This window comes from Mytilus galloprovincialis, chromosome 3, assembly GCF_965363235.1.
Source record: "Mytilus galloprovincialis chromosome 3, xbMytGall1.hap1.1, whole genome shotgun sequence".
In the NCBI taxonomy this organism is placed as follows: Eukaryota; Metazoa; Mollusca; class Bivalvia; order Mytilida; family Mytilidae; genus Mytilus; species Mytilus galloprovincialis.
The window spans coordinates 101,871,252-102,015,430 of NC_134840.1; the positions used below are offsets into that span (position 1 = coordinate 101,871,252).

The 144,179-nt window shown below is 32.5% G+C and overlaps 1 protein-coding gene and 1 long non-coding RNA gene across 2 annotated transcripts; both read right to left on the minus strand.

Annotated features, from left to right (window-relative positions):
- Positions 1–380: 380 nt before the first annotated feature.
- On the minus strand, positions 381–7,922 carry LOC143066672 (uncharacterized). Its single transcript, XR_012975732.1, has 3 exons — positions 7,826–7,922; positions 1,875–2,047; positions 381–813 (listed from the first exon to the last, which is right to left on the minus strand). It is a non-coding gene; the product is annotated as an uncharacterized LOC143066672 (long non-coding RNA).
- A 19,675-nt stretch (positions 7,923–27,597) lies between these two features.
- LOC143066861 (uncharacterized) lies at positions 27,598–105,173 on the minus strand. The gene is made up of 6 exons (XM_076239673.1): positions 105,053–105,173; positions 98,539–99,199; positions 95,480–95,709; positions 92,117–92,432; positions 28,485–30,974; positions 27,598–27,908 (listed from the first exon to the last, which is right to left on the minus strand). Exons 2-6 carry the CDS (start codon positions 98,747–98,749, stop codon positions 27,598–27,600), a joined length of 3,558 nt encoding a protein of 1,185 aa, XP_076095788.1. The 5' UTR covers positions 98,750–99,199; positions 105,053–105,173.
- Positions 105,174–144,179: the final 39,006 nt, after the last annotated feature.

Here is a 144,179-nt window from a genome sequence, read left to right on the forward strand (position 1 = left end):
TTGTCTTTCAAACCCTAGGTCTACTACACGACAATGTTTAAATGCTGAAAACTTATAAAATATTGTATTTAGAATAGAATATTGCAAAGAAAAATAACACAACGATTGAATTCTAAGGGAAGGTTCATTACAAAGTGATTTATTTGCTGGTGGTTTTTTTTTTATCATAAAAAACCTGATACATAAAATGAACCCCTCATATTTTCTCTGAACACTTGAACTATACAGTATAGCATTATGATTGCTAAAATGTATATAGTGCTGTTTTCATTTCTGAATTTCATATGAACCGAATTGGAGTTTTAGACAGGGCTACCATATGTCAAGAGAAACTGACTTCCATAAACCATTGACAGAAAATAAATATTTCGTTTAACGAGTTACTTTATGTTATTTTATTATATGTATTATAATGAATACCAAAAATATTTATCTGCAATTCCCTTATTTCTGTACTTATAATCAAATTGCTTCATTTATATTATTTTATAGGTAGTTTTTAATGGTTGCGTTGTTGCAGAGCCTCTCGTAGCGTTTCTGCATATCGTCTTACAGCATTTGGGTGTGGTATATTAGGCAGAGGACCACCGGCAATGTCAGTTGCACCTCCAGCATTTAAAGCATCATACACAGCATTACAGCAATTATTAGTCAATAGATGGTATGTTCGATTACTTTTGAAGTCGTCCCACCATTCTTTAATGGCGTCTTCGTCCAAATCATCTTTTTTGATTCTTAAATATGATCTGCATCCCTGTTTTGCCAAATCTTATCGACCTCATAATTGAAAACTGTTTCTGCACTAACGTTTTCCTGAAAAAAAAAAAGAGAAATAGTCTAATCAATAAACAAGTACCTTGCTGCGTGTCTTGGTTAGTTAGACACCAATATTTCATATAACTAAATAAACATTATGTGAGTACTTTGACTGTCCAACACTAATAAAATAGGTTCATTTTTTAACCACAGCTAATAGAATTGGACAGATATCAAGTAATGTCAGCGGTATTCTTGCATTTTAAACTTCACTTAATTTAGAAAAGTTGACAACTCTTATGGACATAGAACCGCAGGACATCAGACCAAGGCCGAATAAATGACAAAGAAGTTGACCACAAAGACAAATGGCGGCCGGCTTTGCATTCGGAATGGAGCCATTTTCGAGAGGATTATTATTCATGCGTTATTTGTTTTTTTTTTCAAATGAATATGTATGAAATTCTTTGCTGTCCAAATATGTTGTCAATAAAAATATCCAAACGTTTTGATAATTTGCGTTTTAGCAAATATTATGCTTGGACCAGGGTGCTTTTAACAACGTATGATTTTTACCTTAGTAAACAAAAATGAGTGCATCTGTGTTTCTATTTTTGACGCCCGTCTGGCTTACACAATATCAATATCTTATTCACACAACTACAAAATATATGTCTTTTTACAATAACGGTGGAGATCTGCTTGATAAGATAAATGTTGCTAATTTAGATTTTTTTTGTCGCATTTGACGTTCCCAGTAATAAAACTCATTAAAGATGCCAGACTGGTAATATTGTTTGCCAGACGTGCGTTTTGTCTACAAAAGTTTTATCAGTAACGATCAAATAAAAAGCTTCGCCCCCTCTCTAAAATAAAGGTCTTTCTTCATTTAACAATACTATAAAAATAGTGAATATATAATGATATAGCAATGTATATTTCAGAATCTTGATTACTTACGAGTAATAATTGTAAGTCTACTTAAATGCTTAACGAGGCCGGGTTAAAGTTTCGGTATTCTCTGTAATCAGCAACATTGTTTTTTGTGTGTGGATAAAATATGAATTGGATGCAATTAAAAAAAACCAACAATAATCAAACTGAAAAAAAAAGCCAACCCTAAAGTCTTTTATTTCATCTTCATCCTTATTATTAGGCCACCAACTGATATGGGTATCATCACTTAGAGTCATAGACGCGTGACCAATAATATTTCCATCTCGTGGTACCCATACATAAATCACAGTTTCCGGGATACTTCCAGAATTTCCCATGTTAGGCGAAATAAATCCTAAAACGAAACATAATCAGAGTATAATTAAATACTAGTAGACAAATACAAATGATAAAAATTTAACCTTATTCCTGAAAGTGTTTATGTAACTTGATTTACAAATATGTTAAAGATAATATAACTATTGAGAACGTCAACGTTGTATTGTGTAATTTGAGAGAGATGCGGTAATGAACAGGTGCGTGCATAATTAAATTTAATATGTACGTATGTGCCTCACTGGCACCGCCGGTGTTGACATATGCGTCTCTGAGGCAATACGGGGGTTAAGAAAAGTTACAAAATACATCTTTGAAATTATTTTGTTGTTTGTTGGCTGTGCACGATATTTCCCCAAAGGAGTAAGGAATGGACAATTGCATAATTTTAGCAGTTTTCCTAGTTCACTGAAAAAGGAAAATATAATTATGTATATATGACATTATTACATAAAAAACTTTTGATATTCGTCTATACTCCTTGACCGTAAAGATTTCTTAACATTCAGATCAACTTTTAAATACCTCTTATCGCACCTTACCCTTTGTTTTCAATTTTCACGTTCAAAGTAAAAGCTGCACTGGTGATTTTTGTTAGTATTTTGCAACTATAATTGCTCATAATTTATTAAAGGAACCACACACGATATATATACATTTTTACTTTGAAAGCTATTTATCCTCAACAGTTGAGTATATTTTTTAAAGAATATGTAGTGCATAGACAACTAACGTTGGATTCGTTGAAATACAAGCGTTTTTCTACTCTTAGGAAAAAGGGTCCAAAACACATTGGATATCGATTCTGGTTAATTTGTTTGAGTTTTGGCCTTTCAACTGTTTTGACTCGGGCCTAATTGGTGAGTAGTATGTAACAAGGGTATCGGGCGTACTACGTGATAACCCTAGTTTCATGGATGGTGTTTAATAAATATTCCGTATCAACTTCACAAATATAACATGATGGTCTTGGTGTAAATATTCCGTATCAACTTCATCCATAAAACATCATGTGTATACATTATGCGTACTGACGTTGTTTATAATCTTAATAACGTGTTATATTATTCTTTAATTTGTCTTTATTGATAATTAATAATACGTATACTGTTTGGTCTGTTATAGGTGATATCATTTGACGTGGCTTGGTAATTATCAATTTCCAATTTCCCAGCAGTAACATACCCTCTGCCCTTTCGTATGGTGTTTACATATCTCAATTGATACGTTATTCTCGTGCTTGTTCATACTATACGGACTTCATATACAGGAGTGTGCTCCTTTCGCAGAAACTGCTCCAACAAAGTTATGAGGAGGACATTACACTCTGTAAATTTTACGGACACCATCAGGAATTGGTTGATTCATACGATGTGTCTTTGTCTAAACTAACTAAGGACATTTTTACCACGTGTTAGATTGTGGTGTGTCATTACGTCGTCTGATCTTTTAATTACCGAACGTGACTTATTCCCGATTGGGACTGTTTTTCTGAGTGTGAATTCGCATTGCTATAAGACGTGTCACGGTACTTTTCCATCCCAAATTCATGTATTTAGTTTTGATGTTATATTTGTTATTCTCATCGGATTTTGTCAATTGTCTCAAGGTTTGTAGTAACTGTTGTAAATCTTAGTTTTATTCTGTTGTATTCGTGTGTTATGGTAAAGATAATTTATCATCCAGTTCATTTATTAGATTTTAGTTTGGATCAACAAAGTTTATATGATATATTTGGTTTTCAGTTTAATTCATTAGAAACACCAACATAGCTAGATAATACAAATAAATTATCTAATTACTACCACAATTTGATATCAATTAGTATTGTAATTTTCATTGTTTTTAATAAATGACATATCAGTCTTACAAATCTAATCTTGAATTATATCCTTATTCTATCTTATTTTGGGAAATCATTTTAGAAATTAAAATGTGACGTCACTTTGTGCGTTAATGGCCTTTGCTTACTCAGCTGTGTATAATTATGTACTGGTTTAGGTTGTTTTATGTAATGTATCCGTTTTTATTCTGTAGTTAGTCAGCACTTCGGTTTTATCATGTATATTTATCATATAGTCATTTTATAAAATTTACTGTTTACAAAAGTATGAATTATTCTTAATAATAAGGATGTTCTTATCCATTGCAGAAAACCCTAGCCGTTTTGGTCACAACTTTTTGGAACTTTTGGTACTCAGTGCTCTTCAACTTTGTACTTGTTTTGGCTTTCGAACTTTTTTCATCTGAGCGTCACTGGTTGGTCTTGTGTGGACGAGGCGCGCGTCTGGCGTATTAAATTTCAAACCTGGTACCTTTTGTTAGCTATTATTCATGTGTATCTCTGTCCTAAATTTTTTCCCATTTATTTGTATTGAAGTCCTGGCATGTAATGTTGTCATTTTAATGCTATATTTAACATTGCCATTTAAGCGGGAGGTTTGGCATGATGCCACAAAAGCAGTTCAACCCACCATTTTTTTTTTCTTAAAATGTCCTGAACCAAGTCAGGAAAATGGCCATTGTTATATTAGAGTTCGTTTCTGTGTGTGTGCAGCACCTGCATATGGGATATATATCTCCCAATTGATACGATATTCCCGTGCTTGCATTTCCTATCATGATTTTCATGATAGAGGGTTGTTGCTCGCAGGAAGCTATTAAACCAAGAGTTCCAAATGATGAAGTTGAAATCATCCCTTCGTAAATTTCACGGACGCCATCACGAGTTGGTTGACCGTTACGGAATAACCGTTTCACAAATGATATCGGATATGTTCCTTACGTCGTAACTACAATTATCCCTTTCATGAATATGACGTACCGAAATAGACTATTTACCGGATTTGTTATAACATAAGCAACACGACGGGTGACACATGTGAGGCAGGATCTGCCTACCCTTTCGGAGCACCTGAGACCACCTCTAGTTTTTGGTGGGTTTCGTGTTGCTTATTCTTTAGTTTTCAATGTTGTGTCATGTGTTCTATTGTGTGTCTGTTTGTCTTTTTTTATTTTTAGCCAGGCGTTGTCAGTTTATTTTCGATTTATGAGTTTGACTGTATCTCTGGTATCTTTCGTTCCTCTTTTTACATTTTAATGTTGTGTTTCTGTTGTGCCGTAGTATTCTTCTTATCTTTGACGCGTTTCCCTCCGTTTTGGTTTGTGACCCGAATTTGTTTCTTTCTCAACCGATTTATGAATTTCGAGCAGCTGTATACTATTGTTGCCTTTATTCAGGATTTTCATTTTCAAAATATTTTCAACAAATGACAGGTTATTGAACTAAATCGTATTTTTGTTATGTTTGAATGTAGGAGTGTAGGGTCTTTGTAATGTTAAAATGATTGCCAATGCTCTAATGCATGTATTGTCAAATTAAATAACACATAGTGGTGATTTAAATCTGTGTACAAAGACAACACAATTCATGTTCTATTTATAGAAAATGGTATAATAAAATTCTTCTAATAGGTGGGATAACATTTGTCGTGGAATTGAACAATTCATGTTCTATTTAAAAAACAAATATGGTATTTTACTATTCGTGGAAACAATGTGGGGTGATTTATGTTAAGAGTATTCGCGGAACTAAATGTATATGTTTAAAATGCATATAATATATTCGTACTTTATCTTGTTCTTTTGATTCTAGTGTCACTAATGAGTTTTTGCTATGGCGTTAAACAATATTTCAAAGCTGGTATATCTGATAAGTGTTTTACAGCCACTAATAACATACACATCTATTTGAGTGTGGATTGATCAGTACACACAATAATACAAACAGAATCATCTTCTACTTGACAATTTAAATTATGCAATATATTTAGGTTATAACATGTATAAAGACTTTAAAAAATGTTATAAAAAAAACGTACTATTTGGTTAGACTAGCTTCATTGGACCTTGGTTTATTCAGTTTAAATCAAATGCAGCTTTGTTTAAAGTTGATAGCATGAGACGAAATTATGTTTATTAAACATTGATATAAATATATAAGTTTTTAAAACAAAAAGTAACAAAAACATTGAACTCCAAAGTGAAATCCAAAATATATAAAAAAAAAATTAAAAAAAATAGCAGAATCAAAAGCTTAAACACATCCAACAAATGGGAAACAACCGCCGTACCCCTAACCTAGCGCAGGTACCTCCAATAAAAGAGCCGAAACTGTTTTATAGAGATTGACTAATTTAGCTATAACAACTCAGTGGACTCGAAATGTTTATAAAAAGACCATATACATTTGTCAAAGCACTATTCAAAAACGAAATAATAAAATGCAACTATGAAACAGGTGAAAAGTGATATAAAACCTTTGTATATCAGAATTTTTTCTTATAAGGAAATGCCTGTACCAAGTCAGGAGTATGTTTCCATTATAGTTTGATGTGTTTGAGCTTTTGGTTTTGTTAATGGACACATAACTTTCTGTTTCGATGTTCCTTGGATTACGATAGTGTTGCTACTTTAATTTATACTAGTATTAAGTCATTTTTAAACTTATCCCATACGGTGAAAATCAGAATTGTTCAGACAAATCGCTTGTGGTCAATATTTGTTCAGTTTAATGCTCATATCATATATATATATGACAGTTGTTGTCCATTCGTTTGATGTGAAATGTGTTATCCTTTTATTTTGCCGTTTGATTAGAGACTTTCCGTTTTGAAGTTTCCTCGGAGTTTAGTATTTTTTTTATATTACTTTTTTTCAGACTATTTAGTAGTTGTTATTAAACTGTACACATTGTAATCGAACTGAATTATCTCAAAAAATTTCTCAACAGTACTGAATTAACTTTGAGCTAATTGTTTGAATAGTACTGAATTTACTTCATATGATAAATATGTGAAATGTTTTGCATGAAAGATAGAACATGACTTTGTAACTTAATGTTCAGACTTTTTAGATGATGTTAAGCTCAAACTGAAGGTTATAGACTAAAATTCGTTTACTAGTGAAGGTAAAGTTGAATATATTTTTGGTCATTCTAGCAAAGCTTTTTATTCCAGGAAAAGAATTTATACTAGTATTAAGTCATTTTTAAACTTATCCCATACGGTGAAAATCAGAATTGTTCAGACAAATCGCTTGTGGTCAATATCTGTTCAGTTTAATGCTCATATCATATATATATATGACAGTTGTTGTCCATTCGTTTGATGTGATATGTGTTATCCTTTTATTTTGCCGTTTGATTAGAGACTTTCCGTTTTGAAGTTTCCTCGGAGTTTAGTATTTTTTTTATATTACTTTTTTTCAGACTATTTAGTAGTTGTTATTAAACTGTACACATTATAATCGAACTGAATTATCTCAAAAGGTTCTCAACAGTACTGAATTAACTTTGAGCTAATTGTTTGAATAGTACTGAATTTACTTCATATGATAAATATGTGAAATGTTTTGCATGAAAGATAGAACATGACTTTGTAACTTAATGTTCAGACTTTTTAGTTGATGTTAAGCTCAAACTGAAGGTTATAGACTAAAATTCGTTTACTAGTGAAGGTAAAGTTGAATATATTTTTGGTCATTCTAGCAAAGCTTTTTATTCCAGGAAAAGAAATACAGTGTTTCATATCATGACATGGAATTTTAAATCCTTACCAAAAGCAAAGAATGAGCGTCTAAATTGATGTTCTTCTTTTAAAAGCGATCTCTCAATTTGATGATTATACCTGTTTATACCACTAATAAGTTATCCGAGAAAAAAATATATGCTGTCCATAAATGAAATTTATCACAAGGTAATTTTATTATTCAAGTCTAATATTAGCTTTTAACTTACCTCAAGGCGTTTAGATGTTTGTCTTCCTGGTGTATTTGTAAAAATTATGTGATATGATTTTTTTTTTCAGTTATTATTCTCAAATTGCCACGGTTGCATGCTTTCTTAAATTAAACACTATTATATTTAGATTGTATTTCGAATCATGTGATTAGCTTATCGAACAGTATATTTTTAAACTGGTGATTTGACATAAATTCTTTTTAAAGGACAAACAATTTTGCCGCGAAATTTTATTTCAATTGTAACTAGATTCCTGGAAAAAAAGATTACTTATACTCATTAGAATAAATAAGCTACACATTAAGAAAAAAATCGACATTCACAATTTCTATTCCATTAAAACTTTACTGAGATGAAAGTATCTTCTGACGCTCTGCCATGATTCGTAAAAAAATAGCTTAAATCTAACGAACGGAAAGTATAATGCCATGAAGAGAATATAGTTCGTTAACACACACCCCTGTATCCACTCATTCTCTAAAACAAAGTAAAGCAAAGGCATTGAATATTTTCAACGTGCTTCTTAGTTGATCACCCTTTTTAACACCAAGTCTTGCTGCAAAACAAGATATTATAGGCCCAACCTAGCCATTTACAATTGCGATTGGTAAAATTTATCAAATCATGTTTTTATCATTCTATACTATACTCCGTAAATTTGATCATGTTATATCCTGATAACACAATGTAAATTAATTAATGTGTTCACATAACTAAATAATATTATTTTCTTTAAAACCCCATTGTTAAACTATCAAAAAACATCATAGTAGTCGGACTTTGTTTTGAAACGATGATTTATATTTACTCTTTGATACTTCCAAAGATTTAAATGCTACCTGTAATCCTAATAGACCTTTTCAACATCTCTCGACACCGACTAATGACACCTACAGTTTACAGGTAAAATTGATGGGTCGTCTCAAAGACAAAAACCATCATGATTATCATTGCGTAACATATTGAATTGGCGGTAATATACTGTCTTGACTATATAGCTTCAGAATATATATCAACCAAATGAAACAATAAATATATGTTTCTTCTTATTATTATTATCACACTTGTGAACACGACCAACTTGGTGTTTTTTAAGCGATCTTCACCTTAGTTAATGTACATATTCAATTTCATATTCAAGATTGAAGGAAAATATCACATCTATTTTTTTAAACGACGGACTTCTCCGCTTCAAGATATCTAGTTAGAGTTGATGTTTTCCTTGGTGAATTTTGAAAAAAAAAATATTTGACCGCTCGTTTCAATGTTACAACATTTAAGCAGAGAATTTATTTTTAACATACCTGTGTATGGCATTAAATTTATATTTCAAGTTGTCAGTTTATACTATATAGCTTGTTGACATTGCAAAATCTTTTTGGACCAGACAAACAAAATACCTTGTCCCTTCGTCGTCCCCCGTTCCTGAAAATGACCTTTGGGTTTCGTATAAGAAGTTGATCAAATTTCGTTGATTTTATTTATACACTGTCCTTGCTAATGTATATTTTGTTTTGTTTTCACCGGGTCACAGTTTTTCTCTATATCCAATTTCCAGTACATAGTTTTGGTTTTGAAACTTTTTCAATTTTTTTCGTACTTAAGATTTTTTTTCTTCATCTATGACCATACATACGGGAGGTTTTGGATCAAATTAGACTAGGAAAACCCCGTCGCATGTTATGTGTGCCTGAACTAAGTCCTGAATATGTTGGTAATTTGTACGTTTTTGATACGATAGAATTTATAGTTAATGATATGATAATTTACAGTATGCTTCGCCTTCATATTCGATTCCATTTTAGTCGATCAAAGATCACTGTTTTTTTATTTTCTTCATATTTTGTTTCATCCTTATTTGTTTGTAAAAGGGGGATCATACCATAATGAAAAACATGCATTAAATCTAAATGTGTGTTTGATGGGGTTCAAATAACTTTTTTATGATTTTAATCGGAATCCGAACCGGAAGATACACCGAGGGCCTTTAACAGTTAGGTTTTTTTTTGTTATAATGTTTTAAATGACTGCTGTTTTTCACGAAAAAGATCCATTATTGGCCGCTTTTTCCTTTTCATTATTTTTTTGGCCGAACAACATGCTTTGTTCCTTTCATTTTCCGAATTCCACCAGGACAGATAGAAGCTCAACGTTTAAATAGATGAAATTTGACTTAAAGTACATCATTTTCTTTATAATAAATTATAAATCCACGTCATTTGGACTCTGTAGGAAAGTTGTACCATTATAAATGAAAGCAATAAAATCAATAATGATCTCACTTTTTTTTTAAAGTTTTTGATACGTACCCTCACATTTTACCTGTCGTAGTCGTTCTCAACAGTAGGTATCGAGAGTTATTGAAAAGGTCTAATTGTAGGTGCATGACAGTTACCGCCAATGTCTTATAGTCGCACAGACTAAAATTGACATCGGTTACTAGAAACTGTAGACTGTTTAAGAAATAGTTGGGATGGATACACTCTTCAGTGTGTATGTCTTCATGTCATTTGGCTACACACGAGTAAGGACCAACCCGCGAAGACAGATATACAGATTTCTCTCTTAGCCTATCGTTATACTAAACAATTGAAGATATACTTTATTTCGAACAGGATCTTTTTTGTTTAAAATCCTTAGGTATCCTTTGCCTCTCTTTTACCTCTTATAACAAATTCAACATAGATTATGTCAAACAAAATTTAAACGTTGATGGCTTCAGATGGTGTTTCGTACGGCTTATAAATGTGTAAGGTGAATTTTTTCTACAAAGACGACCACAACATATATAACAAAATTGATGTGATACAATACTATATAGAGTGGACAAATTATAACTTTATACTTACATAAAAGATCCGCAACTAAGCGTAGCTTATAAAAACACGAGTGCACACGCTGAAATGTCTCGCCTTCTATACTAATCATTGATATAATGTTGATATAAAGTATAAAGCTTTATTACAACTGTCACATAAATTTAACATTAACCAAGATAACTAAACAAGGACCAATGAACCTTGAAAATGAGGTCAAGGTCAGATGAACTATGTCAGACAGACATGTACAGCTAACAATGCTTCTTTACAACATATATAGTTGATCTATTACTTATAGTTTAAGAAAATAGACCAAAACACAAAAACTTAACACTGTGCAATGAATCGTGAAAATAAGGTCAAGGTCAAATAAAACCTGCGAGACTGACATAAAGATCATAAAATATTTCCATACACCAAATAAAGTTGACCTATGGCATATAGTATTAGATAAAAAGACCAAAACTCAAAAAATTAACTTTGACCACTGAACCTAAAAATGAGGTCAAGGTCACATGACACCTGCCCGCTAGACATGTACACCTTACAATCATTCCATACAACAAATATAGTAGACCTATTGCATATAGTATGAGAAAAACAGAACAGAAAACAAAAATTTAACTATAACCAATGAACCATGAAAATGAGGTCAAGGTCAGATGACACCTGCCAGTTGGACATGTACACCTTACAGTCCTTCCATACACCGAATATACTAGCCCATTGCTTATAGTATCTGAGATATGGACTTGACCACCAAAACTTAACCTTGTTCACTGATCCATGAAATGAGGTTGAGGTCAAGTGAAAACTGTCTGACAGACATGAGGACCTTGCAAGGTACGCACATATCAAATATAGTTATCCTATTACTTATAATAAGAAAGAATTCAACATCACAAAAAATCTGAACTTTTTTTTCAAGTGGTCACTGAACCATGAAAATGAGGTCAACGACATTGGACATGTGACTGACGGAAACTTCGTAACATGAGGCATATATATATACAAAGTATGAAGCATCCAGGTCTTTCACCTTCTAAAATATTAAGATTTTAAGAAGTTAGCTAACACCGCCGCCGCCGGATCACTATCCCTATGTCGAGCTTTCTGCAACAAAAGTTGCAGGCTCGACAAAAACTAATAAAAAGTTTTAACACAGAACTAAAAGTTTATACAATTATATAATAATAATTATCACAGTATATTTAAATAAGCAATAGTATTGAAAGATTGAAAGAGCTCTAGTCAGTAGAACCGAATTTTGATTTAGTTAAACTTTCACTGAATACAACAGACAAAAAGTTTCAATTAAATAAACTGAGAACTCTGTAGTATAAAGTAGCAGCTTTCCATTGAGTCTTTGTCGGAACGTGTTCCTCGGTAGATACATACTCAAAGTCTTATTTTTAGTTCAGTCATTGTCGGATCGAATTCTTATGTAAGACATTATAAATATTCAGTTCAGTCATTATTGGAACGTGTTCCTCGGTAGGAACATACTATATAGTACTAAAAAGTTTTATTGTCAGTTCATGTCAACGTCGGCACATGTTCCTGGAATGTATCAGAAGTATTACTTACAGTTCATGTCATTATCGGATCTTGTTTCTCGGTAAGAACGTAATAGAGGATTTTCTTACAATTCAGCTTTTGTTGGAACGTGTTTCTCGATAGGAGCGTTAAGTTTTACCTTCAATTCAGTAATTGGCGGAACGTGATCCCCGCTTGGACCATATTATTAGTTTTACTTTCCGTTCAGTCATTGTCGGATCGTGTTCCTCTGTAGTAACTTACTTTAAGATTTACTTTTAATTCATTGTTGGTACGTTTATCTACGATCTTAAATTTTTCTTTGTTAGAAATAGAAGGTAAAACGTAGAATGATTTTTGATTTCAGTTTTGAAAAAATTGGAAAATGGATGATACCCTCTGCAACACTCAATGACGACTTCTTCATACACTGAATACAAAATGGAAGATAGCATCGGAAACGGAAAATCTAATACAGCATCACCGACCCATAGCCAGTGATACACTGACTCCAGGTCGGAAGATACCTTCGTGTACACACGATCTGACAACGTGATAAATTGACTCCAAGAAAAACAAACTCCTTCGATTACACACGGTCCACCCAAGTGATACACTGACTCCATGACAGACACATATTCGTGTACACACGGCCAGATCCAGTGAAACGCTGGCTCTATGACAGTCAAAACCTTCGTGTTATCATAGACCGATCGATTGATTGATACACTGACTACTCAACAGATGGTCCAAGACCACATCCTTTGATTTATCCTTTGAGTTTCGTTGCAAATATAGCCCCTAGTGTAAAACAGTGTGTACATTTTTTTATATACTTTCCAAATTTACTTTTGATATTTTATGCTTGAAATATAACGTAAGGTGATAAAATCATATGTTAAAAAGATTTGGGTGCTGAATCTTTTTGTTAAGTAGTGATTGGTAAAAAAGTAAAAAATAGAATGTTTGAAGCTGTCAAACTGAATGTTAGACCCCCTCAACATAAATGTGTCTATATTTTGATTTAGAGCGGGTAGACTTTTCTATAATTTTGATATTATTTGTCCCAATAGTAGTACACTGCACTGTGAAAATCTTTTTGAGATAGAGGTGGTGGAAATTTTTTTTTTTTTAAATTTATTGTCTAAAAGAAATGCACTACGAAATAACTGTGTTCTCGGACCAGATGGTGCCTTCTATAACTGACAATCTTTACAGTCACTAACTATAAGACGGTTGAATACTCTTTTATTGGCGCTATACTACATAAAGAACGTCTAAATTGTACACTGACTATACTGCAGAACTTCTACTAATAAGAAATCTACTGCAGCTGTTCCAACCAAGAAGCACACTCACAACTGGACGGATAGCATAATCGGCAATCTATTGCAGGTGTTCATGCCAAGAAGTACACTGACAACAAGACGGTTTGTATACTCGGCAAATTAAAAACTATTAGCAGCAATATGGTAAAATGACAACAAGACGAATGACGGTGTCTTAATTGATTAGCAATATACAACAGCGCTTATGACCCATTGGTTCACTGACTTCAAGACAAGATACAAAATGAAATTACCTCAGAAAATTTCTATCATTTAGAGCTCCCAATGGTACACATGGACACATAATTTCTTATGAAATTGTATTACAGAGTGGTACGGACTGAATTGTACAACGATAACGTATACAAGACAGATGGTATTATTGTTGATAACTGACAATTTACAAGGTACGTTTTACACGTAATAAAATACAGACAATAGCGGTATCGAACACATGGCACACTATGCATAAACTAATCTGACAATACGAAACTGGCAATTTACTAATTACGAGGTAAATTGATTTCAAGTCGGTTGGAATCCACAAAAAGCAAGAAACCACTGCAGCTTTGCCTATCCATTTGTACGCTCATTTGATTTGGTGTCATAGGGTTGTCGTAACCTTAACATATACCTCACATCTTTTTCCTCCGTATAATGATCTCTAGTTCTCATTCGTGTTTGTGTGACGGGTGGCTGTAAATTACCTGTAAACGTGTAAGATGATAAGTTAATGTCATTGGTTTTTGTGTTCCTTTCACATTACAAAATTCTTTACATCTCCTTTTTGTTGATGTGTGATGATCTCTCTATGTCATTTTTGTCGAGCCTTCGACTTAGGTCGAAAAAGCGAGACATAGCGATCCTACATTCCGTCGGCGTCAGCGTCCACAAATATTCACTTTGTGGTTTAATTTTTTGAAATTTTTATAACTTTCTTGAACTATCCTGGATTTCTACCAAACTTGGACAGAAGCTGTTAATGTTCATAAAATAGTATTAAAGAGTAAATTTTGTAAAAATAAAATTCCATTTTTTTTTCTGTATTTTACTTATAAATAGACTTAATTTTTCTGCCAGGAACCATTACATTCACACTGTGGTAAATTTTTTTAAAAATTAATAACTTTCTTAAACTTTCTTGGATTTGTACCAAACCTGGAGAGAAGCTTGTTTATTATCATAAGATAGTATCGAGAAGTAAATTTTGTACAAATACAATTTCCAATTTTTCTGTATCTCATAAATGGACTTAAGTTATTCTGCCAGAAAACATAACATTCACTTTTTAAATTTTGATAACACTCTTTTAAAAACTATCCTGGATTTCTACCAAACTTAGACAGAAGCATGTTTGTAATCATAAGATGGTATCCAGAAGTAAATTTTGTATTTTTTTTTCTCAATTTTTCCCGTTTTTTACTTTTAAATGGACTTAGTTTTTCTTCCAGTTAACATTACATACAGTCTGCCGTTAAAGTTTTTAAAACAATTTTAAAGATTCTTAAACCAGCCTGGATTTTTACCATACTTGGACATAAGCTTTTGACAATCAATAGACAGTATTGAGAGGAATTTTTTTTATTGATTTTTAATTTTGACCAGCGGTATACTACGGTTGCCTTTATTTATTGATAATTTTTTTTCATCGTTTATGTTGAGTGTGTGATTAACAGCAAAAGCAGGCGAGACACTGGGTTCCGCGGAACCCTAACAAATGTTTTGTTTGTTTCACCTGGTTACTGCCACATTATAGGCTACCCCATTTCCATTCTCAATTTTACCTAACATCTCATTGTTTATAAGTGTATATTCATATATGTTTGTGTAGATATCATTTGCATTTGTATCGTCATGTTACTGTTTAAATCACGTCTCCTTGTTATGTATGAAGGATGACCACTAGATGTCATTTGTTTTTGTTTCGCTTGGTTTTTTTTGTCATGTTTACAGATACTTCAGAACCCTTTGCGTCATGTATGATATCATGATGTAATTTGTTTTGGTATCGTCAGGTTGCTTTCACTTTAACAGATACTTGAAATTTTGCATGTAAATAAACTCATCATCGATACCAGGATACGGATAGATCAAGATTTCTTTTATATGTATGTAGATCTATAGCTGTATTTTGGTTTTGTTTTGTCGGGTTTATTTCACATTAACATATTCTTAGCATCTACTTTTTATTCATGTATGAAGATCATTAAATGTCATTAGTTTTTTTTTTTTTTTGGTCGGATTGCTATCAAAGTAAACAATCAACCTTCATGTATGAAGATCTCTAGAAATCGTTTTTGGTCACTGGGTTAATTTGACCTTTAAAGATTATCAAATCTACCTTTATTCATGTATGATTATCTGTAGATGGTGTTTTATATCGTCAGATTGCTGGCACATTAACAGATTCGTCACATTTCCTTTCATCTCATCTATAATTATATACTCCACGTGTTGGATATGCTGTCACAATAATTTTTACCACGATGATTATATATTTATATTTATAGACTTACTTATAAATATAAATATTTCTGTGACTGTATCTTGCACGAATTTGTAGGATCGTTTACAATAGAGAGTTCGGCTGATCTGTAACAATTCCATCTTCATGCCTTAGGAATTTTGGTCCTCAATGATCTTCAACTTCTTACTTTATTTGGCCTTTTTAACTTTTTGGATTCGAGCGTCACTGATGAGTCTTTTGTAGACGAAACGCGCGTCTGGCGAATATACAAAATTTTGTCCAGGTATCTATGATGAGTTTATTAATATATCATATACTGTATTACGACGCTAGATTAAAACGGACGCTGAAAGGTAACTTCCGTCCACCTAAAACTTTATTAGAATTATGAGGCCTAGGTGACCGAGCGTGTCGAATACAGTGCAAGGCGAGTTGGTGTCACGATATTTCAGTAGCATGAAGGAAGAACAGAAATTTACAGATGTAACATTGTTGGGCTGATGTTGAGACGAAAGCCGCGGAAAAATAAAAATGAGTAGTAACAGATGAAAAAATCCGGGAAATGTTTCCTGCTGCCAGCTTGGCACATATAGGTCATGGTCTTCGGTGATTTGCTCGAACAAACCTAACGCCAATTCAGGTTTGAATTATTGCAGTTGTTTCTGCTGTGTATAATTTACAGTTGGAACGGTGATACATTTTGTTGTATTTCACATCAAGTGTTGTTTAGATCCAAAACATCATGCAAGATCCTAACATAGACATGATGTGCTATATATATATATTCCAGATGTGTTACGAAACAGATCGATATGATTTTTATACTACAATTATAACAAAAATATCTTTTCAGTAAAAAGTTGAAAGTATCAAAAAACAGACAAAACATATTCCTTCGAAGAAAACAATTATTTACAGAGTTTTCAGATATATTGATGATGTTCTTTCCATTAACAATCCAAACTTTTCTGGTTCGATTTTATTGATATATCCAAAAGGTCTAAAAAATAATGAAACAACAGACACTACTTCATCCGCCTCATTTTTAGACCTGTGTCATACACGGTCTTCCCAATATCAGAATACACCACTGGGTTGATGCCACTGCTGATGGACGTTTCGTCCCTGAGGGTATCACCAGCCCAGTAGTAAGCACTTCGGTGTTGACATGAATATCAATTACTAGTATATTGTCGTTTTTATAAATTTCTTGTTAGAAAATTTGATTTTTTTTGAAAAACTAAGGATTTTCTTGTCCCCGGAATAGATTACCTTAGCCGTATTTGGCACAACTTTTTTGAATTTTGGGTCCTTAATGCTCTTCAACTTTGTACTTTATTGGCTTTATAACTATTTTGATCTGAGCGTCACTGATGAGTCTCATGTAGACGAAATGCGCGTCTGGCGTACTAAATTATAATCCTGGTACATTTGAAAACTATAACAAACGAGTCGATTTTAATTTTGAACTTAAACAATTTCCCCCAACTTAGTAGCAATATACCAACTTCACCTGCATAAATGATATACATTTCCCAACTTATTCGGTATTCAAGAAATTGCAGCTACTACTCAGGACTTTTAAAAACGTCACCAGTGTCGGAACAGGAAGTTCATGAACCAGTGGTATGTCAAAGAACTTCTAATCATTTTTCTTAACAAAAGTTCATCAGAAGACCTTGTTGATAAATATTCCGTATCAACTTCAAATATAATACACGAGAGTCTTGAAGTAAATATTATAGGTACTAACGTTGTTGATAATCTTAAAGGGGCACTAGCTGCCAAATTCATGTTCACCGATTCTAATCAAATTCTCATATTTGATTTATAACAATGTTAAACATTGAACCGAACTATTAGTTAATTAGACCTTACAAGATTATCAAATCTACCTTTATTCATGTATGATTATCTCTAGATGGTGTTTTATATCGTCAGGTTACTGGCACATTAACAGATTCGTCACATTTCCTTTCATCTGTGCATAAGGGATATACATTTCCCAACTTATTCGGTATTTAAGAAATTGCAGCTACTTTTATCCAAACTATTAAAGACTGTCGGCATCCCAATGGGAACAAACTGTGCCCCTCTACTTGCCGACTTGTTTCTTTATAATTATTATGCGGCTGACTTCTTGAAGGAACTTCTTAGGAAGAAAGATAAGAAGTTAGCAATATCCTTTAACTCTACTTTCCGCTATATAGATGACGTTCTTTCACTAAACAATTCAAAATTTGGTAACTATGTGGAACATGTGGAACGCAGATACAGTTAAGTCGGCTTCATATCTTGACTTACATCTAGAAATTGACAATGAGGGTCGGTTGAAAACAAAACTTTACGACAAAAGAGATGATTTCAGCTTTCCAATTGTGAACTTTCCATTTCTAAGTAGCAACATTCCGGCAAAACCTGCATACGGGGTATATATCTCCCATTTGATACGATATTCCCATGCTTGCATTTCCTATCATGATTTTCTTGATAGAGGGTTACTGCTCACAAGGAAGCTATTAAACCAAGAGTTCCAAATGGTGAAGTTCAAATCATCCCTTCGTAAATTTTACGAACGCCATCACGAGTTGGTTGACCGTTATGGAATAACCGTTTCACAAATGATATCGGATATGGTCCTTACGTCGTAACTACAACCCCCTTCCCTTTCATGAATGTGACCTACCGAATTAGACTATTTACCGGATTTGTAATCACATAAGCAACACGACGGGTGCCACATGTGGAGCAGGATCTGCTTACCCTTCCGGAGCACCTGAGATCACCCCTAGTTTTTGGTGGGGTTCGTGTTGTTTATTCTTTAGTTTTCTATGTTGTGTCATGTGTACTATTGTTTTTCTGTTTGTCTTTTTCATTTGTAGCCATGGCGTTGTCAGTTTATTTTAGATTTATGAGTTTGACTGTCCCTTTGGTATCTTTCGTCCCTCTTTTAAAAGTCTAAATAAAACAATTAACAAAACACAGGCATGAAAATAAGTAGCTTCGTTTCGTGTGTATTTGAGTCTAGACGCCATCTAATTATTTATCGAGTTGACCTCTATAGTCATCCGATGACCATATAAGCAATGTAATCATAACTATAGATATAAATAGATTAAGCAAACACGTGCTGTTGAATTATTCTAGGTCTATTTAATTTTAAATTGCAGATAGAAAATAAATGTTTATCATCGTTTTACCTGTATTAGAATGTATATTTGTGGATCAAATCAGTCAATCAAATGATTTAACTTTGTTTCACTTTCCATGTTGACATTCTCTTCCTTTAAATAACTTTACACATACAATTCACGTGTTATCCATCTCAAGCTAAGGGGTTAAATTAAAGTTCACATGAATACGGATTAAATGAGGTCGAATTATTCACTTGCAAGTGAATAAGTCATTATCAATGTTTGTCGCTTATTTTGACAAATTGAACCTAATGGGCTACTAAAAAGAAATTATTATTTCACTATTTGTATTTCATTACTGATTGAGCCAAAAAAAATAATATATTAGGTTTTTCATATATCTCGTAGCTAGTGCCCCTTTAAAAACGTGTTATACTATTCTTTTATATGTCTTTATGAATACTACTTCTGCTTTTTAGTCTGTTTTTAATGGTATCCTTTTGAAGTGACTCGGTACTTGTATATTCCGTCATTGTGTTATTGTTCTATGCTTATTCTCGTAATCTTAAGCTTGTCTTTCATTTTTGAAAATTTGCCTTGTCTATATGCTTTTTTGATATTTCTTTGATACACATGAGGTGGATCTTTACTTATATGGTCCCGTTATTGTGCTTTTTGTTTATTTGCTTTGTCTATATGTCTTTTTATATTTATTTGATACATATATGCCAAGCCTTTTTAGGTATACATAACGTCATTGTACTATTGTAAATTTGTGTTTTTTTTCCCTTTAATTTTTGTTACATATTTGTTTGTTTTATATTGATGAAGTTTATGACACAATATTGACTGATGTACCCTTATTTTTGACATGTTTACCTATGATGTCTGTTTGTTTTGTTCACACATCGTGTCAATATAATATAACTTCATGCGACTGTCATACAAGTGAGATCTTTAGCTACCTTTAAAACCAGGTTTAATCACCCATTTGCGACATAAATAAATGTATGTACCAAGTCTGTAATATGACAGTTATTATCCATTCGTTTAATGTGTTTGAGCTTTTGATTTTGCCATTTGACTTTGACCTGGTGGGGTCTACGAAGTTCGTTTTTTACGGCCAGTCCATCTATAGACAGAAATTTGGGGATAAACTCATCAATAAAAAAGGGACGAAAGATACCAGAGGGACAGTCAAACTCATAAATCGAAAATAAACTGACAACGTCATGGCTATAAGGTGTCCGGTTATTCGTACCATATCATACACTTAGTTCTTTTGTATATGCGTTTGGTTACACTGATAGGTTAAAATTATTAAATAAATAATTTTAACGGCAATGATCCTTATCACAAACATCTTCAAATAGACTGTCCTCATGCAAATTAAAACATAAGTTTCGCCCGATCAGTTGAAATAACATTCAAAACAGGAGTGACTAACTGTGGCGAACTGCATCGAAGTGGTGATTAACTCTATTCTTGAGTAGGATGAATTTCACCCAGGCGAGACTCAAGTGGAATGATACATTCCAGAGAGTATTTGGAGGCCTGTGCAAGGCCGACTCAATATCAAATGGAATCGTAATCTTGTCATAAAGCAGGCTAATTTTAAACGAAAAGGCACGAAAGAAAAGTTAAATAATTTAAAAAATTATAAACACATCAAAAGTTAAAAAATAATAAGAATTAAAAACCAATAGTTCAGAGAACCATTGGTGGTCTTTCCACCAGTAAAGATATTTTTTTATATGAAAATATTCAAATTTGGTTTTAAATGTCAATTTTAGCGTCAAATGACAGCTTATTGAACGCTGATTCCAAAAATATATGGTTTCTATACAAAAAGATATAAATAAGGGAGATCATTCTTTACATCCGGTTTAAAAGATGTTACTTCCGGTATTTTTTTATAGTTTACTTGACACTAATTCCAAAAATATGTGGTTCTATATACTTTTACATTAATTTAGTACAAAATATAGCTACTTCCGGTTTACAAATTGGCACTTCCGGTTGGCTTTTTCTAGATCACATTGCTTGCAACTTAATGTAAAAAGCACCATTGCTTTATCATGAATACATATGAGGTAAAAGCAAAGGTCAAAATCTAGAACATTAAATTTACCTATGACCTTGAGCCCAATTCCAAGATCATCAGCCAAGGACCTCAAATCAAAAGACTGTAGGCCTCTGCCTTATACTGTTAATGAGTTACATTTCCATACAACTCATATTAGATATAAAAGGGGGGAAACTCACCTCAAATGTCTACATACTCTTTCAACTAATATTTACGTGTTACGACATGTCGCAACTAACAATTGTGTGAAAATATTTTGTCGATATCTTATAAGATTTCTGAAAATAAGAGATCACAAGCCAAAATCAGAATTTTGAAAATGACCTTGACCCTTCACCTTGATCTCATTTTCATTTTTTTGGACCAAGGACCTCAAATCAAAAGGCCCTCGACCTTTTTCACTTATGGTTTTCCAGTTAAAAGTACATTTCACTTATATCAAATAAAAAAGGAGAAATAACTCTCATATGGAGTCTCCGGATAGCTTCGGTCAAAATGAATCAAATCATTCTGAGGATATAACGAGCAATTTGATAAAATAAATTTGTCGGTTTCTTATACGGTTGCGATTATTAAGCTATCACAAGAAAAACAGTGTTCGGGGAGATAACTCTTACATTGAAAAGATTTTGGTTACGCGGTGTCAGTTACAAAAGCGTAATAACTGTTCGATATCATATACCATATGTCTAAGCGACATCTTGCGAAACAAAAAAACTGCGAAGGAAAAAAAAGTTGGCGGAAGAAAAAAAAAATAATAATAATAATAATCAGAAGAAATTCAATAGGTCTTTCCACGGAAAGGTGGAAAGACCTAATAAGAATAAGAATACTTTATTAATCCAATTATGGACCATTGCGGGTTTTAAATTTCATACAATGATTACAATGATTTGTGTAATATCAATGAAATAATAAAATAAAATATATCACAATGGAATACTGAACAGTTATTGCATGCACATGGAAATGAAAGTAATATGGGAGACAATCAATTTCTGTAAGGACTATTCCCCTTTAAACAGATATGGTGTTTTGAGTTGCATAAAAATGAATTGCAGCCCCAACTGATTAGATATAAGGATAGTTTTGTCCCATGTACACACAGCAACCAATTACTAGATATTTATGTATATAATTATATTTTTTACATACTAAAACAGTAAAATTACCAATCCTTACTTCTATCTGTATATGTTTAAATCCAATTGAACTTTAGTCAAACATTTAATTGATAACTACTTAATCTGTCCAAATTAGTTGGAAATAACCTAGGCACATTTATTGCATTTCATATACAAAAATTTAATATATCAATATTTGTGAAAAATAGAAAAACACAAAAGATCATAAATCTATTAAAACTCGGATAATGAATATAAATTCCATAAACTTTTACTTGGAATAAAGATTTCTTTTTCAAATATCAACTAAATGCATCAGAAACATATATTTGTACAAAGCTATATAAAAACTACAAGACCATGATTATCTTCCTTTCTGAATATTACAATTCTTAACATTTCTCAAATCAAAGTATGAAACAAGAGAAAGACAAAGTAATCAACATTTGTTCATGGATAATCAATAATGTTTCAATTAAAGGTCGGTCATTTAAAAACGTATCAACCGTATCGTATACGTTGATGTATCCGCATCTGCAGATATATGAAAAAGTAGTATGTGATCCCGAGCTTAAGATTTTTATACGTTTTGTTTCATTTTTTTTACCTAATTGGAATCTGTTCGAAACAATCAAACATTCACTTTAAATATTTGCGATAGTGTTGTTTTGTAAAAAAAATAAGGTGGTCTATCAACTACTTGTACATGCCCATAAAAAGGAGCCAATATAGTGCAGGTACACGAATATCATACAAAATTTCAAGATCTCATATGAATAAACACGACGAATTGAATATACTAATTGTATAAATATATGGAGCTTTGAGTATTGTTCATTTGTGATTTTATCATTATGAGTTGAAAATCACTCAATAATGTGGTCATTTTTATAAATTTCCTGTTTACAAAACTTTGAATTTAAGGGGGTTAGCGGGTCTAAATCATTTATATAGGATTTCTCTATATTTTTCCATAAATGAACTTTATCTTATAGTTAATAGAAAAATAAAATAAAAAAGTGGGGTCATCGTTCATTTGCGCTCACAATCTGCCTTCGAAAGAATCATACATTTTTGTAAAGGCGTTTTTTTTCTGTTAAAGTAATAGGAGAAATAAAGATATTATCGAAATAAAAAAAAAGAAATTTATTACAGAAATCGCTAAAATTTTACAATAATTTAGTTTAAGTACAGCTTAAATGGAAATTATATTAAAAAAGATAGGTCACCGATGAGTTGAAAAAGATATTTCAATTTTAGAGCCATAAAATGGCATTTTTCCACCAAAGGGAGATAATTTGGAACTTTTTCAATGATGTATACATTTTGCAAGTCATCTGGGGCCAACACGAATTGATTGTTTTGAATGATTTTTGTACCATATGATAAAGTAACAACTACAAAAGGAAATAAATAAAATTTGTAATGAAAAACAAATGTTTGATTTTTTTCTGAAATTTTTATACCCTCGAGCCTCCTTAAAACAAAAATAAGGATTTTCTTATCCCAGGCATAGATTACCTTAGCCGTATTTGGCACAACTTGATATGAGCGTCACTCACGAGTCTTATGTAGACGAAACGCGCGTCTGGCGTACTAAATTATAATCCTGGTACTTTTGATAACTATATAGATCTGTCAAATAACAATTTTGTTCTACATTAGCACAAGTTAACACATAAACAAGCGATTTTACCGTATTCACTCCTATCATGCCTGTAAACAGTTGCAACTATCTTTAAAATCGGATTACATGTTCCAAAAATAATTTTATATTTGTTTTGTTGATTTCATTTTTACATTAGAAATTAATCGGGTGTCTATTTGCATTATTGAAAGTACATAAAATTAAAGCTCGGAATCACCTACTGTTTTTGGTATATCTGCAGATGCGGATACGTAAACGTATTTGATACGGCTGATACGTCTTTAAAGGACCGACCTCTATTAGAAATATAAAAACATTAACTAAACATAATCATAATATCAATCAAGGACACATAATTACAATTCAATATACAAAACCAAAATAAGGAAATGGCGGACAATTTAACTGCAAAATATCATCCTCTAGTAGGAAAAACACATAGGTCTACCTGTGAGCAATACTGACTTTATCAGAACCTTTTATATTTAGAATATAAAACACATCTTTCATAGTATAACTAATTCTCAACAATGCCCATCGATTAGTTCAATAAAACTATACTTTAAATTCTAATGATCATACAAAATTTCGAAATCATATTTGGATTTGCAATACTTCAAATAAAAATATAGAATATTATTTACATGCACATACCATAGTTCTGTTCTTTTTATATTTTATAAAACTCTTTTATATTAAACAGTTATATTCAAAATCATTTATAAATATTTACAAAATACACCAACCTTCAATCTTCAAATATTCTTGTTCACAAAACTGAGACACAACTACACCTGTCGATCAGTTATTTATCAATAGTAAAAACATTAAATGTAGTGAACAGTTTTTACCTGTACACTAATTATTAGAAAGTAGTAAATAATATTTTGAGATACCTTTAAATAATATTTGGACAAAATAATCAACCTGTATTCTTTTTTCCCCAATTTTATTCAATTTCCAAATTTCACCTCATTTGCTGAACTCTATACAAAGAGAGATAACTTAAAAATATTTAAGGTAATTTTTGACACTTGGAGTTCAGTATTTTTGAGATTTAACTTTTAACAAAAGACTTCCAGTTCACACCAAAGGTTGACAAATTAAAATAAAAAAAAACTATGAACATTTATTACAGAAAAAAGGTCACAGTCTCAGCTGTGATATAATTAGTAAGCATGTAAACAGTAGTGGCATATTTAGTCAGCATGTAAATAGTAGTTGTATATTCAGTTAGTAGTTACCAGGATTATAATTTAGTACGCCAGACGCGCGTTCCGTCTACATAAGACTCATCAGTGACGCTCATATCAAAATCTTTATGAAGCCAAAAAAGTACAAAGTTGCAGAGTATTGAGGATAAAAAAAATCCAAAAAGTTGTGCCAAATACATCTAAGGTAATCTATGCCTGGGATAAGAAAATCCTTAGTTTTGTTAACAGGAATTTTATAAAAATGAACACATTATTGATATTATGTTAGCATGTACACAGGAATGGTATATTCAATTAGCATGTGAACAGTGGTGGTATATTCAGTCAGCACGTAAACAGAAATGGTATGTTAGGTCAGCATGTACACAGTAGTGGTATATCTAGTCAGCATGTAAACAGTAATGGTATATCAAGTCAGCATGTAAATAGTAGTGGTATATCTAGTCAGCATGCAAACAATAGTGGTAAATCTAGTCAGCATGTAAACAAAAGTGGTATATCTAGTCAGCATGTAAACAGTAGTGGTTATTCAAGTCAGCTTGCAAAAAATAGTGGTATATCTAGTCAGCATGTAAACAAAAGTGGTATATCTAGTCAGTATGTAAACAGTAGTGGTATATCTAGTCAGGATGTAAACAGAAGTTGTATATCTAGTTAGCAAGTTAAAAAAAGTGGTATATCTAGTCAGCATGCAAACAATAGTGGTATATCTAGTCAGCATGCAAACAATAGTGGTATATTTAATAAGTACGTTAACAAATGTGACATATTTAATCAAAGTCAGTCTTCCTAATCTAAAATCACTTAACCAAAGAAGAATATCATTTGTACTAGTAATGTCTTTCTTAAAAAAAACTATACGTTTCATATTTATGCATTTCCGAAACAACATTTTTTTAAATTAAAAACAGGTTTTAAAAGATGTTTACAAATTGTTTAAACCTTAATTTTAAGCTATTTGCTGATTTGAATGTGTATTAATCATAACAATTATATCATTACATACTGCAGCTGTGCTATTTGAGCAGTCAAATTGAATTGACTGTATATTTATATGTGATATACAGTCACTGACCGTACATCACCCTGTGTATGACGTTGACAATGCTTTTCCGTACAGTTTTATGTATGACGTAAAGAAAACATACAGGTTCGCGGCAATTTTACGCTGTCCGCTCACAATTGAAGAATGACGGTTTTTACTCTAAATACTTCATTTTGAACAGTTATAAGATTTGCAGAATATATAGAATAACCATACATTAGCTGGCATGTCAGTTAACTGCTAGTAGTCTGTTGTTATTTATGTCTTATTGTCATTATATTTATTTTCTTTTGTTACATCTTTTGACATCGGACTCGGACTTCGCTTGAACTGAATTTGAATGTGCGTATTGTTATGCGTTTACTTTTCTATATTGGCTAGAGGTATAGGGGGAGGGTTGAGATCTCATAAACATGTTTAACCCCGCCGCAATTTTGCGCCTGTCCCAAGTCAGGAGCCTCTGGTCTTTGTTAGTCTTGTATGATTTTTAATTTTAGTTTCTTGTGTATAATTAGGAGTTTAGTATGGCGTCCATTATCACTGTACTAGTATACATATTTTAGGGGCCAGCTGAAGGACACCTACGGGTGCGGGAATTCTCGCTACATTGAAGACCCATTGATGGCCTTCGACTGTTGTTTGCTCGATGGTCGGGTTGTTGTCGCTTTGACACATTTCCCATTTCCTTTCTCAATTTTATTGTCTCGAAATATCAATCTGTTATTTGTATTTGACTCGAAACAAGTAGAAATGCTTGGCACAGCCTCGCTTTCTACCTGTTTCTAAGCCATGTACAAATAACATTGATATTTCGAGACAATGTATGGTTATTCTATATGTAACATTTTCCATAGGCAATAAATAAATCTGACTGATCACATCTGAGACAGTTTAATCCTCTGTCTAACAAAATCTTGAATATGTCTGTATGACCATATTCACAAGCATTCAGTACAGGTGACTGATCCCTCCCGTCACAGTTACTACAGTCGGCTCCACTGTCTAACAACATTTTTACTATTTCTGTATGCCCATGTTCACAAGCCTTCAGTACAGGTGACTGATTCCTCCCGTCACAGTTATTACAGTCGGCTCCTCTGTCTTACAACATTTTTACTATTTCTATATGACCATGTTCACACGCCTTCACTTTAGGTGACTGATCCCACCTGTCACATTTATTATAGTCTGCTCCTCTGTCTAACAATATTTTTACTATTTCAGTATGACCATGTTCACAGGCCTTCATTATAGGTGATTGATTATAATAATCATATGTTATACAGTCTATTCCTCTGTCTAGCAGTATTTTTACTATCAGTGTATCACATGGCTTCATTACTTTGTTACCCACTATCATCATCACATTTATGAATGTCTACTCTTTCTACCAACATCTTTACACTTTCTGCCATATTCACGAGCCATCATTACAAGTGACCGACCATCTTCACCATATGAATTACAATCTGCTCCTTTGTTCAACAACATCTTTATTATTTCGGTATAACCATGTTGACAAGCCTTCATTACAAGTGACTCATCCCTCCAGTCACATTTATTAAAGTATGCTCCCTTGTCTAACAACATCTTAACTATTTCTGTATAAACATGTTGACAAGCCTTCTTTACAGGTGACCTTCTTTCATCATCACATTTATTATAGCCTGCGCCTCTGTCTAACAACATTTTTACTATTTCTGTATAAGCATAATCTCAGGCCTTCATTAGAGGTGACTTACTTTCATCGTCACTTTTATTATAGTCTGCTCCTCTGTCTAACAACATTTTTACTATTTCTGTATGACCATGTTGACAAGCCTTCATTACAGGTGACCTATCCCTCCAGTCACATTTATTAAAATCTGCTCCTCTGTCTAACAACATCTTTACTATTTCTATCTGACCATGATCACAAGCCATCATTATAGGTGACATATCCTCCATGTTACATTTATTAAAATCTGCTCCTCTGTCTAACAATATCTTTACTATTTTTGTATGACCATGTTCACAAGCCTTCATTATAGGTGACATAACCTCCAAGTCATATTTATTATAGTCTGCTCCTCTGTCTAACAACATCTTTACTATTTCTGTATGACCATGTTTACAAGCCGCCGATATAGGTGGTGACTGATACAATCTTTTACATCCATTATAGTCTGCTCCTCTGTCTAACAACATCTTTACTATTTCTGTATGACCATGTTTACAAGCCGCCGATAGAGGTGGTGACTGATACAATCTTTTACATCCATTATAGTCTGCTCCTCTGTCTAACAACATCTTTACTATTTCTGTATGACCTTTTTCACAAGCCATCATTACAGGTAAACAACCATGTTCATTACATGTATTAAAATCTGCTCCTCTGTCTAACAACATCTTTACTATTTCTGTATGACCATTTTTACAAGCCATCATTACAGGTAAACAACCATGTTCATCACATGTATTAAAATCTGCTCCTCTGTCTAACAACATCTTTACTATTTCTATCTGACCATGTTCACAAGCCTTCATTATAGGTGACTGAACCCAACTGCCACATTTATTATAGTCTGTTCCGCTGTCTAACAACATTTTTACTATTTCTGTATGACCATGTTGACAAGCCTTCATTACAGGTGATCTATCCATCCAGTCACATTTGTTAAAGTCTGCTCCTCTGTCTAACAACATTTTTACTATTTCTGTATGACCATGTTCACAAGCCGCCATTAGAGGTGACTGACCCCATATATCACATTGATTATAGTCTGCTCCTCTGTCTAACAACATTTTTACTATTTCTGTATGACCCTTTTCACAAGCCATCATTACAGGTAAACAACCATGTTCATCACATGTATTAAAATCTGCTCCTCTGTCTAACAACATCTTTACTATTTCTGTATGACCGTTTTCACAAGCCATCATTACAGGTAAACAACCATGTTCAGCACCTGTATTACAATCTGCTCCTCTGTCTAACAACAGTTTTACTATTTCTGTATGACCATGTTCACAAGCCGTCATTATAAGTGACTGATCATATTTATCACATTTATTATAGTCTGCTCCTATGTCTAACAACATTTTTACTATTTCTGTATGACCATGTTCACAGGCCTTCATAAGAGGTGACTTACTTTCATCATCACATCTATTAAAATCTGCTCCTCTGTCTAACAACATTTTTACTATTTCTGTATGACCATGTTCACAGGCCTTTATTACAGACGACTGACCCATCTTGTCACATTTATTATAGTCTGCTCCTCTGTCTAACAACATCTTTACTATTTCTATACGATCATATTTACAAGCAGTCATTATGGGAGACTGGCCATAATATGTACACCTGTTTATATTTACACCATGATCACAACACCACTCAAACAAAGAAATGTATCCTAAATAACAACAAAGTAATAAAGAAGTATCATAGGTATGGGCATCATTATGCAAATGGTTTTTGGACAGTTTGCCATAATCATAAATATAGTAATCTTCATGCAAACAATTTTTAAATAGATTACTTTCATCACAGATGTGTGCCAGGCGTCTCTGGTAATCTTCATCTAGTGGTTTTAAAAAGCAGAGCAAATTCTGTCTGAACAGAGGTATCTTCATGTTGATGTTACTAAATACATCTTGTAATTTTCCTTTTGACCAGTCATCAAGCATTCTCTGTATGTACATCTGATGATATTTTGTAGGTATTATAGTAATAAACTGATCCGTGTCGTCCTTTCTTTCTAATAAGAATCGTTCCTTAATCAAGCCACTGTCTGCATTCCTTATCAAGCAATATATTATCTTTTGTCCATAGATCTTAGCAAGAAAGTCAAATATTTTATCATGTTTTATCTTGTACATGGATTGTTCTTTCTTTATAAATGTATGTGTGAGTGCATCAAGTTCATCCTGTATTACCAGTCTTGAAGTTCCTTTGTCTAATCTACATGCCTCACATGTGTTCTCTATAATAGCCCTAGTTTGTTCAGTCAACTCTTCTGACAACATTTCTTCTTTTAACTTGTTGTTTAACATGACACATAAAGCCAAAGCACAGTATTTAGTGTGATGCCCTTTCTTTAGATACTTATCAATCTCTGCTTCATAAACTGAAAATGGATTCTGAAAGAAATCTGTAATAACAACTTCAGGATTATCATGATACAATTTACATAAAAGAGGAAAACAGTCGTAAATATCATAAAAGTCACTTATCTCAGAGGCTTTTGCATTGAGATACAATTCAGCTATTAATTTTTTTTCAGTTGTTGACAAGCAATATTTCTCTGATAGCATGTTACATACACATGACTTGAAAACTGATAATGAATCAAACTTTGCATCTTGGTACACTTGCAAACGACATGCTGCAAGTATTTTTGTTTGTTTTTTATCAAGACTTTTTATTATATCGCCCATGATTGGTTCCCAACTTTGTATGTCACTTTGGTTAACTGAAAAGTTTCCACATAAATCATCAACAACAAACAATGTTTTCTTATTTGGATTGTTAAATCTAAGAATGTCACCTGGCTCTGTCACTATAAGTACATCATATCCTTCTTCTGCCATTTGTAAAGCCACATGTCTAAGTGTTGCTGTCTTTCCTACACCAGAACTAGCCGTAATAGTTACGCAACTGTTTTTGTTTAAACATTTGAGAACATTATGGGCAGCTCTTGTATTTATAAACATCTTATCATCATTTTCCTTCCAATCTTTAAGTGTATCATTTATTCTTTCTGAAATATAAATTAGGACATATTTTACCATAACTGACAAAGAAATATCTGGATACAATAGTGTATCATTTCATTATATAAATAACCAGCTGATTGCTGTATTATATACATGATACATATGTGAACAAGATTGAGGTAATAGTGTTTTCTTGTAAATCATATGTTGATTACTTCTTTATCCCTGTTAAAGTTCATACATATCCTTGCTATTGCGTGATGCATAATCACTTGATATAACATATCAACAAATTTAATAGGAGTAACACGACAGTCACATGTGAAGCAGGATCTGCGGACGCCATCATGAGTTGGTTGACCATTATGGAATATCCGTTTCACAGATGATAGCAGATATATTTCTAATGTCGTAACTACAATCCCGTCCCCTTTTCTCAAATGTGATCCACCGAATAAGACTTATTAACGGGTTTGTACTAACATGAGCAACACTATGGGTGCCACATATGGAGCAGGATTATCTGCTGATCTTTCCAGAGCACCTAATATCCCCACATTTTTTGGTGCGGTTCATGTTGCTCAGTCTTTAGTTTTCTATGTTGTGTTTTGTTTACTATTGTTTGTCTGTTTGCCTTTTTCTTTTTTTAACAATGGCTTTGTCAGTTTATTTTCAACCTATCATTTTGAATGTCTCGCCTGTATCTTACGCCTCTGTTTTACCATTCAGAATCACATGAGATCAACCCTGGTTTTTATGGGGTTCATGTTAATTAGTCTATAGTTTTCTTTTTTGTGTTTTGTATACCGCGTTTGTCTTTAAGTCTTTTCTGGATTTTTTTTTTTTGGTATGACGCTGTCAGTTTGTTATTGACTTATGAGTTGGAATGTCCATTTGATATCTTTTACCTCTCTTTGTGAGTTTGCATATACTGTTGGAAAATTCTTGCTATATTGTACCAAACAATGACACAATTTTGCTGTTGCTATTTTCTCTCTGTCCATGCCAAATGTACTCAATTTTATTTGCAGTATGGTTAGATAGATACAGAATACAATAAAATGCCTCAATGCGTGCAATTAGATTCGAGAGTATAAGTCAAATACCGAACAATTGGGGCAAGTATGGATACTTCATTCAAGTTTGATACAGCTCTGAATTTGGATTGTGATTAAATATTCGACACAGCATATAGTGGAGCGGCGGAGAGGACAATTTAAGAAATTTAAATATCCTACATATCATGGCATTAAAATAGTTCATGTGAAAGCTTTAAAAAATCGTATACTTGTTGAATACATGTATCGTAAATATGAAAGGTGGTCACATAATGCCTTAAATCAAGATCAAAGGTCATCACTTAAAAAATTCTTATTTTCCTCTAGGGAAACAAACTGCAGATTTTTTTCAAAATCTATAATCCATTCAGTAAATTGTACAAGAAGTATTATTTATCAATGCTATAGTTCCGACCTAGATGTGTTTCATATTAGCACATGACGTCAGAATAACGTATTACTTATTTTTTTCGAAGGTATCATATTTCGTGGAAATTTCAAAGCCTAATAAGTAACTGCAACAGAATTACCTTGATCTTCGACCTCGATAAATAAAATTTTTGGACACGATAACATACATTTGAGAATAATACATATTAAGAGTATCCAAAATACATTGTCGATAAAATCCAACAACATTTGCAGGTTAGATTTCGTCTCAGCTTTCCAAGATTCGGCAGGTCATGAAATTTTCTCTAAAGCATTTTCCACTTAGTCTCAATGCACGATAATTTTTCTAATGATAAAAGAAACATGAATTATTGAAGTGACAACTACGTTTAACTCCCATTCGACGGTACTGTAGTGAATGGAAGCGGGTTTTATGACAAATTCAAAAATTTAGACATGGCCGTTTTAAAATACAAAATGAAACGTCGAAAAATTTATAGAAAGCTAAAATTCACGTACGACAGGAACGAGGAACACCCCAATTTTGTTGGAAAATTTGTTTATGATATGTCATCTGTGTTATCAGCTATGTCGGCAGATACAGCATTGACATTATTACAATTACCTGCACTTTGACAAAACACAAATTCGAGCAAGAAAGATTGAGTGATTGATTATTGGTTGCTTTGCGTCTAGTGGCAAATATTTCATGCATGGACAAGAGGAGAACACATTAACAATAAATACAGGTCCTGTAACAGGGGACGACTGGGATAAAGTGCGGGGAAATTAGACTACCACTAGAATATCACTCTTTTTACAAAAAAATCTCAAGACTAAAATCGACCGTAAGTTACACTGAAATAATTATGACTTACGAGTATTTGTTTCTCGTAAGAAATGAGTAGCTGCTCCTTGTTAACGCTTGCTGCTGCGATGCTTTCCTCTTACACGAACAAACAGGTCTTGTTGAGCGTCTGATGTCATTTGTCCTTCAAAGAAAACTTGCTCTCACTTGATATTTTTCTAAATTTTCCAACCAAACTCACATAACATAATTTGGGTTGGCAATATTTACCTTCAACCAAACTTTGCTTTACCATAGTGCACATACACATGTAGTACGTGTTGCTTAAATGTTCTTAAAGTCGTTACTTAAATCCAGTCCCTATTTCCCGAATCTGACCTATCTGGTTAGACTTATTACCGGGTTTGTACTAACATGAGCAACACGACGAAAGCAACATGTGGAGCCGGATCGGCTTACCCTCCCGGAGCACAGTTTATTTTCGACTTATGAATTTGAATTCTCCTATGGTATCTTTCGCCTCTCTTTTTTAAACAATAACTCACATTGTGGCAGCTTTATTACACTCTTATCTTTATATGCCAGCTTTAGCTGGCACTTATGGTAGAAGCCTCGTTTTGGAATAAAGAACGATAACTCTTTCTACACGACCCATCTCGCTCGATTTTTTTTAATGGCTGCTGAGTTTAACGTTTCATCGCGATTTTGAAAAAAGGGACACAACAGAACAATTTTGATGTTGAATACGACATGAATATTTATTTGTTTACAAAAACAAGAATTAAATTTTTTTGGTGAACTGTGAAGTTTACGTAACATTTTTAAATTTCATTGTACAACGGAAATAACCGAAGTTTGGACAACAACATCTTCCACCATGTTTAATCGTCTGCATTGACAGCGAAAGCAAATTTCCTAAATATCACAGGTACTTCATTTAAATGTCTGATTGTCCTAATTAATGATCACATTTATAGTATAAAAGTTTCGTCTAGCTTTGGGAAAATAAAAATACCCACTGCAAGCAACAGATTTCGAGAGAAACTTAGCCGGACATGCCGGAGGTCATGGTCTATGGAGGTAGTAAAAATATCCGGTGCTCTCATTGACCACGAGTCATGACTACGATTATTCATCTGCTACATAATTCCACATATCAAGTAACAGTGATAATGTAGGTGATTATATGGTTGAATGTGATCATCAGGGTTATTCCTGTAGTTCACAGACAAATACAGGTACTTTCCAATTATAGCATTTCTATTCAGTAGTCTCCTACTTTATTGAACCGTCAGAAGTTTTCAAAACTTAACAAAACAAAAACAAAATATCCAAATCCAAAATCTTCTAATAATTGGCAAACTCTCAACAAATCTTGTTATTAATTAAGACACTGTCACATATCCTCTACCTTATTCAGTCCAAGGAGATGGAAACTGGTTTTTTTTTCACACCTAAATAATCATGAATGTCAGATGATTTGAAAATAGGTGGGGCAAATGTAGACTTGAGTTTGAATAATACATTAGTAAGTTCATGAGGTATATTGTATGCACCCATATTGTCCAAAACTTGAATTTATAGGAGATGGAGTTATGATTACCCATAATAATACCATGAGTTTTGATGGGGATATACAGTCAGGGCATTTCACCTGAAATTCAAGCTGAAGACACATTTTTTGAGTGCAACAATCCAACATATAAAATATTTGACTCCGGCAGTTACCTCATGCATATTTTATGCATTTGTTTAAAGCTTATCAAAACAAAACATATTCACTCAACCAAATACATTTATCAGGTGCTCATTTCAACCTATGAAAGAAATAAACACTTATGGCTATAGTAAGCAACTTCATACCTAAAAATTAATTTTCATGATCAAAAGAAAAAAAGGACCTTCATAAAAGCAAGAAAATGCATCCCTGACTGCAGCCTGATTTGACCTCAGATTTGATTTAGCATATAAAAACATGCCAAAAATTTAATGTCAAATTTTTAGACTTATTTGAAAACAGGTATCGCATGATCCTAAAACATTTCTTTTCAGCAGCAGTCTCTGACTACATATTAACTTTCTTAATTTTTCATGGTTGTCCAACAAAAATGTTGATTTACTTATTTTACTAGCTGCTCTCATGTGAAAGCGGTACCTTTTTGTGGACTATCTATGCGTTTTATCTAAATATGAAATGTAACACTTTATAGTGACTGAACAGGTAAAACAAATATTTCTCAAGAAACGAAAAAAGAAGACAACTTGGAACAGCACTATCCATGAGACTATGAATAAAAACTCAGATCTGAATAGCATGGACGATATGTTAGTTATATGTCCTTGTGAATAGTTAGGAAAGATATCAATTATTCGGCAGATAACGCAATTTTATCAGGTTTTAGTACATTTTCTGTTCAAATTTTCACACAATTAGTGAATCTTTCAGAAAGGCTAAACTATATAACTTTTAATTACTGAAAATTTCAAACAATGACCGTTGAAGTATTTCATTTACAAAATAACTGCTTCTGAGAAAAAAATCATGTTCAATTTTGTGAATTAAAGAGAAAGTAGATCCTTTTGCACTTACACATGTCAATTGTGAACTAGGGACACAGATTAATATACATGTAAGCACTTGTTTCTGAATCCTAAATGTGAATGTTTTTATAAAATATACTTGTATTATTCATAATAAAATATTGTTTACATCAGTTGCGAAATGAACAAATATACTTTTTTTTTGCTCATGACCAGTCCGCTGATACTGACATTATTAAGGAGTACATATCAAAGAAAAAATGAATAAATTTCAGATAAAATAATATACACCCTCTCTTTCATGTGTATCTTCTGCCATATCAGTATTTGAAATTTTGAAAAATCCTCAGGAAAACTACGGTGGCAGAATGAGGTCATGCAAGAAATATATTTTAACTTGTTCCCACAACATAATATTTTGTTTCCACAAGATAATATGTTGTGCCCACAAGAAAGAGTTCTTGTTCTCATAAGATAAAATGTTGTTCCCACAATATAATATATTGTTTCCACAAGATAATAAATTGTTCCCACAAGATAGTATATTGTTCCTCCAAGATAATATCTTGTACCCACAAGATAATATAGTGTACCCACAAGATAATATCTTGTTCAAGATATGTTTTATTCATATTATTGTGAGTTATGAAAAGAAACAACAATAGTCTCTCAAGAGCCTGAATCGCTCACCTGGTAAACAATGACCTATAAGCTATAAACAAATCTGACGGAGTTAAACTGTTCAAGAGGTCAAGATCTAACAGTCCTGAAATTTTCAGACAAATCGAACAACCCGTAGTTTGGTTGCTACCATTAAATTGGTAATTTTAGGGAATTTGTGTAGTTTTTGGTTATTAACTTAAATAATTTTGAAGATATAGATAAACAGTTTACTACCAAAATGTTCAGCAAAATAAGATCTACAAAAAATTGGATATGATCAAAAGTGTCATTTTACCCCTTAAGCAGTTATTGCCCTTTAAAGACAATGTTACACAATTTGTTTATCATCTTTGCTAACATTTAAAAATCTTCTCTTCCAAAACCACTAGGCCAAATACTTCCAAACTTTAAGTGAATGTTCCTTAGGGTATCTAGTTCATGAATTATGTCCGAAGTTTTGATCCATAAATAAACACGGCCGCTATTGCTACAAATAGAACATACGGGTCAAATGCAGTTCTTGGCTTATATCTCAAAAACTATAGCATTTAGAGCAAATCTAAGGAAATTTTGCAGTTTTTGGTTATTATATTGAATAATATTGAAGATATTAAAGATAAGCCAATGTTGTCAATTGATCTCTGGAACACAATTTTAAACAGTTCATCATGTTTGCTAACTTTTAAAAATCTTCTCTTCTGAAACTACTGGGCCAAATACTTCCAAACTTTAACTGAATGTTCCGTAGGGCAGGGACGTATATCGGTTCTATATAAGTCCTTGCTTAGGGTATCTTGTTTATCAACTATATCCAAAGTTTTGATCCATCAACAAACATGGCCGCCATGGCTAAAAATATAACATAGTGGTAAAAATGCTGTTTTGGCTTATATCTTTAAAACTATAGCATTGAGAGCAAATCCGACAAGGAGTTAAAGTATGCATTAGATCAAGCTCTACCTGCCCTGAAATTTTCAGCTGAATTGGGTAACCAATATTTAGGTTATTGCCCCTTAATTGATGATTTTAAGGAAATTTTGCAGTTTTCGGTTATTATCTTGAATATTGTTTTAGATAAAGATAAACTGTAAACAGCAAAAATGTTAAGAAAGTTATCTGCAAATAACTCAAATAACAAAAAATGTCAGTTGACCCTTGAAGGAGTTATTGCCATTTAAAGATTTTAAGTCACTTTGGCTAAATTAAAACAAAGGGGTAAAATGCATTTTTCTTTGCTTTTGAAGAAAATATGACGGATACAAAGAACTGTTAAATGACATTTTTAAGCACTCATTAATATACATCGATAAACTAAAAAGAGTCCTTGATGAAAGATTTAAGCTAAAAATTATGGGTGAGCGAAACAGGCTCTGTTCCAAAGTCTGGTAGTTGGACTTTTTGGTCATTTTTTTTGGTCAGGCAGGGGGGGTCATTTGTGTCTTCTGTAACAGCAAGTGTTACAATTTCAAGTTGCATGCAAACATCACAGTTTGTCAAATCTAAAATATGTGGAACTATACTAATGCACATATGGCATGGCAGAAAGGAGGGGGGGGGCATTGTCCATATCTAGTTTTGATTGGAATGATACTATTCAGATTGAAATATAAAGAAGGAAAAGAAACTTGTAGAATTTGGGATAAATAGATCAAAGTTCAAGGTCATTGTTAGGAAAATAAGAATTAAGTTTGTGTACAGTGATGGTTTCACACAGGAATTTTACCACATTTACACGGGTGAAAAAATAGCCAGACTTTGCATGTTTATATGACCCAAATATACTAGTACGAAAGTATTTTAAACCCTTAAAAAACAGAAGTAAATGCTCACCTTTCCTAAAAGGAAATGTGAGCTTTTCCCATCACTTGGCGTTTGTCGTCGTGTTTAACAATTTTTCAAACATCTTTTTCTCTGAAACTACTGAATGGATTTGAATGAAACTTAGCATGATTGTTCCTAATGGTATGCTGCACAAAGTTTATGCTTCGATTTTTGATCCGTCGAAGAACATGGCTGTCTTACTAAAAATAGAACATAAGGGTCAAACATCAATTTTTCGCAAATATCTCAAAAATCATTAAGTTTAGGGAAATTCTAGCAGGTTAAAAGTGTTAAGTATTATGAAAGGTAATTGTGTTCAGATTTTCGTCAAAAACATGTCCGCCATTACTTAAAATAGAACATATGGGTCAAAATACTGTTTTTGCTTTTTTTTCCTGAATTATAGAAGAAAATGAAGATGAAAGCTTTAAAGGTAAACATGGTATCCTGAGTTGAATGGTGATGATGTGAATGTTGTATAACCATGATTAAACTTCATAATTTGATTTTTAGCTCAATTTACAACAAACTTTAATATATTAATTTAGTTTATAGGGCATTTTTCACCAGGTGAGCGATTCGTGCTCTTGAGAGCCTCTTGTTGTTTCTTTTTATAACTCACAATAATATGAATAATACACTTTTTGAACAATATATTACCTTGTGGGAACAATGTATTATCTTGTGGGAACAATATATTATCTTTTTGGAAAAATATATTATTTTGTGGGTACAAGATATTATCTTTTGGGAACAAAATATTATCTTGTGGGTACAATATATTATCTTGTGGGAACAACATATTATCTTGTGGGAACAACTTATTATCTTGTGGGAACAACATATTATCTTGTGGGAACAAGAACACTTTTTTGTGGGCACAATCTATTATCTTGTTGGAACAAAATATTATGTTGTGGGAACAAAATATTATGTTTAGGGAACAAGTTTTAACATATTTCTTGCATGGCCTCATTCTGCCACCGTACTTGAGAGCCTCTTGTTGTTTTTGTTTATAACTCACAATAACATGAATAAAACACTTCCTGATAAATGTGTTATCTTGTGGGAACAATGTATTATCTTGTGGGTACAAGATATTATCTTTTGGGTACAAGATATTATCCTGTGGGTACAAGATATTATCTTGTGGGAACAACATATTATCTTGTTGACAAAATATATTATCTTGTTGGAAAAATATATTATCTTGTGGGTACAATATATTATCTTGTGGGAACAACATATTATCTTGTGGGAACAACATGTTATCTTGTGGGAACAACATGTTATCTTGTGGTAACAAGAACATTTTCTTGTAGGCACGATATGTTATCTTGTGGGAACAAATATTATGTTGTGGGGACCTTGTTGGAACAATATATTATCTTGTGGGAAAAATATATTATCTTGTGGGTACAATATATCATCTTGTGGGAACAAACTATTATCTTGTGGGAACAACATGTTATCTTGTGGGCACAACATGTTATCTTGTGAAAACAAGAATACTTTCTTGTAGGCACAAGATGTTATCTTGTGGGAACAAATATTATGTTGTAGGAACAAAATATTAGGTTGTGGGAACAAGTTAAAAATATTTCTTGCATGGCCTCATTCTGCCACCGTAGAAAATAGAATGAACCCAAACAAAAAAATAATGGAAAAAATCCCCCCCTAGCAAAAATAAAACAAAAATTGAGCATTTACCCTGAAACTCAATCTCAGCCTTCCCTTTGTGATATGATACCTTGTTGTACAATTTCACAAAGTTCAATTCACTAAAACACAAGTTATTGTCTAGAAACTACAAAAATACTTGTTTTTGGCCCCTGATCCCTTTAACTGTTGGTACATTTTTAACCTGGCTTCATTTTTTGTATTGAACCTTTTGGTACAATTTCATAGAGATCCATTCACTAAAACTAAAGTTATTGTCTGGAAACCAAATGTGTCTTCGAACAACAACAATGACAAAAATTCGGTCTAGCATTATATGAAAGCAAATATTTGAAATGTTCCTTATTTCCATTCTCAGTTGTTTTTGGCCATCATATAAAAACTTGAAATCTAATGGGGAAAAAAATGCAAGAAATGACAAAAAAACCTGACTTTGAATAAGTGAAATTGCTGGAGAAACCCACAAACAGAAGATGATCAGGAATACATTAATACTGCTGACTGCTAATTCTCCCCTCAAATTTTAAATATCATCCCAGAAAATAGCAAAATCTTCAGACTAGCAACTTAACAAACCTACTTATGGTTCTTTAGGCTTAGATGAAAATAAAAAAAAAACACCTCATCAACACAATTTTCTAAACAGGCTCACTGTAAATGCAAACTCATCTTTTAACGATCAGAATTATCCATTTGCTGATCTCATATATATGATATGCAGGTAACTTGGAATACAATATGAACATCCAGCCAATTGAAAATGCAAAAATAGTTCATCAAACAGAATGTTGTTTGCAATACAAAACAAAATAAAATAAAATAAAAGCAGTTCCAACTTTTAAATATCATGAATACTGATGTCAGAAAAGATATTTCAAATCCTCCACCTCTTCATGAAACCAACAAAAAAATAATGTAATAAAATTATGAATGTAAGCAATGTCATTTATATAAATTACCAATAAATTAATTTTTCAGCAGAAAACAATATTGGACCATCAGGGAGCAACCATTCAACTTTAAAGGGGGGGGGGGTATAATATGTGTTGGAGTTAGATTTTTAACACACGAAGCACATCAACGCTATCAATCAAAATTATTTAGTCAGAATATAACACTAGAAGGTATGGGGAGAATTTAGATTCAGATTTGTTTTTGTCCTCTGCTTGAACAGAACATTTTTTCCCCATCAATTTTGGAATCAGAATAAGTCCAAATAATTATGATATCCAGGTAAGCTATTTTAAATTTTTGCTTTGACGCCTTCTTGCGACGCGGAAACAAATATACTAGCCTTCCAAGACATCATAATTGTTTGGACTTGAAAAATACCATACCCACTCCTGCCTTTTGAAGTTCAATGATGGTCCCCTAAACATTTTCCACCTCAACTTAGTATTATCATATTTGTTATGATATTGTAATTATTGTATTTATGTATGTTGGCCTGATTTGTGTTGTGTTGTTTACAGACTAATCTTAGAACTGTGCAGTTTAGAAATCACTGGAACAATTACAGAATGATAGGAACTTTCCAAAATGATCCTAATAAAAGATGCGTTATATAAACTTCTACATTTTACTAGAAACTTCTGATGTAACTTTCTAGGATGTTCCATTATAGCCTGTTCTAGAATCTTCCATGACAACTATATATATACAGACACTAAAGTTAAACTCTCACTCTTGGAATTAGACATCGAATGACATTAATATTCATAGCATTTGGATTGACACTTTTATTCTACAAACAACATCATACTGGATTGTGACCGTAGTAGTGAACGTAATATTCAGATTGGATTTCGAAAGATTTCCGAATACAGATAAAGATAAAAGATTGGACTCATATTTTGACAGTTAAGTTGACAGTAATATTTGTATTATACTTCTTGTAAACTTTTGTATAATAAATATTGTTAAATTTTATTATTGATTTGTGTCTTTTGTTGGCTACAATTTAAAGGCGATTTCTGGCTGTATCAGAAATTGGGGGCTCGTCTGGGATACTGAATTATCTTATTCAAAATTTGTTTAGTAATTTTTATTATAAATAGCCAACAAAATTCTACAAAATGTCATTTGATGCTGGTAAATTTTTGAAAACGCAAGACCTGGAGGGGTTTGATAATTTAAAGAAAGAGGAATTAGTGTTGCTTGCTAAACATCTGAATTTGAATTTTAAGGTATCTATGAGAAAACAAATTATAAAAAATTTGGTAATAGACAAATTAGTTGAAGCAGAAATTTTAGGTGAAGAGGCTCTTGAACTTAAGGTCGAAAATGTTGACGCCTTTAAATTAAAACAGCTTGAATTAGACCATGAACTAAATTAAAAGAACTAGAAATGAAGGAGATGGAGAAAATAAAAGTAAAAGAACTTGAAATGAAGGAAAGGTTGAAAATGGAGAAAATAAAAGAAAAAAAGATGAATTTAAATTAAAACAAGATGAATTTAAGTTAAAACAGACAGAACTTGAAATGAGGGAAAGACTAGAGATGGAGAAACTGAAACTTAAAATGGTCAAAGAAGAAAGCAACACTAAAGTCCAGTCGAAATCAGAATATTTTGATGCAGCAAAAAATATACATTTGGTTCCCAAATTTTGTGAAAAAACAGTCGATAAATATTTTCCACAGTTTGAGAAAATTGCTCATAATTTGAATTGGCCAAGGCCATATTGAACTACAATGCTACAAAGTGTTTTTGAGGGTAAGGCTGCTGAAATATACTCCGCACTTCCATCAGAAAAAAGTTCCAATTATGACACGGTGAAACAAGAAGTTTTGAAAGCTTATGAGCTAGTATCAGAAGCATATAGACAGACATTAAGATCTTATAAAAAGTTTGATTCGCAAACCTATGTGGAATTTGCTCGGGAAAAAGAAGATTTATTTGATAAATGGCTTACTTCAAAGAAAACAGATAACAATTTTGATAACCTAAGACAATTGATGTTATTAGAAGAGTTCAAACAATGTGTTCATTTAGACTTAAAAACACATTTAGACGACAAAACTGTTGGGACAATACATGATGCAGCTGTAATTTCAGATAATTATACCCTTTCACATAAAAGAAGTTTCAAGGGTCAAAATGTTAATTCTTCAAGTGGAAATTACAAAAATCAAAGCACTGAGCGTACTGATAGTACGCCTGTTGCACAGAATAAGAGTCAGTCCAATTATAATATGTCTAGTCCAAAATTTGATACTTTTGAGAAGAAGTCACTGATTTGTGCTTATTGTAAGAAAAATGGTCAACTGATGGCTAATTGTATTAGACTCCAGAAGAAGAATGAACGAGATAATAAGCCAAAGTCCATTGCTTGTACGACACCTTATATTACCAGTACGGTGGAATGTCCTGCGAGTCAGGCTTTTAAGTCCAGTTTTTGTGATTACATGGAGGAATATAAACCCTTTATGTCTGATGGTTTTGTTTCTATTGTTGATGATACCACTCTGCAGCCTATTAAGATTTTACGGGACACTGGAGCTTCTCAGTCTTTATTGTTAGAAGGTGTGTTGCCTTTGTCCGAGAAGACTTCTGTTGGTGCCTCTGTTTTGTTACAAGGTGTAGAGTTAGGTTGTATAGATGTTCCTCTCCATCGTATTTATCTGAAGTCAGATTTGATAACTGGACCAGTTATTGTGGGTGTTCGTCCTAACCTCCCTGTTGAGGGTGTTACATTATTGCTAGGAAATGATCTAGCTAGGAACAAAGTGGTTGCTGAACCAATTGTTACTAGTGAACCGGTGGTGGATGTTAAATTACCTGAAGATGATGCTGAATTGTATCCAGCTTGTGTTGTTACTAGGGCGATGGCTAGAAAACAACAAGATGAGGATTTGCAAGAAAACCAGTTTGATTACATGGACCTTTCTGACACTTTCCTAGCCGACATTGAAGGTCCTGGTAGCTCAGAAAAGGCCATAATAAGACCACCTAATGTTAACAAGAATGTAATTATGGCATGGCCAGACGTAAACAGCCATTCATTAAACAAAAAGAACCTTTTCGAAGAACAAAATAAAGACCCTGAAGTTATTCAGCTCCACAAGAGGGCTCAACCACAGGAGGAAGCAGACAAAGTGGCTGAATGCTATTTCCATCAGGACGGCATTTTAATGAAGAAGTGGAGGCCTCTTGATGCTACCCCAGAGGAGGAATGGAGAGTGGTATACCAAGTGGTGGTGCCTAAAGTTTATAGGCAAGAAATTATTGGTCTTGCCCATGACACCCCCTTGGCTGGACACTTAGGTATAAGGAAGACTTGCCTTAAGATCTTGCAGCATTTCTACTGGCCAAGAACTAGAAATGATGTTGCAGAATACTGCAAATCATGTCATATATGCCAGGTTGTTGGTAAGCCTAAGCAGAAAATACCACCAGCACCACTTCTGCCTATTCCAGCCTTTGACGAACCTTTCAGCAGAGTTTTAATTGACTGCGTTGGACCTTTACCAAAGACCAAAACTGGAAATGCGTATTTATTGACAATCATGTGTACATCCACTCGCTTTCCTGAGGTTATTCCGCTAAGAAATATCAAGACACCTACTATTGTCAAAGCACTTATCAAATTTTTCACATTAGTAGGACTTCCTAAGTCTATACAGTCCGACCAGGGATCAAATTTCATGTCAGGTTTATTTCAGCAAGTCGTGTACCAGTTAGGGATTGCTCAGTATAGATCAAGTGCGTACCATCTAGAATCTCAGGGTGCTCTAGAACGTTTTCATCAAACATTGAAGAACATGATTAGAACTTTTTGTCTTCAATTTGACAGAGACTGGGATGATGGAGTTCACTTTCTACTTTTTGCAGTCCGAGAGGCTGTTCAAGAATCCCTTGGATTTGGTCCCTTTGGGTTGGTATTTGGTCATACTGTAAGGGGGCCGTTAAAATTGATTAAGGAAAAGTGGCTTACTGAACATACTGACTTGAATCTTTTAGACTATGTATCTAGATTTAAAGAAAAATTGTATACTGCTTGTCAAATTGCTCAGAAAAACTTAAAAAATGTACAGAACAAGATGAAAATATGGTATGATAAAGATGCCAGGGATAGAGTTTTTGAGCCTGGTGATAGGGTACTTGTATTTTTGCCAGTCCCTGGACATTCTTTACAGGCTAAATATTGTGGTCCTTATACAATAGAGAGTAAAATCAATGATTTGAATTATATTGTAAAAACTCCAGGTCGGCGTAAACAAAACAGAGTGTGTCATATTAATATGTTAAAACCATATTTTGAGCGTACTAATGAATGTGAGAGTAAACCTGTTGCCACTTTAGGCATGGTTAAATTTGAGAACAATCATGACAAACCAGATGTAATATAACCACCTTTTAGTTCTAAAACTATGGAAGAGATGGTTAGATTGAAAAATTCAGAAATTTGTCACATTTAGACTCAAAACTTGCACATCTGTCTTTTGATCGTAGAGAAAAAATAAAAGCTTTGGTATTTTCTTTCAAAAATCTTTTTCCAGATGTGCCAAACAAAACCACTGCTGTTTGTCATGATGTTGATGTAGGAGATGCTTCTCCCATTTAGCAACATCCTTACCGGCTCAATCCACTAAAACTTGAAGTTATGAGAAAAGAAATTAAATATATGCTTGACAATGATATTATTGAGCCGAGTAACAGTGAATGGAGGTCTCCTTGTCTCCTTGTGCCAAAACCAGATTAAACCTATCGTTTCGTGACTGATTTCAGAAAAGTAAATTCAGTCTCAAAATCTGATTCCTATCCGATTCCAAGGTTAGACGATTGTATTGACAACATTGATCAAGCAAAATTTGTGGGCAAATTTGATTTGTTGAAAGGTTATTGGCAAGTTCCATTGACACAGAGAGCTCGTGAAATATCAGCTTTTGTTACACCAGATGGCTTATTTCAATATACTGTAATGCCGTTTGGTATGAAAAGTGCACCAGCTACATTTCAAAGAATGATCAATAATGTTATAAAAGATTTAAACTGTTGTTATGCTTATATTGATGATCTAATTGTATGTAGTGATAGCTGGGAACAGCATTTAACACATTATATGATACTTTTGATAGATTGTCACAATCAAATTTGACTGTAAATCTTGGTAAAAGTGAATTTTGCCAGGCCACTGTTGATTATTTAGGGCATACAGTTGGCCAAGGTCAGGTGAAACCTATTATGGCAAAAGTGGATGCCATTACCAAATTTCCTCCTCCTACAAATAGAAAACACCTTATATGAGATATTTAGGCATGATTGGATTTTTACAGAAAATTTTGTTCAAATTTTGCTACTGTGGTTCAACCATTGACTCATCTTTTACGAATAGATTCTAAATTTATCTGGAGTGAAAATTGTCAAAACGCTTTTGAAAATAGCAAATCACTTTTAATTAATAGTCCAGTTCTGATTACTCCAGACTTTGAAAAACAATTTAAACTTGCCGTTGATGCAAGCGATGTAGGAATTGGAGCTGTTTTGTATCAAGAGACAGATGATAATGTTGCGAAACCTATATCATATTTTTCTAAGAAATTAGATAAACATCAGAAAAATTATTCAACTATTGAAAAAGAGTGTTTTGCAATGTTGTCAGCACTTCAACACTTTGATGTATATTTGAATCCCACTGTATATCCTATTCTTGTTTGTACTGATCATAATCCTCTCACCTTCATACATAAAATGAGAAACCAGAATCAGAGGTTGACTAGATGGAGTTTGTTGTTACAGGAATATGATGTAATTGTAAAACCTATTCAGGGTAAAGATAATGTAATAGCAGATGCTTTATCTAGAGCTTATTAAAACACTTTGTATTTACTATGTATTTTTGTTCATATTATTCATGATAAGTTTTTGTTACACTAAAACTTCTTTTAAGGTAGCACAATACAAAGATTTTTTCACTCCCAATCAGACAACTTTAAACTGATGTAATTCATTTCATCCTTCTTTGTATTTTATAAATGAGGTACCAAAAGAAAGAAGAAAGATTAATCTTTCAAATTGTGATAATTTCATTATGACATAATTATTACATAATTAATTATTATGTAATTAGTTGCTATATTGTGATGTCCACACTTGAATGAATTTAGCGTCTTTGTTCTTCGTAGCATCCCAACATATTTTATTGATTCTTGTACAACACAGCTTGACCTCCAAAACAGTGTCTCAGCTTTCTCAAAACATCAATAGAACAAATGTTATACCCAATTGAATTTAGTGGTCTCTTACAGATGGGTGCGGTCCTAACCTTGACAAAAGTTAACTTAGAGTTAACTTGTTGACTGCTTTCTAAGTTTACTTGAGAATTTTTAAGCAGTCAAGCAAGTTAACTTCGTCGTTGGTGGACCAGACCTACGGTCTGCTTTTTGAGGACTGCTGCAGACCTATCGACAAGTCTGCTCCAGACCAGACCTGTGGACAAGTCTGCTTTTGACCAGTCCTGAGGACAGGTCTGCCCCAGACCAGACCTGTGGACAAGTCTGCTTTTTACCAGTCCTGAGGACAGGTCTGCCTCAGACCAGACCTGTGGACAGGTCTGCTCCTGACCAGACCTGAGGACAGGTCTGCTTTTGACCAGACCTGTGGACAAGTCTGCTATTGACCAGACCTGAGGACAGGTCTGCTTATGACAGATTATCGTTATAAGAGTTTTCATATCAGCCTTGAGCTTTCCGCATGATTAAAATATGTAAACAACATTCGCATTGTTTTTCCACAGATATTATTTATTATTTACTCGCTAGACTCTACTAGATATTATACAAATGCTCTCTTTTATTTGATATACTTGTATTCTTATATAAATAAAAAATGGCTATACGATCACCATGATCACACAGAGTTTGTTTTATTAGAAGGCGGATAGAAAGGTTATCCAACACATTGGAACAATATTCTTATATCACGGGATATCGGCAACATTGTCTATGTTACTTCGTTCCCCGTTGTTTACCTGTCCCTTCCTAAATTTTACTTTATGCATACTTCACGGGGGGGTCTCAACATGGGATTTTGGGTACAGGTGTGCAGCTGGGATTTTAAAAACACCCCCATTCATATATTGAATAATTGTGAAATCCCTACCTATACATATATTTCACAGCGAAATCATAACCCATTCATATATTTATCAGCTCAAATAGTACCTATATGCATATACTGATATATCACAATCGGTCAATTACTACCTATTGATATATTTCCTCGGTAAAATTGCACCCCATTGATATATTTGACGGATCAAAAAATGGACCCATTCCAGCGGCACATATGTATATACCTTTATATAGGAAGAGACCCCCCCCGTGGCATACTTGCATGGATATTTCATTGATATTCAACTTGTTTGCATTGGATTTACTATTCTATTTCCCGCAAAATATTCTAACAGAAATTGTACAGTGTCCGTAAGCATACGGTGTGGTAAAACTATCAACAATCTCGTCAAATTTGTCAGATTTATCGAGAGATTTGTCATTGCCGATATTTAGGGGACATCCTAAAATTATACTCAATGCGCACTCTAATGAAATAGTTGCCACTTGACGTTTAACTATAAACAAAATCAATCAACCGACATAATAGATTCCAAGAAGAGAACCTCGTATACTTTTTTTTATTAAATCATTGTAAATAGTAAAAATGAATTCAGACATGTCAGTGTTGGTACTTTGATGATGTGGCATAATAGTTTTGTTTTACACGTACACCATCATGAACTCCTATATATGATCTGACTGTTATAATGAATAAATAGATGAAATTCTGACATTTTCAATTTAATTTAGAATATTTTTTGCATTAATAGTTTTCCAATATTATTGATTACGTGTACATTTACGGTCCTACTAAAATGTGAACAGGAGCGCCAGGAGAAGACATGAAGGCGCTCGGTACAATGGTATGCGGGTATATAGATTTGTAAATAAAAGTGCACATATGATCAGTTTTGGTCAACTAGTTTTGTTTTCCAAGTCAGCATGAAGTATTAAAACTACTGAAATTTTGTTACGTATCAATATTTTGAATAAAAGGAGGACACGCTGGTATCCTAAATTTATGCGAACAAAAATTTGTTGTTATTAAATTGCAATATTGCTGTCCATTGTCATGATTATATTATACATTGATTCCTGACATAAAAAATATGGCTGATTAATACTATGGGCGTACGTCATGGTGTATATAGATTTACAAATTAAATACACATATGGTTAGTTTTGGTAATGCAGTCAAATAATTTTGTTGTACAAGTCAGCTGGAGGTATCAAAACTACTGAAATTTTGTTACGTATCAACATTTTGAATAAAATGAGGACATGCTGGTATCCTAAATTTATGCAAACAAAAATTTGTTGTTATTATATTGCAATATTGCTGTCCATTGTCATGATTGTATTATACATTGAATCCTGACATAAAAAATAAGGCTGATTTACTATGCGGGTATATAGATTTACAATTTAAAGAGCACATATGGTCAGTTTTGGTGGATGCGGTCAAATAATTTTGTTGTGCAAGTCAGCTGGAGGTATCAAAGCTACTGAAATTTTGTTACATATCAATATTTTGAATAAAATGAGGACATGCTGGTATTCTAAATTGATGCAAACAAAAATTTGTTGTTATTATATTGCAATATTGCTGTCCATTGTCATGATTGTATTATACATTGAATCCTGACATAAAAAATATGGCTGATTAACTATGTGGGTATATAGATTTACAAATTAAAGTGCATATATGGTCAGTTTTGGTGGATGCGGTCAAATAATTTTGTTGTACAAGTCAACTGGAGGTATCAAAACTACTGAAATTTTGTTACGTATCAATATTTTGAATAAAATGAGGACATGCTGGTGTCCTAAATTGATGTGAACAAAAATTTGTTGTTATTATATTGCAATATTGCTGTCCATTGTCATGATTGTATTATACATTGAATCCTGACATAAAAAATATGGCTGATTTACTATGCGGGTATATAGATTTACAAATTAAAGTGCATATATGGTCAGTTTTGGTAATGCGGTCAAATAATTTTGTTGTACAAGTCAGCATGAAGTATTAAAACTACTGAAATTTTGTTACGTATCAATATTTTGAATAAAAGGAGGACACGCTGGTATCCTAAATTTATGCGAACAAAAATTTGTTGTTATTAAATTGCAATATTGCTGTCCATTGTCATGATTATATTATACATTGATTCCTGACATAAAAAATATGGCTGATTAATACTATGGGCGTACGTCATGGTGTATATAGATTTACAAATTAAATACACATATGGTTAGTTTTGGTAATGCGGTCAAATAATTTTGTTGTACAAGTCAGCTGGAGGTATCAAAACTACTGAAATTTTGTTACGTATCAATATTTTGAATAAAATGAGGACATGCTGGTATCCTAAATTTATGCAAACAAAAATTTGTTGTTATTATATTGCAATATTGCTGTCCATTGTCATGATTGTATTATACATTGAATCCTGACATAAAAAATAAGGCTGATTTACTATGCGGGTATATAGATTTACAATTTAAAGAGCACATATGGTCAGTTTTGGTGGATGCGGTCAAATAATTTTGTTGTGCAAGTCAGCTGGAGGTATCAAAGCTACTGAAATTTTGTTACATATCAATATTTTGAATAAAATGAGGACATGCTGGTATTCTAAATTGATGCAAACAAAAATTTGTTGTTATTATATTGCAATATTGCTGTCCATTGTCATGATTGTATTATACATTGAATCCTGACATAAAAAATATGGCTGATTAACTATGTGGGTATATAGATTTACAAATTAAAGTGCATATATGGTCAGTTTTGGTGGATGCGGTCAAATAATTTTGTTGTACAAGTCAACTGGAGGTATCAAAACTACTGAAATTTTGTTACGTATCAATATTTTGAATAAAATGAGGACATGCTGGTGTCCTAAATTGATGTGAACAAAAATTTGTTGTTATTATATTGCAATATTGCTGTCCATTGTCATGATTGTATTATACATTGAATCCTGACATAAAAAATATGGCTGATTTACTATGCGGGTATATAGATTTACAAATTAAAGTGCATATATGGTCAGTTTTGGTAATGCGGTCAAATAATTTTGTTGTACAAGTCAGCATGAAGTATTAAAACTACTGAAATTTTGTTACGTATCAATATTTTGAATAAAAGGAGGACACGCTGGTATCCTAAATTTATGCGAACAAAAATTTGTTGTTATTAAATTGCAATATTGCTGTCCATTGTCATGATTATATTATACATTGATTCCTGACATAAAAAATATGGCTGATTAATACTATGGGCGTACGTCATGGTGTATATAGATTTACAAATTAAATACACATATGGTTAGTTTTGGTAATGCGGTCAAATAATTTTGTTGTACAAGTCAGCTGGAGGTATCAAAACTACTGAAATTTTGTTACGTATCAATATTTTGAATAAAATGAGGACATGCTGGTATCCTAAATTTATGCAAACAAAAATTTGTTGTTATTATATTGCAATATTGCTGTCCATTGTCATGATTGTATTATACATTGAATCCTGACATAAAAAATAAGGCTGATTTACTATGCGGGTATATAGATTTACAATTTAAAGAGCACATATGGTCAGTTTTGGTGGATGCGGTCAAATAATTTTGTTGTGCAAGTCAGCTGGAGGTATCAAAGCTACTGAAATTTTGTTACATATCAATATTTTGAATAAAATGAGGACATGCTGGTATTCTAAATTGATGCAAACAAAAATTTGTTGTTATTATATTGCAATATTGCTGTCCATTGTCATGATTGTATTATACATTGAATCCTGACATAAAAAATATGGCTGATTAACTATGTGGGTATATAGATTTACAAATTAAAGTGCATATATGGTCAGTTTTGGTGGATGCGGTCAAATAATTTTGTTGTACAAGTCAACTGGAGGTATCAAAACTACTGAAATTTTGTTACGTATCAATATTTTGAATAAAATGAGGACATGCTGGTGTCCTAAATTGATGTGAACAAAAATTTGTTGTTATTATATTGCAATATTGCTGTCCATTGTCATGATTGTATTATACATTGAATCCTGACATAAAAAATATGGCTGATTTACTATGCGGGTATATAGATTTACAAATTAAAGTGCATATATGGTCAGTTTTGGTAATGCGGTCAAATAATTTTGTTGTACAAGTCAGCATGAAGTATTAAAACTACTGAAATTTTGTTACGTATCAATATTTTGAATAAAAGGAGGACACGCTGGTATCCTAAATTTATGCGAACAAAAATTTGTTGTTATTAAATTGCAATATTGCTGTCCATTGTCATGATTATATTATACATTGATTCCTGACATAAAAAATATGGCTGATTAATACTATGGGCGTACGTCATGGTGTATATAGATTTACAAATTAAATACACATATGGTTAGTTTTGGTAATGCGGTCAAATAATTTTGTTGTACAAGTCAGCTGGAGGTATCAAAACTACTGAAATTTTGTTACGTATCAATATTTTGAATAAAATGAGGACATGCTGGTATCCTAAATTTATGCAAACAAAAATTTGTTGTTATTATATTGCAATATTGCTGTCCATTGTCATGATTGTATTATACATTGAATCCTGACATAAAAAATAAGGCTGATTTACTATACGGGTATATAGATTTACAATTTAAAAGCACATATGGTCAGTTTTGGTGGATGCGGTCAAATAATTTTGTTGTGCAAGTCAGCTGGAGGTATCAAAGCTACTGAAATTTTGTTACATATCAATATTTTGAATAAAATGAGGACATGCTGGTATTCTAAATTGATGCAAACAAAAATTTGTTGTTATTATATTGCAATATTGCTGTCCATTGTCATGATTGTATTATACATTGAATCCTGACATAAAAAATATGGCTGATTAACTATGTGGGTATATAGATTTACAAATTAAAGTGCATATATGGTCAGTTTTGGTGGATGCGGTCAAATAATTTTGTTGTACAAGTCAACTGGAGGTATCAAAACTACTGAAATTTTGTTACGTATCAATATTTTGAATAAAATGAGGACATGCTGGTGTCCTAAATTGATGTGAACAAAAATTTGTTGTTATTATATTGCAATATTGCTGTCCATTGTCATGATTGTATTATACATTGAATCCTGACATAAAAAATATGGCTGATTTACTATGCGGGTATATAGATTTACAAATTAAAGTGCATATATGGTCAGTTTTGGTAATGCGGTCAAATAATTTTGTTGTACAAGTCAGCATGAAGTATTAAAACTACTGAAATTTTGTTACGTATCAATATTTTGAATAAAAGGAGGACACGCTGGTATCCTAAATTTATGCGAACAAAAATTTGTTGTTATTAAATTGCAATATTGCTGTCCATTGTCATGATTATATTATACATTGATTCCTGACATAAAAAATATGGCTGATTCATACTATGGGCGTACGTCATGGTGTATATATAGATTTACAAATTAAATACACATATGGTTAGTTTTGGTAATGCGGTCAAATAATTTTGTTGTACAAGTCAGCTGGAGGTATCAAAACTACTGAAATTTTGTTACGTATCAATATTTTGAATAAAATGAGGACATGCTGGTATCCTAAATTTATGCAAACAAAAATTTGTTGTTATTATATTGCAATATTGCTGTCCATTGTCATGATTGTATTATACATTGAATCCTGACATAAAAAATAAGGCTGATTTACTATGCGGGTATATAGATTTACAATTTAAAGAGCACATATGGTCAGTTTTGGTGGATGCGGTCAAATAATTTTGTTGTGCAAGTCAGCTGGAGGTATCAAAGCTACTGAAATTTTGTTACATATCAATATTTTGAATAAAATGAGGACATGCTGGTATTCTAAATTGATGCAAACAAAAATTTGTTGTTATATAATATTGCAATATTGCTGTCCATTGTCATGATTGTATTATACATTGAATCCTGACATAAAAAATATGGCTGATTAACTATGTGGGTATATAGATTTACAAATTAAAGTGCATATATGGTCAGTTTTGGTGGATGCGGTCAAATAATTTTGTTGTACAAGTCAACTGGAGGTATCAAAACTACTGAAATTTTGTTACGTATCAATATTTTGAATAAAATGAGGACATGCTGGTGTCCTAAATTGATGTGAACAAAAATTTGTTGTTATTATATTGCAATATTGCTGTCCATTGTCATGATTGTATTATACATTGAATCCTGACATAAAAAATATGGCTGATTTACTATGCGGGTATATAGATTTACAAATTAAAGTGCATATATGGTCAGTTTTGGTAATGCGGTCAAATAATTTTGTTGTACAAGTCAGCATGAAGTATTAAAACTACTGAAATTTTGTTACGTATTAATATTTTGAATAAAAGGAGGACACGCTGGTATCCTAAATTTATGCGAACAAAAATTTGTTGTTATTAAATTGCAATATTGCTGTCCATTGTCATGATTATATTATACATTGATTCCTGACATAAAAAATATGGCTGATTAATACTATGGGCGTACGTCATGGTGTATATAGATTTACAAATTAAATACACATATGGTTAGTTTTGGTAATGCGGTCAAATAATTTTGTTGTACAAGTCAGCTGGAGGTATCAAAACTACTGAAATTTTGTTACGTATCAATATTTTGAATAAAATGAGGACATGCTGGTATCCTAAATTTATGCAAACAAAAATTTGTTGTTATTATATTGCAATATTGCTGTCCATTGTCATGATTGTATTATACATTGAATCCTGACATAAAAAATAAGGCTGATTTACTATGCGGGTATATAGATTTACAATTTAAAGAGCACATATGGTCAGTTTTGGTGGATGCGGTCAAATAATTTTGTTGTGCAAGTCAGCTGGAGGTATCAAAGCTACTGAAATTTTGTTACATATCAATATTTTGAATAAAATGAGGACATGCTGGTATTCTAAATTGATGCAAACAAAAATTTGTTGTTATTATATTGCAATATTGCTGTCCATTGTCATGATTGTATTATACATTGAATCCTGACATAAAAAATATGGCTGATTAACTATGTGGGTATATAGATTTACAAATTAAAGTGCATATATGGTCAGTTTTGGTGGATGCGGTCAAATAATTTTGTTGTACAAGTCAGCATGAAGTATTAAAACTACTGAAATTTTGTTACGTATTAATATTTTGAATAAAAGGAGGACACGCTGGTATCCTAAATTTATGCGAACAAAAATTTGTTGTTATTAAATTGCAATATTGCTGTCCATTGTCATGATTATATTATACATTGATTCCTGACATAAAAAATATGGCTGATTAATACTATGGGCGTACGTCATGGTGTATATAGATTTACAAATTAAATACACATATGGTTAGTTTTGGTAATGCGGTCAAATAATTTTGTTGTACAAGTCAGCTGGAGGTATCAAAACTACTGAAATTTTGTTACGTATCAATATTTTGAATAAAATGAGGACATGCTGGTATCCTAAATTTATGCAAACAAAAATTTGTTGTTATTATATTGCAATATTGCTGTCCATTGTCATGATTGTATTATACATTGAATCCTGACATAAAAAATAAGGCTGATTTACTATGCGGGTATATAGATTTACAATTTAAAGAGCACATATGGTCAGTTTTGGTGGATGCGGTCAAATAATTTTGTTGTGCAAGTCAGCTGGAGGTATCAAAGCTACTGAAATTTTGTTACATATCAATATTTTGAATAAAATGAGGACATGCTGGTATTCTAAATTGATGCAAACAAAAATTTGTTGTTATTATATTGCAATATTGCTGTCCATTGTCATGATTGTATTATACATTGAATCCTGACATAAAAAATATGGCTGATTAACTATGTCGGTATATAGATTTACAAATTAAAGTGCATATATGGTCAGTTTTGGTGGATGCGGTCAAATAATTTTGTTGTACAAGTCAACTGGAGGTATCAAAACTACTGAAATTTTGTTACGTATCAATATTTTGAATAAAATGAGGACATGCTGGTGTCCTAAATTGATGTGAATGATACGGTGCTTTTTGTCCGCAATTCGCTTTTTGTCCGCTTTTGCTTTTTGTCCGATAATTTTGCTTTTTGTCCGAAACTTTTGCTTTTTGTCCGTTGCTTTTTGTCCGTTTTGCCTTTCGTCCGATTATTTTGCTTTTTGTCCGAAACTTTTGCTTTTTGTCCGTTGCTTTTTGTCCGTTTTGCCTTTTGTCCGATTATTTTGCTTTTTGTCCGAAACTTTTGCTTTTTGTCCGTTGCTTTTTGTCCGTTTTGCTTTTTGTCCGATAATTTTGCTTTATGTCCGATATAAAATGTGTATATTTTTGGCAGGTTTCATTTTGAACTTCAAAATACCATGTCCTTTTAGGAGTTAAATACAGACCATACTCACATTATAAATGATTTGTACATGAAATTTCATGTCTTTTACAATATATCGCATTACCTCTAAAATGGCTCGAAGCACTAACATCCTAGACCCGTAGGTGTTGGTCAACAGAAGGCAAGGGGAATACTCATGTATATCCCTAAGTCTAAAAAACAACTATTGAAAGCTGGCTAAACTAAAACATACTCCAGGTAGGCCATTATACCAGAAGAAGAGGTAGTCAAACCCTTATAAATGGCTTATAGCACTTATGTCCTGGATCTACACGAGTTTATCAGCAACGAATTAAAAGGGGCATGAGTTTCGCCGGTATATGACGAAGTAAAAATAATATACAATTATTGTCTTTTGATGAGGTAAATATGGGGTTTTATTGACTTTTGAAAAACTGATATTCACTGAGGCCGACGGCCGAAGTGAATATCAGTTTTTCAAAAGTCAATAAAACCCCATATTTACCGAAACAAAAGACAGTAATTGTTTTATTCCATATTCCGAGAAAAGAAAATGTATTTAATGACAAGCATATAAAAAAACACATTTTACACGAAACATTTTACCATAACGTTGCATGTAAAAGCGCGTGACGTTTAGCGCGGTGAATAACACTTTCTCAGGTGAATATGCTTTTTTATTCAAAATCCAATTCATATAGAGAAACCTACTAAAATAATTCCAATATGGAATAAACCTCATTATTGCCAGCTCTTCAAACTAAGAGATTCTCCACGTTGGCCATTATACCAGAGCTATAGGTAGGCAGTGCCTCTTAAATGGTCCATGGGCCATGGCACTTATGTCCTCGACCCGTACGAGTTGGTCAGAAGAGGGTAAGGGAATACTCTAGTATATCACACAGTCCACCAAAAATAGTGACGGCTGCCCAAACTAAGACATTTTTAGGTGCGCCCTTATACTAGATGTTGGAGTAGTCATTCTCTTAAAAATGGCTCATAGCACTTATGCTATAGACCCGAACGAGTTTGTCAACAATGAGTTAAAAGGGGGATGAATTAGCCCGGTATATAACGAAGTTGAAATAAACTGTTGCCCGCTGGCTAAACTAAGAAATTATCCACGCGGGCCATAATATGAGAGGTAGAGGAAGGGATTGCCTCTATAAAATGACCATGAGCACGTATGACCTAGACCCGTACGAGTTAGTCAGCAAAGTGTAAGGTTGGTACCCTAGTATATAATAAAGTCGACCTAAACTATTGCTGGATAGCTAAGAGATTCTCCGCGTGGGCCATGATACCTGAGGTAGAGGTTGCCATTGCCTCTAAAATGGCCTAAATCACTTATTCCCTAGAGAAGTACGCGGTATCATCAAAGGGTTTAAAAGGGAGTTGGAACCTCTGTTTACAAAGAAGTCGAAATAAATTATTGCCGGCTTGCTTAAGTACGAGATTCTCCAAGTTGGCCATTAATCCTAGGTTAAATGTGTGCATTGCCTTTTAAATGGCTGATAAAACTAACGCCCTAGACCTGTACGAGTTTGTCAGCAAAAGGTTAAAGGGGGGATGCGATGCCTCTTTTTACAACGAAAATATAAATTAAGCCGACTGGCCTAACTAAGAGATTCTATACGCGGGGTATTATATCAGAGGATGAGGTAGGCATTACCTCTAACATAGCCATAACACGTATGTCCCAGACCCGTGTAATTTAATCAGCAAAGGGTAAGGGGGGTACCTAAGTATATCACAAAGTCGAAATAAACTATTGCTGGCTGGCTAAACGAAGAGATTCTCCACATGGGCCATGATACCAGAGGTAGAAGTGGCCATAGCCTCAAAAATGGCCACTTATGCCGTAGACCCGTACCAGTGCTTCAGCAAAGTGTTAAAAGGGGGAGGTGGTATCTATGTTTACAACGAAGTCGAAATGAATTATTGCCGGTTGGCCAAACAAAGAAATTCTCCACATAGGCCATTATAACAAAGGTAGTGGTGGACATTGCATCTAAAATGGCCCATACTTCTTATTCCATTGATCTGTACGAGTTTGTCAGCAAAGGGTAAGGAGGGTACCCTGGTATATAACAAAGTCGAAATAAACTATTGCCGGATGGCCAAAAATAAAAGATGATCCCCGTTTATCATGATACCAGAGGTAGAGGTGGGCCTTGCCTTTAAAATGGTTTATAGCACTTATGCCAGCAAAAGGAAAGGAGGGTATTCTAGTATATCGCAAAGTCGTTATGAAATATTGCCGGCTGTTCAAACTACGAGATTCACCACATGGGCCATGCTACCAGAGATATAGGTGGTCATTGCCTTTAAAATAGCCTATAGCACTTATATGGCATATACCCGTACGAGTTTGTCAGTAAAGAGCTAAAATGAGGAGGTGGTACCTCTGTTCACATTAAAGTCAAAATAACTGTAGCCGGTAGGCCAAACTCCGGGATTCTCTACGTGGATCATTATACCAGAGGTAGAGGTTTATTTCGACTTCGTTGTAAACAAAGGTAACACCTTTTATTTTTAACCCCTTGCAGGCAAAATCGTACAGGTCTTTGGAATTAGTGTTATATGCCATTTTAAAGGCAATTACCATATCTATCTCTGGTAAAATGGCCTACGTGGAGAACCTCTTAGTTTGGCCAGCCGGCAATACTTTATTTCGACTTTGTTGTAAACAGAGGTACCATCTCCCCCTTTTGATTCATTATTGTCAAACTCGTACGGGTCTAGGGCATAAGTGCTATAAGAAATTTGTATGGCAATGCTCTCCTCTATCTCTGGTAAAATGGCCTACGTGGAGAATCTTTTAGTTTGGCCAGCCGGCAATTATTAAAGTGTATTTCGACTTCGTTGCAAACAGAGGTACCACCTTACCCTTTTAATTCATTGTTGTCAAACTCGTACGGGTCTTGGGCCTAAGTGATCTGTGCCTTTTTTAAGGCAATGCCTACTTCTACCTCTGGCATCATACCCCACGTGGAGAATCTCTTGGCCAGCCGGCAATTGTTTATTTCGACTTTTTTATATACCAAGGTACTTCCCTAACCCTTTGCTGACTTACTCGCTGGCTTATCCCTTATTGTAAGTAAGTAAGTTCAATAAATATAAGACTATATGCCAGGTCTTTCTGACAACCAATTACAAACAATAATGAGGCTTTTCCCAGGATGCAATTGCTCGTAGACTGTATACAGTTGACCAAATAATCCACAAATTCCGCAAAAAGGATCTTTTAATTATAGGCCATGTCCATTTAGACATTAAGCAACAAAAGCCCAGCATGACCGATGCATTTGTCTTTAACATCTCCGATATTGATTCCGCGTGGCCTTCCAATTGACATGAGTGTCCATTGGTGTTCATTGTTAAACCTTTGGAGCTATATCAGTTTGTGTGGAAATTAAGAGCACGATGACCTTCCCTTGGTGATAACAACATGACCAACAACCATATCGTGTGTTACCAAAAGCCGTCAGCGATAGTCACACCGACAATTTGCTACCTTCGTGGACAAAAGCCTGGCTTTTCGCTGGATCCTAATTAACATCTAGTGTTGTCACTACCATTTGCTGTAGAGATTTAGTTGCACAACATAACAGAAACATTCTTTGTAAATACTCTATGTTGATATTTTGACATTTGGATGGTTCATATACCAATTGTAGCCGAAAAATGATAATGAAACATTTCTGTTTAATATCGATCTATTGTTGGAATTGTAAATTTTCATATTCAATTTTTGTTTGTTTAAAGATGACCATTTTAAATAAAGATTTTAATTTTTTAAAAAGCAAGTGTTAGACTTGTGCTTTTATTGCCACTCAGTTCATATAACCTGTCATTTTAGTCGAAACTGTAACTTTTGTTTCAGAAAGCTCGACATATGAATAGTGATCCGGCGGCGGCGGCGGCGGCGGCGGCGGCGGCGGCGGCGTAAGTTAACTTCTGAAAAGCTTAATATTTTAGAAGGTGGAAGAATTTGATGCTTCATACTCTGTATATAGATGCCTCATGTTACGAAGTTTCTGTCAGTCACATGTCCAATGTTTCTGTCAGTCACATGTCCAATGTCCTTGACCTCATTTTCATGGTTCAGTGATCACTTGAAAAAAAAGTTCAGAATTTTGGTAATGTTGAATTCTCTCTTATTATAAGTAATAGGATAACTATATTTGGTATGTGCGTACCTTGCAAGGTACTCATGCCCGTCAGACAGTTTTCACTTGACCTCGACTTCATTTCGTGGATCAGTGAACAAAGGTTAGAATAAGTTTTGGTGGTCAAGTCCACATCTCAGATACTATAAGCAACAGGGCTAGTATATTCGGTGTATGGAAGGACTGTAAGGTGTACATGTCCAACTGGCAGGTGTCATCTGACCTTGACCTCATTTTCACGGTTCAGTGGTTATAGTTAAATTTTTCTGTCTTGGTCTGTTTTTCTCATACTTTATGCAATGAGTCTACAATATTTGTTGTATGGAATGATTGTAAGGTGTACATGTCTAGCGGGAAGATAATATCTGACCTTGACCTCATTTTCATGGTTCAGTGGTCAAAGTTCAGTTTTTGAGTTTTGGTCTTTTTATCTAATATTATATGCCAAAGGTTACTATATTTGGTGCATGAAAATATCTTATGATCTATATATAAGTCTCCCAGGTTTTATTTGACCATGACCTCAATTTCACGGTTCATTGCACAGTGTTAAGTTTTTGTGTTTTGGTCTGTTTTTCTTAAACTATAAGTAATAGGTCAAGTATATTTGTTGTATCGAAGAATTGTTAGCTGTTCATGTCTGCCTGGTATGGTTCGTCTGACCTTTACCTCATTTTCATAATTCATTTGGTCTTTGTTTAGCTATCTTGGTTAATGTTAAGTTTATGTGGCAGTTGTAATAAATCTTTATACTTAGGGCTATCAACATAATATTAATGATGAGTAAAGTAGGCGAGACATTTCAGTGTGTGCACTCTTGTTTAAATGTGCTTATTTATCCGAGTCCTGGACTGCATTCCAGTGGCTTTCATTCGTTTACTTTTGTGTAAATTTTATACAGATCAGTATTTTTTCAAATGTTTTACCAATATTTTAGCTGCATGTAACATCTTGAACACTCAGAACAGCAAAACAAAATTTAGATTTCAGAAATAAATAGCCTTTAGTCATCGACGAATAGCCGATGATTTCAAGAGTTGTTTCCGTTAAAGGATGATTCCTTTTTTTTGTGCAATACTTGCTCTTTCGGAGGCTCGAGGGTAATTTCAGCAAAAATTTTATCATTTTTGTTTTCATTACAAATTTTATTTATTACACTTAGTTATAACTTTATGAATTGGCTCAAAAATCAACCCAAAAAATCGAATGATTTTGGCCTCAGATTTATTTTTCAAATGTTTATATCACTGTAAAAGCTCCAAATTGTCTCCCTTTAGTGCAATAATGACATTTTGTTTTGGCATTAGAATTAAAATGTCTTTTTCAACTCATCGGTGACCTATAGATATTTTTCAAATATGCTTTACGTAAACTTGACAGTTGTAAAATTAAATCGATTTCTGTAATTTAGTTCTTTTTTTATTTCGATATATATATCTCTCTATTTCTCCTATTAGTTCAACTTAAAAAAAGTACCTTAACAAAAATGGTTGCTTCTTTCGAGGGCAGATTGTGAGCTTAAGTGAACGATAACCCCATGTTTTTATTTGATTTTTCTATTTAGTATATGATAAAAGTTCATCTATAGAAAAACAAGCAAAATCCTACATGTATATTTAAAAAATAATGGATTAATACCCTCCAGTCCCCTTAACGACAAAAAAAATAAATAGAACATTACGTTTAAGTATCACCTACAATATTTTATAACCTCCATTGGTGATACATTATATGTATTTCTGCTGTTGTTTTATATAAGTTATTGTCCTGAATAAACATCTTTATGCGTTTTTGCGTTTTTGCGTTTCAGTTTTTATTGTGAAATTTCTTCAATCAGCCAAGACAAACTTTAAATTTCGCCTTAACGATGTTTTCGCGAGAAATCCATGTATTATTATCGAATTACTACATTTAATCATTGTCTAGTGCCCTAAAATGAGATTTTCCGAGACGTTGGGTTTGAAATGAGATACCCTATTTACTTTAAACAATATTTGCAATCTTTTCAAAAAGATGCAGATGGGAATTTTCGTTCCTTATGAAAGTGTTCGCAAGGAGTTAAATTATAAACTCCTTATAGGATTATCAAAAAGCAACTATTAAGGACCCCCTTGGAATAAAGATCTTCCAAGACAACGTGTTCGAGAGTTTGAGTTTAATACATGACTTTTTAAAACTTAATGGACGGAGCAGGATTATCTTACTCTTCCAGTTAACCATACATCATCACAGTTGCATTGGTTCTTGTTGCTCAGATTTTAAATTTCAATGATTTCGTCCGAGACCACAATTGTCGTCCCTTGATTTTCATTATTAGTCCCTAGTGATAACAGTGGGTTACTTGCCAATAATTTTTATACCCCTTCCAAATTTATTTCTCCTTGTTTAATGCCTCACATTGTAAGTAGGGGGGGGGGGGGGTGAAATTACACTGTAAAAAAATTTGGGTCCAGAATTTTACAGGAAAGTAGTGATTTGGTCAAGCTGAAAAAGGTTAAAAATTAGCACTTCGGAAGCTGTCAAAAGATTTCAAGACACCCTAAACACAAAATTGTCCATATTTTGAGTTAGACGCGATGAAGTTTTCTATAATTTTGATAAAATTTGTCCCAAAATTAGTACAACACACTGTAAAAGTTTCATTGAGAAAGCGCAGGTGGAATTTTTTTAATTTTCATTTATGTTCTAAAAGAAATGCACTACGAATTAATTGTGTTCTCGGACCATTTGTTTTGTGGACTGTTGTGTATCTTGTTGTTTTTCATTCAGCTGCGGCTTTGTTAATTGGTTTGTTTCAACCCTTTTTAGTGTGATTATCCTTTGGTACACTTTGCCTATCTCTTATATATGATATCGCAATAATTATATATATGTAAGCGTTCATATACATTTATATGGATACAATATTGAATTAAAATAGACATAATAATAAGATGATTGAAAAAAAGAAAATGAAGTAATAATTGTACGTGTGAGGAGTTGGCATTCTTATAAAAAAGAAGATGTGGTATTATTGCCAATGAGACAACTATCCACAAAAGACCAAAATGACACAGACATTAACAGCATTAGGTCACCGTACGGCCTTCAACAATGAGGAAAGCCCATACAGCATAGTCAGCTATAAAAGGCCCCGATAAGACAATGTAAAACAATTCAAACGAGAAAACTAACGGCCTTATTTATGTCAAAAAAACAAATGAAAAAACAAATATGTAACACATAAACAAACGACAACCACTGAATATACAGGCTCCTGACTTGGTACAGGCACATACATAAATAATGTGGCGAGGTTAAAGTCTTTAACACTAGAAATATTTTAGATCTTGTTATATAGACTAATTCTTATTCATTCTGGTCGTAAGTTAGTCTGTCATCCTCAAACGTGTGAGCAATGGTGTACGTACACCAATTTGTAGAATACATGGGATATTCAAAGACTTAAACGAACGTTAAGTCTCAGAGGCATGACTTTTTATTAGTTGTTAGTGGCTTTGAAATAGCTGTCAGATAAGTGCGAGTACTCTCAGATCTGTTCATTGTGACTTTTTGTGTCGGGATGTATAAGTACCCGGCCACGTCCACTTGTATTTGTGTCTATCTGATGAGTTAAGCCTTTTTCAACTGATTTTTATAGTTCGTTCTTATGTTGTACTGTTATACCACTGTCCCAGGTTAGGGGGAGGGTTGGGATCCCGCTAATATGTTTAACTCCGGCACATTATTTAAATCTGTGCTTGTCCCAAGTCAGGAGCCTGTAATTCAGTGGTTGTCGTTTGTTTATGTGTTACATATTTGTTTTTCGTTCATTTTTTTACTTAAATAAGGCCGTTAGTTTTCTCGTTTGAATTGTTTTACATTGTCTTATCGGGGCCTTTATAGGTGACTATGCGGTATGGGCTTTGCTCATTGTTGAAGGTCGTACGGTGACCTATAGTTGTTAATGTTTGTGTCATTTTGGTCTTTTGTGGATAGTTGTCTCATTGGCAATCATACCACATCTTCTTTTTTATATGCTCGAAACTTTAGAATAGTTTAGAAATTTATCAAATCAAATAATCCTTGAGTGATGGTTTCGTTATTGAAATTCTAAATTGATGGTTAACCGCGCTAAATATTATATATGATCATCGTACGAATAAGTCAGGAACGGAGTTTCAATCTGTAATTCAATAGTTGTTGTTTGTTTCTGTATTTGTTTGTCGTATAGTGTTTTGTAAATCAATGGTTTTCTCGTTTGAATAGTTTTATCATTATGTTAAATGGTGTCGGCGTTTGCTACATGTGGAAGTGCACACATTTACGACATGTTATTGCTTAAACGCACAGTTTCTTCTTCCCGCTAATAATATGTAGTCACCATTTGCACTTATATGCGAATGGCCGATTGACAGTCGCTCCAAAATATTTTGCAACATTTCAGTTAAAAAAAAACTTTTTTAAGTCTGGTAATATTTTCGTCATATTTCCAACAACTTTATTTTTCTTAAACATTACAAATATTACAAATATAACAAACAAACAAACTTCATTTTTGGAACACTATCACAAAGTTTACGTAATACATGTGTAGCTATTTATTTAGATAAACTGTATTAATCCATACATTTCGGAATTATTTAGCAACTATATCCAAATGACGAGGAAGTTCGAGGTTATTCAAGTAATAAGATTAAGGAAACTTTGGTTAACACAACAGCATTTTCAACAAAGTAGTTTATTTTTGTTTGACAAACTCGAAAAGAGGGGGAAAAGTAATAAAATGGTTACTTAAGCATTTACTTAATTTCTATCACGAAATAAATGCGTTTAATATTTAATATACAGATACAATATAGTGCATTCGTAAATGTAAAACACTTTTTAATAGAAAATTTAAAAGAGATACATCAACAGTGTTTATTTTAGAATTGCTCAAGTCTGTAGGGCTTATTCCCGATTGTCCCACTTTTTTTTTTAAATTAAGAGCTCATATTGTCCCACATGAAAAGTTCTGACTGGTCCACATTATTTTATGAGGCGAAATGTTCTTATCCCTTGTTAGATTGTCTCTATGGTTTTGTTTCAGATATATAAGCCAAAATCTACATTTTATGCGATGCTCTTCTTTTAGACATTGCGGCCATCTTAATTATTGGGCGGGGTCATCGGATACTTTTTTGAAACTAAATACCCTAAGGATGATTTTGGCCATGTTTGCTTTAATTTTGCCAGTAGTTTCAGAAGAGAAGATTTTTGTAAAAATTAATGACGACGACGAATAATGAGAAAATGAGAAAAGCTCACTTAGTCCTATGGTCCAGGTGAGCTAAAAAGCAAAACGGACAAAAAGCAACGGACAAAAAGCAAAAGTGTCGGACAAAAAGCAAAATTATCGGACAAAAAGCAAAACGGACAAAAAGCAACGGACAAAAAGCAAAAGTATCGGACAAAAAGCAAAATTATCGGACAAAAAGCAAAACGGACAAAAAGCAACGGACAAAAAGCAAAACGGACAAAAAGCAACGGACAAAAAGCAAAAGTATCGGACAAAAAGCAAATCGCGGACAAAAAGCACCGTATCATGTGAACAAAAATTTGTTGTTATTATATTGCAATATTGCTGTCCATTGTCATGATTGTATTATACATTGAATCCTGACATAAAAAATATGGCTGATTTACTATGCGGGTATATAGATTTACAAATTAAAGTGCATATATGGTCAGTTTTGGTAATGCGGTCAAATAATTTTGTTGTACAAGTCAGCATGAAGTATTAAAACTACTGAAATTTTGTTACGTATCAATATTTTGAATAAAAGGAGGACACGCTGGTATCCTAAATTTATGCGAACAAAAATTTGTTGTTATTAAATTGCAATATTGCTGTCCATTGTCATGATTATATTATACATTGATTCCTGACATAAAAAATATGGCTGATTAATACTATGGGCGTACGTCATGGTGTATATATAGATTTACAAATTAAATACACATATGGTTAGTTTTGGTAATGCGGTCAAATAATTTTGTTGTACAAGTCAGCTGGAGGTATCAAAACTACTGAAATTTTGTTACGTATCAATATTTTGAATAAAATGAGGACATGCTGGTATCCTAAATTTATGCAAACAAAAATTTGTTGTTATTATATTGCAATATTGCTGTCCATTGTCATGATTGTATTATACATTGAATCCTGACATAAAAAATAAGGCTGATTTACTATGCGGGTATATAGATTTACAATTTAAAGAGCACATATGGTCAGTTTTGGTGGATGCGGTCAAATAATTTTGTTGTGCAAGTCAGCTGGAGGTATCAAAGCTACTGAAATTTTGTTACATATCAATATTTTGAATAAAATGAGGACATGCTGGTATTCTAAATTGATGCAAACAAAAATTTGTTGTTATTATATTGCAATATTGCTGTCCATTGTCATGATTGTATTATACATTGAATCCTGACATAAAAAATATGGCTGATTAACTATGTGGGTATATAGATTTACAAATTAAAGTGCATATATGGTCAGTTTTGGTGGATGCGGTCAAATAATTTTGTTGTACAAGTCAACTGGAGGTATCAAAACTACTGAAATTTTGTTACGTATCAATATTTTGAATAAAATGAGGACATGCTGGTGTCCTATATTGATGTGAACAAAAATTTGTTGTTATTATATTGCAATATTGCTGTCCATTGTCATGATTGTATTATACATTGAATCCTGACATAAAAAATATGGCTGATTTACTATGCGGGTATATAGATTTACAAATTAAAGTGCATATATGGTCAGTTTTGGTAATGCGGTCAAATAATTTTGTTGTACAAGTCAGCATGAAGTATTAAAACTACTGAAATTTTGTTACGTATCAATATTTTGAATAAAATGAGGACATGCTGGTATCTTAAATTTATGCGAACCAAAATTTTTTGTTATTATATATTGCAATTTTGCTGTCCATTGTCATTATTGTATTATACATTGAATCCTGACATAAAAAAATAAGGCTGATTTACTATGCAGGTATATAGATTTACAATTTAAAGAGCACATATGGTCAGTTTTGGTGGATGCGGTCAAATAATTTTGTTGTGCAAGTCAGCTGGAGGTATCAAAGCTACTGAAATTTTGTTACATATCAATATTTTGAATAAAATGAGGACATGCTGGTATTCTAAATTGATGCAAACAAAAATTTGTTGTTATTATATTGCAATATTGCTGTCCATTGTCATGATTGTATTATACATTGAATCCTGACATAAAAAATATGGCTGATTAACTATGTGGGTATATAGATTTACAAATTAAAGTGCATATATGGTCAATTTTGGTGGATGCGGTCAAATAATTTTGTTGTACAAGTCAACTGGAGGTATCAAAACTACTGAAATTTTGTTACGTATCAATATTTTGAATAAAATGAGGACATGCTGGTGTCCTAAATTGATGTGAACAAAAATTTGTTGTTATTATATTGCAATATTGCTGTCCATTGTCATGATTGTATTATACATTGAATCCTGACATAAAAAATATGGCTGATTTACTATGCGGGTATATAGATTTACAAATTAAAGTGCATATATGGTCAGTTTTGGTAATGCGGTCAAATAATTTTGTTGTACAAGTCAGCTGGAGGTATCGAAACTACTGAAATTTTGTTACGTATCAATATTTTGAATAAAATGAGGACATGCTGGTATCTTAAATTATGCGAACCAAAATTTTTTGTTATTATATTGCAATTTTGCTGTCCATTGTCATTATTGTATTATACATTGAATCCTGACATAAAAAATATGGCTGATTTACAATGCGGGTATATAGATTTACAAATTAAAGTGCACATATGGTCAGTTTTGGTAATGCGGTCAAATAATTTTGTTGTACAAGTCAGCTGGAGGTATCAAATCTACTGAAATTTTGTTACGTATCAATATTTTGAATAAAATGAGGACATGCTGGTGTCCTATATTGATGTGAACAAAAATTTGTTGTTATTATATTGCAATATTGCTGTCCATTGTCATGATTGTATTATACATTGAATCCTGCCATAAAAAATATGGCTGATTTACTATGCGGGTATATAGATTTACAAATTAAAGTGCATATATGGTCAGTTTTGGTAATGCGGTCAAATAATTTTGTTGTACAAGTCAGCATGAAGTATTAAAACTACTGAAATTTTGTTACGTATCAATATTTTGAATAAAATGAGGACATGCTGGTATCTTAAATTTATGCGAACCAAAATTTTTTGTTATTATATATTGCAATTTTGCTGTCCATTGTCATTATTGTATTATACATTGAATCCTGACATAAAAAAATAAGGCTGATTTACTATGCAGGTATATAGATTTACAATTTAAAGAGCACATATGGTCAGTTTTGGTGGATGCGGTCAAATAATTTTGTTGTGCAAGTCAGCTGGAGGTATCAAAGCTACTGAAATTTTGTTACATATCAATATTTTGAATAAAATGAGGACATGCTGGTATTCTAAATTGATGCAAACAAAAATTTGTTGTTATTATATTGCAATATTGCTGTCCATTGTCATGATTGTATTATACATTGAATCCTGACATAAAAAATATGGCTGATTAACTATGTGGGTATATAGATTTACAAATTAAAGTGCATATATGGTCAATTTTGGTGGATGCGGTCAAATAATTTTGTTGTACAAGTCAACTGGAGGTATCAAAACTACTGAAATTTTGTTACGTATCAATATTTTGAATAAAATGAGGACATGCTGGTGTCCTAAATTGATGTGAACAAAAATTTGTTGTTATTATATTGCAATATTGCTGTCCATTGTCATGATTGTATTATACATTGAATCCTGACATAAAAAATATGGCTGATTTACTATGCGGGTATATAGATTTACAAATTAAAGTGCATATATGGTCAGTTTTGGTAATGCGGTCAAATAATTTTGTTGTACAAGTCAGCTGGAGGTATCGAAACTACTGAAATTTTGTTACGTATCAATATTTTGAATAAAATAAGGACATGCTGGTATCTTAAATTTATGCGAACCAAAATTTTTTGTTATTATATTGCAATTTTGCTGTCCATTGTCATTATTGTATTATACATTGAATCCTGACATAAAAAATATGGCTGATTTACAATGCGGGTATATAGATTTACAAATTAAAGTGCACATATGGTCAGTTTTGGTAATGCGGTCAAATAATTTTGTTGTACAAGTCAGCTGGAGGTATCAAATCTACTGAAATTTTGTTACGTATCAATATTTTGAATAAAATGAGGACATGCTGGTATCCTAAATTGATGTGAACAAAAATTTGTTGTTATTATATTGCAATATTGCTGTCCATTGTCATGATTGTATTATACATTGATTCTGGCATAAAAAATATGGCTGATTAACTTGCGAGTATATAGATTTACAAATTAAAGTGCACATATGGTCAGTTTTGGTGGATGCGGTCAAATAATTTTGTTGTACAAGTCAACTGGAGGTATCAAATCTACTGAAATTTTGTTACGTATCAATATTTTGAATAAAATGAGGACATGCTGGTATCCTAAATTGATGTGATCAAAAATTTGTTGTTATTATATTGCAATATTGCTGTCCATTGTCATGATTGTATTATACATTGAATCCTGACATAAAAAATATGGCTGATTTACTATGCGGGTATATAGATTTACAAATTAAAGTGCATATATGGTCAGTTTTGGTAATGCGGTCAAATAATTTTGTTGTACAAGTCAGCTGGAGGTATCAAAACTACTGAAATTTTGTTACGTATCAATATTTTGAATAAAATGAGGACATGCTGGTATCTTAAATTTATGCGAACCAAAATTTTTTGTTATTATATTGCAATTTTGCTGTCCATTGTCATGATTGTATTGTACATTGAATCCTGACATAAAGAATATGGCTGATTTACTATGCGGGTATATAGATTTACAAATTAAAGTGCATATATGGTCAGTTTTGGTAATGCGGTCAAATAGTTTTGTTGTACAAGTCAGCTGGAGGTATCAAAACTACTGAAATTTTGTTACATATCAATATTTTGAATAAAATGAGGACATGCTGGTATTCTAAATTGATGCAAACAAAAATTTGTTGTTATTATATTGCAATATTGCTGTCCATTGTCATGATTGCCCGTACGAAAATTTCAACAGGAGTTCAACTGGACTTCAGCTGGACTTGAGACGTATTCCAGTCTGACTTTGAAAAGTCCAGTCTGACATGAGCCGTACACGTACTTTTTCTTATACTTCAGTTATTTGCCAGCCGGTATTTTCTTAAAAGTCCAACCGCACTTTTTTTAATTCTGACAAGAAAATAAACACGGCTGGACTTTTGAGGGAAATTATTCTTTCTGTAGAATGATCAGCAGGATTTTTGTCTTAGAAAATTTTACAGTCATTTATGAGCAGGAATTAAGACTTAGAAAATATTCATCAGCCAAATCTGCCCTTACAGAAATAAAAAGTTTGTCACTAGGATTCTGTTCTTTGAAAGGAACAATTTCTTTCAAAATGGAAAAGAGTTATAAATGAAAATTTGCAAGTTATAATATTAAATGATATCATACTTTTTTACAATATACTTTAAGATCAAACTATAAGATGTGAATTATATCCCAGTTAATGTTTTCAACAATTATTTAACATTTTTACTTTTTCATGAAATAAAACCCCTAGCAAAATTACATCTACTAATTGGTTAAATTTATACATTTTCTAGTATATTTATATTTAATAAGATGAATGCATAAAATAAATAATTATCATCATTCTTTAATATCAATTAGAAACTTGAGCCATAACAGTGATTTTTATAGCAGTAGTCTTGTAGAGAGTGCCATCTCTTTTCAATTAACCTCAGTCTGGACAGGTCACAGGAAGTAGCATCTACACAGAGGTTGATCATGAGGCCATTTGAAGGATAACACATGTCTAAATACATATATCTGCAATAACTATCACTTTTATTAAACATTTCATAATTGAACAAATTAATAATTGATTTTCTTTTTTTTAATATATCACATATTCAAAATTAAGACATATGCAAGAAGTCATAAGAAGAAAAATTTTCACAGCTCCTCAAACAACCTCATGTATTGCAATACAACAAAATTTGAATTTGGAATAAACAGGAAAATGTGTCTTCTTTCTTAAACAAAATGAGAAATTTACATTGGATTAAAGCAAATGTTTGGAAGTAGTTCTTTTCACATTTTATTAGAGAAGATGGATCCTTCTGACTGGCATCAATTTCAATTTAGGAAGATTGCTGTTTGCATGTTTTTTGGATTGCATATTCTGGTAAGTACAATCTGATATGCTCTTTTTTCTTCAACATATTGATGAAATGATTACAACATTAAAAATAGCTTAATTTGTATTTTTGAAGAGTAAAAAGAATTAAAAAAACAACATTAAATACTTAATTATGCAAAATATTTGAGTTTGAGTGATTTTCAAAGCTTTACTTTTATTTTATGCACTTTAAATTTATTTAGTCTTAATATGTATAAATCATGATAATTATAACCTCACATTTTTAGGAGTTACAAGCATTTAGCTTCTCTATTCCCCGTTTCTTGATTTTGATAGTAAGACAGTAGAAAAAGAAAAAGAAATAAGCAGTATATGCATAATGCCATCTGTTTTTTTTTTTTATTTTCAGATTGTAACAAGGGATGCATATCAAATCAGAAGAATCCACCATCTGAAGAAAAACTAAGCAGCAGTAATCGAGAGGGAGGGTTCTGCAGGGGTGGACCCCCCCTCATTTTTTGTGGATCAACCCCTGCTGAGGTCATCTTTACAGGTCAAACAGAACTTTTTAAAGTCCAGCTGAACTTTTATGAGTTCAGCTGGACTTCTTAAAGTTCAGCCGGACTTTTTAAATTCAGCTGAACCTTATAGAGGCCCTATTTTTGCCAGAAATGCCGGCTGCATTTTTTCAGACGTACTTTTATGAAAATTCAGCTAGACTTTCTGAACCGGAATCCTGCTAATTTAAATATTTCGAGCCGGTTTACGGCTAATTTCGCTGAAAGTCCAGCCGGGTTATCTATTAAAAGACATTCAAAGAAAAGTCCAAATGATTATTATAAGTACGGTTCTCAGTACGGCTACTGTCCAGCTGGAGTACGTGTCATGTTTTTCATACGGGTGTATTATACATTGAATCCTGACATAAAAAATATGGCTGATTAACTATGTGGGTATATAGATTTACAAATTAAAGTGCATATATGGTCAGTTTTGGTGGATGCGGTCAAATAATTTTGTTGTACAAGTCAACTGGAGGTATCAAAACTACTGAAATTTTGTTACGTATCAATATTTTGAATAAAATGAGGACATGCTGGTGTCCTAAATTGATGTGAACAAAAATTTGTTGTTATTATATTGCAATATTGCTGTCCATTGTCATGATTGTATTATACATTGAATCCTGACATAAAAAATATGGCTGATTTACTATGCGGGTATATAGATTTACAAATTAAAGTGCATATATGGTCAGTTTTGGTAATGCGGTCAAATAATTTTGTTGTACAAGTCAGCTGGAGGTATCAAAACTACTGAAATTTTGTTACGTATCAATATTTTGAATAAAATGAGGACATGCTGGTATCTTAAATTTATGCGAACCAAAATTTTTTGTTATTATATTGCAATTTTGCTGTCCATTGTCATGATTGTATTGTACATTGAATCCCGACATAAAAAATATGGCTGATTTACTATCCGGGTATATAGATTTACAAATTAAAGTGCATATTTGGTCAGTTTTGGTAATGCGGTCAAATAGTTTTGTTGTACAAGTCAGCTGGAGGTATCAAAACTACTGAAATTTTGTTACGTATCAATATTTTGAATAAAATGAGGACATGCTGGTATCTTAAATTTATGCGAACCAAAATTTTTTGTTATTATATTGCAATTTTGCTGTCCATTGTCATGATTGTATTATACATTGAATCCTGACATAAAAAATATGGCTGATTTACTATGCGGGTATATAGATTTACAAATTAAAGTGCATATATGGTCAGTTTTGGTAATGCGGTCAAATAATTTTGTTGTACAAGTCAGCTGGAGGTATCAAAACTACTGAAATTTTGTTACGTATCAATATTTTGAATAAAATGAGGACATGCTGGTATCTTAAATTTATGCGAACCAAAATTTTTTGTTATTATATTGCAATTTTGCTGTCCATTGTCATGATTGTATTATACATTGAATCCTGACATAAAAAATATGGCTGATTTACTATGCGGGTATATTATAGATTTACAAATTAAAGTGCAATTATGGTCAGTTTTGGTAATGCGGTCAAATAATTTTGTTGTACAAGTCAGCTGAGGTATCAAAACTACTGACATTTTGTTACGTATCAATATTTTGAATAAAATGAGGACATGCTGGTATTTTAAATTTATGCGAACCAAAATTTTTTGTTATTATATTGCAATTTTGCTGTCCATTGTCATGATTGTATTATACATTGAATCCTGACATAAAAAATATGGCTGATTTACTATGCGGGTATATAGATTTACAAATTAAAGTGCATATATGGTCAGTTTTGGTAATGCGGTCAAATAATTTTGTTGTACAAGTCAGCTGGAGGTTTCAAAACTACTGAAATTTTGTTACATATCAATATTTTGAATAAAATGAGGACATGCTGGTATCTTAAATTTATGCGAACCAAAATTTTTTGTTATTATATTGCAATTTTGCTGTCCATTGTCATGATTGTATTATACATTGAATCCTGACATAAAAAATATGGCTGATTTACTATGCGGGTATATAGATTTACAAATTAAAGTGCATATATGGTCAGTTTTGGTGGATGCGGTCAAATAATTTTGTTATACAAGTCAACTGGAGGCATCAAAACTACTGAAATTTTGTAACCTATCAGTATTTTGAGTAAAAAGAAGACATGCTTGCACACTTAATTTAGGCGAACAAAAATTTGTAGTCATTATTTAAATGAATTAAACTATTGCTGATTGTGGCTGCATAGTTCAAGGATGTATAACTAACAAGGACGTATACACCTAACATCAAATATACTTCTTTTCAAAAATATACATAATATGATTGAATTTGATCTCGGAATATATATATATATTCAGTGCCTGTTATCATTGTAACCGAGATCGTTTTTATAATAGATAGATTGTCAGATCACAGATAAATTTGTGTTACGTTCTGTGCGTACTTATTTTCAAAAAATTGTATTTAATCCTGTTCATAAAACGGAAGTATTAATTTTCAAATTACTTTATTTTCGATGTTTATACTACGAAACAAAGATATTAAAAATATTTTGTGTAGAATCAACGAAGAGCGGTCCTGGTTACAAGTTAACTCAGTGTTGAGCAGACCAGTCAAAAGTTAACTTGGGAACAGGTCTGGTTTTGATCGGATTTGTCCAAGCAGAAGTTAACTTTGTGGCAGGACCGGTTTACAAGTTAACTTATGTTAACTTTATGACAGGACTGGTTCCGAAGTTAACTTATGTTAACTTTATGACAGGACTGGTTCCGAAGTTAACTTATGTTAACTTTATGACAGGACTGGTTCGAAGTTAACTTATATCAATAGCGGACCTGTTTCCAAGTTAACTTTTTGGCAGACAAAAAAACAGTCCTAGGACCAAGTCCGCTTTTCAAGTTAACTATATTTTGGTCCTAGGACTGGTCAGAGCAGTCCTATATTCGGTCACAGGTTAACTTTGACCAGTCCAAATGACTGGTTATCAAGTTAACTTGTGTACAGGTTAGGAGTGCACCCATCTGTATGAATTGATGTTGCAAAATTCATTGAAGATTTATGAGAGAATGAAATACAATAGGAAAAATCTGAGACACAGTTTTGGAGGTCAAACTGTGTTGTGCAAGAATCTTTAAAGTATGTTTGGATGCTATGAATAACAAAGAAGCTAAATTCATTCAAGTTGTTATGATATTGTAATTATTATGTTTATTTATGTTGGCCTAATTTGTGTTGTATGGCCTGATAGTTGTTTTCCAAATAATCTTATAACTGTGCAGTTTAGGAATCACTGGAACAATCACAGAATGATTGGAACTTTCTAGAATGATCCTTATAAAAGATGCGTAATTTAAACTTCTACGTTATTCCAGAAACTTCCGTTGTAACTTTCCAGGATTTTCCACAATGTTCCATTATAGAGTGTTCTAGAATTTTCCATGACAACACTATATATACAGACACTAAAGTTAAACTCTCATAATTAAACTTGGACATAGACATTGATAGACATTAGTATTCACAGCATTTGGATTGACACTTTTATTCTACAAACAACATCATACTGGATTGTGACATTAGTAGTGAACGTAATATTCAAATTGGATTCCGAAAGATTTCCGGATACAGATAAAGATAACAGATTGGACTCATATTTTGACAGTTAAGTTAACAGTAATATTTGTGTAATACCTTTTGTAAACATTTGTATAATAAATCTTGTTAATTTTTATAATTGATTTGTGTCTTTTGTTGGCTACAATTTAAAGGCGATTTCTGGACGTAACAGAAATTGGGGGCTCGTCCTGGGATCTTAAAAATATTTTATTCAAAATTTGTTTAATATTTTATTATAACTAGCCAACAAAATTCTACAAAATGGCATTTGATGCTGGTAAATTTTTGAAAACGCCAGACCTGGAGAGTTTTGATAATTTAAAGAAAGAGGAATTAGTGTTGCTAGCTAAACAACTGAAATTAGTTTTTAAAGTATCTATGAGAAAACAAATTATAAAAAATTTGGTTATAGACAAACTAGTTGACGCAGAAATTTTAGGTGAAGAGGCTCTTGAACTTAAGGTCGAAAATGTTGACGCCTTTAAATTAAAACAGCTTGAATTAGAACATGAACTTAGATTAAAAGAACTGGAAATGAAGGAAAGATTGGAAATGGATAAACAAGAAAAAGAAAAAGAAGATGAATTCAAATTAAAACAAGATGAACTTAAATTAAAACAGGCAGAACTTGAAATGAGGGAAAGGCTAGAGATGGAAAAACTGAAAATTGAAATGGTCAAAGAAGAAAGCAACACTAAAGTCCAGTCAAAATCAGATTATTTTGATGCAGCAAAAAATATACGTTTGGTTCCGAAATTTTGTGAAAAAACAGTTGATAAATATTTTCCACAGTTTGAGAAAATTGCAAATAATTTGAAATGGCCGAAACCATATTGGACTACGATGCTGCAAAGTGTTTTTGAGGGTAAGGCCGCTGAAATATACTCCGCACTTCCATCAGAAAAAAGTTCCGATTATGACACGGTGAAACAGGAAGTTTTGAAAGCTTATGAGCTAGTACCAGAAGCATATAGACAGAAATTTAGATCTTATAAAAAGTTTGATTCGCAAACCTATGTGGAATTTGCTCGGGAAAAAGAAGATCTATTTGATAAATGGCTTACGTCAAAGAAAACAGATAACAATTTTGATAACCTAAGACAATTGATGTTATTAGAAGAGTTCAAACAATGTGTTCATTTAGACTTAAAAACACATTTAGACGACAAAACTGTTGAGTCAATACATGATGCAGCTGTTATTTCAGATAATTATACTCTTTCACATAAAAGAAGTTTCAAGGGTCAAAATGTTAATACTTCCAGTGGAAATTACAAAAATCAAAGCACTGAGCATACTGATAGTAAGCCTGTTCCACAGAATAAGAGTCAGTCCAGTTATAATATGTCTAGTCCAAAATTTGATACTTTTGAGAAGAAGTCACTGACTTGTGCTTATTGTAAGAAGATTGGTCACCTGATGGCTGATTGTTTTAGACTCCAGAAGAAGAATGAACGAGATAATAAGCCGAAGACCAGTGCTTGTACGACACCTTATATTACCAGTACATTGGAATGCCCTGCGCGTCAGGCTTTTAAGTCCAGTTTTTGTGATTACATGGAGGAATATAAACCCTTTATGTCTGATGGGTTTGTTTCTATTGTTGATGATACCACTCTTCAGCCTATTAAGATTTTACGGGACACTGGAGCTTCTCAGTCTTTATTGTTAGAAGGTGTGTTGCCTTTGTCTGAGAAGACTTCTGTTGGTGCCTCCGTTTTGTTACAAGGTGTAGAGTTAGGTTGTATAGATGTTCCTCTCCATCGTATTTATCTGAAGTCAGATTTGATAACTGGACCAGTTATTGTAGGTGTTCGTCCTAATCTCCCTGTAGAGGGTGTTACCTTATTGCTAGGAAATGATCTAGCTAGGAACAAAGTGGTTGCTGAACCAATTGTTACCAGTGAACCGGTGGTGGATGTTAAATCACCTGAAGATGATGCTGAATTATATCCAGCTTGTGTTGTTACTAGGGCGATGGCTAGAAAACAACAAGATGAGAATTTGCAAGAAGACCAGTTTGATTACATGGACCTTTCTGACACTTTTATAGCTGATATTGAAGATCCTGGTAACTCAGAAAAGGCTATTATAAAACCACCTAGTGTTAACAAAAATGTTATTATGCCATGGCCAGATGTAAACAGCCTTTCATTAGACCGAAATAATTTACTCGAAGAACAGCATTTAAAACATTTGTATGATACTTTTGATAGATTGTCAAAATCAAATTTGACTGTTAATCTTGGTAAAAGTGAATTTTGTCAGGCCACTGTTGATTATTTAGGGCATACAGTTGGCCAAGATCAAGTAAAACCTATTATGGCTAAAGTGGGAGCTATTTCCAAATTTCCACCTCCTACAAATAGAAAACAACTGATGAGATATTTAGGCATGACTGGATTTTACAGAAAATTTTGTTCAAATTTTGCTACTGTTGTTCAACCATTGACTCATCTTTTACGGAAAGATTCTAAATTTATCTGGAGTGAAAATTGTCAAAAAGCTTTTGAAAATAGCAAATCACTTTTAATTAATAGTCCAGTTCTGATTACTCCAGACTTTGAAAAACAATTTAAACTTGCCGTTGATGCAAGCGATGTAGGAATAGGAGCTGTTTTATATCAAGAGACAGATGATAATGTTGAAAAACCTATATCATATTTTTCTAAGAAATTAGATAAACATCAGAAAAATTATTCAACTATTGAAAAAGAGTGTTTTGCAATGTTGTCAGCACTTCAACATTTTGATGTATATTTGAATCCCACTGTATATCCTATTCTTGTTTATACTGATCATAATCCTCTCACCTTCATGCATAAAATGAAAAACAAGAATCAGAGGTTGACTAGGTGGAGTTTATTGTTACAGGAATATGATGTAATTGTAAAACATATTAAGGGTAAAGATAATGTAATAGCTGATGCTTTATCTAGAGCTTATTAAATCACTTTGTATATATTATGTATTTTTGTTCATATTATTCATGATAAGTTTTTGTTACACTAAAACTTCTTTTAAGGGGGGAGGTGTTATGATATTGTAATTATTATGTTTATTTATGTTGGCCTAATTTGTGTTGTATGGCCTGATAGTTGTTTTCCAAATAATCTTATAACTGTGCAGTTTAGGAATCACTGGAACAATCACAGAATGATTGGAACTTTCTAGAATGATCCTTATAAAAGATGCGTAATTTAAACTTCTACGTTATTCCAGAAACTTCCGTTGTAACTTTCCAGGATTTTCCACAATGTTCCATTATAGAGTGTTCTAGAATTTTCCATGACAACACTATATATACAGACACTAAAGTTAAACTCTCATAATTAAACTTGGACATAGACATTGATAGACATTAGTATTCACAGCATTTGGATTGACACTTTTATTCTACAAACAACATCATACTGGATTGTGACATTAGTAGTGAACGTAATATTCAAATTGGATTCCGAAAGATTTCCGGATACAGATAAAGATAACAGATTGGACTCATATTTTGACAGTTAAGTTAACAGTAATATTTGTGTAATACCTTTTGTAAACATTTGTATAATAAATCTTGTTAATTTTTATAATTGATTTGTGTCTTTTGTTGGCTACAATTTAAAGGCGATTTCTGGCCGTAACAAAGTATGGACATCACAATATGGCAACTAATTACATAACAATCAATTATGTAATAATTATGTCATAATGAAATTATCACAATTTGAAAGCTTAATCCTTCTTCTTTCTTTTGGTACCTCATTTTAAAAATTTAAAGAAAGATGAGTGGAATTACATCAGTTTAAAGTTGTCTGATTGGGGAAGCAACATCTTTGTATTGTGCTACCTTAAGGGGGGAGGTGTTATGATATTGTAATTATTGTATTTATTTATGCTGGACTGATTTGTGTTGTGTGGCCTGATAGTTGTTTACAGACTAATCTTAGAACTGTGCAGTTTAGAAATCACTGGAACAATTACAAAATGATTGGAACTTTCCAGAATGATCATAATAAAAGATGCGTTATATAAACTTCTACATTTTACTAGAAACTTCTGTTGTAACTTTCTAGGATGTTCCATTATAGACTGTTCTAGAATCTTCCATGACAACTATATATATACAGACACTAAAGTTAAACTCTCACTCTTGGACTTAGACATCGAATGACATTAATATTCATAGCATTTGGATTGACATTTTTATTCTACAAACAACATCATACTGGATTGTGACCGTAGTAGTGAACGTAATATTCAGATTGGATTCCGAAAGATTTCCGGATACAGATAAAGATAAAAGATTGGACTCATATTTTGACAGTTAAGTTGACAGTAATATTTGTGTTATACTTCTTGTAAACTTTTGTATGATAAATATTGTTAAATTTTATTATTGATTTGTGTGTCTTTTGTTGGCTACAATTTAAAGGCGATTTCTGGCCGTAGCAATATTTTAGACAAAAACTATAATGTAGGACATTCATCCTGAACATACATGAAATATTTGCCACTGGACGTTAAGCAACCAACAATCAATCAATATATAGGACATAAAGCTGGCATTTAAGGTAGCGCCTTCATCATATTATAAAGCAAACTGCTGTCTTAAAAGATTTCAATTGTTGTGCAATTTATTGAACTTGTATTTTAAGTCGTATAAAGCAGAAAAAACCACTCTAGCATCATATTTAGCACTATCAATATCACCGTGTGCTAATGCTACAGGATTACTGAAGTGGCTTGCTTTCGTCTTAAGGACTTTTTACTGAATCCACAAAAACTTGAAGTGAAATAGAATCATTTGTTCCAATCATAATTATATGGTCAAAGTACTAGTAATTTACAAGATGAAGTTAGAAACCTTGAGCTTGAATACTGTAAATTTCATAAGGTATGCCTTTGAAGTGCATACAATAAGAATTTTTACAATGCAATATTGAGTTATTTGATCAAATTGTTAAATAAAATCAATTTTAAGGTAGATTCATGGTATACCACCATCTTGGACAGTACAAAATAGGTCTCGTTATTTGCCAAAATCAGTAAATTTGGAAACAGATTAGCAATTTAATGGTTAGACTGTTTATTTATATAAAGAAAACTTGCTAATTTATTGTATTATTCAAAATATTTTAACAAATATCAACCTTTTTGGTTTTTAAAATCATTTTTTCAAATGAGCCATTTAAGGGGAGATAAATTTTTCGGCACAAAATTTATACTGGGCTAATAGGGAAATTTTTTATTTCATAAACAAACTAACCAAATTTAGGCAATTTTCAACGACTCATAGCTTGAATATTAGCACGGTGACCGATACCTTTTATTATCTATACTATTAAACGAGAAGACCTCATTTTCTGTGTCGCTTCTCTTCCTTCCACAATAAATCAATCATCATGCATCTGTGTCCTATATGTAACATGTATAGTCGCATTTGTCATCCATTCTTATGGTTATTCAGATTGAGTTGTTTTGAGAGAAAAACGACAAAAAAGGAGTCCGGATATGATTCCGTCATCAGACTGACTTTTAGTCATAGATAAAACTTCCGGTTTGGAAACATGCACAAATACAACCAATCGTATGATAGATAACAAAAATGAAAAATAAATAAGCCAATCAGAGCATTCTCCCTATCATGGTGTTTAGATCGCAATAACCACAACTATTATACCTCCTTATATACAATTATTTTTCGCGTTTATCCACATGTAAACTACGATTATACTACTTAGATATATACAGACTCTCTGTATTCTGTCTACTGTTTTCTTTGAAATGTTTACTATTTAAGGGGTCATACCAGTTGCATCTATATTAAATTAAGTAAAACATATGTGACACAAGTACAGCCAATCGTATGATAGATAACAAAAATAAATAAGCCATTCAGAGCGTTCTCCATATCATGATGGTGTTTTGATCGCAAGAATCACAACTATAAAACCTCTTTTAGAGAGGACAATTATTTTTTCGCGGTTCATATCATAGTGTTTAGATCGCAAGAACCACAAGTATTATACCTATTTAGAGAAGACAATTATTTTTCGGGTTTATTTTCATTTAAACTACGATTATACTACTTTAATACATAGAGACTCTGTATTCTGTCAGGGACTTTCTAGTTAGTATAGAAAGTCCTGATTCTGTCTACTGTTTTCTTTGAAATGTTTACTATTTAAGGGATCATACCACTTGCATATATATTAAAACAAGTAAAACATGCTCAACTTCATCTAAAACTACCTCGACCAAAAAACTTTAACCCGAAGCGGCACAGATTGACAGACGAACGAACGAACGAACGAACGAACGAACGAACAAACGAACGAACGAACGAACGAACGAACGAACGAAACGAACGAACGAACGAACGAACGAACGAACGGATGCACAGACTAGAAAATATAATGTCCATAAATGGGGCATACAAATTTATTGTTGAAAGGGGAAAAAGTGATTTGGCAAAAATGAAAGTAAGGTTTGAGAGGAGGTAGGACCTTTTTCGGGATTTTGGGATTGATCCTTACGGGGATCCGGAAATATATTAGTCATTTATTCATGATTCATATCCTACCATTGGCATGTTAATAAGGCTCTCAAAAGAAAAGCACTGATGGATTGTGCTAGAAGCATATTTTGTTAGACTAAAAATGGTCTTTATATAATAGTCCGGCCGATTGGTGCAGATATAGAGAAGAATTGTTCACTTGATGAGGAAAGCATGAAACTTTGCACAGTAGTTCTTGGTAGTATACCCTTTGATTTTAGCTATTGACCCACTCAGAAAAATCCCATATGGCTGCCATTTTCAAGATGGCGGAAAAACGTTATAAATATCAAGACTGTCCGCAATGTATTTTAAATAATTTTGAAAATTAAAGTAATGATCCTTAAAAAATGGTCCTCATGTTCTTGAATTTGTTATCAATTAATTTTTAAATATAAATAAAACAGTTTGGTTATTTCAAGAACGCATACATTTGCAAATATGGCTGCATACACAAAACAAAAACAAATAATGAAAATCAAAATGATAATCAATATGTAAGATGTTATTGTAAATGTTATTTCATCGTTTCAGTTTTAATGGTTAGAATGAAATAGGTTGAAGTGAGTCGATTGAACATTTATATAGGTTGGTTAAATGTGGTGGTATCTAAGGTAACTTATCTGAACTGTGAGGCAGTGCCGAGGGTACCTTGTCTAGTGTCTTGTCAATGCCACATCTTACGTCACTTATCATGTTTTATTTGTCGTGCCCCCTATCGTCAAATTATTCTATGAAACCAATAAAGGTGTAGCTTTCTTCAGGCGGTTGTGACAAATGCCATCATTTAAAATTAATAAGGGACAACAATTTCTTTTCCCAACTAGTCAGCGGGCATGGTTATTAGATGAACTCCTGGTTAGCACTTTTATTAGTTTTACTGAATGGTAATAGTCATTTCAGAGTTTGGCGGAACTGTGATTGTTTGTTTTATGCGAACTTGCTGAGTTGAAATCTCACATCCACTGTTAACAAATGCCAGATAACAGATTTATCACTGCGCCCAGTGTGTCCAACAATATCTAGCCCAAGTATATCATTGTCTGTAAAGGACGCTTTGCATACATCCCATTGTATGTTTTTTTTTCTATCAATGTCAGTTATATCAGTTACCAGCTGTTACGGTCTCCACATCGTCAATGTCTACTAGACATAATTTCTCATTCATTAATGTTATTGCAAGAGTGTCCACATTTATGCTCACATTCTGGTCACATATAAAATATCTCGTATTGCTAGGATATTTATAATGGTTAGTCTTGATGAAAACATCGGAAGAAGACGTGGGCCTTTTTTCGGTTTTGTCATTAGGTGATATTTCCTGGCAAATAGACTTTGGAGTCGAGCGTTGGGCTTCTGGTCCGACGCGTTGTTGTTTGAAGACTCCGTTGTTGGGATGAAGGTGACCGATGCCTGAAATAACTAAGATTTCTGGAGTTTGTCCGTGGAGATGCTGGACTATATCATCTTTGGCTTGGTAAGGGTGTTGCTGGTCGATAGGGTTTTCGTTTGAATTGGGTTTTTTTATCTAGCGATCTACTGCGATTATATGGCTAGTGGCTCTTCCACGTGTCAATTTATCAGATGATCTTTCTTTGATCTGGTAATCTTCCACGATTATATTGATCAGAAGGCCCAATATTATATTGATAGGCCAATCCACGGTTTCGCTGATTAGCTGGTTTTGTGACAATTTGAGTGAGGTTACGAACCTCATTTTCCAAAGGACTGCTCATATTCCCTTTATCGGTCGGTGATACTACGCCATCAGCAAAGAAGATTTGCCAATTGGCATAATTGACTGTGTTTGGTCCATATATCGCTATCTGGTTGGATATTAAGGTTTTCAACTGTTTAAACGCTTTGTTAATCATTTATACGTTTTTCTCTTTTACATGCCTTGCAGAATCTTAATCTTTAGGAGGAATGCTTTGGTTCCAAACTGGTCTGAATGTTTTTTTCTTCCTGAAGTGCTGCTTCAATGTTTTTCTTAAGGCCTTTGAATTGTCATTTGTGTTTACCTTGCGAGAGTACACCAAGGCAACATCAACAAGGCAATCTAAAAGACTACACGTCTGTTTCCTGTTTTTCCATTATCGTTTACTTGAAGTCCGTTCAAATTGGTAAATGAACGTCTCCCAAGTCTTGGATTCTCTTCCATTGAATATTTGTATTTTTGGGAGTTGTGGCCTCGAATCAGGTTCTTTGCACCAAAATGTTCTTGCCATTGTGTATATTCTCTCTCCGAAGAGGAGTATGAAGAAGAGCTGATGCCACTCTCTTTTGGTTACCTTTGCCCTTTCCTGGATCGGTCAGTGGAGTCAGAGCTCCAGGAGCTGATGATGTTGTCATAATTGGAGTAATAAATGTGGGATGAGAAGGATTTGGTATTAATTCGACAGAATGATACTGTTAGAAGCCACTGCAGTCAGCATTGAAGAAACTTGATAGATCCACTTAATTGCAGCCAACTGTTTCTGTAATGGTGTGCAGGTTTGGACCACATATTAGTGAATTATAGTAGGTTGTAAGTGTCCGTAAGAAGACACATAAGCCATTTACTGGTATCCTTTATCAGTACTAGAAGTTTCTGTTCTTAAATAGAGGTTGCTGTTGAATGATTTGAACTGTCTCATCAGGGCAAAGGGCCCTGTCATAGGATTACCGACTTGAGGTGAAGACACTAAATTTGCATCCAACAGAGTTTGTGCGGTTGATGGTTCATATGAATTATTGGAGAAAGACATAAGGCAAGGAGTTTGTTATGTACTTTTGGTGTACTTGTGTTGTACTGGCTAGGGTCAAATTTTGGCCTCGATGTTGGTCCATTGTAGTAACTTTTTTCTTCTTTATTTCGCTTGTCCACTAATTTACTTACAACATATGCCATTTTTGAAAAGTATCCCGCTGTTCAAGTGCACTTTTAAATTGAACTGTGTCTCCTTCCTCAGTTGTTGTCAGCTCGTCCATCTGTCTCACCACAGCATTGAATTTCTCTGTGTTCTGACCGTCAACTCCGCAAAGCGCTTACTACTAGCCTTGTGGTCTATCCTCTGTTCAGACTGCTGAAGTTGCTTATATATTGCTCCCATCTGTTGATTATTAATATTTAATGCCTCTTTCTGTTCAGCTTGTTTCGTTATGAGACCATAACATATCAATTCATGCTTCGCTCTGTTTTTATATTGCGTTCAATCTCAGCTGTTTTTTAAGCAATAGATTTCCTATCTGCTAAAAATTCTTTGTACAATTGTTGAATATAGTTGTCATATGTTAAAGTGTCTTAAGCTTTGGGTTTCTCCATATCCCCAAGTGATGCAGTTTCTGGCAATTCAATATTTTTGTCCTTCTTGTTTTCAATTCCTGCCATTTCACTGATTTGTTGTTATACAATTCTCAAATCACAGTATAATTCTCAAACTGTAAAATATTGCAAACCAAGAAATAAGATAGGTAATTAATTTAATTACCAAACGTAACTTATTCCCGATTGTAACTGTTTTGCTGAGTGTGAATTCGCATTACTATAAGACGTGTTATGGTACTTGTCTATCCCAAATTCATGTATTTAGTTTAGATGTTTAATGTTATATTTGTAATTCTCATCGGATTTTGTCAAATGTGTTGACGTCTTTTCTATTATATTTATGTGTTATGGAAACAAAAATTAATCACCGCCGTCATTTATTAGATTTTATTTTGGTCAACATAATCTGTACGATAATTACGTTTGAAGTTGGATTCATAACAAACTGCACATATATATATATTATAGTTAATTGCTATTAATAAGTATTGCAATATGCATTGTGTTTAAATGCAATATCAGTATTTAGTTCTATTTTAATCTTTAATCAATCCTAATTCTATCTTACTTTTGAGATATAGTTTTTCATATGTGACGTAATTTTTCTGCTTTTTCAGAAATTTCATATATTCAAATGTAACGTAATTTTTAATGCCTTTTCACCATCGTATGTGACGTCATTTTCATGATTTACTGCGTTGAGGCCTGGACTGAGTCGGGTGTGTCTATTCTGTGTTGGTCATTCATTATGTATTCGTGTTTGTTTTATGTAATGAGTTAATACTTCAGTTTCATTATGTATATCTGTTATATTCATTTGATTAAATTTACTGTTTGCAATAGCATTAATTGTTCTAAATAATAAGGATGTTCTTATCCCAAGCATAAAAACTTAGCCGTATTTGACACAACCTTTTTCAACTTTTGATCTTCAGTGCTGTACAACTTTGTACTTTTTTTCGCTTTCGATCTTTTATATCTGGGCGTCACTGGTGAGTCTTGTGTGGACGAGGCGCGTTTTTGGCGTATTGAATTTTAAACCTGATGCTTTTTGTTATTCATTAATCATGTGTTTCTTTGTCTAATACGTTTTCCTATTTATTTGTATTGTAGTCCTGTAATATTATGTTGTCATTTCTATGTTATATTTAACATTGCCATTAAAGTGCGAGGTTTGTATGCCACAAAACCAGGTTCAACCCACCATTTTTCCCTCTAAAAATGTCCTGTACCAAGTCAGGAATATGGCCATTGTTATATTATAGTTCGTTTCTGTATGTGTTACAATTTAACGTTGCGTCGTTTGTTTTCTCTTATTTTTGAGTGTAAATTGACATTGCGATAAGACGTGTCACGGTACTTGTCTATCCCAAATTCATGTATTTGGTTCTGATGTTATATTTGTTATTCTCGTGGGATTTTGTCTGATGCTTGGTCCGTTTCTGTGTGTGTGATAGTTACATTGTAGTGTTGTGTCGTTGTTCTCCTCTTATATTTATGCGTTTCCCTCAGTTTTAGTTTGTTACCCCGATTTAGTTTTTTGTCCATGGATTTATGAGTTTGAACAGCGGTATACTACTGTTGCCTTTATTTAATTAATAATATCTTACGGCAGGTAAATCTCAAATCACAGCTTTTATGTGTGACCTAAGACAAAAAAAAAATGCAGCTTTTAATAAAAACTTCTACTTCAGCTTTTTATGAAAGCTTCAACTGCAGCTTTTTATGGAAGCTACTGCCTTGTTAAGAAAATGACCAGCCAGGGAAAATCAAAAGGACAGAACTGGAACAGAGACTGAATGACACTTAACTTTAATGAAATGATTAAATTAAGGTCAATTCTCAATAATGAATATTTGCATTTTTTTTCAAGGCGGCCATTTTGAAAATAGCCGTCATTTTAAATTTCAAAGATAGAGTAAAATAAAATCTTGCTAAGTACACCAAATCAATAAAATATGTTGAATTTTGTGCTTCCAGCATCAAATCCAATGTGGTTTGTGCAATACTGGAAAATATTTTAGAATGTATGGTGGCCATCTTGAAATTAGACGCCATATTGAATTTTAAGGGTCGATATACAGCTAATATTGCTCAGTACACCAAATCATCAAAATGTGTTGAATTTTGTGCTTCCAGTATCAAATCCACTGTGGTTTGTGCAATACTGGAAAATATGTTAGAATATATGGCGGCCATCTTGAAATTAGCCGCCATATTGAATTTTGAGGATGGGTCCATAGCTAATATTGCTTAGTACACCAAAATATATCATCATGCAGAATTTGGTGCTTTCCTCATAATTTGAGCAATTTTTTCACCGATCGGCCGGACTATAAGCAGTTACATTTATTTCATGTTTGAAACGGTGCAAATTTTTAATTTGATTTGACTTTTACCAAAAGAAGCATTGTAGCAAAGGAGAAGAATAGTTGTGGTCTGAGGCCAGAAACACGAAAATAATTGAATTTAACAGAAAGGAAACATTGAATCATTGTTGTTTGCTTCATGTCCAGTGGCAAATAGTTCATGCATGTTAAGAACGATAAAATGTAACAGATTTAGGATAAGAATGTCTGTTTTTTATTATCATAAACACATTTTATTTTTAACTTTGATCGGTTAACCTACTCTTTAACACTGTGGCAGTGATGTAACAAACGAATATAACCGTACTCATGTCAAAGATTATACATGTATGCATGTCAATTTATTTTGCATATTCATTGCCGAAAAATAAGTCATGTCATACTTTTGGTTTGTTCTTGTCTCTTTTGAATATTGTATGTTCAGAAATGATTGCCTGCAGTTACTATTGCTTTTTTTTTTACAGGAATGCAATTTTAATAAAATCCTGTTTTATTCATCTAAAAATATTCAAAATCTGAGTTAAAAATATTGGAATTGTATCCCTGTTTCATTTTTCGCAATAATAAAAACGTCGCAATAATTTCTGAATTTAATGTACATTTAAATCAAACTACATGTACATTATTCGAATCAATAATGTTGTATATATCTTGCAGATTGCAGAAAGTATGAACAAAGCTAGCAGAAATGGTCATAATATATCCCAGTTAGTGAAAGATATAGAGAAACCAGTGATATTTTTTGATTGGAAAAAATACCTTCAGCAGTATTTTAAAACACTGAAGCATATCAGCACATATCACCACTTTACGGTTGATTCAAACAAACCTGGATATGTTGTTTGTAAAGAGTCCTGTGACTCTGTACCTATAACAGTCAATTTGTTAAAAAAGAATACTATTATACCAATGGATACTATGCCGAACACTTTGACACCAAAAGGATTAGATGCAGCCAGACAGTGGTATTTGTACGAACAAATCAGAGAATTCTGCTATAATGACGCAAATAAAGATGTCAGTTGTCCAAAGCCAACATGTGCTAAAATGAGGTTGACTTGACCAGTGATGTGGATACCAGAACACACAAATGTCCATCAAGGAAGCAGAATCTACTTAATTAAATTACCCTTAAATATATTTTTGTGTTCTTTACTAATATAAATTAATAATGATATCAAACTGAAGGCTATTGTCAACAATATAAAGGATAGACATGTGGTTTGATTTCCAACGAGACAACTATCCATGAAAGTTCAAATGATGTGAATTTAATCACTTTTAAATTATGTTGATTTATGCATAGGCAACTGTACAGTCTAAAAGGATAACAAAAACAAAAAAATACTGTGTAGTTGGCTGTTAGGATCTGATATGAAAAAAAATAATCAATTTAGAAAATTAAAAGACCTAATTTAAAGCAAAATAATTTACAAAAACAACTAGGACATACATGTACATGTACCAACAACAACCACATCACTAATAGCTCCAGCTTTGGGAAGGCAACACACAACCTGTTCATTTGTTATAAGGTGTCACAGGAGACAGCACAATGCCAATAGAAACAACACACAAAACCATGTGTAAAGTATGAAATAAAAGGTAAAAAACTGAAGAAAAAAAAAATCTTGATTTTTGTTTCCATGGTAATCATATATTTACCATGCATTGTCAGCAAGTTGATATTTATGTTAACAAGACAGCTATTTAGAATGTTGATAGAAAATACAATTTTAAAGTTTGACTAATTCAATAGTAATTCATTCAAAATGACAAAGAAAATAATTAATAACAATTATTTTGTCTGAATTTCGATTTTTTTTAATTCGATATATGCATCCAAATACATCCAGAATTAGAATGTGCTGTAAATTTGAAACCAGCTGAGATATCATCATAAAATTTTGTATTCATGGTAAGCACATTAGTAGCAATGAAAAAATGCAAAAAAACTGAAAATATGTATATTGCTCATCTGGACCCATTTTCTCAGTCACAGTCACATATTGGACTGTGGAAAAAGGGAGTGGGCTTTTGATACCTCTTATGAAATTCTCCATATTATATAATATATTTTACAAAAAATCATCTTACAACAGTTCACGAACTGTATATGCCCGCGATTTCGCGGGTGTGTTCTAGTATTTTTTTTAAAGCATAGGAAAATCTTCATTTTGTTAAATTACAAGAAAATTCTGTCTCAAATTTTTTTTACTTTTGATCTACCTTAATTAGATAGAGTGATGATGATTAACTCAGGTAATTACTTACTAACTAAACCGAATATTTGGTACCATGACTTTGATGTTTGAGTTTATTTGATTATTACTTTGCTTTGTGTAATTAAAAAGACGTGTCTATATTCAAACTCTTTTAACTCTACTGAATAGAGACGCTATGCATACACTACAGCGTAGTAATGATATGACGTTACAAACCATTAATTAAGTTACGTTAAGTCTCTGACGTTAACAATTAGAGTAGTTTTGATAAGTGTATCTGTATTTCGGCAAAGATCAAGTAAAACATTGTTAAAGGGAAACTCACAAAAGCAAGGGTATTATACCTTGTGGAAGCAAATGTCATGCGACAATAACATTAGTGATGAAAACTTTTTTTTAACTTTGGTGGATAGTTGTCTCATTGGCAATCATACCATATCTCCTTTATTCTATATTTGTGATCTACAACTATCAAATGTTTAATTTCTGTAAATGTTGTTAATATTTAAATAACACATGCTTGTTAATTGTTTTGTATTTCATTTAGTAAAGTTTATTATTATAAGTTGGTTATTATTATGATACATAACAAGAAATACCTCCATGTGATATGAAGATGTTCATTTATATTAAATTAAAATAAATCTCTACACACGTGTATGGTCCTCCCCCATAATATCCAAAAGGGAATAGTCAGGAAAATGTAGATAACAACCTTTATATGTAATATATAAGCGCTACTAACTACCTGTTACCCTACTTGGTAACAGCAATAAATTTAGGTCGAATGGCTGCAATGCTGTCAGTAAGTAATTGTTAACAATTATTCCAGTTTAGTTTTCAAAATTGACACGAATAATTTCATGTCATATGCATAGTCAATAGAAAAAATACATCTCACTACCGACATGACCGATCACAGAGCCAAATTTCTGCGTATAAATGAACCAGGAACCACAATTAATTTATAAATACTTTATTAAAACCCCAAAATTTCTCTATTCGTCTCCTTTCCAGCAATTCATTTTATAGTTCAAACTATTTTTATTCTAAGAGTTACACAGTTACCAATATTTTGCATTGAATTAATGGAAACAATTAAGGCTATTTCTTATACCTGTTACTTCGTCATCTTGCTATTGCTTCAAATTATATTTCAAGTCATATTAATCATGTTAATTGGGCAATGTTCATTAGCAATGACACATCTGTCCATTCAGATTTTTACGTAAACAAGTCACAAATGAAGAGTTTGTAAAACAAAAAAATACAAATATTGCGCTATGTACTGCCATAAAGGTAAAATCTCCTTGAAAAAAGTAGAAAAAACGATTTTCTATAAATATTGATATTGTCAAATTTGTCATTCAAATAAATCTAAAATTTTAAAAGTTTCAACTAAAATGATTCTGTCAAAGGTCTCGACATGACCCACACGACTCTATCTCTCTTATAAAGATTCCTTCAATTATTGATCTTCAAGATATCTGCCCGACATCCATGTGTTAACCTCTAACAGTTCATGCTCACCTCCCTTTTGATTAAGTTCATTGGTGGGTATTAAGTTAACAACCAAGTATTGGTCTATATCATTCAAAACTCTAACCTGACTATCCTTGTTTATAACCAAGTATGCATCCTGTCACCAACAAACACATTCCAACTAATCAATCTTATCTAACAATAAATTGAGTAGATGTATCACGCATCCCCTCAGTTTGCTTACCTCTTATATTCCAAGGCACAGTATCTTTTTGAGAAGTTTTCACTATTTTCATGTCGTCTGTTGCTTTCCTATGGGCATCCTGTAATGTCTCATGGGACTTCTTTATTTCTGTATTTTCTTTCTGTAACATTTCATTGGATTTTATCATCTTAGTATGTGACATCTTCAAACTTTCAAATGATTCTTTTAGTTCCCGGATTTCATTATTGGAATGTTTGATGTCCATCATTATTTCTTGATTGGTTTGATCTAAAGGTTTGGTTTTCAGATTATCACACTCCTGCTTCATTTGCTGCCCACCTAATCTATGTATGGCCTGTAAGATATACAATATTTATTTTGCAGTATTTTATGAGCTATTTTCTTGTTGTCATTCTTGATAACTTAAATAAAAATTGCAAGTTCAAAATGGAGTCTTGCAGCAAAACTTTGCCTCAATAAAACCCATACATCAATTGGAATCATCTAACAGCTCACACAAAGCTGACAGACAGCAATCACCTTATTAGCTTTTTGTAAAGTACAATGGCTTTATCATCTTAATTATATACATTTTTGTATTCTTGTTTTTGATTGTACTCATGTGTTTTGTCTATATGCCTTTTTGTTTTTCTTCGTTGATTTGTTTGTTTTTATAGTGATTAAGATTATAACACAAAGGTGACTGTCGTAACCCTATTTTTGACATTTTTACCTATTATGTCTGTTTGTTTTGTTGTATACACATCATTTTCAATATAATGGAAATGTAAGCGACTGTCATACAAATTAGAGGTTTAGCTAGCTATAAAACCAGGTTTAATCGACCAATATTCTGCATAAAAAAATGTCTGTACCAAGTTTCATTTCATGCTTTGAGCTTTTGTTGTTATCGGCTTTGAAATAGCTGTCAGTAACTGTTTGTACTCTCAGATTTGTACATAGTGTCTTTTTTGTTAGGGGGATATAGGATCTGTGTTTTTGTTAGATGTTTTTTTTTTTTTTTATATTTATCCTTTTTAACTGATTTTGATAGTTTGTTCTTATGTTTTACTGCTACAACACTGTCCCAGGTCAGAGGTATGGTTTGGCGTCAAAAACCTAGTTTAACCCCACCACTGCATGTGCCTCTCCAAAGTTAGGAGCCTGTAATTCAGTGGTTGTGGTTTGGTGCTGCATGTCATATTTGTTTTTAGTTCATTGTTTTGTACATAAATCAGGCCATTAGTTTTCTCGTTTGAATTGTATTACATTTGTCATTTCGTAAAAAAGTGATATTTTCATAGAGTAGGGTACAATTTCTCTTTACTCTTCATATCAAGTTTTTGAGATAAAAAAAAAAAACCATCATTACAAGACATACATAAATGCTACTAAATACGCCTGAGATAGACTTTAACCTGCTGATCATTGTTATCCATGTCAAATTTGCATTTTTTTTACTTCTATGTTCTTTTTTTTCAAAATGCAGTCGTGTTTGTTGGTGGATCAAATTCAATGATACAATAAAAACAAGTTACCCTGGGAAACATTTAGGAAAAGTGATAAAAGTAATTCTTAATAATGCATGCTTATGAGATACATGTACCAACAAAACCATAAAACTTTACCATTAATCACTGATCCATGAAATGAGGCTTAGTTATGTTGAACCCTGTGTAACAAGCATGCATATCATGCAAGGATCCCTTATACTAAATACAGTTGAATCAGATAAGTAAAGGAATTTGTAGTCCAAATAAAATTTCCAATGAAATTGTATGTTTTATTGTGTATAAAATATGCATCCTTAATAATTTTTAAGCCAATCAATGTGTTTGTATAATAATCAAAATGACATGTTAAACTTATTTGTCGAGACCTTTATCATCTGACCACGGGGAAACTATGTTGCTTATGTTTGTTATCGGTAATAAATACGGATAGATTATTAGTCCCAAGCCGGTAAAATATATTAAACAGAAAGAATAATCAAAATCATAATTAAACATTTTTGTAAAAGAGAGGTCGAAAATAAACTGACATGTTGACACCATGGTTAAAAAGATTAAATTCAACAGACAAACAATTGTACAAAAAGCACAACATAGAAAACCAAAGGACTGAGCAACACGAACCCAACCAAAATCTTGGGGTGATCTCATGTCCTCTGGAAGGGTAAGCAGAGCCTGCTCCGAATGTGGTCCCTGTCGTGTTGCTCATGTTAGTACAAACCCGATAATACGTCTAATTCGGAGGTCGTTGTAAATGATTAAGTCTCAACCTCAACAGATGGCGACAAGGAAAGATTCATCTGCAACGACTTGTTCTGTAAGTACTTTCGTATTAAATATTTCCTTTTAGATCATTGCATATATCAAATCATTTTATAGATCATATTATATGTGAACTGTTTATTTTGTTTGGTATTTTATGCAATAAATCATCTTTTATTAGTACATACTATCGATGCAAATGATTTGGAATACGAATATGTTCGTCACCTAAACTATCAAGTAGACATTACAAGGTACAGTTTGGGAATTGGACACCATAATGTTATTTGCAACCTCAGGTGACTTCAGCCTCAGAGAAGTCAAATAATTATTTTGGGTCCCTTTTACCTAGACCTTATCAAGGTTGACTGCAAAAAGTAAAATCACAAAAATACTGAACTTAGAGGAAAATCAATTCGGAAAGTCCATAATCACATGGCAAAATAAGATAACAAAACGCATCAAAAACGAATGGACAAGATCTGTCATATTCCTGACTTGGTACAGGCATTTTCAAATGTAGAAAATGGTGGATTAAACCGGGTTCTATAGCGTTAACCCTCTCACTTTAATGACAGTCTGACCATATTCCGTTATATTTACATTGATGCGTTAAATAAACAATAAAATAGTCAAACTATGGGTACATCAGTCATCATCGTATAACAATTTAATTCAAAATAAGTGAGATATTCACATGACAAAAAAAAATATACATATTATTCCAGAAGTTGCCGAACCATGAAAAATGTGATCAAAGACAGTGGAAATATTAACAGACGGAAACTTGAAAATACAAGACATTTGTATACAAAGAATGAAGCATGCAGGTCTCTTAGTTTCTGGAATATAAAGTTATTTTAAACAAATAGTTTACAAGATTGCCGCTATCACCTGCTGCAGCAGGACAAGATACATGAGATATATATTTCCTTGCCTTGCATTCTGCGAATATTGTTGCAGGTGAGACAATTAAAATAAGAAATGTATATTTTCCATAGATAAATTAATAAGATGATACGTATGATTTGAACAAATGAATCTGAATTCGACTTCTTATGTTTATTTCTAATATCTTTCAAATAGGTGGTTTAAAATCATTCAACTTGACCTTGATATATATGCTTACACAAGTTATATCATTCCAAGCAGTATTGAAGAACCCTGTTTCAAGTTTGCCATCATAAAGATGAGCCAGGTTATTCCTGTAGTGTTTGATTCTGGCTAAGTCTGCAGCTGGTGTGGTTTCCATTGCAGAAGGTAGACGGTCGAATCCACAAAGAGGAGGAGTCATTGGAGTCAAGTTCCTTAGTAATAGTGTCATCAAAGTCACATCAAAGGTTTTAGAATCTGGAACATCTGGAGAATACATTTATTACTATAAGTATGAAAGCAAATAGCATGTATGTCCATAAAAACTTATTGTAATACCACACCAGTGTTTAACCTTTCTACAAGATGGAAATAAGAGTGATTGTATTGATTGGTGTATTTTTATACAGCTTACTAGTAAATCTAGCAACTCATTTTTCTTATGAATTGTGTGTTCATTGTTACCATTATCTAATCATGTATTGGTTACAACTATTCATCGTTGAAAGCGGCGCTTTAGTCTTGGTTGTAGCAATGGATTTTACGAATTGTTGGTGTTTTTGGTGACCTTTATATATTGGTTTGTTCATTGTAGATCTCATTGTTGTGTAGCATGTGTGTCATTGGCAATCTTACCACTTCTGATCATAATAATTTTTACAACTTTTGCTCACTTCATATCTAAATATATACGTATAGTATTTTCAATGTTTTTGTAAGAATTAAAAAGTCATATTGGGTTGCATATACTAGTTTGATATAAAATGTACTGTTCAAGCATCACAATTTGACATCAGACATTTTAAAGATCTGTATTTGTCAAAAAAAATATTAATACATGTGTTTCTGCTAATCCTATCTTCCCTTATTTTAGTGCCTACCCTAACACTTTTTATGCCATTTTGGAACAATCACTGTTAAATTCAGCAGTTACCACCTAAACAATGTTTGTAAAAGAATGATATTACCTACCTACCTATCTTTCCTATTTTTTCCAGCACGTTAGCGGAAACACATGTATCTTTTTTTTTGGCCTTAACTTCAATAATGAAATAGAAATTGACAAGACACGATTTGCAGGTAAAAAAGGGTGGGTGGGTACTGTATTTACAATTGACAAAACCTCATCACTCTGTTGCTGTTTGAAAACGTACACCATTGTAATCTTTTAAAACTTATAATTGGCATGGCAAATACAAATGAGAATGTGGTTTCAGGATGCTGTATAAGCCAATCAAATAAACACGTTCTTTGTAATTCTTTTAAGTCTAATTTCAGAAAAATATTTAAATATAAAAGATAGCAGGTCACAACCTTAAAAGAAATCAATGAATTGTGAGCTAGCGAATGAAAACGAATGAAAATGAATTAAGGATGCTTGAAAATTATTAAATTATGATAACACCTAGATTTTTTCCAGATAGAGGGATATTCAATGGTTTTTTCTTTATTAATAAAAGGCAACAGTAATATACCGCTGTTCGAAATTCATCAATCGATAGAGAAAAAAACAAATCTGGTGTACAAACTAAAACTGAGGGAAACGCATCAAATATAAGAGAGCTACGACACAACAGAAACATAACATTAAAATGTAACACACAAGAAACGACCTATAATATAACAATTGCCATTTTCCTGACTTGGTTCAGGGAATTTTAAGAAAAAATGGTAGGTTGAACCTGGTTTTGTGGCATGCCAAACATCCCGCTTCAATGACAATGTTAATTATAACATTAAAATGACAACATTACATGACAGGAGTACAATACAAATATATTGGAGAAAAATACAGAAACACAAGAATAATAGGCAACAAGGGGTACCAGGTTAAAAATTCGATACGCCAGACGCGCGCTTCGTCGACACAAGACCTACCAGCGACGCCCAGACGAAAAAAGTGTGAAAGCACATAGCTGAAGAGCCTTGAGGACCTAATGTTCCAAAAAGTTGTTTCCAATACGGCCTGGGGTATTCGCCTGGTGCAAGAAAATCCTTATTATTGAGAACAATTCATACTTTTGCAAACAGTTAATTTTATAAAATGACTATATAATAGATAGACATGATAAAACTGAAGTGGTGACTAGCTACAGAATAAAAACGGACACATTACAAAAATATACACCCGTGTTAGACACAACCAATGCAACGCACAAAGTGACGTCAAATTTGAATATCTTAATGTTAATTAGCGCGATTGAAAGCAAACCTAAACAGCCTTTTCAGAAAAAGGGAGAAGGTTTGGATCCATTAAAACGTTTAATCCAACTGCAAATGTTTGCACCTGTCCTAAGTCAGGAATCTGATGTACAGTAGTTGTCGTTTGTTTATGTAATATATATGTGTTTCTCGTTTCTCGTTTTGTTTATATAGATTAGACCGTTGGTTTTCCCGTTTGAATGGTTTTACACTAGTAATTTTGGGGCCCTTTATAGCTTGTTGTTCGGTGTGAGCCAAGGCTCCGTGTTGAAGGCCGTACTTTAACCTATAATGGTTTACTTTTTAAATTGTTATTTGTATGAGGAGTTGTCTCATTTGCACTCACACCACATCTTCCTATATCTATTTGTTTGAAAAAATCTTTGAAATGCAGCAAAATTAAGTCAATATATTATTAAAAGAATGATAAAATAAAAAAAGGGTAAAGATGTTGTGAAATTTCATTCATCATAAACATCACTAAAAAATTTAAGTGTGATGACCCTTGTGCAAAGTAATATAGTCATTTGTAATGGGAGAAATGAAAAATTGGTAGATCTGTTTGATTTTCATAGTTTCGAAGACTTAAAAGAATTTTTTTTTTATTGAATGGTCAACGTTGATTGTTGTTTAATGATTGTGCCGTTGACAATATCTCTTACATATTCGAGATGATTATGATTGGATTTAGTTTTTAACATGTTTGATGGTTAGGAATATAAACAAACAAAATAGATCTTACAATATAAATAGGACAGTTAGTATTTCCATTTTATGCACTAAGATATCTTAAAAGCATAATTTTTGTTTTTGAATAGTATATACAGCAGGGTTTTGTGGTATACTTACTAGGAATGGTACTACAGGATATTTTTAAAACATATCTGTACTTACCAGGAAATCTCGGAAACAGAAGATTCCACTGTGATTGGTTGAGTAAATGCTTCTTTTTCAAGTCAAACAAAGTGTTATACTCTTTTTTTATTGTTGCACCTAAACAAACTGGAGCAAATGCACTATCAAAGAGGATTCTAGCTGCACGAGGGGAGACTCCAGTTAATAACAAACTCATTCGGACATAGTTTTCTTCCTCTAAAGATGCCATAGTAAATTGTCCTTTATTCCATTGATACTTACTTATAAATGTATAGAAACACTTTTATTTTTTCTACTAATTATAGACAGATTGTGAATTCTCCTTTATTCCTTTGCTACTTATAGACGGATAGTAAAGTCATGTCTGTTTCTTTGCTAATCATAGCCAAATAGTATAGTCTTTTTATTCCTTTGCTTATTATAAAAAAGATATAGTTGTCTTTATTCCTTTTCTAATTAAACGACATCTAATAAAGTCTTCTTTATTACTTTGCTTATTATAAAAAAAATAGTAAAGTCGTTTTTATTCCTTTTTGTTTAATAGACATAATTATAAAATTCAAAAGAATGTCATCGAGACAGTCAAGACTATTTATTTGTAATATGGCTTTCCAAGCTGGCATACATGTTGGTTGTTGTCCTTCTTATGAGGAAAACCACTATAGAAACCGTATATTTACTGAAAAATAAGAAATAAATTAATTTAAATCACTAAACATGTTAATTGGATGCATGTTGGTACAATTCCTGACTATTGTTGATTTCCTCTCAGTTCCTTTAGCATATAATAAAGGAAATCATATTCAAAAACACATTGAAAGTTGATGACAAAAGTACATTTAAATGGCACTCCTAATATGGAGCCAATAACATTAATGATACTTATTATTCTGCACCAAATGTGCATTTCAACAATACATATTTATTCAATGATGCTTAAGCCAAAGCTTTTCATGATGGTTCAGTTATATCTATATATAGAAAAATTTGTCAAGATAATAAACAAAAAATGTCAACATTTCGAAATAAGAGGTTGCTATTAGATATGTATTTTCCCGATTGTTGAAGGCTGTATGGTAACCTATATTTGCTAGTTTTTATATAATTGGGTCTCATCGGAAATTATATTTGCAATACTTTCTTCATGTCATGTAGTGTTATCGTTTTAGTGTTATATTTAAAATTGCTAAAAACAAATCCGGGTAACAAACTAAAACTGAGAGAAACACATCAAACATAAGAGGAAATCAACGAAAACACCAAAGAGCAACAAAAAATCAAACGACAATGCAACACACACAAAACGAACTATAAGATAACAATTACCATTTGCCTGACTTGGTACTAGGCGAGTGACTTTAACTATAAAATTTAATTTTTAATGCACCCACCTAACACACGGCTAAATTATATATCATTTGAAAGCTACACATCTGTACTATCTGTTTTGCCCGGTCGTAAAAAAAATCGTACGGTGCAATTTCTGTCAAATCAAGATCAAAGGCCAAGGACGAATAAGTGAACATTTTCTAAGATTTCAGCTTGATTGCATGATATGACTTTTTTATAATAAATTCACATATGCAAACAATTTCAACTTTTAGCAGAGATATTATCAGTCATTAATCAAATGCATTTTTAAATATTTAAAGCGTGTTTTTGATAGAAAGCACATGTTTCCTGAAATTCGAGTAAAAGTTAACAAAATGTGTGAAAACACAATTATTTCTTTCTGATGCAACTGCTGATCACTTAAAACAGAGTAAAACCCTGTAATAACTATCAAAGAAGATTTTGACATCATAAAATTTGTTAAATTATGCTTTCTTCTAATCAAACAGCAAATCATAACAACTCATACATTTGCCCAAAATGCCGCCATCTGCGAAAAAAACAGCTTTTAAGAATTTCTTCCTATTTAAACACTATATGTGGTCAATATAAGATTTAATAAACAACTTCTTAAGAATCTGAAAAATTTAACGTAAAAAATATGATTGCTTAAATTGCGTTGAAATGCATGAATTCATCAAATAAGAATAATTATGAAGAAGAAAATCATTAATACGCAACAGTTAAAGGTACAATTAGACTTTATGAATAGCTTGGATGACTAGTTCATTTTTTCACACGAGAATGACTTCATGCAAAAGCTTCTGATGACGACTGAAAATAAGCTACCATTATCTTGACACTTCACTTTCCACTATATAAGTGATGTCATCTCACTGAATAGTGCCAAATTTGTGACAATGTTGAAATTAAAAAAAAAAAGACTCAACAGATATAGTTTACTCTATCACGTATCTTGAAATCGACGATGAGGGTTAGTTGAGAACAAGTTTGACGACAAAAGAGATGAGCAAAAATCAACCCATAAAACACTTCTTATTACCCAATTATAAATTTTTCATTTTTATGTAGCAAGATTATAGCAACGCCTGTATATCTATACTACTTAAGGGGGAGACCGTTAACTAGCCTCAACTCCTCTGAAACAATAACAAATTGGAAATATTTATGATATGACGTATACATGTAGGGTTTTGTATTTTCTAAATTTGTCTTTGCATGCTCAGTCGACGTACTGCCCTCATAATTAAATAAAACTCTTTATTTAAACACTTGCCCGTAACGCGATTTCGCGGCATCTTCTTGTGGAAAGTTGATACAATATTCCAGAGCTTGCATTTACTTTCACGATTGTCGTAATAGGGCGTACCTGCTCACAATGACGATATTGAATAAAGGCAACTATAGTATACCGCTATTCAATAGTCGTCAATCAATTTACTAGTAACTGAAACAAATCCGGGTCACAAACCAAAACCGAGGGAAACGCATTAACTATAAGACGAACACAACGGAATAACCGAAACACTGAACTGCTACAAAAATTAACGCCAACATACAAATAAACAGATTATTCGATACCAACTGCCAGATGCCTCACTTGGTACACGACATTTGAAAAAAAAATGGTGATTTGAACATGGTTTTAAACCAGAGTTCAAATGCAAAGTTGAATCATCCCTTTGAAAATTTTATGGACGCCACTACGAGTTGGTTGACAATCATGAAATATCTATTTCGTCAGATGACGACTGATCAGTTCCAATCTACGTAACCAAATAACCGTCATCTCTGCGTTGAATGTCACCTACCGAATAAGGCTTGACACGGAGGTAGGAATTACATGAGCCAGAAGACGGGTGTCGCATGTGGAAAATGATCTGCTTATCCTTTGGGAGCCCCTGAGTTCACCCCAAATCACCGTGACCAAATTAAGTTATTTTCGCGGATGTTTGTCTAATTGCGTTTATCTTCTTCACTTTACTTTGAGGCGATTCTTTGGCCGATTTTCATTACTGCAAGTCTGTTGACCCTTCCGGAGCACCTGATATCACCCCTAGTTGAAAGTGGGTTTCGTGTTGCTTATTCTTTAGTTTTCTATGTGTGTCATGTGTACTATTGTTTGTCTGTTTGTTTTTTTCATTTTTAACCATGGCGTTGTCAGTTTATTTTCGATTTATGAGTGTGACTGTCCCTGTGGTATCTTTCGCCCCTCTTTAATGTCTTTAAAGTAAAATGGTACCACAGGGACAATCAAGATCTCAAACCATGAATCAAATAAACCTAATTAAAAACATGAACAAAATAAAATTAAAGTCCAAGAGACGAACAACAGTCCACGAAGCACAGCACAGCATGAAATCGATCACTGTCTAAAACAGCGAATGATCTTATGCAGTCAGGAAGGGTATTCAACTTTTGCATTTTTTTTTTATTTCACAACTGCTTATAGTGTTTTACATACACAATGACCTGCATTTGTATTTTAAAAGCTTATGTTGAAAATACTCAAAGCATCTTTTATTCAAATAATTAAAGAGATTAAACTTCTAAACACATTTAATGTGTCTAACACGATTTTTAACTAAATAAGAAGCAGCAGAATTACAATGTATATAAATTCGTTTACATCCCGCTTTAGACAACCAAGTGTTTCTAAACAAGGTTACTTATTTCAATGTTGCCTACGATTTAGTCGCAAAGTCATGTTTGCATTTAAACATGATTACAAAAATTAAATAAGTTTGACTTCGTAAAAAAATATTTTTACCTCAATTAGCTCGTATATATTCTTTTCGAACTTTAAATACCCTTCTTTTATTATGGAAAATCATTCTCCTCCCTGATATTGACAATAAGCGAACATAGAATAATAAAATGTTCGCTATTTGCAGATGGCAGATTTTTGGGCAACTGCAAACACTTCAATAGAAGGCTGTTGTATGAACAATAATTAATAATTGCATCTTAAAATTATAAAACAAATATTCCTTGACCTAAAACATACACATTTATCTATTTTATTTAGCATCCAATTATTGATCCTCCAAGATATATTTTGGAACAATTTATCATTTTTTTTTAGGATTTGTGATGAATTTCAATTTTCGGGAAATATTGCGCATGTACCACTTATTTTTTTTTTTTGATTTGGAAATAATGTATCATGTTTTATAAAGTTCACAAAGTCATGATCTTTTGTAATATTTTATGGTACAAGAATTAGAAAATGGCTTTTTGTTTAGTAATCGCAAAAATTTAAATGATTTTCCTCGACCTTTGACCTTGATTTAACAGGAAATGCACCGTACGATTTTTTTACGACTGGGCAAAACAGAAAGTACAGATTATTAGCTTTCGAATGATATATAATACAGCCGTATGTTAGGTGGGTGCATTAAAGTCGTTAACTAGGCGTCTTTTTGAAATAAGTCACTCGCCTATACAGGATATTTTAAGAAAACATGGGATGACCATGGTGTTGTCGCTAGCAAAATCTCCCGCTTTTATAACAATGTTTAATATTACACTAAAATGACAACATAAAATAACAGGACTACAATACAAATGAATGGAAGAACATTGAGGAAAGAGAAATACACAAATAAACAATATAATAAAACATGATGACATGCTTATAGTTATAAAAGGTTTTGGGCTGACAACTTTATATGCCAGACGTACGCCTGTGGCGTGTTTAACTATTTACAATATCGTATTTAGTTATGTTTGAATGAATTCAAATGATCATTTTGCTGATATGCCTTATGTATAAAACAAATGGCTAATAACACAGTTGTGATTATTTTCGGTTTTACAATAGATATAGGAAAATGTGGTGTGAGTGCCAACTCTCCATCCAAATAATTATATAACAATTTATAAAAGTAAACCATTATAGGTCAATGTACGACCTTCAACACGGAGCCTTGGCTCACACCGAACAAAAAGCTATGAAGGGCCCCAAAATTACTAGTGTAACACCATTCAAACGGGAAATTTATATAAAAAAACACGTATAAATTACATAAACAAACGACAACTACTGTACATCAGATTCCTAACTAAGGACAAGTGCAAATATTTGCAGCGGGATTAAACGTTTTCATGTTTTGATTCCCGTAAATTGCTAATATTCTTATGTCATCGTTCAATGACGTCGGATAGCTCATTTATACAACAGCATATGGCCTTGGAGGCCGATAGGAACAGCCAAATCATTATATTCATATTTAACCACGGATATTTACTTAAAGCGTTTGAAGAACGTCATGTTAGAATGGCTGAACATATATAGATAATACAAACATAGTAAATTTCGATTTATCTAAACAAATTTGATAATAAAATTGTAACAACAATCCGAAATAATGTATGCAGATATATAAAGTTTTGATTAGAGAGCCAATGAGACAACTATCCATCCAAGTCACAATGTGTTAAAAGTAAAAGGTAAATCACAAAAATACTGAACTCCAAGGAAAATGCAAAAGTAAAGTCCCTAATCTCAATTACATCAAACGAATGGATAACAACTGGCATATTCCTGATTTGGTTCATGCATTTTCTGATGTAGAACATTATAGATTAAATCTGGTTTTAAAGCTAGTTAAACCTTTCACTTGTATGAAAGTCGCATTAAAATAGAAACTATATGACTAACTTATCCTAATCAAATCCATCGGAGTCCAACTTACAAAGCATCAGAAATAAAGCTGATACAAATTTTAGGAATAAATTACAAATTCAATACATGAAAAAAAAATATGTCATAATTTATGATACTGCCAAGCATTCCTTACTTATTTCTGTGTTTCTATTGTTTCATAACAAAAAAAGGTGATGTAGGGTGAAACAGCATAGAAAAGGATGTAGTGTCAAGTTTTCAATGCAATGTCAGTATTAAATTATTTGATACTAAGTAGGTCATGTTTGGGAATTTTTGTCAGATGTTCAGACTTCTTGTTTTTTTCTGCGATATAGGGAAAATTATGTTGCGCTATAAACCCATTTTTCTATTCATAATAGAATTGAATTTGATGTTTCAGAAAAGGTCATTTGCCAAAATTTCATCAGATTCTAGATTTCCTTTCTATCGGAACATTCGAGGGACCACAACAGTAAATTGATTCTATAAATAATATTTTTTTTATATTGACATCAAATGAAAATAACTTACTTTGTTCTAATTCTATATGTCGAATCGAATATTTGATGCTATAAAGGCTATATCAACCATCTTTCAACCGTGTGCATATTCAAATGACACTTTTCTTTTTGGAAACACTGAATATATTATACTCCAAGTCTGTGTTATGTTTATAACAATCGATCTAGAATGACTAAGTACATTTAAATAGATATTGATTGAATAAACTTTCCAAAACTGGTTTATCAACGTGAAATGGAGCTGAACGAGAATACGTCAATAGAAATGTTTTATACAAAGACACTATTCAACGTTATAATATATTTTACCTTATGTTGAAATTTAAGCTATTCATTTAAATTACTTTAATGATAAATTTAAAAACAACCTTACTATTTTATAAAACTGTACACGCATATAAATAGCTCTTTGCTTAAGCGCCCCTTTGGTGTTTAAATGTTCAATTATCTACGTTATACAAACAGTATAAAACTTCGTTATTTTACTCAAATATCACTAGAAAGAAGCCTACTAGAAATGTTTATGGTGATACATAGCTTGAGTTCCTGTTTCTTAAACTATGTTTATGCAGTGATGCATTATGTTGATAGTTTTGAAAAGTTTGTCAGTCCTTTTTCAATCGGAGTTTGAATGTCAAATTAGTAGCTTCTGTCACAGTGTTATACAGATGCTTCTAGAACGGAGGAATGAACTCAGAGAAGGAGAAAACAACCAAAAACAATGGTGGTTATCACTTTTCTTAGTTGTGCTAGATTGCAGTTTTTTTTCGAAAGGTGCGAGTCAAATTCTGTCTCTGTCGGGTACACCAAGATCGGTTGAAAAAACTAAGAAAAGATAATTTAGAAATCTAGCGATTTAAAACATTTGTTCAGTGGTCCGAGTTTGTAGTATTTTAATGTTTGAGTGGTGCATTCTAACTCTGTGTTACACGGGTGATCCGAGAAAGGAGGAATTTACTAGAGAAGAGGAGAATAATCTATGTTTAAACACATTTCTTCGAGTTTGTTATATCCATTTTTTTTTCTCGAATGGTGCGAGTTTTATAAAGGGATGCAAGTTGTAATAATTGATGAGAGTGTTTTGGTGAGGCAAGTTGGCCATGTGGCGAGTTGTCATAAATTCAAGACAAATTCATTGTCGTATACAAAAAATTCTAAACATGACTAAAAATTGATTTCATATTGTTAAAATCATTGAAATGAAATTTTTAAAACCAGTTATTAAAGTGATTGGTTTAGAATGAAAACAAAATCGATAAAGTTGTAAACTGTTCACAAAAGAGGGACGAAAAATACCAGAGGGAAAGTCATACTCATAAATCGAAAATAAACTGACAACGTCATGGCCAAAAATGAAAAAGACAAACAGACAAACAATAGTTCACATGACACAACGTAGAAAACTAAAGAAGAAGCAACACGAACCCCTCCAAAAACTAGGGGTGATCTCAGGTGCTCCGGAAGGGTAAGCAGATTCTGCTCCACATGTGGCACCAACAGTCGACAACAAAAGCTTAAAGTTTTAAGTTATTTTTAACTTTTACTTCTATTGATACATGTATGTTCTGTATTTCAATAAATTCAACACCTTCCTGGTTCGAATTTCATTATACATTTTTGGTTCTTTCACTTTCGAAATCAAAAAGACTTTAGGAGCCAATTATGTTTATGCCCGTCAGGTATGTCTGCCTGTCGTCACAGGTCAATGCAATCGTCTATTGACATCGTTGTTCCTAAAATCTCTAGCTGAAAAAAAAACATACCACTGTGTTCTTTTTTCCAATTAAGAAATATTTTGCTGAGTTTATAGCAATATACCACTCAAGAAATCAATTAAAAAAGTGAAAATAATTTAGACACTTGTTTATTTTTAACATTAAATTGGCAGATCAAACCGGTCTCAAAAAGTTAAAATTTCCCCTTATCATCCCCTTAGTAGACAATTCTGTACATGCTGTATGTTTAAAATTAAAATCACAAACATACCGAACATCAAGAAAAACTGAAAACGGAAATTCCCTAATCTAACGGCAAAATTAAAAGCTCGAACACAACACACGAATAGATAACTACTGTCATATTCCTGACAATATACAGGCATTGTCTTATGTAGACATTTGTTGATTGAACCTGGTTTTACAGCTAGCAAATCATGTTGCTTGTATGACAGTCAAATAATATTCCATTAAAATGTGTTAATAAAGCAGACTAGCTTAAAATGTCTAGTAAGGGGTTCACACATTGCCGATTATTGCTCCCGTTTGAGATCAGACAGCGATAGGACACGAAAAATGAAAAAGTCGGAGTACTTTTCTCAATTATCTGGAATGTCCTATCATTGTCTGAACGCAGTCGTAACATATTCCTACGGGTCAGGAATGGTCCGGGTAGTTCGGCGAAACACCCCGACAGTTAGGTGCGTCCCCTAACATTCGGGGAAACTCAGACGATTTTGTCTAGTCGGATTACAGGGTTACGGAGTTCAGATTGCATCCAGATCTTGTCGATTGCGAACCGTCTTTGCAGAAACTGTTCCGGAACAGACCCGTTATTAATACGAAATTCGTCAATGATACTCAAGTCAGAGTCCTGACAATTACAGAATACAATACGACTGAGACAAGACAAAGCCGTTTGCAATGCGATAGAGCGGAAAGTGATAGGATTAAGTTCCAACAGTAACTGATCATCCCAAGTATGTCGACAGTTTTCGAACTGATAACTTCCGTCAGCGTCGTCTCACTGTCTTGTCACTGTCTGATCTCTGTCGGATTACATTCGGTAGAGTCGGGATGCAGTCGTGACAGACTCGGTCGAGATTTACCATGCAAAAGATACAAATCGGATTAGAAGCGGATTGAGAATAGGATTATTAGGACAAATTCGCTTGAAACGGTTGAATATCGACGCTTCCTGAACAATATCTGATTGTTGTCGTGATTCAATTTTTTTTTACAAATTTTAATTAATGTTTGAATTTCCATTCACGATCCACAGGATCTTGATCAGACTTTTGACAAATTTTAATCGGGAATGTTCCTGTCAAGGACGGCAGTAAAAATCGTGAATGTGTGACCCCAACTTAACACAGGGAAACGGCGGTCAATATTCTTTAAAACAGAAGTGTTTTAAATCAGCAAATACATTTTCAAGGCAAAGATAATCTGCAACTTGACACGGGTTTTCATTAATTAACACCAAGTATGAAATACCCACTGGTTATAGCCAGCAAAACCTCTTACTTGTATAACAGCCGCTTACTATTCCATTATATTGATAATATTGTGTGAAGAAAACAATCCGACATCATATTATATAAAAATGTAAAAATTGGGGTACGACAGTCATCATTGTGCTATAATCTTAATTATCATTAAAACAAACAATTATGTCAAAATCAGAGGAACAAAGCATAAACGAAAGACAAGAAAACAAAAAAGTACCATAGCACACTAACACAATGACCGGATGTAAAGGTACCGAGCCACATCAAATGGATATTACCAAAACATTTACTGAACTTCAAGACCATCATTTATTAGCTAAAAGTTTATACGAAATATTTATCAGAAAGGTCTTGGTATCTATGTTATCTTCCGATGAACCTTTTTTTTTAGAAAAAGGACGAGGTATTCTTTGACATATCAACTTTCTGTTGAGACTCATTGAAAAAGTATGGATTGTTAATGGAAAGAACATCATCAATATAACTGGAAGTGAAATTGAATAATATGGCATGTTTTTATCTTCTTTTTTGACAAGTTTCTGAAGGAGCTCCGACTAATTTGAAAATAAGAAAGAGGTGCACATTTCTTTCTAATATGAACGCCAACAATTTGTTGATTTTTTAACTTCCAAATATGTTGTCAATAAGAAACTATATACGATCTTTTGTTTCCCGGTGTAGCATCTTTTCCTTATTTGTAGACAATTAACAAACTATAACTTATGGTATCCATAAGTAATAAATTTTAGACGTCACATGCAAATTCTGAAATGTGCGAACACAATATAAATTATCAGTTTTGGATAGATTAAGTATACAAGTACAGTTTAACATTTACTCAAATTAGTTTTGAAAAAGTATTTGAAATTGCTAAAACGAACTGATTTTTGTTCATCTGCTGTATTGTTACACCACTGTTCCATGCGTACGTTACATTTTGATCTCACGTTGTATGTTTGACGAAAGTTATATTCTCTCCATCTGTTTGTTTTGCATTAGTGGAAATAATTCATATTCATCATTTTTTTCAGGATTTTTGACAAAGAACTGCATGTTTACTGTAAATTTATCTTCTTTGAAAACATCGTTTCAAAGGAGTAGGTTCAGTAAGACCCCTTTTTGGCCCCAAAATATAGCAGTTTTACAAAATTGTTAAAATGTAAATCTTTAGTTATTTATTGGACAGTAGAATGCTTCTGCTACATAAATATGGGCTGTTTTTGACAATACAATGCACATATATCCGGTACTAGCACCATTAAGTCATGCTAAATTACTGACATCCTCATAATTCTAGCATTTTAGTTAAATTTTAGACGGTTTTCGTGTAAAACGAAAGTGGCCGCATTCGTGTTCATCCTTAATATTGAAATGTAAGTTGTATTTATGATAATACATAACATATATAAAGGTTGAGGATGAACACGGATGCGGCCACTTTCATTTTTACCAAAAAACATCTGAAAAGGGACATTTTTCGGCATATTAGGTAGATTTTTCATATTTGAGCTTGAATCGGATCGTTTTTAACGACTAAATCTGTTAAAATCTTTCACATAAACTAATTAATTCAAATAAAATAGACACTTAAGTGTTTAAAAAGTGGTCAAAATCTTTCGTCAGATGAACCTGAAATTTGAGGCCAAAATCGGTCCTTACCGGACCTACTCCTTTGCTCTGATTATCTGCATGGATAATCAAGCCCGATCTAAATTGTTACATATTAAGTACGTATAGCGTGCAAAGGAAAACCATTGGTTTTAAAAATACAAAGAACAATCTCTTATGGAATACAAAAAAATTATACGAATACAAATGGTACTTCAAGGAAGATTGCAAACGTTCGAAGTTGAAAATTTACATTACAATATACGAATCAAACGTTCAAACAATAAACAAACACTCAAAGCAAAATAAGCATTACTTAAGTCAATAGTGAAAAGCAGTTCATCATTCAAGCTAAGTTAAGCTAACTAAAGCAAAATAGCTAAGCAAAGAAAACAACAAGAAGATGCGAATGAACACACTTTCTTACCTCTTATGAAGTAAAAAGGTTATGCCTAAACGTACAAAATACGAATAGTAAAAATCATAAAATTGAGAATGGAAATGGGGAATGTGTCAAAGAGACAACAACCCGACCAAATAAAAAACAACAGCAGAGGGTCACCAACAGGTCTTCAATGTAGCGAGAAAGTCCCGCACCCGGAGGCGTCCTTCAGCTAGCCCCTAAACAAATATATACTAGTCCAGTGATAATGAACGCCATACTAATTTCCAAATTGTACACAGGAAACTAAAATTAAAATAATACAAGACTAACAAAGGCCAGAGGCTCCTGACTTGGGACAGGCGCAAAAATGAGGCGGGGTTAAACATGTTTGTGAGATCTCAACCCTCCCCCTATACCTCTAATCAATGTAGAAAAGTAAAAGCATAACAATACGCATATTAAAATTCAGTTCAAGAGAAGTCCGAGTCTGATGTCAGAAGATGTAACCAAAGAAAATAAACAAAATGACAATAATACATAAATAACAACAGACTACTAGCAATTAACTGACATGCCAGCTCCAGACTTCAATTAAACTGACTGAAAGATTAGGATTTCATCATATGAACATCAGGCACAATCCTGCCCGTTAGGGGTTTAGTATCATACCATCATAACATATATGAGAAGAACATAACCCGTGTCATGCCAACAACTGTTTTTAGAATACATGTGTTTAGTTCCGATGCAAAGACCTTATCAGTGACTCAATATTAACGCCAAAATATGCAATCTTTAATGACTTGACAACAGTATCGTAATTATATCCCTTCTTAATAAGTCTATTCAAAGGTTTGTACTCATTTACAACAAGTAATTTATTTATTTGAAAACGAGAACATAATTATGAATTAGGAATAAAATCATCGTTATTTTAAAGTAAATTCCAAACAAGAAAGAGAATACAAATTACAAAATCATATCAATATTTATTCAATTATGAATAAAAACACGCTAATACAAAAGCCTTAGATATATTTTATTGCGCATCTGCTGTTTAAACAATTTACTCGGAATCGTGTCAGAGTTAGTATCAGTATCCATGTTCTTATTTACTGATCTTACAAGGAATAAAATTTAGTAAAAAATAATCAAAAATTATGAGTAATTACTTTAAAGTTACAACGAATAAGTATGATCAAGTAAAAAATTCCAAGATAAATATCACATGTTTACGGAACATCAATTTGCTCACCGTTTTCATATTGATTATTAACACAATTATTTGACCTTTTTTGTATTAACAAGTTCATTGTACGAAAACTAGAACATCGTGTTTATTTTTTCAATTTGTTGGATTACTATAACCTGATATTATTGTAAGTAAAATATACTATTCATTTGTTTATATGTTTTCCAGAATCAATGTGTGTATATAGAAGTAAAAGAAAAGAAATCGAGAATAAATATATTTATTAATAGTATCGGAAGCACATGTCTGTGTTTGTTTATGTTCAACACGTGTTGATGAGCACATGGTTGCATACCTGGTTTAATGTTATTGTATGATTTGATTGGCTATTGTATGTCGCAATGCAGGTATCCTACCTGTTTGTACGAGGATAGGATCGTGATTCTCGTGCAGAATCTTATTATAAATATAAGATATTTTTATAACCAGTTATTCGACGTTCTGCCTTTACCGAGTAGCATACCTTCCGTTTCGTTATACACATAATGACCGAAAACCACTCAGACGACGAGGATACTTTGCTTTTGCATTTTGCACGTGCCACCAGTGCATTCAGGTGCCAAGTCTAGTTCTGTACCACAGATAAGTGATCAAAACCGTCCGCCTCCGGTTCTAGACCTACCAACTCTACTGATACTAGTAACAGTTATTATCAGCCTTACAACGCTAACCAGCAGCCCTTTCCGAGGTGTCATCAAACTGGCCATTTCAAGAGTAACTGCCCAAAAGCTACAAACAAACCAACCTTTGGAACCTTGTCAAAGTGAAAAGATACAAGATGAGTATATTACTTTTGTTGACAACCAAATGTTATTTGGTCATATTAATGTTCTCTTTCAACATGTTAAATGTTTTGATAATATAGATTTTTCAAAAATCGATAAAGGAGTAAAATCAAGCTTATTTAAACATATAGAGTTTTGGAAACACATTGGGGCCAACAAATTTGTGTCGGACACCATTGAAAAGGGTTATATATTTCCATTTATGAAACAACTCCCTTCAATGAAATTTCGGAATAATAAATCTGCCTTAAAAAATAGTTTGTTTGTAAATGAAGCGGTAACCGAGCTAATTATCAATGGCTGTATTCTAGAGGTACCATTTCAACCATTCGTCGTTAATCCTCTCAGTGTTGCTACACAAAAGACTGGTAAAAAGCGTTTGATTTTAGATTTAAGTGAATTGAATTTCTATGTTTCTAAAAACAAGGTAAAATTTGTAGATTGGAAAATTGCAATGGAATTCTTCCAAAAAGATCATTTTCTAATTAAGTTTGATATAAAATCAGAATATTTTCATTTGGACATCTGTAAAGAACAACAAACATATTTAGGTTTTTCCTGGAATAACAAGTTCTACTGCTTTTCTGTATTAGCTTTTGGTTTAAGTAGCGCCCCCTATATATTCACTAAATGTTTGAGACCAATGGTAAAGTATTGGCGAGAAAATGGTGTTAATATTGTTCTTTATCTGGACGATGGGTTAGGCATGGATGAAGATTATAAAAATTGTAAACATACTTCTGAATTTGTAAAGTCGTCACTTAAATTGGCTGGATTTATTGTCAATGAAGAAAAATCAATTTTTGAACCAGTTCAGTGTTTAGAATGGTTAGGATTGATTTGGGATTCAAAATATTTTACTTTAAAGGTGCCAGAGCGCAGAATTGAAGACACTAAATATTCTCTTGATATTATACTAAAGTCATTTTCAAATTTAACGCACGTGTGCTGGCTCAATTTGCCGGAAGAATTATGTCAATGTCACCAGTTATGGGTAATGTCACAAATTTAATGACGAGGCATATATATTTTGCGATAGAAAACAGAAAAACGTGGGATTCAAAACTATATTTAGTATATGAAAAATGTGTATTAGCTGAATTGAAATTTTGGCAGGAAAATTTGTTGGCGCTTAATGAGAAGCGTTTATTGATTGATTCTTTACCGAGAATTATGATATATTCAGATGCAAGTAATGTATCTTTAGGTGCATATACTGTTGAATCGAATGAAAAGATTTTTTATTTTAAGTTGAATGAAAATGAGAAAAAAAAAATGAGTTCCACTTGACGTGAACTCGGGACTTTTCAGTTATCGTTGAATTCGTTTGAACCCGATCTGAAATGTAAAATAGCTAAATGGCATACTGACAACCAAAATTAATTAATATAATCAATAAAGGCAGTACAAAGTTACATTTACAACATTTAGCTTATGATATTTTTAGAATATGTACAATGTCGGGTATCACGTTGTGTCCTACTTGGATACCTCGGTGTGAAAATTTCAAAGCTGATTTCATATCTAAAATGGTTGATATTGATGACTGGCAAACCTCGTTCTGTTTTTTACTTTCATGAATGAAATTTGGGGTCCTTACACAATAGATAGTTTTGCAAATTTTCATAATACAAAATTGAAAAGGTTCAACTCAAAATTTTGGAATCCAGGAAGCACTGCTATTGACGCTTTCGCTCAAAATTGGATAATGGAAAATAATTGGATGGTTCCTCCGATAAGTTTAGTGGCTAAAAGCATTAAACAGCTCATTCTCTGTAGAGCTGAGGGAACATTGATTGTTCCAAAAATGCCATCATCGACATTTTGGTCTTTGATTTTTAATAGAAGATTGGAATTTTCAACCTTACGTTATAGAAGTTCTTGATTTTTCATCAGGTCATTGATATATATTTATTCAAGGACAGAATAAACACTCCATTTTTGGTACCAAGCATTTTAAGTCTGATATACTGGCAATTAAGATGAAAGCGACTTAATGATGTTCGAATTTATATGTACATATTGTTAAATGTTTACAATATGGGAAATTTGCATTGTAATGCAAATTTGGTTCTGACACAGCTATGTATGTTGATATAGCAAGGTCTAGTGACTAGTACGATGTACATGAGATATTAAATTATATATATAAAAAAAAAAAAAAAAGTTTTATGTTGTTATTTTTTTATTATTTATACGTTTTGCAGATGTTTCTAGTACTGGTCGTTGGTCTAAGGATAATATGCCACAAAATGAAGCTCTTAGCAACCTTGCAAAATATCTTCCAGATTATTGTTTAAATTCTAGAGCTCACAATACTAGAAAGAAATACAGGTATGCATTTAATAGCTTTTGTAAATGGTGTAATTTATTTAATATAAAGCCTTTACCGGCATCAGATTATAATGTCTCATTATATTTGATTCACTTACGAAAAAGTTATATTTCTTTTACAAAGATAGATGAAGCATAGTACACAATGTATGTCAATGGACACACAAATTAGCTGGATATGTAAATCCTTAATTGTGATTCTTTTCTTTGTACTTCCGTAAAACAAGGTACACAAAGGTCAATCGGTCATCACATTGTAAACAAGAAGGAACCAATAACTCCTCATATTCTTAATCAACTGGTTTTGAAATATGGCAACACTAATAGATCTTTAAACCATAGAAGAATAGCATGTATGTGTCTCGTTAGCTATGCCGGATTTTTAAGATTTTCAGAATTAGTTAATTTCAAAAAGGTCAGATGTTTCATTTCATTCATTATATATGTCTTTATTCATCTAAAAAAAGCAAAACGGACCAACAAAGAGCAGGAACTCGTGTTTATATTTCCAAAACATATTCGGTAACCTGTCCAGTTCAAATGTTAGAGACATACTTGAACCAAGCGAACATTAAAAACGATTCTATAGAATTCATATTTAGATCAGTTCTATATCGTAAAAAAGACTAACACGTACGTGCTAAGGGGTAATACGCCTTTGTCTTATACAAGAGCCAGAGAAGTACTGTTAGAGGATTTAGAATCTTTGGGATTAGACAAATCAAAATTTGGTTTGCATACTAGTTTAAGAGCAAGTGGAGCAACAGCTGCGGCTGCTGCTGGTATTCAAGATAGAATATTTAAGAAACACGATAGATGGTCTTCAGATACAGCGAAAGACAGATATGTGCGTGAAAACATTTCTAAAAAATTACTCGTTACTAAGAATCTTGGCTTGTAATTTTCATACCCGATTTTTCTTATCTACTTTGTCATTTCGAAAGTGTGCTACTCACAAGGAGAGCTCATTCCTATAGTATACATGTGTTGAGTTTTATTGACTAAATAATTTATGTTCGGTTAAGCTTGGCGAATTAGAACATAAATATATTTATTAATAGTATCGGAAGCACATGTCTGTGTTTGTTTATGTTCAACACGTGTTGATGAGCACATGGTTGCATACCTGGTTTAATGTTATTGTATGATTTGATTGGCTATTGTATGTCGCAATGCAGGTATCCTACCTGTTTGTACGAGGATAGGATCGTGATTCTCGTGCAGAATTTTTTATAAATATAAGATATTTTTATAACCAGTTATTCGACGTTCTGCCTTTACCGAGTAGCATATCTTCCGTTTCGTTATACACATATCCCCCACCCACCCCACCCATTCAATAGATTTGAGTTAGACAGATTAATGATGTGACGAGATAAATTGTAATAATAATGTATTTATTGTGTTTTGTAGATTGTTATTGATTTTGATTTTAGTGGGATGGAGTCCCGATACGGATTTTGTTGTATTGAGGAAACTTGTGTGATTTTCTTGGATGAGTTATTAGATGCAGATGGACGTTTGAATGAATATTGAAATATGAATATATGAAATGAAGAAAAAATAAAGTATTAAAGTGTGCTACTCACAAGGAGAGCTCATTCCTATAGTATACATGTGTTGAGTTTTATTGACAAAATAATTTATGTTCGGTTAAGCTTGGCGAATTAGAACATAACACAAATGAATTGACACCAACATATATTCAAACGGTTAAGTATCAGTTCTCCTATATTTGAAAAAATCAAACTCATGTTTATCAAGTATTAAACTATAGATGTTTACATAGGACTAAAGATAGAAATTTATGAAGGTAAAGTGAGACCTGCATTTGGGTCAGAAGGTTATATTCCATTTGCGCCTAATACAGGTGAAAGATAACAGTCGTTTTATCATTATCATAAAACTGTTAATAAATTGAGAAAAAAATCAAAGATATTGAAATATTTTATAAATACATTTCTAACACTGATCAGCTTTCAATTGTTTTCTAAAACAAAAATGTCTACTACAGCTTGAAAACTTTTTTTAAAACAATTTTAGAGTTGCAAGATACAGTGTTTATAAATATCGGATCCTGAAATATAATTTTCACTTATATGCCATATATTTTTAAAGGAAAATTATAAATAAATGACGTAAAATTTATGATAACAGTAATGTGCAGCATATTAAATCGGACTCTATCTTTTTATTGGTCAAGATAAACTCATCATATATACCAGGACTAAATTTTGTATTGACGCCAGATGCCCGTTTCGTCTATAAAAGACTCATCAGTGACGCTCGAATTCAAAAAAGTTAAAAAAAAAAAAAAAAAAGCCAAATAAAGTTCAAAGAAGAAAAGAGAGATGTTCCATTTCGGCTTGGTTAAGATTTCAATGATGCAGATCTCATTGAGCCGTACATTTACGTATAATGCATGAGTTTGAATGTTACCTAAAAAACAATCAGTTATATGAGAAACTGGATTATATATTTTACATCCATAATCCATTTTATTTGATTGCAACGTAATTAAGTTATAATAACATTTTCTCCCTTCTAGCAAATATCATTATTTACTCGGTGAAATCATAAAACCCCATATAAAGAATTATGAACAAATAACATCATTTTATTTATTCTTGTATTTTTTTTTTTTTTAAACTTAATGCTAAAATCTGCTTTCCTTATGGCACCGAACATATAAAAGTTGTGAATTTTAAACGTTCCGCAACACCATAAGTTGTCTAAGTTGTTTACTATGAGAACTGGTCGCTTGTTTGTCTTTATAGTTTGAAATTTTATCCATGTTTTATTCGGTTCATTGCTATTAAGAATCGGCTACGAATGTACGACATGCGGGTAAGCTGTTACTAGAACATTCCTGTCAAGACGACCGCAGCCACCATTTTTTCTTTTAACTTAAACTTAAATATTAACATACAATGCATTATATATGAAATTTCAAGTTTAACTTTTATTTAATGTTTTATTTGAAACGACATAATCGAAATGACTTATCCTACAAACAGCAGATACAGTTATCTGAATGACGATAAGTGTATCAAATTCTTTTCAATTTTAATAGTATTTATATTTTCTTTTTTTGGACTGTTTTGATATTGGTTTTTTTGTTTTCACATAATAACAAATAACCAATTGTATTGCACCAGTAAAGTTAAAAAATATTTAGATTTATGTTTTCAAGCATGAGTTTTTTCAAGCTGAGGAATGTGCATCGGAGCAGTTATGACTCATTTCATGATTTTTTTGTTGTTTTTAACTGTTTGGTCGACTTAAAAACTTGAAAATACCTTACTAAGAACAAAAATTACATTCTTTTTTCACAACTAAGGTACACCAAATCCTACAATTTCTTTGGTTGAGAGCACTTTACTATATTCTAAGTTATCAAAGTTTGCCTATTTCCACCCAGTTTTATAGTTACTTACCAAATTTACCCTTTAACCACTTCCGGCAATAAGGACATAGAATAATATGCAATATATGAAGTGAAATCAAATTCAACAGTAAAAAGGATTTTTCTTGTGTATGAATAAAAAGTAAATAGTTAAAAGTTCAATAAAAAAGTAAAAACAGAACTCCAATGAAATTTAAAAACAGATAGTCCCTAATCAAATGGCAACATCAAAAGCTAAATCACATCAAATGAATGGAAAACAACTGTCAAATTTTTGACTTGGTACATACATTTCTTTAAGTAGAAAATGTTGAATTAAATAGATAGCTAAACCTCTCACTTGTATGACAGTCACTTAAACGTCCATTATATTGACAACAAATTGTCAATGTAGGAGCAAAACAGATAACAAGGTAAACATTTCAAAAGTTAGGATACGTCAGTAAACACTTTGTTATAATCTTAATCACTATAAAACAAATAACTATTTCAACAGAGAGGAACAAAATGACAAAACTCATTAGAAATAAAAATAGACACTCTATAAATGCATTACATAAGTAAAATTGAAAATGAAAGACAAGGAAAGAAATATTGAACAATAACACAAAGGCGAGATGTATCAATTCCGACCCACGTCAAAAAATCTTTCCAAAAATTGATAAACAACGTCAGTACCAAGAATCTATACTTCAAGACAACCATGTTTTTTTTTTTAAGTTGATGATGAGTATTAATCAACAAGTTCTTGGTATCTCCCGATGAAAACCTTTATTATGTTTAGCTTCTAAGTGATCATATTACAGTATGTTTCTTTTGTATTAAATTATGAGGTCATGTTCTAAACACTTAACACATTACTTAAAAAATCATATTTTTTCCAGGTAAACATGTGATGTCATAACCATTATAAGGTTGATGTAGATATTAAAACATAATTGTTTGACCTTCAAGTTAGAACCCGAGGTAAGGAAATAGTAAAATCACAAAAATACTTAACTCCGAGAAAAATTCAAATGGAAAGTCCTTAATTAAAAGGCAAAATCAAAAGGCTCAAACACGTCAAATGAATGGATAATAACTGTTATATTCCAGACTTGGTACATGCATTTCTAATGTAGAAAATGGTGAATTGAACCCGGTTTTATAGCTAGCTAAAAATAATTGTATTATACAGTAAGTAGTTTGCTTCTATTGCTTACAAAACTTTTCTTAGTTGATGAAAGTAGATATTTTGATGCTTCCTTGTTCTGCTTCATTTACACATGATGACATAACACACTTATTTGTGTACAACTGGTGACCAACAGAAAAGTAACAGTACACAAAACAAAACAAAGAAAAATAAAAACAGAGCAAATATGTGTAGATAATTTTGAACATTTCAATTCCTAAATGAGTTATTCCATAATTAATTATAAAGTATGGGTATTATCAGGTCCTTCGGTATATATATTTGTGTATTTCACCTACAGTCATTTGTAATTGTTTTGTTTTACAGAATGGATAATAAGCTGCTAATTGCTGTTTGTAAGTATTAAAATGAGGTAAATGTGGGAATAAAGTGTATAAGTTCAGGACACACATCTCATGTATTCTGATACACAAGCTCTACAAGCACTTGACAAAAACGCAAAGCCAAAATTAAATAATGCATATATTGATGTTTTCATTTTAAATGTCACAGTTTCACATTCAACAGGTAGCAAAAGTTCACACCCGTGTTGGAAGGTCGTGTTATTACTATGAATACTTTAATAAATGCAAAAGTAGATTAACAATGATTTTTTTATTATATATTAAGCACACTAAAATATATTGAACCACCACTTTCAAAGTGTCGGGTAAATTAGAATGTTGCATTCATTACCTTATCTATGCGTCTGTTCATACACCAAATAATTTCTTATACTTTCCTAATAAATTGTCTTCATGTTTGATTGCCTGAGATTGGTGGTGTCTTGTAACATTTTCGTTCCCGTCTATAACCACCAACCTTCTCTCAATAGTTATCCAAAGTACCAGGATTAAAATTTAGACGCGCGTTTCGTCTACATATGACTCATCAGTGACGCTCAATATTTGGAAGTTCTTGTATGTTAAATGAATTTAGAATTTTTGTCACAGTCTTTTCTTAGAAAAGGATTAACAGAAAGGCTCAATCATAACATGGTTTGCAGCTCGACAGTTATGAGTTGTAACATTTGTGCTTTTCAGATATGTCAAAAATCTTTTTCTTTTATTTGACACTCTGAATTACGAGTGAGGATATGATGCATGTATTATTGTTAATATGTACATGTATTGTTAATTGTATTTAAAGAAAGATTTTTTTTTATTTAAATGATATATAAAGTGGTGAAGATTATATGATATATAAAGTGATGTATGAGGTATGGGCTTTGTTCACTGTTGAAGGTCATATGGTTGTTAATTTCTGTGTCATTTTGGAGAGTTATCTCATTGTCAATCATACCGCATCTTCTTTTCTTATAGATTATATGCTAATGTCCCAGCAATCAAACATAAAACAATCAGTCAAGTTATCTTGTCGTCACAAACATAACACCTTGAATATAGAATAGTGCTATATACATGTATCAAGCTCTAAATTACTGTTTAATTATGGAATTCACTTGTTAGCGTTGTCAATACTATAACCATATACAACTTTATTTGAGATATTTCATCTTATGAATGGGATGCACATCGAATCATACATGCATATCCATAAAAACTCTGCTATATGAATTATGATTACTATAATTAAAGACAATAATGCTTAAGTTACGGACAAGTTTTGAAACCGAAATACACGGTTACTACCGTAGATTCATTTATTTTTTTGATTCCAATTTATATGTGTATTAAGGACACGTTATGTTTTCGTGCACATATATTTCATTGTTTTGTCAAAGTCTGTATGTATGCGAAAATAAAATTTGAACTTTGTCGACCATTTAAATTTATGTGAAACATTTACCCAAATGTTAGTTCGCTTCTGTGTATGTTACATTTTAATGTTGTGTTGTTGTTCTCCTCTTATATTTAATGCGTTTTCCTCAATTTTAGTTTGTTAATCCGATTTTGTTTTTTATTCCAACGAATGATAGTAAATCCATAAACCAAAAATAAATCTTCACCATGATAAAGATAGATAAAGCAAATTTAGGTGTTGACAAAATATTTTGAAACAAACAGTAAGATAAATGGTTTATTCACTCGGAATTTTATAAAAAAAAATATGCATTGACAAATTTCTTCTTTTATGTGTTGAAGTCACTTTTGAAAAGAAAAAAAAAACACGTGAGTCATACAGTTTCCTTTAATCATTTGTTGGACTTTTTAAATTTAACCATATGAGATGAAAAAAAGCTGAACAGATCTTATCATATTACTTATATTGTATACTACAGCATCATAAACTTTTCTTTTTCAGGTGTTTTGGTTCTGTTAATTGTGACAAATGCTGAGGAATGTCCTTTCAAGGGTCTACTTACTCTGGACAACGATAAAGGGAAAGATTATGCTGTAGTGAATCCACAATTTCCAGGAGCTTATGACTTTTTTCCAAAACTTCCAACACGAGTAGATGGAGATTCCAGAACAGCATTATTTTCGTATTTTGTAGGAAATGATACTGGATGTTTGTTTGGTGTAGTTGTAAAAAGTAAGTAACTTTATTTCAACGTGTATTTTCATTTTTTACTTCTTTTTACATAACGTTTTTATCATTATCTGTAGGAATGTGCATAAATAAAGATAAACTACTCAACGCAAAATAAATTTGGAGAAATCGCAGTAGCTCCAGGTATAATAAGAGCCTCTTACGCTGTAAAATCCACAGTATTGTTCATGGCTAGCAAAAATCACGTGATCAGTCACGTTGGGTACAAAAAGAGGATAAAGGCTACAAGATAAGACATGGCCATTTGGTATATAATATAAGATGATGAAATCCACTTCTTTTTGAAATTTTATCTTAATACTAATTCACGGCCGACACTCGGCTAACCGAGAGTTTGGTTGGTTAATCTATATTGAGTATGTGGCTATATCGGCGGTTGGTCTGTTAATCGGGTTGGCTAAAGTCTGTTAATCAGGTGTTATCGAGAAAATCATTGCAAGGTCAGTATGTTTCATTGTATAACTTTTTAATTATATTTATATCATAAAAACTATTCATGTCTGACAAAACGATTTGGAGTACTGAATCCAGTGGTGTAATTATTTTTTTTCTAGCTTCAATAAACGATCTATAAAATGAAAAGGCGAGTTACTCATCAGTAAATTTATACACATTTTACACACAAAAAATGTACACAAAAATGACAAGTTGGTTGAGTTTACTTGCATGCAATATTTTGAACATCGAAAAAAGACAGGCATTATGTTTGTTTACCATATTAACATCAATATGTAAAAAATCTACACGAAAAACTGTATTTTGGTGACATAAATCAATTTTTGATAAAAATGTGGTCTGTTAATGGGTCGGATGTATAAAACTCGGTCTGTTAATTGGTCTGTTAAGAGTTATGAATGACATTACAAGCATAATTTAATTGCTATATGGGGTGTTATCTGAATAAAGGGATAGACTCAAGATTAGTGGCTAGAATATATGGAAACAACACATGAACAATGAAACATAAGTTTAGACAATGGAATCTGAAAATTGATAGAAATGGTTTCAAAAAGTGTAATATCAAAATAATATTACTTTCAAAAGACAATACATACAAGAAATAAACTCCTCATAGATACCAGGATTGAAATTTTATATTTACGCCTTATATTTACGCCAGACACGCGTTTCGTCTACGAAAAACTCATTAGTGACGAAAAAAATGTTTAAAAGGCCAAATAAAATACGAAGTTGAAAAGCATTGAGGAAACACAACTAATACCGGCGTCACACATCAAAATCATTTACGCTGCCAATATGCTAGTAATTTTGGATGCATTTAACCTGTCAATCATATTTGTAACGTGTGCAAAACGAGCTTTAAGCGTGTATTTGGCGTACTAGAAACGTATGTTGGCGTATGTTGTATGTTTTTTTTATGCTGCATACAAATTTCCTGGGATTGTAGCGTTCATCAAGCGTATTTACTTTCCTTCATTGGCTAGAGGAATAGGGGGAGGGTTGATATCTCATAAACATGTTTATCCCCGCCGCAATTTTGCGCCTGTCCCAAGTCAGGAGCCTCTGGCCTTTGTTAGTCTTGTGTGATCTAGTATACATATGTTTTAAGGGGCCAGCTGAAGGACGCCTACGGGTGCGGGAGTTTCTCTCTACATTGAAGACCCATTGGTGGCCTTGGCCTGCTCTATGGTCGGGTTGTTGTCGCTTTGAAACATTCCCCATTTCCTTTCTCAATTTTACCTATTTGTATTTCGACGTACTACAAACTTATGCGCACTTTGAACGATTGCTAAGCGTTCCTATGGCATGCAACTAACGTATACCGACTTTGTCAATTTTCTCTGTACGTTTGGTGGACGCCGGTCTATACGCCAATGTGTGACGCCGGTAAGGTAATCTATTCCTGAGGTAGAAAAGCATTAGTATTTCAAAGAAAACGCATGGAATTTAACCAGCTGCATTGCAACACATGACAGATTCATAGATGTAACAGACTTTGAACAGAAAAAAAAATAAGGCTGATTGATAACTTGGCGTAAATAATAAATTCGTGCGAATTCGAGCGGCCAATCAGTCCATATAACGCTATATTGAAGTGACACACCCTTCAATGAAATGCAAAGAAATAAAATTAAAATAAAAGTTCTCTTTCTATAAGGATACTGTTGCACCGTATTGTAATTTTTTCGTCACAAGTAAATCTCATTTTTTTCAATGTGAAAATATGAACTAAAGGTAGTAAGACTATTGTCGTGGCTAAATAACTCTTAACTGACACGATTTAAATTGTCCAACCCATTAACAGACTGTATTTCCCTAATATTCATTAAAATGTGGTATTACTCAACTTATATAATAATTATGAAATATATACCAATGACAATTATTTTTTTAGAACCAAAGTACTATTTTGTGTCCTTTAAATCATATATAAAATTGTTTTTTAGCCTTTTATCCAAAATATTGCTATGCGTACAAGCATAAAAACCACATACTTGCGAGACGCCTTTTCATTTTACTTCAAACTGCGCAGGCTATGCATTTTTTTACCGGTGGAAAATGTTCTATGATAGATATCATTTTGTCAGACACTTTTCTTTTTTTGATGTGGTTCTCATAATATGGCAAAAATCTGTATATTTAACAGAGTTTAACATTAAATTGTGAGTTTTACTCTTAACAGACGTATAACCAACCCGATTAACAGACCAACCGCCGATATAGCCGCATACTCAATATAGATTAACCGACCAAACTCTCGGTTAGCCGAGTGTCGGCCGTGTAATTGAAGTATGTGCCTTTTGAACAAATTGTTTGATGTTTATTGACATTGAATACTAGTAAATATGTTAGAATACTTCACCCATCAACACCTTTATATTGATTGCAAAGTAGCCATGGGCTTCATCATTAGAAATTAGAAGGAAAACCTTGAGCATAAATATTGGGTCTTTGCATAGGAAATAATCACATTTATTCTAAACCAGTTGATGCCATGAGACAGGTAATGTTCTTCTCATATATTTTATGATGGTGTGATTCTAAACTCATACGAGAGAGACTGTGCTTGATTTTCATATGATTAAGACATAATCTTTCAATCAGTTTAAGCGAGGTCTGGAACTGGCATGTCAGTAACTGGTGTTAATCCCTCGTTAACTTATGTATCATTGTCATTTTGCTTAGTTTCTTAAGTTACCTTTTCTGACATCGGACTCGGACTTCTCCTTAACTAAGTTTTACTGTGAGTATTACTGTGTGTTTTTTGTTCTACATTGCCTAGAGGTATATAGGGGGAGGGTTTTTATCTCACAAGACCTGTTTAACCCTGACATATTTTTGCACCTGTTCCAAGTCAGGAGGCTCTGAAATTTGTATCTGTTTTACTTTTAGTTTATTTGTATGTATTGGAGCTATGTGTGACGTCCATTTCCATTGAACAAGTACACATTTCGTTTAGGGGCCAACTGAAGCCCGCCTCCGGGTGCGGGATATTATCGTTGTATTGAAGACCCATTGGTGATTGCCAAATTTTGTATATACGCCAGACGCGCGTTTCGTCTTCAAAAGACTCATCAGTGACGCTCGAATCCAAAAAGGTAATCTATGCCTGAGGTAGAAAAGCCTGAATATTTCAAAAATTCTAAATTTTGTGAACAGTTAATTTATAAATATAACCATATCAATGATAATTCAATTGTGTTAACGTTGTGTTTCCGTTGTGTCGTTTGTTTTCTCTTATTTTTGAGTGTGAATTAACATTACTATAAGATGTGTCACGGTACTTATCTATCCCAAATTCATGTATTTGGTTTTGATGTTATATTTGTTATTCTCAAAGTTTTGTCTAATACTTAGTCCATTTCTGTGTGTGTGTGTGTGTGTGTGTGTGTGTGTGTGTGTGTGTGTGTGTGTGTGTGTGTAACAATATTTACTAGGAAATAATGCTTTCTTGTAAATCATTTATCTTCTAAATCAGAATTCAGAAATTCATTCTTATCCTTACTCATTTTATGTTTTAATGTTCTGCTTTTGTGTGCTGCCTAATCACTTGATGTAACATATCATCATATCTTATAGAAGTAACACGACCCTTTCATTCAAAGGTATTTAGATTACAACTAAGATTGATCTATATCATCATAAACTGTTTATCTGACCATTCAAAATTATCAACATTACCTTCCCAGTTCATCTCTTACCTCTTATATTCCAAGGCACAGTGTCCTTTTGATTAGTCTTTATTTTTTTCATTTCGTCTGTAACATTCCTATGGGCATTTTGTAATGTCTCATGGGATTGCTTTACCTCTGCATGGTGTTTTTGGAGTAACTCGTGAGATTTTATCATCTTAGTATGTGAAATCTTCAAATTTTCAAATGATTCTTTTAGCTCCCGAATTTCGTTATTAGAATGTTTGATGTCTATCATTATTTCTTAGTTGGTTTGATCTAGTGATTTGGTTTTCAGATGATCACACTCCTGCTTCATTTGCTGTCCACCTAATCTATCTATGGCCTGTACAAAAAATTGCAGTTATTGTAAGAGTTATTTCCTATTTTTAGTTTTTAATACAGTAACTTGAATAAAAATTGCAGGTTCAAAGGGAAGTCTTTCTCAATTTAAAAGATTTAAAAAAACATTAATCAATGGGAATGATCTCATAGCTTACACAAAATCTAAAAGACAGCAATCACTTTATTAGTACCTTTTGATAAATAACATGTACCTTGGCTTTATTATTATACTTGTACATAAGGGAAATAACTCATTTAAAAACCTGGCAAAATTCAAAGTTTTTGTAAATTTAAAGCATACAGTAACTTCTAAACATCTTACAAAAACCTAAAACTTGATTTTACCAACATTTAGGAAAGCACAATTACAATTGATTTACACAATTCCAAGAACTCGAAACCATCAATAAACAACAAGGAAGATCATATAAACAACTTGTAGATTTTCGTAATTTTGCAAACTGTCTTAAGTACTGCAAGCATCATATCCACAGGGTCTTGATGGCAATATAATGGGAACGAGATACATGATCTTTTGTTTGTTGTTACTAGCTTCGAACCAGCTGTCAGTAACTGTGTGTACTCTCAGATCTGTACTTCGTGTGTTTCTATCAGGTCGATATATAACTACGCTGTCATGTCTGGTCTGTGCTTTTGCTCAATGTTTTTTTTTCTATTTTCTCTCGATTCGATGAGTTTAGCCCTTTTCAACTGATTTTTACAGTTTGTTCTTCTAGTGTACTGTTACACCACTGTTGAAGGTTAGGAGAAAGTTTCCTGTCAACAGGCTAGTTCAAAACCACCTCATGCTGTATGTGCCTGACCAATGTTAAGAGTTTGATATTCACTGGCGGTTTGTTGTTGAAGGTCAGATTTGGTGTGTTTTTTTTTTTGTACAAAAATGAGGCGGTTAGTTTACAATTTCGGGGCATTTTATAGCTGACTTTTCATTATGAGTGTTGCCCATTGATGAAGGCCGTATGTTATCTTAAACATCCTCAATTGATATCTTTTTTTTTCTTTTTTTTTTTATATTCAACAACAAATTGCACTTTCTGCTGTTAACAATATACCTCACTAGTCCAGCATACCAGTGAAGAGTCCCTGTTTGTTAATACCAGAAATCCAGGGTTGTTTTCTGGTAAATATCATTATAATTATATTAAATCAACATTATTTTTATAATCTAACAACTAAGTTATAAAATTATCATCAGCAATGAAATAATAAACAAGTAAATATCAGCGAGACTTATTTGTTTACATATAAATATATAAAAAAAAAAAGAAAAAAAATACTATGTAATATATATATATAAATATATATCATCTAGCAAATTGTTTCCGGAAATTTTCCATATTTTCTTCGTTAACGTGTGCATTATTTTTCTATCAAATAACTTCCTGGTTTGAAACAAAATTGTCACACCGGTTTATATTACTTTAGAAATAAAACACACAGAAGTGATGTAGCATTTTAACAGGTATGTTTAAATCAAAATGAATCAGTAGTATAAAGAAGATCAAGAATATATACTTGTTTCTTTTTTAATCTTTTTTTATAACGGTAAATTGATCTAAATAGCTGTTATTATTCGTCACATGTGGCGGTGAACAGTAAAATTTATATTATTTAATCAGTTCCTGACTTGTAATTTGTAAAATTTATATCTTTAATTAACTTATTCATTCATTTAATTTTGCTAGATCATATATTTCTCAAACAAAGAAATTATTTCAACAATTTGACAGCTTTTTCTAGAAAACAATTGTATTGTGTATTCTTACATTTTGCCTGTAATTTGTAACTGTACATAAATTCTGCTTTAAATAGAGCATACACATTTATAGCTTCTGTTTTCTGTTCAGACATGTAGTAAGCTTTATATATACAAAACATTATTAATGTAATCAAATAATTTATTTCATAATATTGTTCATCATTAATGTTATACCAAATACTAGATTCTTCAATGTTAGAATATTATTATCAATATTCAGTTTTCCAAAAAGATTTTTAATTTTACTAAAGAAGTCATCAAGAAAATGACATTTCAGAAACAGATGATCATAATCTTCAGTAGTATTGCAATAATTACAATTTGAAGTATTGCAGATATTCCACTGTTTTAATAAAGTTTTACAAGGTAGAATAAAGTGTAATTTCCAATTGATATCTTGAACATTGTTGAATCAATCAAAATCAATGATTTATACAATTTATAAATCATACAGTTGATAATCTCTAATTTATATTTGATCAAAAGCTACGCCATGAGCGCATGATACGCCTGTCACCAACTGAAAAGTTTCTACAACTTTAAACTAATCAAGTTCCATAACTCCGTAATGTCATATCAAAATTAATAGAATAAATAAGAGATTCATCTGTTTCAGACATTTTCAATTCGTCGAGATCAACAAAATTTTATTTATTTTTCAATCTGAATTATTACAAACACCATATCAGATACGGATTATTGGATAACTTAAAGTCAAACGTCTTTTCATCCTATTATAAAAACATAAATTTGAAGGGAACTATAGATAAGGCCTTCAAACATCAACTTAAACTATCGGTTAACCAGATAATCGGTCAAACGATTATCTGAGTAACCGGTTATGCAAATATGTATGATTTGACAACACTAATTGTTTAATAAACAAATGTACATAACTCGGTAACGTACAACATCTAAAATTTATAAAAACCGAAAGTGAGCTTATGTCAATAGATATAAACATCAAAGCTTAATAAAAATTTGTAAAAGGGTTTTTAAGTAACTGTCTAACACGTTGGAGATGGACAGTGAGACAGACAGACGGAGTCATAACAGTATACCATTATACGTCCAGTAAACAAGTGTTCAAAACCAATACCAAACATCAACTTTTATGTTATCTTGGTCAAATAAGAATACGTAATTAACGTGATATTTTTATAGAGTATGGTACAATTTCCGTTTTCACTTTATATATATATTTCTATCTTCAAAAAAAATGTAATTACAAGAAATATAACAAATAACTGTTGTACCAGTAGAAGGTTTACATTGACATAAAACCAGGTTTCACCCACTATTTTCCTTAGTTTGATTTTTTGGTGTTTTAAGCACCGCATTTAGGCTATTTCGAGGCGGCCAGTTTTTATTGGTGGAGGAAGCCGGAGTGCCCGGGGAAAATTAGGCACTCCAGATTCCTCCACCAGTCAGCGTTTTTGGTATTCGATGTTCAGTTCTTTAGAAAATGCCTTAAAAATATATATTTTCCATAAATTAATTTCATGAGAAGATTACCGTTTTTTAGGGTAAATGAATTTGAATTTGATTTTTTGAATTTTAGATAAAGATATCTTTCCAACAGATGAATTGACGTTGATATTATTAGTTACATAGTGTGTTAGTGGCTTAATACGGTATATATGGGATCAGTAGATTCCATATAGGGTGAGAGCGAAGCTTGCTTTTTTTCTTTTGTTTTACCCTTTTCGGCGTTTTAAACAATAATTTACGTAAGATATAAGTCTCTTACAGTCCATTCTGTTATCGGCTTATATCCCCTATAGAAACAACTTTTATTAATCCTACAAAAACAGATGCTAACAATAACAACTTGTTAGTTTTAAATGTGTTTTATGAATTTATTTCAATCTTAATCATCAATTTCTTCGTCTGTTGAAACCTTTAAAAAAATTCTCAGTACCGTTTTGTTTTCTATAAAGGGACGTAACACTACTACTAACCGAGTATGAAATAAGACCCGCCTCCTTTATAACCTAATATGGAATATACAGGGAATTAAATAAAGGCAATAGTAGTATAACGCTGTTCAAAACTCATAAATCTATGGACAAAAAACAAAATCGGGGTAACAAACTAAAACTGAGGGAAACGCATTAAATACTAGAGGAGAACAACGACACAACATTAAAATGTAACACACACAGCAACGGACTAAGCATTAGACAACATCCGATGAGAATAACCAATATAACATCAAAACCAAATACATGAATTTGGGATAATGTGAATTCACACTCAAAAATAGGGGAAAACAAACGACATAAAAACCACAACTAACCGTATATGAAATAGGCCCCACCTCTCCACTAACCTAATATGAAATATATACAGTCTCCACGCGAAAGCTTTTAACCAATTATATTCTTTAAAACGTATAGGAGGTAAGATAAGTATACATACACAACTTATATCATTCCAAGCCGTATTGAAGAACCCTGTGTCTAGTTCGCCATCAACTAGATCATCCAGGTATTTCCTATAGTGTTTGATCCTTGCTAAATCTGCAGCTGATGTGATTTCCATTACAGAAGGTAAACGGTCAAATCCACAAAGCGGAAAGGGTCATTCGAGTCAAGTGCCTTAGTAAAAGTATCATCAAAGTCATATCGAATGTTCTAGAATCTGGAATATCTAAAAAAAAAAAAAATACACTATAAATTAAAGTAAAAACAAGAAAAGCAAATAGCTTGAATGTTCATAAGAACTTACTGTAATACCACTTTTTATAGGGGAATAATTTGGGATCACATAAATGTTTCAACGTTCCCGTTGGAAACTTTTATGAATTTAAAAACTAAAACGATGTATAATTTCTCCAGTTAGTTATGTGGTTTTGTCAATTATATACAAAATACTTTTTGTTATTACCTGACAAATTTTTTATCATTATGAAGCTAGTACAGACTTTTAAAATGCCTCGTCTGGATTCTAACTTATGTTACTGAGATATTGTGGCACTAAATCTCATTGTACTTTGCCCATCGCGCTAGACCACTCGACCATCTTGGTTTTTATAAAAAGAGTTTTCGGAGGTTGGTGTTACCTCTCTTTGTCAGTTTTAATCTAGCGTCGTAACACAGTACATGATATATAAGGCATGCAGATGAAATTGTAACAGATCAGCTGAATTATCTATTGTAAAGGATCCTACAAATTAATATACAAAAAGTAAAATCACAAAAATACTGAATTCAGAGGAAAATCTTATCGGAAAGTCCATAATCACATGGCAAATTCAAATGACAAAACACATCAAAAACGAATGGACAAGAACTGTCATATTCCTGACTTGGTACAGGCATTTTCAAATGTAGAAAATGGCGGATTAAACCTGGTTTTAAAGCGCTAAACATATAAGATGCAGTCACAGAAATAATTATATTATAAGTACGTGTGAAGCAGTGACGACTCTACAACAGATTTTATCTATCGGATCACCAGATGGTGATTTAAGGCTGACAATACATTCTATATATATAATTCGTCTAAACTTCAACCAACAATGATTTTTTTGTTCTTCTCTCGCTGTGATTCAAACTCATGCTACTACGATATCGTGGTACCAAATCGCATTGCACTTTTTCAGACGCGCTAGACCTCTCGACCACCTCGGATATAGGCCAATGTATATAACTATTTCTGTGACTGTATCTTGCATTAATTTGTAGGATCCTTTACAATAAATATTTAAGCTGATCTGTCACAATTCCATCTTCATGCCTTATATATCATGTACTGTTTTACGACGCTAGATAAAGACTGACGAGGAGAGGAAACACCCGGCCACCAAAATGTTTATCATAGTGGAGCCAAGGTGGTCAAGGGGTCTAGCACGTCAGATACAGTGCAGGCGATTTGGTGTCACGATATCCCAGTAGCATGAGTTCGAATCCCAGCAGGCAGACATAAAGATATATTTATGTGCAGTGAATGTATGCTTCTAAAAATAGATTAGCATCCTGTAATTATACTGAATAGATGAGTAGATGATCATTTCTGTACACTGGAAAGAATACTTCGTGTATTGTATCAGAGATACGTGTTTAATACCTACGAGAAGGTAACACCTCCCGCAACGAAAGCTTATTTTTTATAGGGGATAGGTCTCTGTACAATTCTAGGTGGTGTTGTCGTAAAAGTTAGAAATACAAAGTACAGGTTCCACCAACATATTGCAACGTGCAAGTTCTCAACGTTAGAACATAAATATAATTTAGCGTTTTGCAATTAACTGTTATAACTATGTTGAATCTGTAGTACTTGCAATTGCCCCTTTTGCATGGTTTATAATCTGCTATTGTTGATATCTTCTGTTTATATACTGTGGATGTTACTAGAATATATTTGTGTTTTTTGTTTTGTTTTTTTGTTGTTTTTTTTTGGGGGGGGGGGGTCGGTGGTTAGCCATGACAGGAGGTGATGGAAAAATCCCTTTTAAGGCAGGATCATTTTCAATAAGACGCCAGTGTTTGTGGACAATAGATGAAAGATTTGTTAGGTCTGGATGAAAGCTAACATCAAACGGGATTTTATTTGTCTTGGCCGTCTTTTCTTTGTTTTCAAGTAGTTTTGTTCGGTGATTTCGTTTGCTTTACCGAAAGCTTCTGAGATAGTTTGTTCTTATAATCTCTTGATCTAGATCTACATTTGTAAGTTGCTGTCCGAGTTGTACTAAACGGGGGTTTAATTTTTATTCCGTTTTAACCTGTTGGCTTGGCTGTGCGGAATCCTAAGGGGAAAATGTTTAGGGTGACAACTCTTCGGAGAGAGAAATTTGTGTTTATAAGTTGTTGTTTTTTTGGTGTGAAGGTCTGTTTTCAAGAATCTGTTTTCCAAAGTAGTGTAGTCGAGAAACGCAATTTTCTCATTTGAAACTTCAGATGTGAACTTTATAGATTGATTAAAGTTATTAAAGAAATCGAGAACGTCTGGAGACGTTCTGCAGTTTTGTTCCAATTGATATCGAGTACTAGTCTGAGCAACTAAACTAGACAGTCTGTTGGAGATGTTTATCATTACGATTGTTCCATACTTGTTCACAAGCGAATACTCCTTTATGTTTTGGAATATTGGTGTATAAGGAAGACACATCCATCGATATCCAAATTGTGCTATTTGGTAAGGGATTAATGTATCCGTTTTCTTCAAATAATATGTTGTATCTTGAATGTGGGATGGCATTATTCTAACATGTGGTCGGAATTCCTTCCTCGTGAAGTTTTTGAAGCAAGTAAAATCGACCCGTTTTTTTGCAGATTTCATTAGGGCGTAGATAGTCGTACGTGTCGTCATCTATGTGTTTTTTCTAAATTAATATCTGAAAGAACCTCATTATTTTTCTTGTTTTTTTTTTTTTTTGGAGGATCACATTCTAATTGCTTGTAAAATTTAGTGTTTCAAAGCTGACGATATATACGATATGAAGTAAGAAAAAAAAGAGACAAATAATGATAATCAATGTAATAAAATTGCGGTTGGGATTTTCTCTAATGTTCAGGGTTGATGCATTATGTTCTGCTGATCGATTATGCAAATTTAAATCTACATGTCTGGCCAAACTTTTTAAGACAACAGTCAAAAACTGTTTTTCCTTGGCCATTTACGATTTAAAAATTTAATGAAAATTAGCCTCCGTTTTAAAAAGATATGATTTGTTCAACTTAATACCAATACTTGGTTATTTTTTCATATTTCTGCATATATTTGGATAACAAAATTTTTGATATACTCTTAAGTAAGTCCCATCATCATCATCATCATCATCATCATCATCATCATCATCATCATCATCATCATCATCATCATCATCATCATCATCATCATCATCATCATCATCATCATCATCATCATCATCATCATCATCATCATCATCATCATCATCATCATCATCATCATCATCATCATCTAAGAAACAGGCGACAAAAAAAAGATTTCTATATGCTTTCAATGTGTTGTTGTTATTATAAGCCATTAACTGCTTACCTTTTATTTCTCTTGTTGAAAATGTAAGCAATGATTTTCTTTTGATTGGTTTGAAGATATCAGTTGACTTTTGAATAAGCCATTCAGTAATGAAGTATTTTGATGCCACATTTCCCTAGTCATACGCGTTTAAAAGGTCGGACTTACTAGAAATTCCAAAGAAGCTACAGTACCCGAGGACAAGTCAGATAACTGCTCAGATGTTTCAAATGGATTAGTCCAGCTTTGCAGTGTCTGAACTCTAAAACGTCAGTTTCATCTCGCTTCATTCGAGTTTTCCTAAGTTCATTTTGTGTGGATGTTTCAGGGTTTACCATTCATGCCGAATCTCGACGTTTTGACGATATTGAAGCTCTTTCGTGTTCATGTAACAAACCAAAGTTTAACAAAACATTTTATTTGAACTGAAAACTACAATGACGATAGATAGATAGTTTATTCTCATAAAACCATGCAAGTACAAAGGTTACAAAGACAACCCTTGATTTTGTATCTCTTTTCAACGTTTTCTCGATTGTTTGGTTAACTGGCGATCTAGAAAATCAATGAGAGTTCTCTGAACACAAAAATTACCAGATGAAATATATACATGGGCATCAGGATGGGTATGCGGCATATTTTGCATATGAAGCAAATGGACAGACATGTATCGAGAAGAGTTTGACGGTCATATGCAAAAAAACATGGAAACATTTTTTTCAGCACATGCCAGATGAAGACCCCAATTACCACCCCTTGCTGCTCTTGTAAACAACAATACAAATAACACCATTTCTATGTAAGGATTCAAGAATTTGGCAGATTTTGTATATGAAGAAAATACTAGTACACTGACATGTACACCGTGTCAACAAAGGCACAGATAGAGATCAATAAACTGTCTGCAAACAAAGCAACAAAATTAGTTGACTGTATGTACAAAATTTATAAAACAAGAGTAAATTCATTGAATAGTGAAGCAATATATACCAGTAAGAAGGAAAGAAAACTAATAAGAATACACTATCAAATGAGGAACAATGTATACATTACGAAAAAGAAATAAATAGTAACCAGATGATATGTCAAATTGACATAATGATGTGTTACAGAAATTTAAAAGTCTGAACAAATTCACAACTGACTATTTGACTTTGGTTCAAAGCGATGTTTTTCGATTGAATTACGTAACAATCTCAACTCAATCATAACATAGCTAAAACGTCTACAAAAGACTTTTTAGTTACGCTCGAATCCAAAAAAAGTAAAAAGACCCCCAAAAAAATACGAAGTTGAAGAGCACACCGTTACTGAGTTCGATAGAGTGTATCTTTTATAGGACACAAACAAAAAACAACCTTATTTTGTCATTTTTCCAAAATATGTCGTTACACATTTACTTTACAAAACAAATTGTCTCACAAAAAGAACATAAATCGACAATTTAATGTTTGTTTTCAGTTGCAAATTGAAAAGCTTAAAGTGATTATGTTTGCACTCAGGTATGAATATATTGTAGACTAATTCGAAGACGGTAATGTGATGATTTCCGGTATTTCACGAGTATTTGAACGTACATATGTTTTATTGACTAATTCATATTTAGGACGAGATACAAGTACTGCAAATACTTTAAATATTGCATCCTTATCAATTCTAAAGTTTAATTTACAAATGTGGGTAATTGTATTACGAATCTCTTTATGAAATAAGAAAATATGCCTTAATTTTTACTAAAAAAAAAGCGGATTGTTTGTAATGTAAAAAAACATCTTTTTTAAACAAAGAATCTTCAGTGTTACATTAAATATTCTAGTTTTATATCTGTTTTGGTTGTTTTTACCAATACTTTTATTTTTTTCAATCGCTTTATATTAAAAATTTTAAATAAAAATTACTTGGTCGTAATTTGTAAATTAGGATACCATTGAAAAGGACGTTTTTTAACCCCGTTTTGACACTTTTTTTTTTAGTCTAACACCTTGTATTTTATCAATAAGATATTGAAGCTGAATTCTATCCAAAAAAATCGCGGTACCCTGGGGTGTATACAAACTCCTTTACTAGAGCGCTTTTGAAAACTAGCTGATGGACTATAAAGAGCTGTCAGAAATTCTTAGAGTCAGGAACTTTGGAAAAGGTAGGAATTGATTTTGTCACTTTTAAAGAAAGTTTCAGACTTTGTGTTTGTTTGTGGGAAAAAAAACTACCTTTAAGGGTGTCGTGTCATTCTCAATCTCGGATTGTTAAGACAATACGTCAAGATTTAAAAATTAGTCAATAAAATTTGATGTATAAATGCAATCAAGTAATGGGAATTTTTATTTTAAATGAACCCATTTTAGTGATTTTAGCTTATCAATTACTAGAATAAATATGAGAATATATTATATTTGCTTGATTTTATTTTATTTACTCAGGAACTCGGAAATAGTAATTTTTATCAAGTTTACGGAATCTACATTTTCTATTTTATGTTAATAGGAAAAATTTACGGTGATCGGTATTATTTTTTTGACAATTCTAAAAGCACCTCCTAAGAACTCTCATCTCGTTTTTTATGTCACTATACTACCATTTAATTCAATTTCTACTCACAGTATGATGTTACTCCCTGCATGAATCACACATGATATGTCATGTTTTCACAACGCGTAGATTAAAACCCGTTTGTCTATCATTTTATATATTTCAGAAATTTACAGGAAATGGGGAAGTTATCATGATGCTCTGTTAAGTTTTCTTCTCTGACTTTAACTGTAAGATATTATCAAAACCCCTTGTTTGACTTCTGTTAGATATTTAAGCATCGATAGCTTTATTGGACTGTTGGTTGATCAACCGAAATTCACAAACGTTAACGCTGTTGTTTGTGTGTTTTTTTATGCCATTTTGGGCTTGAGTTTGAATTTCCTTTTTGTATCTTTCGCCTCTGTTTTATCGTAGACATCAGAATGATGAAGCAGAGACACATTTTAGATCCAATCTTTGTAATCAGTTTAAAAGAAGGTTTTTAAAAAAATTAACAGACAATAGACAGATGATAGTCACAGAAGATACAACGAAACGGTTGACAGACACAAAGTGATTGCAATAGTTCGCATGGCCCTTTGTGCACTGTAGGTAAAAAAAAGATATAACTGTAACTGGCATGTCATACAGTGAAGCATGTGAAAAAAATTAATTCCATTTTGTATGAAGATTTGTTTTCTAAGACATAACACTTAAGTTTATAAAAAATAAATTTACTCAGGATTTGGTTGATACATATTTGAGTTTAGGTAACAAATTTAATAACAAGGTTTTGAACTTACCAGGAAAACGAGTGAACAGAAGGTTCCACTGAGCTGCATTTATAACATGTTTCTTTTTCAAATCAAACAGTTTGTTGTATGCCTTTTTCAAAGAAGAGTCCAAACAAGATGGAAGGAATTCACGATCAAATAGGGCTCTCGCTGCACGTGGAGAAATCCCCGTCAGCAATAAGCTCATTCTAATATAGTTTTCTTCCTCTGGAGATAGAGAAGCCATCTTCTTGAATAGTTAATTCTTAGACAAAAGTTCAGATTATTTGTATTACACAGAGATGACAAAGGACCGTCATAAACAACGTTGCAGTTGGTTATAACCGGCCTTCCTTTTATTATTGTTGATATGAATAAAATCTGACGTTGATATCTCAAATCAAATGTCCATTATTTCCTGGAAAAGAGTAACACATATATTTTTAGGACAACGAAGGAACATGGTACAATTAAGCTTCATTTTAATAAAATTATAAAAAAAAAAGTAAAATGTAAAAAATACCGATCTACGAGGACAATTCTAAACTGAAATTGCAAAAATCAAAAGCTCAAACACTTCAAACGAATAGATGCCTTCTGTCATATTCTTGACCAAGTATAGGCATTTTCCTCAGTAGAAAATGGTGTTTAAAGCTGATAGTTCCTAGTGTTAATTCGTACGACATGGGCATTTATTGAATACTGTTTATTATATTCATTCAACTGATTTCAGTATACATTCGGGACAAACTTTTAATAAATATATATATATATATATAGTTATAAGTGTTTCCCATCTCGGAAATTCCCCTTAATACATTTTTCTTCAACATTGCCAAACATTTATCAAGTTCCGGTTTTGATGAAACTTTTCCTGTTTAACTAATATAATGTGTACAATTTTTATGATTTCTATGAAAAACATTTACGAAAAGTCATTACTATAAAGATTCATTATGCATATACATATTTACAAATATTGAAATAAAGTGCAATTTATTTATTATAAAGCAATATCAATTTTTTGTACATAAAACTCATAATAGTTTTAAAACTATTTAAAGATAAAGTTGAGTCTGCCTCACATCTTGATTTACATATAGAAATTGAAAATAAGGGTCGGCTGAAAACAAAACTTTACGAAAAAAAGAAATGATTTTAACTTCCGATTTATGACATTCTTTTAATTGTTTAGTAATTGCGTTGTCAGTTTGTTTTTTATCTAGCAATTTGAATATCCCTCTGGTATCTTCAGCTCCTCTTTTAAAGTTTCAATTATGAGTATATTTCAGAATTATAACAAGAAAACGTGGACACCTCAGTACCTAATGAAAACACAAATCATTTAATTTGAACAAGAAGTAAAGTAGGTATAATTGTTATTAAAATGTGTGATTTTTATACGAAAAATAGTTTTCAAATGGTGAATTACTTTTACATCTTGAAGTGTGTTTAAAGTTTAAGAATAAAACTCTCTGTAATAAAGTATGTGTGTTTTATATGATTTGCCAAAATATATTATTATTTAACATTGAATAGAATTGAACAAAAAATGAAATATATGTGACCAATCCTTCTTATGGTATATGTGTACATATTAACTTGTCTAATTTATTCATTTTTATTTTTGATTTGATATAATTGAACTTTGACCATTTTATATTTCACTTCCTCAAAAACGGGTCATGAACTGTAAAACAACAATATACAGTATTCGTTATTTCTTAAACTTTTTATTTTTAATGTACATGTTTTAAATTTGGTAAAACTCTTGTCAAGTAAGTCATGTTTGAATCAAGTTTATGAGTAAATTTTTGTAATTAATCACTGCAGGAACAACAATAAAGTTTGCCTTCATTTCTTAAAGAAAGGCAAAAGTAGTATACCGCTGTTCGAAACTCATAAATCGATAGAAAAAAAACAAGTACGGGTTACAAACTAAAACGGAGGGAAACGCATCAAATATAAGAGAACAACGACACAACAGAAACACAACATTAAAATGTCACACACACTGAAACCAACTATAAGCATTAGACAAAATCCGATGATATAACAAATATCATCAGCTTTCAACACTATCACGGTATAACACATTGCTCCAAACTTTAGCATATCAACCAGATGAAGACAGTGAAACAAACTGTAAGTTTGTTTTGTGCTGACCATTAAAGATTTTTTGTCATTCCTTCCTTTGTTTAACATAGTCGAGCGTTTGATTATGTCAGATATTATTTACTCCATCTTTTTTGAATTTACATAAGAGTTCGGTTATATTATTGAAACTTGTTCATCTATCTAGATATGTTGAGTTTCTATTAAGAGACGATCCCACTGGACACTAAATGTTAATCCTGGTATATATGATGAGTTAATTTACCTGACATTGTGTTCAAAAATTTAAAACTTTGGAGAAACCTAAACACACCCTTAATTATTTGTGTTGTAAACATGTTAAAGTAGGTTTCGGTTCGATTTTTCAGACTTTTTTCGCATAAGTTGGTTTAGCCGCAATCCCTGATCTAGAGTTTGTGCTAGAGATTATATATCACCTTTGAATTGTAGAACATGTTGGATCGTATCTTTTTGACAAAGGCTGTCAAGACTAAAAAATGCACATAAAACATAGCATCTGAAGACTAAGGATTGAATAATAGACTCTTATAGCTGACTATGTGGTATGGGCTTTTCTCATTGTTGAAGGCCGTACGGTGACATATAGTTGTTAATGTCTGTGTCATTTTGGTCTCTTGTGGACAGTTGTCTCATTGGCAATCATACCACATCTTTTTTTTTTGGTATATTTTATGAATAGATACACATGTTATGTGTTTACATATCGTACATTAACGTTCAAGCTGTGTATGGCCCCGCAACGAAGTTGTCGGTGCCATATAGTTTTACCCTTGTCCGAAATTTCGTAATTTCGTAATTTCGAAATTCCGTAATTCCTTCATTCCGTCATTCCGTCATTCCACATCAAACCATTATACGGAGTTTATTTCTAAACGCTTTTACATATTGGGATGAATTTTGACATGTGAGTTAACCTATATGAGTTACAGATCAAGTTTGAGTTTTGTTTCCCTCGGCTTATATCTGCCAAAATTACGAGCTATGGACTTTGATAAATTGTTGAAAATCACAGTTATACGGACTTTTTTTCTTAACGCTTTTAGATATTGGGATGATTTTTGGCATGTGAGTTAAGGATGTGGAATAACCGTTTCACAAATGATATCGGATATGTTCCTTACGTCGTAACTACAATCCCCTTCCCTTGAATGTGACCTACCGAATTAGACTATTTACCGGATTTGTAATCACATAAGCAACACGACGGGTGCCACATGTGGAGCAGGATCTGCTTACCCTTCCGGAGCACCTGAGATCACCCCTAGTTTTTGTTGGGGTACGTGTTGTTTATTCTTTAGTGTTCTATGTTGTGTCATGTGTACTATTGTTTTTCTGTTTGTCTTTTTCATTTTTAGCATTGGGGTTGTCAGTTTGTTTTAGATTTATGAGTTTGACTGTCCCTTTGGTATCTTTCGTCCCTCTTTTAAGCATGCTTGCTGAGTTACAGATTAAGTTTAAGTTTCATTCCGCTCCGCTAATTTTTGCCCAAATTAAGGCTTTACAACTTTGAAAATGGTTGAAAATCACAGTTATACAGACTGTTTTACTATAAGCATCCAGATTTTGAGCTGATTTTTGATATGTGAGACTGCCATTATATTTCTGTCCACATGTGTAATTGAAATTGCAGATTTTTCAACTTTTTGAGATGGGGCCAATCGTGTCACTTTGACACATCTAGTCTTTAAATAGATTCATGGATTTATGAATTTAAGTGTGAATTTTTATATTTGAGTTGAAATTCAAATCGATTTACAGGTAAACAAAATTGCGGATTAATCGTATGATTTTCAGATATAAAGGAGTAGGTTCAGTAAGACCCCTTTTTGGCCACAAAATATAGCAGTTTTACAAAATGTGAAAATGTAATTCTTAAGCTATGTTTTGGAAAGTAAAATGCTTCTGCTACATAAATATGAACTGTTTTTTGAAAATACAATGCACAAATATCGCGTACTAGCATCATTAAGTCATGCTAAATTACTGAAATCTTCAAAACTTTAGCATTTTGGTTAATTTCTAGACGGCTTCCGTCTAAAATGAAAGTGGCCGCATTGGTGTTCATTCATGATATTGAAATGTAAGTTGTATTTGATGATAATACAAAACATATATAAAGGTTGAGGATAAACACATGCAGATGCGGCCACTTTCATTTTGGACAAAACCCATCTGAAAAGTGACGTTTTTTTGGCATATTTGATAGATTTGTCATATTGAAGCTTGATTCAGAGCGTTTTAATGACTAAATCAGTTAAAATCTTTTACAGAAACTAATCGAATCAATTTAAAAAGTGTCCAAAAACTTTCGTTAGATGAATCGGAAATGTGAGGCCAAATCGGCCCTTACCGGACCTACTCCTTTGAGAGAAAAGTAAATTGATTTCGTGGATACGTTGTGCATGCTGAGATGTTATTATTAAAAAAAACGGTAAACAAATTCACCGTAATGTTGTTGAAGGTTAATATGTGCCAAAGTGAATTAATGCAAGTCGACCTCTTTACAATTTAGGCACTCGTAATTTCTTAAAATAAAATTGAGAATGGAAATGGGGAATGTGTCAAAGAGACAACTCCCGACCATAGAGCAGACAACAGCACAAGGTCACCAACAGGTCTTCAATGCAACGAGAAAATCTCGCACCCGGAGGCGTCCTTCAGCTGGCCCCTAACACTACAAACCATTAAAGTCTGAAATGGCCTATATCTGTACTCGACTGTACTGATTTTTACTCGACCAGTCTGAATTGGTCTGACTTTTACTTGACATTACTCGACCCCAGTCTGAACCATACTTGACTGTACTGAATCGTACTTGACCCTTATCTTTGCCGTTGAAAATAGTCTGAACTATTACTCGACCAGTCTGAAACAGTCTTAACCCATTCTCGACTTGTACTCGACCTATTTTTCCAGTCTGAACCATACTTAACCAAAGGTCTGAACCATACTTAACCAAAGGTCTGAACAGTACTCGACCAGTCTGAACCATACTAGACCAAACAACTCTACTTTTTTAACTGTTAAAATAAATTTCTATTTAATGACATATATAACAACAGATAACAAAATTTATAAAAAAATTTAACCTTATATTTGAAATATATCTATGATTATATTTAGGATGAAAAAAATATATTATATAAAACTTATATCAAAAAGGGATAATATTAAATAAATAAATAAAATTGTTTTTCTGATTAGTGGTGAAATATAAAGAATAACCTCTGCTTGTGGCAAACTCATAAATAAGATCACACCTGGTCAGAGGTTTTAAATTCTAAATAACATTGATTCAAAATTGCAACATCCTGTTTAAGTTAAATAACAAGGCCTTTCAAATATACATGTATGTACTAGATAAGTAATACACGAATTTAAGAAAATAGGGCTTTCGTTTTACCTGTAAAACACACATGAAGTGAGATAATTAGAACATATGAAAGTGCTTTCTGTATGCCATGTTAATTTGACAAAAAAAAATACTTAAATTAATTGAAATAAATTTTGACTGTTACTTTGGAATACATTTCTTTTTTAAAAAGGTTATCAAGGATTGCTATGGAAATTCTATTATCATGATTACATTAAATTCTTGGTTTAATAAACCAAAACAATTAAGCTCTCATTTTCTTAAATTTATTAAGTTGTTTTATATACTATTTTATATTAATAAAAAAAAAACATTCACTGCATTATTAATTCAACTCAACTAAATCTTTACTAGGTTTAAGTTAATGGTGAAAATAGTCCAGTTACCATAAAATACTTCCGAAGTATTCATACAATTTTGAATAAATATTGAAAATATTAGTCATTTGTTAGTCACAATTCATTTTTTTAGATTATGTGATCAGCTTGTTTTATTTATATTTTAAAAGTTGATATATATTTTTACGTAAGTGTTGATTAATATTGTGTTGACATTATATTATGATTGATTATTGTGAAATTTTAATTTTGATACTGTATTGAATACATTTTTAATTTCAATTTGTTGTTAAAATTTCATTTTTATTTTTAAAAAATCCTAAATTGATAAAATTCAGTTGATAGATACAAAGAATAGGTCTAGGTTGGTTAAGACTTGGTCGAGTATGGTTCAGACTTGGTCGAGTATGGTTCAGACTAGGTCCAGTACGGTTCAGACTAGGTCGAGTACGGTTCAGACTAGGTCGAGTACGGTTCAGACTAGTATAAAATGGTTAAGTACTGGTCAAGTACACATTCAGACTGTTAAGTATGGTTCAGACTACAGTCGAGTATTATCAAGTAAATCTCAGACGAATTCAGGCTGGTCGAGTAAAAATCAGTACAGTCGAGTACAGATATAGGCCATTTCAGACTTTTAATGGTTTGTAGTGTAAACAAATATATACTAGTTCAGTGATAATGAACACCATACTAAACTCCAAATTGTACACAAGAAACTAAAAGTTAAAATAATACAAGACTAACAAAAGCCAGAGGCTCCTGACTTGGGACAGGCGCAAATATGCGGCGGGGTTAAACATGTTTGCGAGATCTCAACCCTCCCCCTATACGTCTAGCCAATGCAGAAAAGTAAACGCATAACAATACGCACATTAAAATTCAGTTCAAGAGAAGTCCGAGTCTGATGTCAGAAGATGTAACCAAAGAAAATAAACAAAATGACAATAATACAAAAATAACATAGACTCCTAGCAGTTAACTGACATGCCAGCTCCAGACTTCAATTAAACTGATTGAAAAATTATGTTTTCATCATATGAATATCAGGCAAAATCCTCCCCGTGAGGGATTTAGTATCA

Excerpts from the sequence above, each read along its gene's own strand:
- LOC143066861 (XM_076239673.1), bottom strand. The coding sequence starts at position 98,749 with ATGGCATCTTTAGAGGAAGAAAACTATGTCCGAATGAGTTTGTTATTA. Across the intron at positions 95,710-98,538 it reads TCTGTTTCCGAGATTTCCTG|ATGTTCCAGATTCTAAAACC; the intron begins GTAAGTACAGAT and ends TGTATTCTCCAG. Across the intron at positions 30,975-92,116 it reads TGTGCCTTGGAATATAAGAG|AAAGAATAAATGATACACTT; the intron begins GTAAGCAAACTG and ends TTTATATTTCAG.